This window comes from Chelonoidis abingdonii, chromosome 2 (assembly GCF_003597395.2).
Source record: "Chelonoidis abingdonii isolate Lonesome George chromosome 2, CheloAbing_2.0, whole genome shotgun sequence".
NCBI classification, from domain to species: domain Eukaryota; kingdom Metazoa; phylum Chordata; order Testudines; family Testudinidae; genus Chelonoidis; species Chelonoidis abingdonii.
In genome coordinates, this window is record NC_133770.1 from 286,513,377 (window position 1) to 286,657,555 (window position 144,179).

A 144,179-nucleotide genomic window follows, 5' to 3' on the forward strand; every position below is an offset into this window, starting at 1 on the left:
GTCTACACAGCTAATTTTAGTGCCATAGTGTGAGCCCAAGTCTGTAGACTCTCTGCCATGGAGGGGGGGATGGTTTTGCCAGATAAATGTACCCATGGATAGTACAGTGTAGCTTATTACTGTAGTAGTAGGCCTGATTTTGCCCCCACCCCCAGGAGGAGCAATAATTAACTCCACAGTAGCCCAAGTGAAATCAGTGGCAGAGTTATTGCTTCACCTGAGTAGTTGAGATCCTCAGATTTCAATTTGAAATTGATCGGAGACTAAAACACCACCCAGGCATAACATGACCAGAAAAGAAAAACCAACTACAACTTATCAAAAGTGAAAACGGCCTTGAAACTTACCCCCCCGCCCGCAAAAATTCACCCCTCAGTTGACCCCTCAATTATGAGAAATTTCATCTAAAGAGCATATTTGACAGACAAGTTATCCAGGCTTTGGGTACATGAGGCTGGGTTGTAGCTGCATTTTAAGTGGTTGACTATTAAGGCGTGGCACATCCTGTGATACATTTGTCTGGAAGATGCTAGGCAATGGTAAAGCATATTGGGAAAGATTCTATTCTAGAAAGCCAGCAAAGGTGCTGATTTCTTTCCCTGGGCCAAATGGCAGCTGTAATTGCTGTACCTGAAATTGCTTCCATTGTAGATGCTCTCCAGCAATTGCACTGTACTAAAGACAACGTTGGTATCATTTGTAATGTACGTAGCAGAGACTTACACAGTAGTAACTGTGGAGGTATGTGCCACTGCTCTCCCACCATCCCTGTTCCTCCCAGAGAACCTGCAAATCCATAGATCCCTTCCTGGTTCTGATCAGTTCTTTTGAGCAGAGAGTCAGTGTCATAGCAGGGATCCCAAAAAAGATTTAAGATGCAGACAGAGAAAGAACTCAGTTTAAAAAAGAGTTAGAGATTAACCAACAACTTTAACTTTTTTTTTTTTATTTCCATGGCGTTGATTTCAAGCAAAACCCAGATGATCTGATTCCCTGGACATACACGCTTGATTCCTCTTTAATGACACTCAGTCATACTGATGTGAGCACCACCTCCCAGTTTTCTAGCTGCCTCACTCCAGGCTTTAAGGGAATTTCCGGGAAAAGACCTTTCCATGCTAGCAGTGTTAGAATGCAGCAAACCTCGATGAGCGCCGATGTGCAGCTACAGAGAGTTAAAGATGGTTTAAGTTTTTTATCAGAGCCCCTGCCAAACGGCTTACTCAGAAGTTTAGCAGCCTAGCTATATGGCCGGGTGTGGAAAATAGCACGCTCCACAGCACAGCTTGACTCATTATGAAAGCTGGTATATGTTATTGTTTTAAGCATATCTCCTCTCTCTTATGGATGCTGTTTCTCATGCATTATCTCATGCTAAGAGATGGTATCTTTTCAGAACCGACCTAGCTGCCTCATAGGCCATCATGCAGCACTCTCTACGAAGGGACAAAACAACAAAGTCATGACACTGTGTCCTTTAGGTAGTGGATCTAATCCAGCCAAGTTTGGATTTACCTAAAAGCTATGGGTGTGATTAAGGAATTAGCACATTCAATCCATGGAAAATTAAGGAGACTTGGGCCTCCTAATCCCCTGTTGGCTTTAAAAATCTTATTGAACAGCTGTGCAGTGGCCTATGTAAAGTGAATTGGAGGGTGTCACCCCAGTTCTTCCCAGGCAAGTGGCTACACTGAAAAACACCATTGCAGCAGGCATTAACAAAAAGTTTCCACAAAATGCTTATACTGAAAAAAAGGCATCTTTCCAATGAAAAGCCTTGTCTTCCAAACAAATTTGGTCAGCTCTCTAGCGGGAAACGTTATTATTATTATTATTGTTAATAGCTTTCCAGGGAGGTGAGCTTTGAGCCTCAGATAGTCAGTATCTGTGGGATCATGTGGGATCTGTCCATTACAAGAGCACTGGCCTTCTGGATGATGTGGCAGTCCAAATATTACAACTGTATTACACCACATAATGGTATAATGCATCATTCATACAAGTGTTTTGCAATGCACAACAGAGATGAAAAAGTGTGTGAGCCACTGGGGACAGAGGCCCAGATCCACAATGCTCCATGGTCAGATGTTGCCTGCCAGATCATACCCCAGAGGCAAGGGAGGTAGAGGAATGTCTGTCTTCCCGGGGTTCATGACCTGTTCTGGGGCTTAGGCAGGTGACAGGTGGCCAGATGCCTAGAGTGGAACAGCAGTGCATATGCCCAGAAAGAGAAACCTAGGTACCTGAAGAACTCTTACAGTAAGAACATAAATGCTGAGTGAGCTTAGGCACCTACTGGGTTGGCAGCAGCCAGCCAGGGATTGTGGCTTTCAGTGGTGCTTAGAACAGGGACTCAAGTACCTACAGCTGGGTTTTAGGCACCTAAGTCTCTCTGTTGACTTGGGCAGGAAGTCAAGTAGCGGTAGTTAGGATACGAAGGGTCGTCAACCACAGGCTAGAGGTGTATGGCTTCCGAACTGTTGTTTAAAAGGGGGAACACAATTATTAAAGTGTTGGATAGACTATGCTCGATGGCTGGTGTAGTGGTAGCAAAAGCGATGGGAGAGCTGAACTGAAAGGAGACCAGCAATGGGAAGAGTGGGAGTGAGTGAGAAGGGAAATATAGGAAGAGATGAGATCACTGCGCTACCTGTAATTGGGAGTATGATGATGAAGAGACCAAAAGATAAAGGGACTGGTTCTCTAGTGGATACATTAGTAGGTGGAGCAGTGCATTCATAGCAGAGATAGGCCAGAGAATACATCATTTGGATCTGCATTTTGACCCACCCCAAAGTTCAGGGAATTTCAGCTCTGGCATTTTCAATTCAAGACCATCTCTACCTCATAGATCAGGTGAGTTAAGGACACTGGGGCAGTTCCCCACGTTAGGTCTCCAGGATTCCTTTGCAACAGCTTGTAGTATTGACCAGCTTGCTTGAGTACAAACAATGCAGGAGAGTACCTTACACAGTCATCTTACCCATTGGGAAGTTGAATTCTATTACATCCCCCACCTGCTAAGAGAGGGAACATATGGGAAGTAGCGGAGCACAAACTCCAGATTGCGGGCAGGGGGGGCACAATCAGCTCCTTCCTTACTCTTTAAAGGGCTACTGAGTGCCTGAGATAAAAAGAGGGTTCTGAAGCATTTTCTTCCCCGTTGGTGGGTGGCAGAGTCCTTGTATAAATTGTATAGCACCTTTGAGATGAAAGGTCTTCCATATCTGCAAGATGCTGTTATGATGAGCCCTAACAGGGCTATGCAAATACTCTGCGATAGTTTTTGCTGCAACTGCAAGTGTAGGGAGTACTTCAATTTTCACAACAAGCCTGGTATCGAATATATCGCCTATTTCAAAGCAGAAGTGCATGGTGGGCAGAAACTACACCAAAAATAACCTCAGAAGACTGAATGCTCTGAAGTTTTTAAAATCCTTAGTCTGTAAATCTTTCATCACCTGCAAAACTATGCCCTCAAATGTACATGCACAATCCTGTGCATGCAGAGGCAGAATTTCCTCATTCAGTCCTTTACTATGGTGATGTCAAACTAACAGTGGCATGTTTTCCCCAAATCTCTTTTTGCACGCAGTTGTTGCAAGTAGAAGTGACTAAACGGGGGACAAAGTGTCATGACCGAGTCCTGGGCAGTCAGACCTAGTGATCAGAATGGGAATCAGGAGTCAGAGTCCAAGATAGGCCAGATGTAGCCAATGATTTTAGTTTATTGTTCATTTATTGTGTGGTTATGATTAACTAACATGTAATGTCATATATAACCATTGTATGTTAAATAGAGTTAAGGTATAGGATTATAGACGTATACGATCAATCAGTATGCCGAGGGAATAATCATGTATTAGATATCTAAGTAAGTAGGGGCTGAATCACAGGGCCTGTAGGCTGAGCCCTGCAAGATTTTAGCTTAGCTATTTTAGGCCTTAGAGATAAAAAATGCTGATAAAAGTAAGTAATGAAAGAATAACCTGATGCCATAAGATTATGCAAAAAGATGCACCAATGGGTGATATTATGAAAAATTAACAGGAAGAGTAATCTTTGCTTACAAGATAGCCGGTAATCACATTTTTCTAACACATGCCCTAGCCACAGAGTGCACTGTCTACAGAAATGCTAATGAGCTATAAGAGGGTGCCTAGATTAGGAAAATTGAGCTCTCATGGGAAACTCTGGTGGGAACCACCTCTGTACTGATGACCAATCCATGAGAGAGACATCAGACCCTAACACTATTGTTAAGGATGTGAGTATAACTATATTTGTAACTTGTTCATGGGTCTGTATAGAATTTCTAGATGCTTGGGTAATCATAACTTTAATAAAAATTGTAAAACAGACTTGCACTGGTGAATGTATGTGTGGTCATTACCCTGCGCATTTATGTGTTCCTAGTGACTCTAAATCTGAAAGTAGCAGAGGTGACTTTCATTCTGTTAAGCTTGAAACTGTAACGACCAGAGCCAAACCCACAGTGGTGTAATACCACATTACAAAATTCACTTTAAACACAATAAAAGGCTACGCAGGAGTCTGGCAGCAGTAGGCAGGCAGGGTCCAATTACCAGGAGATCAGAGTCCAAGGTAAGCCAGAGAATAAACCAGGCTGATCAGAAGTCGAAGTCTGGGATCTCTCATTCACAGGGGTCTGAAGTAAGCAAGACAGGCAGGCAGCCTGTATTGTTGCTCAGACAACTCCCTGCCATGACTTCCTGGCTTAAGTATTTGTGTCAGCCAACCAGTGGGCTGTGAGGCGGTGCCATTCAGGTCCTGCTGGGTGGTATATCCCGCTGGGCCCAGCCTCACAGAGTGCTCCCATAAAAGCTTAGTCTAAGGCTCCTGTGGTGATGTGGAGATTTCAGTGGTCTAGAATCCGCATGGTCCCACCTTCTAGCACTGTGGGTCCTTATACAAAGCCTTTGAAAACTCATCAACAGATTAGCTCCGGACAGTCCTCAGAGCACATCTGAGGTCAATGGCTTTATACTAGTCTCACCCATGGTATTGATTGTGTTTGTGAAATAGGGATTATGACTCTGCTGATGTGTCATTAGCACCCTCTCTCCCATAGCAGGTGTCCCTTTGAGAGGGCCTTTTTCATGAAAACCTCCCCTTTGAATCCAGTTCCCTGTTTAAAGCTCATTTTCCCCTTTATAAATACTTTAGTATGATTAAAAATAGAGCTCACAGGCTATATTTAGCTCTCAATAGGGCTCTAGGACTCACTGGTCTAAATTCTCTCCCTTACACCCCCTGGAAGTCTGTAGAACTGCACCGGTCTCTGTGGAAGGCTGTATCGAGAACCTGACTCTATGACATCGGTCAGTTCTGCCATGGATTTCAGCAGGGCTTGGGGCAGGCAAACTTAACCTATTACCTAGTTTTTTTAATTTACCAGCTTTTGCTTCATGTTATATTTGGCTTCACATGAGTTTTTGCTCCCCAGAGTCTGACAAAACATTTTTTGGCAGACAAAGTGCCTGACTTTCCCTTTTTGCAAAAGCAGCACGGCCCAAATTGTCAGCAACCCAGAACTTAGCCTGGAGGCTCTGCTGCCTTAGGCAACCTGGCACACCTCCGCCACTACGCTTGGTTACAGCCCAGGCGCTGCCAAGTTCTAAGTAGCACCTTGGTTGGTATCTCCCAGGTGTGCGGGGCTTTTCCTGACTTGGCCTGGCAATCCTAGCTAATAGTAATATATGACACTTACCTAACACCTTCCATCTAGAGGGTCTCAAGGCCAGGATGAGAGCAGGAGCTCAATACTTCCTGACAATGAGGCCCCTTTAAGGTTTTTTTAAGTGGGCCCCCCAAATCACTAATTATTTTTTTAAAGTCACAGCCTTATGATGCTTTTTCCTGCCTTTGAGGTAGAGTTTTACTCTCCTCATTTTACAGATAGAAACATGTAACCCACTGGTCAGCATGCGTTTCATGTTCCCTGCTGTGCCCAACCCAGAGAAGACAAGGGTCTTTTACAGTCCCTTTTTCACCCCCATCCCACTCTGCCCACCGTGAGTATCTGGTTCTTAGTGTAACACCTAAGACCCCAGTCATTGGCAGGCAGGATTGAACTTGGGACTTCAGCATATGAGCCTCTACTGCAAGAGCTAAAAGCCACATGCTTCTTAGCTAAGGCTGTAGAGCAGACACATTCATCTCTAAGTGGTGTCGGTGCCACTAGAGGGGAGAGAACACCACATCCAGGAGGTGTGTGGGTTTACAGTAGCTCACGCTGTAGAGACTTATAGCTGGTCTACACTGGGAATTTACTTCAGCATAGCACATCTCTCCAGGGCATGAAAAAGCCACTCCCCTGAGAGCTGCAGCTATGCCAATCTAATCCCTGATCTAGACAGAGTTAGGCTGCCAGAAGAATTCATCTGTTGACCTCTACCACCTCTGAGGCAGGGGCGGCTCTAGCTTTTGTGCCATCCCAAGCACAGCTGGCAGGCTGCCTTCGGCGGCTTGCCTGGGGGAGGTCCCCGGTGCCATGGATTCGGCGACTTGCCTGTGGGAGGTCCGCTGGTCCCACGGCTTCGGCGTACCCGCCGCTAAATTGCTGCCGAATCCCCGGAGACCGGCAGACCTCCCGCAGGCAAGCCGCCGAAGGCAGCCTGACTGCGGCCCCCGCGGAGACCTGCAAGGTGCCCCCCGGTATCTTGCCGCCCCAGTCATGCGCTTGTAGTGCTTGTGCCTGGAGCCGCTGCTGCTCTCCAGGAGGTGGATTAACTACAGTGATAGGAGAGCCCCTCACATTGCTGTAGTGAGTGTCTATGCTGAAGTGCTAAAACAGCCCAGCTGTGGCTGGGTTGCTGTAGGATTTCAAATGTAGCCACACTCTTATAGCTTTGGAGGTCATCAGTTCAATCCTCGTGTGGGCCAAGTTGGAAGCAGCCATACAAACTTTCCCTCCCTCAGCTCAATCTGTGTTTTCCCCCACCATTCCCTCTCTCTCTCCTCTCCTTCCACCTGGTCCATGACCTGCTCTTTTCCTCACCACATTGGCTCATATCTGGTATTTCATCGATGACTGAGGCAGGCTTTAGGGTAGGGGTTGTCCATGAATTACATAATGCAGAGGGGAAAGGTGGGTCCTTCATTATGTGTGTTTGTTTCAGTTTTGCACACAGTGGGTGGGTCTTGAAAATCACCAAAAAAGTGTTACATAATTTATTGACAGCCTCAGATAGCAACTTATCCAGTTAAGTAATAAGAAGCAATAACTAGTAAACATAGCACTGATGCTGTGTTCTTTGTCTCAGGCCAAGTGTACCCTAGAAAAGGTTTGCCAGAGAACTATAACCACAAACCCTGCTAATGTACGTGCTGTTTATAGCGGCAAAAAAAGTGTTTTTGCCAGTATAGTTTATGCTGGTTCCCTGAGAATAAACTCTGGGGAAAAACCCTTTTATGCCAGTCTAACTCTGTCCACTAGGGCTTTTACCGATGTAAGCTGAGTCAAGATGAGCTCTACCCTGACATCTGGTGGTGAATTATGGGGAGTGTGGAAAGATCTCAGGGAGTGATGAAAGGAATTCCAGGTATTTGCATAGGCACACCCACCCCACCTAGCATAAACCCACGGCAGCCTGGGATGGTTATTTTGACAGCTCTGGGATCCCCAATTACTTTGTTATTGGGACAGGAGGAAAAAAAAGTGCTGTCACCCTAATTATGTGTTTGAGGAACTATGAGACTGCTTTATGACAGAAATGGCTCAACCTAAATTAATAGTACTTGCTAGACAAGGGACATGGGTTCCAAAACCCAGTGAATTGAGAGAGGTTGGGGATTAGTGTGTGTATTTAATGGTATGGGCCCCTTTTGAGGACCTGGAACACCAATTGCACATCCTCCTCTCTCCTCTGTTAAAGAGTAGAGCTAATTTTGATTCCATTAGGAGTCCATCTAGAGACTGCTGAGCTGTATTCATGTCAGGCCAATGGTGCACCAGCACCAGGGCTCCCCTACTAAGAACTGAAATCACTAAAAGAGTTGAGATCACCTAGTGCTGTGTTAACTAGTGGAGGAGCCTGAAGACCTATTGCTAAGCGGCTGGCAGAGCGGAGCAGTTTGCAGCATGTTGGAGCAGCCCATGGAACGGTGAGTGGAGTAGAGCGGTTTGCAGGGATGGCTGGAGTGGCTCACGGGTCAGCTGGAGGAGCGGCACAGCTGGTGTAGTTGGAGCTGGTCAATTGGGAAGCTGCAGCCGAATTCCACAGAGAGGCGGACACATTGGCCCTTGCCACGTAAGGTGCCCCTTATTACCCTATGTGGCTTCCCCTTCCCCCATTTCCACCCAGGGCTGGGGGTGGGGCGAGGTGTAAAAACCTCTGCAAATAAAACGTTTATCTGACTCTAAGTGCTATACTCGAGAGACTTTCGGGTTGTTGGACTTTGGTGAAGACATGCCAGACGTACTTGGAGGATATTTTTGCTTATGTTTGTGTTATATCCTGTTGTGGTATTTCGCCAATGTGATGCCAATTGTCTTCCCCTTTATTAAAAGGATTTTGCTACACTCAGAGCTCCATTTGCTTGCGATGCGGGAAGTAGCCTTCCTAAGGCGGCCCCGGGGTTGTATGTAAGTGTTCCAGGTCACTGGGTGGGGGCTCTAGCCGGTTTTGCGTTGTGTTATTGAAATGGAACCCCTGGATACTGAACCTGGCCCTTGTTGCTGCCAACTCAGAGGGGCAGAAGGGTTACACCAGGATAGAAATGTTGCTAAAAAAATCATCCCCAGCCCACCTTGCTATACCAGCCAAAGTTTCTCGTGTTGACCTGGCCTCAGTCCCTGCAGTGAGTTTCTGTCACTACGAGTTAACAGGAAGTATAGCACTGCAACCAATCCTGCTTGATGGCTGTCCTCTCAGCTTTAGCTTTCCTGTTGAAGATTAACCCATTATAGCACAAGATCTTCCCCGTGCCATCCTTTTCTGCTCCTTCCTAGCAATCCTGTCTATCCCCAACTTGCCCTCACTGTGGTCTGGTTTTCCTTCTCCTCCCCAGGTCGTGTCTTTCCCCAGTGTTATTTCCCTCCCCACCCCTACCACAAATACACATTCTACCCGCTTCCCCCTGGATGTGGGGGCTGGTTGTGCCACTGCTGCTTCAGGCTGGGTGGAAGGCACAAGGCAGCAAGGGATGGCCTATACTACTTGACTTCCCCTCTTGCTATGCTGCTCAATGAGGCACAAAGGGGACAACTGACCCAGCCAGAGGTGCAGTAAAATGGGGAGGAGGTGGTAGCTCCCACCACATCAGACCACTGACACTTGGCAGGGATGCAGCCACTGGACTGTCTAGCCTACATAGTGGACCTGGCATTGGCTGTAGTTACACTCCAGGGACAAGACTAAATTGCCGCAACTGTCCCTTCAGGATTCTGCTACAAAATCTTTGGCAACAATTTGCAATTTTACTCTGGGCTTCTGCTGTGGGGAGCTGCTGAGTTTTGCAGCTGTTTCATTTGTTATGAAATGTCACCCCCCCCCCCATATTATGATGACTTTGAATACAAAATAACACGAGAGGGGGGAGAAACCCCAGAAGTAAATGTAGTGCTGCTGAAAGGTGCTGACTCAACAGCAAGGGGGAAAGTGAATTTGGTGCTAGTAAAAAAGTGAGTTTAGAGCTGGTGAAAGGTGCTGGCCTCACAGCCCTGGAGAGTGACATCCTGTATTTCAGGGTGGAAAATGAAACCTGTCTATGCTACCGTAAAAATTGCACAATGTGGATTTTTAATCTTTGTAAAACTGCCCGAGAGGCTAATGGGCTGTTGCTCCACTGATCTTTTTCCCACAACAGCCAAAGACAATATGTTTGTGGAAGAAAACTATGCTGAGCTATGAACCCTGTGCCGCATCTGATATTGGACAGAAACCCCGTTTGTGCCTAATACATTGGAGACACTGTTCGCAAATAGATCTTCTCTGTGAAATTATGACCACTGTAAACCAGCCGGATCAGGAAGGCTTCTTGTAATTGGCCAAGCTAGTGATTTATGCTAGCATCAGTTTGAATTCATGCAGCCTATTATTTTTTGCAAGATGTCAAAGTAAATAGATAGTCTGAAGGAACTTGAGCCTGCTCCCATCACAAGCAATAGCGACTCCCCCTTTGATATCAGATGGAAGCAAGACTGGGTCTTTGAGCAGGAAGCCAGAGAATAAGAGTGGGACCGTGAGGGAGGGAGAAGAAAAAGGGGCTAAGAGAGAGACACAGTGGGTTACCAACAACAAGACTACAAAAAGCATAAAAGCCAATGCAAGAGGGCATGTGGGCAAAGCCCTGCTCTGGCTTACGTGCATCCTGCTTTCACTGACTCTGGGGAACGTTGTGTGCAGGTCTGAAGGCTCTCAGGGGAGTGAGCCAGCCAAAAGGAGGGCTGAGATCGGTAGCAGCAGCTAGACAGGTACAGACACTAGCTTGCAGCAGAGAGAGGGACATGTGTCCTGACTCCTTTAAACCAGCGGCATTATTAACCTGGCTTTTTTCAGGTTGCTGGCCAAACGAGTAGTGAGAAAGAGCTGTGCTAGGTGTATGTATCTGTACGGTTATACTCCCCTTCAAACAAAACCCTATTAGCTGCACCTCCGCATTTTCCGAATCCCTTCCTTGTCCCCAGGCATGAGCTACGTGAGATGCTGCCACGTGGATCTCATGCAGGGGGACAAGGAAGGGCTTCGGATGATATGGCATTTTGGATAATAGAACAGAGATACCCAGCCAGGACTGGGAAGAGAAGAACGAGTCCACTGCTGAATGGCACCTACCGCAGTGCAGGGAACCTGCAGCCTCTTGTCATGGGAGTGTGTGAACAGGGCCAGGACAGCGGGCTGCCGAAGGCTCCCTGCATGGCTGTAGGGCCAGTGACATCCAGTCTCTGCAGGTGCAGGGTATGGGGGGGGGGGGCAGGAAGGCTGTGGTCCTGGTGACACAGAGCAGAGACGCACACCCCCACACACACCGGCAAGGAGGAGGACAAGCCCACGGGAGAGGCCACTTGCTGCTGAACGGCTCCTGCCCTCTCAATTATCTGAACTCCTGATTATCCGAATAAAATCAGTATCCCCCTGTTATTTGGAAAATTGGGCTTATACTGCACCCCCACAGCCTTCCAACAGTTAACCTGGCCAATCAATTCAGAGTGAATATGCCCCTGGCAGTGAGAAATCCCCCATGCCAGAGCAGCCTCCAAAACTGCATGTCACGCAGCCAAGCCCTGTGACATGATGGAATTGAATTATCGTCTTGAACTGAAGCTGTTACGATCACGTGGGGAGATATAAATGATTAGCTGCTATTTGCAGTGTCTCTTCAAATGCTGCACTTGGCTGGAATGACTGTTTCCTACCGTTTGCTAGTGTAATTTAACTCTGAGTCCAAGATACAGCACTTCTGGAAAATCATAGCCAGGAATAAAGTCGTTATTCTTTGTAATAAGAAAGCAGTTTTATACATATATTTATAGCTGTCTCAAACCATACAAATGTAAGGCTGGAAAGGACCGTGAGGGTTCATCTAGTCCAACTCCCAGTGCTGATAAAGGACCAAGCATACCTAGACCATCCTTGACAGGAGTTTGTGTGCCCTGTTCTTAAAAACCTCCAGTGATGGCGATGCCACAACCTCCAGTGGAAGCCTATTCCAGTGCTTAACTATCTTTACATCCTTACATACCCAGAGACACCAACCTCCTTCCCCACACACACCCTTATTCTTATCCTGGGAAGAGTCTCATGATACTGTAAAACATTATTTTAATTTTTTTAACCCTTTTCCCTATAGGGCAGTGGCTAACAGGTCACGAGTAAAGACACCGGGCCCTTCTTATGCGTTGTTTTTGGAAGTACAGAATGCTTTTTTCAAATAACATTTTGTAGCCTTTACTCAGTGTAACATGCAGCTTCATCTATATGTGCCCCAATGCCCTCTATTGGACGGAATCAGAACTGTTCAAGAATATGACAGCGTGTCACCCTCTAGTGGCTGCAGCCTGTAGTGGCTGCTATTTCTTTAGATGTGATTTAAACTGTAATGGTTTAGTAGTAGGTAGGAACCACTATTTCTATGGCAGCTATATGAGAAATTCATGCCTGCAGACAGAAACCCAATTATTGTGTAAATCACTTGTAACCACAAAAGCTAGGGCTAAAACTTTTGCCTTTTGGATCCAAAAACCACAGTCCTCTACTGTGCTAGCTAATGGGGTGCTCCTGTAGTTGTTACCCGTAGTATTAGATCTCTTATCCACTCCACTAGAGACCCACATTCCACTTGCTCAGGTATGCAAAGCCTAAACATTACAGCAGAATCTATAGTTTGAGGGCAGAACTTTGCTGAATACAATCACCACAGAGGATATGGAATCTTGGTGACCAGTGTGAAGAACAGACAATGACTATGGCCCGTTCCCATAGCATTTTTACTCCAAACAGTTGATTTAATGTCCCTGACTGAATCCTCCAAAAGGCTGTAATTCTCATGGCCCCGCTGCGAATAGTTTGCACTGTTCTACCATATCACAACATGTTCTTTGTAAAAAGATCCACCAAGTACTACAGGAATTGTTCCCAAAGTCCATGGGATAGAGGAGGCTGCTTGCGCTTCAGAAAAGCCTGTAGTTATTAACATCTAAAACTGCAAGGAGAGCCTAAAACTTGCTGGGCTGTTGTGCAGTAGTTAGTGAATCAGATCCTTTTAAGGAAGAGCTGGCAATAAAGTTTTTTTTTATTGTTTTTTCTTTGCATAAGGAATCCAGACGTTCAAATATCTGAAAACTCTCAAGCCACAGCACTATAGTGCTTGAAGGTTAATGCTACATCTATCAGTGAAGAAAAATGAAGTGTTGGTTTAAATGAATAGTTCACGAAAGACAGAGAAAGAGAAATAAGAGGAAGAAGGAGAGGCAGAGATAGTCTCTTATGCAAATACGTGGCAGTATGCAGAGTTTTTATGACAGAGTTGCTAGTTGCAACCGGTTGAATCAGAAGTTTTCAGTTTAACATGCCCTTTAAGCTTTTATTTTGTAAAAATCTCATTGTAATGGCAAAACACAGACCTCAAACTCTGAGCATTGTTTGAATTTCTCATGGTGAAAAGTAAATTGACACGTGTGAGAGAAAGAGAGAGAAAGCAATCTAGGGAACAGAGTATAAAGGAAAGCATGGTCCCAGTCTCTCTCACAGGGCAATTTTCATTCCATAGAGATCACTCCTTCCTTGGGGGCTTTTTCCTTAGGACCCAAGCTTTATCCGTCTTTCAAGACCAAGGATCTGCTTGACTATCCTGTAGTTGGGGCAGCTTAATTCATAACAATCAGTCCTGAATTTGTGACTTAAGCAAGTAGCTGATAGAGGTAAAATAAAAAATGTAAGGGACTATCTCAACGTAGCCTCTCCAGGAGTTCCTTGCGCAGGGCATTCATCTGCATATTGTTTTCACAGACATGATGCAGTGTTTCCAGCTGTTTGAGTGGCTCCTCTGTCCTCCCCCTCCATCTGGAGATGCACTTTGCCACGAGCATGCCAGACTCTCTCTCTTCTAATCTGCGCACACCAGGATTCCTGGCTTCAGGCATTTGGCTGAGCTGCAGCTGGAGCCGTTAAGCTTTCTTGAAAACACAAAATTTCACAACTCTAAGCTTTTTTTGTCTAAGATGAGAAACCATGACCTGCTGGTTTGCAATCCTGGAAATTCCATTGAACTCATGGCAATATGGTCCTTTTCATTCTCAGATACAGCATGTACAGATACCAGAGACTACATGCAACTTGACTGTTTCACATGTGGCATGCACAGGAAGTAGGTGATTCATTCTGGCCGTAGTTGGCACCCGCCTGGATAAAAATGTTTAGACTTTGACTTAAGGTAAATTCATATTTTTGCACAAAGGTGTTTTGTTTTTGAATGTTATTCATTTCAATATCACTAGCATAACCTGGAATCTGAAGCCGCATCTTCTCTTTCCTCCAAATATTACACTTCCAAATTCAGTGGACCACATCCTAAGACAGCAATCTTCTCATAGACACTATCCCTCCCGTTCCCAGTCTCACACCTTCCCAGTCTCACACCTTCCTACGTCAGTTACTGAGCTTCACTATGTGACACAAGTAATAGGACATGCTCTTCATTTTGTGCCACTCTTAAATAAATTTAATATAAAGGAAAAAGTAAATGTGCTGAGCTAGCAAATGACCCAATTTTCCATACTTTCAGTGATTTGTCTTCAGGCACAGAGCTGTTACTTACAATGCTGAAGTCCTTGAGGTCCTGTGCGGCCTATCAAATCACAGCTACACCCAATAGATTTGCTGGCAAAATGACTTGAGCAAATTCTGACGACCACAAGGACTTCAAGTTAAATTAGTACCTTTGAAAACTCCATAGAACTCTTAGGTACTTAGAATCTCACCAATCAGCAATGTATAATTCCACATAAAGAGTGGTGTGACAGAGTGCCAAGAGGCAGTTGCTGACCCAGTGTTCTCATCAATTACACATTAATTAGCTCCACCAGAAAAAGCCTGATGGTGTAGGAGAGTCCTTAATTGCCTAAGCAGACTGGAGGTTGATGAGCTAAGGACTAATTATCCCACCAGCTGGGGAGGCTCATTAAAAGGACAGGAAGGCAGTGCAAAGAAAATCGGGCTAGCAGAGACCATGGGAAGGCAGGTTTCTGACTGATGAGATTGCTTCCTCTTTCTCTCCCTGAAGAAAGGGTTGGAGGACACTGCAGTTAGATATGCTGTATAGGGGGTGTGACAGGGACTTGGTGGTGATAACATTCAGAAAACTCTGAGGTGTTGATAAGCAATGGTGTCCAAGACTGGGAGGGACCCCAGAGCGAGAGAAGAGCTTGCCCAGTCACACATGGGGGTGCTCATCCAAGATATTTCCCTCACCCATAGTAATGGAGATTCTGATGGGAGAAGCCCGTGGCAATCTGGGCAAGGGAGGAGACACTACAGTGGTCGGTGGAGCAGCAGAAAGAGATACAAAAGGCTTTTCAGTCATTCCAAGGAGCCCCCTACCTGGAAGGGAAATCCCTCTGAACAGCTAAAAAGCTCCAAGAGTTCATCTGAGAGCAGGCGCAGCCGCAATCACTTCGCCATCTGGTGAATATCATTGCTGGCAATGGCAGTCAGACGCAGAGGGTCAACATGTGTAAAAAGGGGCCTGCAGATAACACGGATGCTGTTTTACTAACATTTGAAGGGAAACAGTTGGGACAGAGGAATGAGAGCTCTCCGGTTAGCACCCTGCTTGTCGGAGGAAGCTCAAGTAGCCTACATGATCCTGAGGGATGAACAGTACAGGGACTACAATATTGTTATGGCAGCTATATTAGACCAAATGGCCCTGTACATGGAAAAATATCATCAGACGTTCAAAGTTCATGTTGACTTTTGCCCAACAATTTATGTTCTTCTATGTGTCTGACAATTTTATTTTTTATTATTGTTTCAACTAATTTGCCCGGTACTGACGTTAGACTTACTGGTCTGTAATTGCCGGGATCACCTCTAGACCCCTTTTTAAATATTGGTGTTTCATTGCTATCTTCCAGTCATTGGGTACCGAAGCAGATTTAAAGGACAGTTTACAAACCTTAGTTAATTGTTTCACAACTTCACATTTGAGTTCTTTCAGAACTCTTGGGCGAATGCCATCTGGTCCCGGTGACTTGTTAATGTTGAGTTTATCAATTAATTCCAAAACCTCCTCTAGTGACACTTCAATCTGTGACAGTTCCTCAGATTTATCACCTACAAAAGCCAGCTCAGGTTTCGGAATCTCCCTAACATGCTCAGCCGTGAAGATAGAAGCAAAGAATCTATTTAGTTTCTCCACAATGACTTTATCGTCTTTAAACGTTCCTTTTGTATCTCGATTATCCAGGGGCCCCTGTGGTAATATCCTCCCAGTCCCAGACCTGAACTTTAGCGTCCACAATCTGGTCCTGTCCCAAACCTGGACTTTTGCGTCCAAAATCTGGGGGCTTACCTGAAACTCCCCCAAGCTCACTACCAGCTTGGATATTCTCGCTGCCACCAGATCAGGAATTGATGGGGCCTGATCCCCCCCTCTCTGGGTGTCCCCAACCCTCCTTGGTGGACACCGATTCCAAATCCCTTGGATTGCTAAAGAGAGGAGAGAGAAACCCCTTTCCCCCTCCTTCCAGCGGCCTTGCCTCTTGGTACTAGACCAGCGAGTATCAAGAAACCGGTTTCTCTGCTTCCCGAGATTAAGCGTTCTCATACCCACAGGACAATGAGATGCAAAATGCCAACAGTTGGCTCTTTGCCTTTCCCCGTGCCTGCTTCTTATTCCTTGAAAGCATAGGAAAAATAGCCCACAGCCTGGCTGTCCCTTCCCTTTGCCTCCCTAGGAAAAGAAATTCCACCCGTTTAAAGAACAGTTTATATAAAAAAAGAAGAAAATATAAAACAATATCTTGCATAAGAAACTTCAATACAGGCCTTGCTTAAGAAAATATGAAGAACAGTTCTGATTTTAAAAGATAGCCCGATTAAACCAGTCCAACCCAATCCACAGACATGTAAATACACCCAAAGTCCTCATAGCCGACATTGCTTGGGGATCTTTTACTCAAGAGTTGTAGAGACACTTGGAGATAAGATGCATTAGGGACCGTTGAAGCTTGTTAACTCACAGCCGAGAAAACAACAAAAGACACAGCCATCCACATCTATTCGTACAACCCAAAGCTCCTCATAGCCGAATTGCTTTGGGGTTCCTTTGTACTCACAGACTTTTGGTATAATATTTGAAATAAGAAGGAGTTAGGAGGAAACCTTGTTTACTCACAGCCGAGAAAACAAAAAAGACCCCGAGTATACAAATTCCCGCCCCTGACTTTAAACCATCCAGTTCTCTGATTGGTCCTCTGGTCAGGTGTTTGGTTACCCTTTCCAGGTAAAAGAAACTTAACCTTTACCTTACCTATCTACTTATGACAGCCCCACTGATTGTTTAGCAGGCTTCCTGCTTCTGATGTATTTAAAAAACATTTTGTTATTACCTTTGGAGTTTTTTGGCTAGCCATTCCTCAGACTTCTCTTTGGCTTTTCTTATTACATTTTTACACTTAATTTGGCAGTGTTTATGCTCCTTTCTGTTAACCTTACTAGGATTTGACTTCCACTTATTAAAAGATGCCTTTTTATCTCTCACTGCTTCTTTTACATGGTTGTTAAACCATGGTGACTCTTTTTTTGTTAATTTACTGTGTTTCTTAATTTGGGGTATACATTTAAGTTGGGCATCTATTATGGTGTCTTTAAAAAGTGTCCAGGCAGCTTGCAGGGATTTCACTTTAGTCACTGTACCTTTTAATTTCTGTTTAACTAACCCCCTCATTTTTGCATAGTTCCCCTTTTTGAAATTAAATGCCACAGTGTTGATCCTGTTATAGTTACCTCTGGGACCAGCTCCAGTGCTCCACTCAGAACTAAATCAAGAGTTGCTTCTCCAGCTGCTCCAAGAAGTAGTCATTTAAAGTATCGAGAAATTTTGTCTCTGCATTTTGTCCTGAGGTGACGTTCCCAGTCAATATGGGGATAATTGAAATCCCCCACTATTATTAAGTTCTTAATTTTGATAGCCTCACTAATCTCATCATCACTATCACTGTCCTGGTCAGGTGGTCGATAACAGATCCCTTCTGTTATATTCTTATTAGAGCATGAAATTACTATCCACAGAGATTCTATGGAACATGTGGATTCACTTAAGATTTTTACTTCATTTGATTCTACATTTTCTTTCACATATAGTGCCACTCCCCCCACCCCATGACCTGTTCTGTCCTTCCGATATATTTTGTACCCCAGAATGATAGCGTCCCATTGATTGTCCTTAGTCCACCAGGTTTCTGTGATGCCTATTATATCAATATCCTCCTTTATCACAAGGCATTCTAGTTCACTCATCTTATTATTTAGACTCAACCTCTAGGACAGGACAAAGGCTGATCAAAATGGAAATTACAACAACTTGTGAATGGGGGAAGAACCAAAATGGCCAGTCACTAACAATGCATTTAAAAAAATCAAGTGGCTTTCAGTACAGTGTGAGACAAACAAGAGTCCAGATTGCTGGAGCCATTCTCTGACTCCATCTCTCTGTTAGTTAAATAGTAACCAACAGGGTGGCCAAATCAGTAAGCCAACAGAGTTGGATACAAACCAGTCTGGTATATTGGGGCTGTGTTGGAAGTACAGACCATCACTTTAAGAGCACTGGAGTTTTTCCTGGTCCTGCTTGCAGCCTAGGGAGCTCTGTAGGAAAGCATGTGATCACAGTCAGTATGGAATGAGCCAGCTTACAGTAAGGTGTGGTGGGTTGTGCCTCACTACCTGAGGCAGCTGTGTTTACCTTCTGTTTTGGGGGTTTTATGTGTTATTGTTCTGAATTCTAAGAAATAAAGTTGTGTTATGCTGCAGCCTTCCGGCAGCAGGCTGTACATTTTATCAATCACCTCTGTGTGTATGCCGTGATCATAACCATCAGACACAGGCGCCCATGAAGAGAAGCATATGAATTCTATACCAGATCAGTCCATCGGCCCACCTAGTTGTGTATCCTGCCTCTGGTAGTACCAAGGCCTCAGAGCAGGGTGAAAAGCCCATGTTGTTCAGTCATGAGCTTGGGAGAAAAGTTCCCCCCTGACTCTGCAGGCAGTCAGCTTACACCCCGAAAGATGAGATTAGAATGTTCTGATTACTTTTCTTTGCCTAATAACAAATGTTATTATGGGACATTAAATTATGCTCTCTCGTAGATCTGGGTATGATACTTGGTCTCCTGAGACAGTTAATAAGGCAGGTTGGCTATATGGTGCCTAAAGTGATATTTCCTTAGAGCTTGAATCTAAACACAGGATTGGAATCTCAGGTTTTTTTATCTCAATAAGAGGCCAAGTAAAAAATTTGGAGCCAAACACTTTTAAAACAGTGGAGGGAAGGCAGGGTGTTTTTTTTCTGGAGGAGGGGGAGTGTAAGGAGAGAAAGAAACTGAACTAGATCCCAACTTGAGCTTTCCCAAATTCTCAGTTCTCAGAGATTCAGCCAATTGCAAAGAGAATTTTGCACTGATATCCCTTGGGTTGGTTTTGGCTTATGACTGTTCACCGTTTATTTCCTGCTATTTTCACGGAGGAACTCCTGGTACTTGTATTGTGGGAAATATAGGTCACCCAGGTCATACATCAGCAGCATACAGATAGTCCTAAGGCAAAACTTGTCTCCACTGGAAGCTGATGGTAAAACTCTCATTGATTTCAAAGGAGCTAGGATTTCACGCATAAATTCCAGGACAGGAGTCACCTCTAGGGAAAGCCAAGGCTGCTGCTTGAAACACAGTAGTGCAATGGTCCATGCAACTTAACTGAAATGGGACTAACCATTCATAGAGGGCCAGGTGCTCATTATTCAGGATTATTAGCTTTACAAGAGGCTTATATTTCATTGTGTAGGTGAAGCCGAAGTCCCAGGAGAGCCAACTGAGGTCACTCAATTAAGGTGAACTGCAAAGAATAGGGTGGACAATCCCCAAAGCTGGTGGATATTCCAATACTTAGATTTACCAAGCCAGCATAAAACAACTTCTATAATATCTATCTGGTTACCCGGAAACCAACAACACAGTTCCCCTGAACTAACCCAGCCTCAGGCCTCCACCTAGACACCCAAGTCAAATATGATGAGGATTACTGAAAATTTTATTCCTCATATAAAAAAGTTCTACCAATGCCAAAGGATTGGACGCATTAATGAATAGATCTTACTCAAATACATGTTTACAGCCAATTCTTATTAACTAAACTAATATTTATTACAAAAGAAAAAAGAGAGAGTATTGGTTGAATGATCAGTATAAATACAGACATGAGTACAACTCTTGAGATTCAGATTCATAGCGGAGATGGTGAGCTTTGAAGTTGCAAAGAATTCTTTCAGAATTAGTTCATAGGTTCATAGACTCATAGATACATAGACTTTAAGGTCAGAAGGGACCTGACCTCCTGCATAGTGCAATGTGTATATTCAGGGTGATTCCAGGTTAGGACTGGGGATCTTAAAGCTTAAGCTTCCCCGGCATTAAGCAATAAGCAGATCTGAGATTAAAAGGACCAGGACACAAGCCATTTTTTATACAGTTTCAGGCCTTCTTTGACAGGCTGGAGTCCTTCAGTGACCAATAGGCAATTATGGAGACTTATTTCCTAAGTATTGCCGGTAATTAGTTATCCAAATTAACACAAGGCAATTTATCCATTAGATAGTCTATCACAAATTTCAAAGAGACATATAGACAATATTATTGCACCCAAGATTCATCTAAATGTTAATATTTCCTTTTGATCTCTGAATCAACAGCTATAGTGACAGACAGGAACTGTCTGTTTACATGGTTAACATCTTAACAAGATATGAGTACACACAAACAATTAGTATCACCCCTCAATTTCTAACGATATAGGTTTGCATTTCAAAGTTCTAGCTTATCTACCATGGAATGGCCCTAATTACCATTTGCATACTCTTCTAACATGTCTCTAGAGGTTTGCTTTGGGTTATTTAACCTGCAAGCTGCTTAACTCTTTCTGGCCATGTGTCATGCTTTGTATAAGATTTGCTGCAATTATATAACAATAGTAGCAACAATGGTTTGCATGGTCATATTCTAATCAGATAACGTCACAGTGGGGCTGTAGTTATATATCAAATGCAAGTCCCTCTCCTATCGAAGTTAATGCAAAGAACTCCTATAGACTGTGATGTCCACATTTAATACTTTGGTATTTGTATTTAAACACAACAGCAGCCAGAACCCAGTGCTGACTTCAGCCTGTAGCTTACTACAGGGCAGATCCCTGCCTTCCAAAATAGAAGCTGATCTTTCATCTCTGCAGTCACACCCACTTCCTTAAATAATTGCAGTTACCAGGCAAATTGACTTCAGTGAGGAATAGGCCTGAGCCCTCAATGGATTAATATGAAGAAAAGTACCAGCTGGGACAGCACAGTGTATACTCACAACACACATACACGCTAGGGTTGCCAACTTTCTAATCACACAAAATCAAACACACCTGCCCCGCCCCCTGCCCTGCCCCTTCCCTGAGGATCCTCCCCTCCCTGCCACCCCACTTACTCCAGCCCCCTTCCCTTCATTGCTTGCTCTCCCCCACCCTCACTCACTTTCACTGAGCTGGGGCAGGGGGTTGGGGTGTGGGAGGGAGTGAGGGCTCCAGCTGGGGGGGTGGGCTCTGGGGTGAGGCCATAAATTAGGGGCTTAGAGTGCAGGAGAGGGTTCCAGGCTGGGGTAAGGGTTTGGACTGCAGAAGGGGGTGCGGGCTCCAGCTGGGAATGTGAGCTCTAGGGTGGGGCTGGGGATGAAGCGTTTGGGGTACTGGAGGGGGCTCAGAGCTGGAACAGTGGCTTGAGTTGCAGGCTCTGGGAGGGAGTTTAGATGTGGGAGAGGGCTCAGGCTGGAGTAGGGAGTTGGGGTGTAGAAGGCGGTGCAGGGTGCAGGCTCCTGGAAGGGATCTGGGTATGGGAGGGGGAGCAGGACTGGGGTAGGGCGTTGGGGTATGGGAGGAGGTACGGACTACAGGACCGGGTTCTGACCTGGGACAAAGGATTGGGGTGTGGGTGGAGCTGTGGGCTATGGCTGGATGGCACTTACCTCAGGCGACTCCTAGTCAGTGGTCTAGTGGGGCTAAGGCAGGCTCCCTATCTGCCCTGGGCTCCGTGCTGCTCCCAGAAGCAGCTCTGCACGGTGTGCGCTTCCTGTGCCTGCAGATACCACCCTGCAGCTCCCATTGACTGTGGTTGCCGGCCAATGGGAGCTGTGGAGCTGGCGCTCAGGGCAGGGGCAGTGTGCGGAGCTTCCTTGATCGCACCTACACCTAGGGGCCGCAGGGAGATGCCAGCCACTTCTGGGAGCTGCACAGAGCCAGGGCAGTCATGGAGCCTGCCTTAGCCCCACTGAATGGACTTTTTACTGTCAGAGCTGCCAAGGTCCATTTTTGACCGGGCATTCTAGTCGAAACCCGGGTGCCTGGCAACCCTAATACACAGCCTCTTTAGCATGGAAGAAGCTGTTGACATGGGCAGTTTGAAACTGGGACAGTGCTCGTGAGCCTGGGACAGCTGCTCACCTTATATTAAAAACATGGTCACAACCAGGCATCTATGTAACTAACAGTGAGCTAAGAACAGGACATTTTGTTCCAAATTCTTAGTTAAACATAGGATTATTTTGGTGGATTAAGTGTGAACTGTCTATTACTACAGATAATTCAGCATTATCATAAATCACACCAGCATATTGCCACAGACGCCTTATTTGACATGAGTGGATTTAAATTATAAGCACATTCCAGTAAAGATCAGAAGATGAATTAAACAGCTGTTTACTACATATAAATTATATGTAGTTAATTTCATTTGTATGGTACCAAAAAGTCTTTGATCATCACTGGAGACCTACGTGATAAATCGCGCTTCTCATGAACTTTAGAACATCTACCCTGCACTGTGCCCATTTCCCCATCTCCACTAGAAATGCCAAAAATGATAAAAAAGTTACCCCATCCCATCACCCTGCAAATATGGAATCTAACATAAAAATACACAAGTCTGGGTGTGGGATACAGGGCTGGCTCCAAGTTTTTTGCGACCCAAGCAAAAAAATGTTCCCACGCACCCCCCCAACTCCGCCCCTTCCCCGCCCCATTCCAACCCCTTCTCCAAATCCCTGGCCCCGCCTCCTCCCCTGGGCACACTGCATTTCCCCTCTTACCCCTCCCTTCCAGGCTTGCACATATGTGAATTTCACCCTGAGGACTCTATACTGCAAGGAGCTCAGTGACTTCAATGTGATGCTGGTTGAGGGCACTTCACAGTTCACAAGAAGGACTCAGCACTTGGCCTGGATGGATCATCTATTAGACTTAATATTGCAATGGATGACTCTACAAATGTTAGGGGAAAGGTTGCAGTGTTTTCAGCTCTCTCAACATCATTGCAAACCTCTTGATATTTGGTGTTTTTCTTTAAAACCCCAGCTGCTGGAGTCAGGTGATTGTGAGGACCTGTGCTTTCTTTGAAACTAAACATACATCTCTAGCCCTCATGTTTGTGAAGAGAAACTTCAAACCATGAACCTTAAGGTCCCAAACCAGAAGGCAAATGAAAAGAACCTGAAATGCTCAGGATGGAAATGGGGCTGGTTTATTTTTTTTAAATCTCATGAATTTTGAACCAATCTCATGATGTGTTTGAGCCTGACTCATGACTTTTGAGCATGTAGGGATGACAAATCTGAGGATGTCACAGAGGAACAAGAGGGCCATCAGTGAAAGGTCCTGAGGTGTGCTTATTGTGAGGTACTCATCCTGATAGCTCCTCTGGGGATTTTTGACTCAAATAATGGAATATTAAAATGTGAATGAGTCCTGTGGTACAGAGCAATGATGGAGTGATTACTTATCTAGCGCTTCGTGACGGTGGCCATCTTTTTTATCTGTGGCTGTACAGTGCCTATCATAACCGGGTCCTGGTCCACGACTGAGGCGTCTAGGCACACTAGCACGACACAAATAATAAGTAATAATGATAACTGAGCAAAAGGAATTCCCAGTAGGGATTGGAAGGAGGAATTCATAATCTGCAGACTAGAAAGAAAACAGAGTCCTGCCCTGGTCTGAAAAAGCCGTTCCCTGAAAGGATGCCTGTAACAAATAACAAGATCAGTACCTTGCCCAAATAAATCCAAGAACAGGAGCAATAAAACACTCCGCATCCCATTCCCACCAAACAATAACTTAACGGTGTGAAAAAATAAAGGAAACAGAGCTGATCCTTAGCTTGTCTGGACATTGTGCTAAAGCTGCGACGTGAAGGAGTGCTGGCATGATCCTTCCCTGGCTCCTCTCACCTGGCAGGGATTAGTATCCATTGTGCCTAGCGGATACGCTACTTGTGCACTTTGGGTATAAATCCACATGCAGTTATGCCTCTCAAAGGTTGCTTATTTTGAAGGGCATTGCTTATTTTAGTCCCAAAGTTACTACGACCTCTCACTTTTAGTATAAATGTCAGAAATTTCTATTCAGGAGGCTAAGGTTATCAGAAAAGTTATTTACACTAATGGAAAGAATTTTATTGAATTTTACATTTTCTGTATTAATATAATTTTCTTCTTCTTCCTTTTGGTTGCTTGTGACACATTCCAGCCCAGTCTTGGACATGGGAGGCTGAAAGATACGAACACAATCCCCATGGGCAGCAGGTATGATAATCCAGGAGAGGCCAAGTCTCCCTAACTCAGGCCATGGTCCTGCCCATGCTCCGCCCTGCGGCCCCATCCTTGCTCCTCCTCTCCCCAGAAAACGGTGGGGGCTCAGCTCAGGCTGGTGGCCTGGAGCTTGGAGCTCAGCCAGCACGCCAGTCAGTGGCTAGATGGTAGCCCAGGGCAACGGGTGAGCTAAGCGCTCCATTACAAGCACCAATGTATCTTTTTTTCATAATACATACATTGAGATCCTTGCCTACAGAGGCAGATTTTCTGATAACTCTGCCCCTATAGCTACAGCAGAACAGAACTATTATCCTAAAGCCAGAGATGTGACAGTACATTAGATGCCTTCAAAAACCCAGGTCCAGATTTGAATCTTGCAAATAGCTCTGATCTCTAGCACCTCCAGATCCCAGCTTTGAAGCTGAAGCCCCTATTCAGTCACCTAAACCCACTTCACTAGGAGGATCTTCAGACATCTGTCAACAATATATAATAGAAGCCTCATTCAGTACAGAACTCTGCCTGGATTCCCCACAAGGCTGTGTAGACCCTTGTAAGCCAAGGACTTTTATTAAATCTTGCCCTGAAAGAAGAGAGGTTGTAAAGCCCACAGTGCAAAATATTCCATCACCACAAGCTTCATTGTATAAACCAAGATTGTGTCCTGTTTGGGGAACAGCTGTAAAATGTTTTAAGATGACAGTTTCATCAAGTTACACTCCACAGACCAACTCTGAGCCAATGCACAGGCCCCACTTTTAAGACAACAGACATTCCATTCTCCCTCTGAGGAGAGTATCCAATGCCTTTTTCTGAAGGATGAAGAAGGAAAGAGAGGAAAATGCTTTACAATTATGCCAGGGGTGGTAGATGCGGAGGAAAAGCCTGAATTACCCATTCTGCTGCTGAGCTGCAACATCGTCTCCTCAGTGGGATTTCCTGAATCGCACAATGCTGGGTTAAACAAGTGCATCTGCTGCTGACCAGCTGCCTTCCTTTTACTGTACGTCTTGTAAACCCCAGATTACTATGGAACGACATTTGGTTTCTGACCAACTCTGAGCTGCCTGGATTCCTGTGAGTCTAAAGCTCCCTCTGAAATTGACCTTGCTGAGTCAAGGCTCTGAGGAAAATAAGCAAGGCAAGGCCACCCACGGAGATAGTGGATGTGAGGATGCTTACAATTCTGCTTGGGAGTGGGGTCTGGGACCAGTGGTTCTTGGGGAGATTTGATGGTTCTGGCTACCAGGCCCCGATTTGTCTGAAGACCTCTGTGCTTTCAGAAGTGCCCACAGTTTCTCCCACAGAGAGTGCTGATGTTGTTATTATTTGCATTATGGTAGTGTCTACAACCCGAGTTACGAGCGAGGACCCCGTTGTGCTAGGGGCTGAACAAACATAGAACAAAAGGATGACCCCTGTGCCAAAGAGCTTGCAAAAGAAGGTAAGTTGTGACATGCTTTTATCAGCATGTTCTAATACGCACTGGAGGAAATTAAAAGATTCCAATTGCTGCTGGGTCAGAGCCCACATGAATATCATATTGAGGAAACCACTATCTAGGTACTTATACTGTTCTTACTATCAGTATCTCATGATCACTGTTGAGTTTATGCTCACAACACTCCTATGGGCAGAGAAGCATCAACACTCCCATTTTGGGGAACTGAGGCATGGAGACTGTGTGTACGTCTACACTGCAGCTGGGAGCAGGCTTCCCAGGTTGGGCAGACAGAAGCGCTAGTGCCGCTTGAGCTAGCACCCCCAAAATAGCAGGGTAGCTGGAATAGCATGGGCAACAGCACAGGCTAGCAAGTTGAGGTGCAACCTGCCCAGACCTCCTGGGTATGTACTTGGGCGACTAGCCTGAGGGCACGTGGAGGTCATGTGGCAGAACTACATAGTGAAACCATGGAACCTGAGTCCCCATTCAATGCTTTAATCAAAAGACCATCATCTTTCCTCAGCTTCTCTGAGACAAAAAATCAAAAAAGGTCCAAATAAATTTGCTAAATAACTTCCCCGCTTTATCCCTTCTCCTTTGATATTTTTAATATCGCTTTAAAAAGAAACACAGCTTAAACTACATAAAATGCAGTGTTCAAATAGCATGAAGGATTTGGTTTAAACCCACAGGAGTAATAAAACTCACGAGTTAAGATTAAATCTCTTTTTAACTTGCCTAGAATGCCTGTGTATTGAGGAGCTCTGCAAGCCTGAAAGATGTTGTCATATCTATAAATGGAAGAGTAACAACCTTCCTGTGTACAATTCTGTAAAATCTCTCCTGGCCAAAGGCACCAAAATCCTTTTAACTGTACAGGGTTAAAAAGCTCAGGTAACCTGGCTGACACCTGACCCAAAGAACCAATAAGGGAACAAAATACTTTCAAATCTCGGGGAGAGGCTTTTGTTTGTGCTCTTTGTTTTGGTGGTGTTCGCTCTTGAAACTAAATGAGAGACTTGTGCAATCCATGTTCTCCAAATCTTTCTGCACAAGTCTCTCATATTTCAAACTTGTAAGTAACAGCCAGGCAAGGCATGTTAGTTTTATCTTTGTTTTCTCAACTTGTAAATGTTCCTTTGCTAAAGGAAGGTTTATCTCTGTTTTGTTGTAACTTTAGAACTAAGGCTACAGGAGGTTCCTCTCGGCTCTTTGAATCTGATTACCCTGTAAAGTTATCTCCATCCTGATTTTACAGAGATAAACTTTACCTTTTCTTTTAATAAAATCCTTCTTTTAAAAACCTAATTGATTTTTCATTGTTTTAAGATCCAAGGGTTTTGGATCTGTATTCACCAGGACTAATTGGTGAGGGTATAATCTCAAGCCTATCCAGGAAAAGGGGTGTAAGGACTTGAGGGGGAAGAATTAGTCTCAGATCTGCCTAGAAAAGGAGGAAGGGGATTAGGGATTTGGAAAATATTTAGGGGAAGGCAGATTTCCAAGTGGCTTTACCCTAATATTTGGAACACGCTTGGTGGTGGAAGTTTTCTGTTAACCTAAGCTGGTAAATAAGCTTGGAGGTCTTTCATGCGGGTCCCCACATCTGTACCATAAACTTCAGAGTGGGGAAGGAACCCTGACAGACGGGGAGTGAATTGGAAGCCTTAGTTCTGATTTTTCCTTCGTGTCACTGGTTACAACCAGTCTCTCGTTATTTAAACATAGGATTTGTGGTTTCAACCCATGATCTTGTTCCAAGAGAAGTGACAGGACGTAAACAGCACAGGATGCTTCTTGCAGACCATAAGAGGGAAGAAATGTGTCTCAGATAATATTCATATTATGTTTAGTGATAATAACATTTGGGGTTTTTTACCCTTAGAGGTTTTCAGGGATTTCTCAGGATTTTATGGATGTATATTCTTGATGCAAGATGTGGCTGCTCAGTGCAAAACTAACCAAGTTATTCAGACATGTTAAACACAGATTTAGGTGTGTCATTTTCAGCACTCAAACCTGAAAATGTTGTGCCCTGAATGCTTTGGCAGAAGCAGAGAATGAGGGCAAAATCCTCCTCTCAAGGCCAGAGCTCTGGACACCAACAAGGCAGTAGATCTTATGGAAAGACTCTGCACTCATCGCTGTTGGGATCACTGTGACCCTAGATGCAGGTTCAGTCATGGTACCTGTCATAAACAGATAGTTAAGGGTTAAAAAGTTCACCTAGCTAGCTGACACTTAACCAGAGGAACCAATGGGGGAGCAAGATGTTTCAAAAGGAAGGAGGGAAGTTTTCCTTTGTTTAGAGTCTCCGTTTCAGCCGGAGTGAAAAAGATCAAGGAACCAACCTCTTATCAGAGTAGTAAGTTTTAGAAAGGGATAAATAGGTTTATGTTTATTTTCTTTGTAATTGGTCTTGGTATCATTAAGGGAATTATCAAAATTGAGTATTTGGGTATTTTTTTGTGTAACTAAAATTGTGACCAGGGGAACATCCTCTGTATTTTGAATCTGTTGTCTGTGAGAGTAGATGGTATGCTAATCTCTCCCAGAAGATTTTCTTTTACCTTTCTTTTCTTTAATTAAAAGCCCTTTTCTTGATACTTGATTGATTTTTCCTTGTTTTTTAGATCCAAGGGAGTTGGATCTGGATCCACAAGGAGTTGGTGGGAGAAAGGAGGGGGGATGGTTAATTTCTCCTTGTTTTAAGATCCAAGGGGTTTAGATCTGTGTTCACCAGGGAATTGGTGAAGTCCCTCAAGACTACCCAGGGAAAAAGATAGTACTTGGCGGTGGTGGCAGTGATACCAGATCTAAGCTAGTAATTAAGCTTAGAAGAGTCCATGCAGGTCCCCACATCTGTACCCTGAAGTTCAGAGTGGGGAAGGAACCTTGACAGTACCATTCTGTAATAAGGAGGTTGGAGAAGGCAAGTATAATACTCAAATAGAGTCTGTTCCTGCTAAATAGGGACAGTTAACATAGATGTGTTCCATCCAAATTCTCAGCCACATGGAAAAATATCACCTCATCAGTGTAATAGTGGGAAATTCCCAGGAGTAACATGTATAAAAGATGAAGTGGTCTGTGAGCAAAGCATAAACAGGGTCAAGAGAGCCTCAGTAGATGATATACTGTTTACAGTTGCTGGACAGAACTTCCAATAGATAGTTTGTTCCAATGACTTCGGGCCTAGTCCTGTTTACAGAAATACTGAGTGTGGTCAAAATATATCCATGAGTTTAGATTTCCCTTACAAAAGCTCTATCTATAATTCCTTTGACTGACTGTGAAACCAGAGTTTCTAACAGTTTCCTAAAAAGTGCTCCAACACATCACATGGCATCTGGGGACACTTGGCTTTCAAAGAATCAACTAGTGATTGATTTATGGAAGAGATGGGTGAGTAGCCAAGAAATAATCCACTCTTCTCTAAACTTGCTGTTCCTGGGCCCCAATGTTCAACAACTTCCCAGCCAGGGAATTGCATTTTCCCTCTTCTCTTTTCCCTCTCTATCTACATTGCATTTACACCTGCTAAATACAGTGTGCTCAGATACTATGATGACGGAAGTCCAACATAAGAAACTAAGTAAATAGAGATATTTATCTGGACCTGTAGCAATTATTATTTTAGGGGAATTGTACTAACTCCTGTATTTAGAAGCTCTAACACATCTATTGTTTGCTGCAGGGTCAGAGAAGTACCTTTTCTTTATGCTATGAAATTCCATTCAAGTTTAGCTGAGTTATACGCTGTTAAAAATCACCATTTCCCTTCTCTCATTTGTGTTCCTCAGAGAAATGATGGCAATCTGAACGTAAATGTTCTAATGAACTGGGCCCACCCCTTTGCTTCAGCAGCAGCAGCACACTGGAAATGATTGGGAGCCACAGGAACAGCTGTAATTGCAGAGGGAGGTGAAAGAGCTAGGCCAGGCTAGCTCGCCCTGTAAATTCCCATTTACCCAATGGCTTATTTTCCACCTGGATAACAGCTATTTCCTGCAGTCAGCTAACCTTAGTCCTATAGCTGAAGTGGTAGCAGTCTGTGCTGTGGCAGTGGAGCTTCAGACCATGCTGATACATGATAGGGGGCAGAAGGGTGTTGTATATATAAGATTTTTTTCTCCTTGAAAATAACCCTAGGAAATTGCATATAAACGTCAATATTAAAAGAGGGTTATTTAGGTTGCAAATCAAGCACTAGATAGGTGAAAATACTAAATTTAGGGTTGTCCATGCAACCTGAGTTTGGCCCTTGTGCATATGCATTATGATACCATTTTTTCAATGACACATGGTCACATACTGTTTTTCCCCTCTGGACCTCTGCTTCATTCAGTGCCAAGGATGGATGCACAAGGGGGCAGAATTAAACTTTAGTGGGCAAGGGCAAAACTGACTAAAGAACGGGGATATAATTGGCAGCCAGCATCATTATGTGGAAAACAGATCTTGTCAAACAAGCCTGTTTGGTTTTTTTTTTAATGTGATAAAAAGTTTGGTTGATAAAGATAACATCATAGATATACTTAGACTTGTGTAAGGTGTTTGACTTTCTACTACCTCTGAGACTCTGATTAAAAATTTGGCCCTATATACTATTAATAAAGCACACATTAAATGGATTAAAAACTGGCTACATGATATATCTCAGAAAGCAGTTGTCAATGGGGAGTCATCAGCTAATGGCGGTGTTTCCAGTGGAGTTCTAGAGATGGATAGTAGGCCCATTCTGTTCAACATTCTCATCCATGACCTGGAAATAAATATACAATCACTGCTTATCAAAATTTAAAGATGTCATCAAAATTGGCAGAGTTAAAAATGGTGAGGGCAGGTCACTTGCTAAACTTGACCCAATCAAACAAAGTGCATTTTAATACAGGCAGATGCATGGTCATACACGTAGGTTCAAAGAATATCAGGCCATGCCTACAGAATATGGGACTGTATCCTGGAAAGCAGTGACTCTGAAAAGGATTTAGGGGTCATTATGGACAAACAACTGAACGTGAGCTCCCAGTATAATGCGGTGGCAAAATGGGCTAATGTGATACTTGAATGTATAAAGAGGGGAGTAGTGAGTAGAAATAGGGTAGTGAATTTTTAAACTCTATATACTGCATTGGAAAGATGGACACTGGAATACTGTGTCCAGATCTGGTGACCACATTTTAAAAAAGGCTTCTGAAAAACTGGAGAGGGTGCAGAGAAGAGCCACAAATATGATTCACAGACTGGAAAAAATACCTTATAGTGAGAGATTTAAGGAGCAAAATCTGTTTAGCTTAGCAGGAAAGTGGCTTGTTTTTACAGTGTAAAAATACCTTTCTGGAAGAAAATATCATGTCCTAAAGGGCTTCTTACCCCATGAGGAAAAGTATAACAAAAAACAATGGCTGGAAGTTAAAACCAGACAAACTGAAATTAGAAATAAGGCACACATTTTTAACAGTGAGGGGGCTTAACCATTGGAACCAACAAACCAAGGGAAGGGGTGGATTCTCCGTCGCTTGGATGGCCGTCTGCAAGATCTTCTTTAGCCAACCATAAGTTATATAGGAGGTCAAACTAGATGATCTAATGGTTCCTTGTGGCCTTAAAATCTATGAATGTAGTCGTGCTCTGAGCAATTAGATGACACAAGTTGATTAATAAAAACGTTTGACAGGAGGTAGAGTTCTCAACACACCAGCCAAAGAAGAGGGGGAGCTGTCTCTCTGCTCTCGCTCCCCATTCTCCCTTCCCCCTCTCCCTTTCTTTGACCCTGGCAACCATGCAAAGAAAATGGCAATAGCCACCTTGATCCCTGTCTACACTAGTGCTCCCACCATTGCTACCACGGTCTAAGTTCATTCAGTGATAAAATTTCCCACTTTTGCTATCAGAAAAAATTCAAGTTACATGTGGCCTTAGGGTCAGATTCTACAGTGATCTCTGTGGACAGATGCCTTCACTCAGGTGTAACCCATGAATGATAAGATTCTGTGCGTCAAAGGGCTCCTCCCTCAAGCTGCTGGTCAGGGCCTTAGTGAGAACCCTCCCCAGAGTAGGTTGGGCCTCTGAGAGAATAGTGCCATAGAAAATGTTACAATTGCCATTATTTTGTATGCCCGCATAAGCAACAAGAAAGCCCATGCTCATTTAGGCTGCAGTTCAGCAAATCACTTGCACACATGCATAATTTGCATTGAAGACACAAACTCGTGCTGGAGCACCTTGCTAGATGGGGCCTTACATTTTACAAAGTTTCCATGATGTCGCCTTTGTTTTCAGAAGAAAAGTTTAAAAAGGAACTTTTAGTGAAGTAGATCTCTGCACGTCAGCTATTTCTTTCCCACTCGTCTTTTAATCTGGATAACTACTTAGCATAGGGAATGATGCCCAAAGTTCTTACTGGGAACATGACAATGTGATGATATAGTACAATTTATTTTCCGTGGTTTAATGTGCTAATGCTTATGCTATGCAATCATGCCATTTTTGTGGGAGAATAACTACACATTAATCCTTCCGATGCTAGAAGTGTTTTACTGCTTGTGCTGAGGTCCAAGTTCTTACTACATCTTTAAAAAAGTGTTTCTCTAACCCTATGATTACTAGGCTACACTAGAGGAATGATTAGGGTTTATAGTCACTAATACCAAAACATATCCTGTTCAAGTGAGGGAATGCGGCAACCAAACTGAATGTAAAGTAGATCTAGAAGTGAAATTCAAATTGCCACTCAAATACAGGATTTGCTCTACTAGATCAGATTATTAGGGTACATCCAGAATACCCGCCGTAATGGTGGGTAGCGATCGATTTTTCGGGGATCGATATATCACGTCTCATCTAGACGCGATATATCGATCCCTGAATGTGCTCCTGTCGACTCCGGAACTCCACCGGAGCAAGCGACGGTAGCGGAGTCAACACAGGGAGCTGCGGACATCGATCCCGTACCGTGAGGATGGTAGGTAAATCTATCTAAAATACTTCGACGTCAGCTACACTATTCACGTAGCTGAAGTTGCGTATCTTAGATAGATACCCCCAGTAGTGTAGACCAGCCCTTAGTTTGTCTAGTGTGGTTTCTTACCTCTGACTGTGGCTAATATCTGATCTACCAGCAGAAGATCAACCTTCCCCAAAGAAAATCAGCTCGAGTGGGCAATGAAGGAAATGAATGTTAATGTAGGAAAATTCCTTCTTTAGTCTTCTGCAGCCAATCAGCTCTTGTCCTGAAATGGATGATTTTATTACCTGTGCTAACTTAACCTGCAAAACTGCAAAAACCATACTGAGTGAAAATGTAATGGTAGAGAGAAACAGATCAAAGCATGCACTTATACTGTGAAACAGTGTGTGCATCTTTAGTCACAATTACATCTGTAAAGTGTACATATCTTGTTGTATAATCCTGATTAAGATTTAAATCCCTATCCTACACTGGAATCCTCTTGCATTTACTGTTGTAAATTAATGGAATTACCCTGGATTTACTTTGGTGTAATTTAGAACAGAACTGAGACCCTACAGAGGAGAATGTTCACCCCTTCATACCTTTCATGGGTTCTGTTCCCAGGTTCTGCCACCTGCCTGTGGAGTGGCCTTGGGCAAGTTACTTCACTTCTCTGTGCTTCAGTGTCCCCATCTGTAAAATGGAAATAATGATACTTCCCCTCCTTTGAGATCTATAAGTATAAAACACTTTACAAGAGCTAGGAATTATGATCTATTTCAGCTTTCTAGCTTATACAACTTTAGCTTTTCCCTGTTTGGGGGTGTAGAGAAACCCCAGTGAAAATTCTTTCCAATTCACAGCCTTTTTCCCCCATGGTCCAGTGCGACATGCTGTGTCACGCCCCCTTCTACCAGCATCAGGTCAACGCCCAGGCATTTTAAAAATAAGACTTGCACAGACAACGGCTGTTGCCAAAACCAAAAGAGACATGTCAATGGTTTTAAAACCCCACTGGCCAAATCCTGCTCTGGCAGGCACTACAAGTGACAAAGCAAAATCGGTAGCACACATTCACCAATGTGGCCAAAGTCTGCACTTCTGCTGTACATCTGTAATTCCCATCAGTGCTCATGGAATATTATGGGGTATCACAGGGATAATATCTTCCAGTATATTGTCCTTCACCTAAGACCAGCAAGGGTTAAGCCTGAATATATTACTTATTGTGAGCTAATACGATGAAGGCTGTAATAGATGTTTTGCTTGCATGAACTTTTCATGATCCTGAGCTTTGGTCTGGCTACAAAATGTAAGATCCAAATACCAGATGGAACAGGAAGTTGTAATGGTCATATAGGCCTAAAAGCTAGCCCTGATGACAGAATTTGTTCCAGGGCTTATCCCTTAAACTGCACATATTCTAATCTCTGCATGTCCCAAAGCATTTATTTACCCATCTTTAGTCAAAAGTGAGACAATTGGCAAATTATTTGGAAAATTTACAAGTCACAAATAAATTCCTGCACAGTTGAGTCATTCCATGGCTATCAAGGGCCACATTTTTAAAACATGCAGGACTGGAGTATTGGTAGCTTTGTGTGTTGAATCATTTGTGTGCACTGTTGGTAGTATTTACACGCATAAAATCCATTTGTGAGCATTCCAGGCGTGCAAGCCCATGATCATGTCTATGTACCAGCTACACTGCTCTGCTCTGGTGACACAGAGAAGTTGTAGCCCTCGTTCAAGTGGCCCATTAAGCTGGATTTGCAATTGCTTTGTACATCAGGGCAGCACGAAGTAGCTAGAATAGAGTGCCCTGCTCAATCTGGCCAGTAAATACTATTTTTTGCACAAACTGCATTAAAATAACGTATTCAAATGATTTGCACCTGCAGTCTTGTTTGGGCACACATGACTCCTGAGCTGAGGTACTTGGAAAATGTGTATAGTAGAATTAGTGCGTGTAATTATACACCTGTACCTCGACATAATGCGACTCGATATAACACTAATTTGGATATAACGCAGTAAAGCAGTGCTCCGGGGGATGGGGCTGCACGCTCCGGCGGATCAAAGCAAGTTCGATATAGCACAGTTTCACCTATAACGCGAGGACAGTGTTATATCGAGGTAGAGGTGTATGTACAAACTAGAGCTCAACTGGCAGCATCATTTAAAATGAGTGAAAAAAATTCTTTGCAACAATAATTAGTTAGAGCTAGATCTTTCTTTTAACTTCAGTGCTAGAGAAGATTGTGCCCCAAGTCTCATCTTAGTGTCCATTGAGGAGAGTGTACAGCAGGGTTTAAAACAAATAAAAGGAAGTTCTTCTTCACACAGAACACGGTCAACTTGTGGAACTCCTTGCCTGAGGAGGTTGTGAAGGCTGGGACTATAACAGGGTTTAAAAGAGAACCTATGGAGGTTAAGTCCATTAATGGCTATTAGCCAAGATGGGTAAGGAATGGTGTCCCTAGCCTCTGTTTGTCAGAGGGTGGAGATGGATGGCAGGAGAGAGATCACTTGATCATTACCAGTTAGGTTCACTCCCTCTGGGGCACCTGGCATTGGCCATTGTTGGTAGGCAGGATACTGGGCTGGATGGACCTTTGGTCTGACCCAGTACAGCCATTCTTATGTTCTCAAACTGTGGGTCAGGACTGCAAAGCACCAAAGCCAAGATCTTCAACCCTGGGTGGTGGGGCTTGGGCTTCCGGCTTTGCCCTCCCTCCCCTGCCCAGGGTAGCAGGGTTTGGGCGGGCTCAGGTTTCGGTCCCCGCTCCTAGAGTCACACAGTAGTTTTTGTTGTCAGAAGGGGGTCATGATGCAATGAAGTTTGAGAACCCCTGGGCTAGAAAATAGGCAACAGAAGAGGTGTGCACTGGGGTTGACCCTGGCACGATATACAGTAGGAGTAACACTCACTCCACAGGCTCACTTATGAAATCCCACCTTGCACAGCAGGATTCCTACAGCAGAGGAAGCATCTGCCAGCATCCCTGAGACTTCAGCACTCTGTGAAACAGCTGTAAGCTGGGAAAGCATGCTGTGTATTTGGTGTGCAAATGAGATCACCAAATCTCCCATTCCTCTTCAGAATGCGTGTGGCCGCAATTTGCGTGAGAATTTGATTCTATGGGGAGACTGGGTGGGCATGGGTAATGGGATGCAGAGTGACTGACAGCTGATGCCTTCTTCTAGCATAATGGCACCTCCACATGGGCAGCGCACACCTTCACCACCCCAGCAGACCACTGTGTGACACTCAAGGTATAATTTTTGCCCTTTATTTACCTGGAGAAGCAGGGGCCTTACAATATTTTCTTCTCAGAAACCTCATTATGGTGAGGAGGGATTGACAATGGGTCAGAGATCCTTGAACCTGCAAGCTAGAGGTGAAAATCCAGCTTGGGTTAGTAACGGCTGGAAATTGTTCCTGTCTGGCAGCTCTTTGCTGCTCTACGAGAAATGAGCAAGTGGCTTCTATTCAGTTGCTGATGGACAAGGATCCAGTATGTGAAAGCCACCATCAGAACTAGCCACCTTGTTGGTAGTCTGAGCTGCAAAGCTTAGAGACTGTCCTGTTCTCATAGGGTATGTCCATACGGCAGCTGTAGATGTCATTGCCAGCTTGTGTAGATATTCATGCGCTAGCTTTAACCAAACTAACATGATAAAAATAGCAGTGTAGCTGAGGCAGTGTGGGTGGCAGCACAGGCTAGGTGCCCCAAAGACAATCCCATCTGCGAGGCTGGATACATAAGTAGGGGGAGGGGACTAAGCCGTTCTACTGCCCATGCAGCTACAGCTGTACTGCTCTTTCTAGCACACTGGCTAGATCAAAGCTAGTGCAATTATATCCACCCAAGCTGGAAATTCTACCTCCAGCTGCGGTGTAGCTGTAGTCATAAAGGTGCTTCAGAGCAGGTCTAAGGCCCATTGGAGGGGCAGTGTGGGAACAGTAGCACTGCATGAACAGAAGGCTGAGATTCCTCAGGAGCAAAATGCGGCAGCTTTCACGTGCACTAAACTGAATTAGCTATTCCATTTTCCTCCTTTAAATTTGGAGTGTGTACAGTTGGCTCAGACAGGTATTCTCACGGATCCCCTGACAGCTGGACATACAAACAGCGCATTGTAATGAACCGAATAGAATATAGTGAATGAGAATGCATGGGAGTAAAAAAGAAAAAAAGCCTAAAGGAATCTAAGTAAACAGAGGGGTCAGCTTCAGCACAGTTATTATATCTATTGCAGTAGTGGCTAAAGGCCCTGATTAAGAATTGGGGTCTCATTGTGCAAGGTCCTGTACAAATAAATTCCAGTTTCTGGCCCAAGAGCTTATTGTCTTCACATATGACATGATAGCAACAAGTGGAGACAACAAAGGGGTGGAGGACCTGGTAAACAGGGACACAAACCCAGTTAACGGAATAAGAAATTGGTATCAGCACACACTGCTGTGGAATGAATGGTGGGTGTCATGGCAAAGTTGCATTGTAAGCAGAGATTTGACAGGGGGTGAGGTAACGGCTTTGCAGATTTTTTAGGGAGCAGTGTTTGATTTCTTCCTCCCCGGGTGTTATAGTAAAGGAGTCACTTCTGGCTTCTTTGCAGCTATTTTATTAACACGAAAGGGGTGTCTAAATTCAGAACATTGAGCACTTACATAGATTGATTTATATAACATTTACTTTTTTGTCCGCTTTTTATTAACTTTTAAAGAGAAAAAAGATAAGGACAAATTGCATTATGTGCAACTGTAATGCTCCCATCATCATGCATCATCATCAGAGCTTGAACCCTGAACTTTCAATATTGTAACACTTGAGAGACAGGGTGCTCATTAGATAGAGAAGCGAGAAAGGAGGGAAAAAAGGGCACAACAGTCCAGTCAACAACTGTGTCTCCTCCTAGATTACACCTGTCACTTCTTGGGGAAAGTCTGCAAGGCAAGAATTGGACTCCTCTGCCATTTAAAAAGCCACCAATGAACTCCATTGCCAGACATCATCTTTGCATCAAGGGATAGCTGAAGAAGAAGATGATGATTAGGAAGTAGCAGTAGAAGGCTGTTATTTCAGACATGGGGAAATGGACCGCTGGGTCTGCAATTTTTGAAGGTTGTGAGTGATGCAGGAATTTCCCTTCCACGTGAGTTTGGTGCTTGAAAACAGGAGATATTGAAAACATTGGCAAGAGGCAAACATGATGTGAGCAGGTGCCTTTCACAGCCCTTCCCTGCGCATGTGTTGTACCTGATTCCCAACTGCTATGCCCTAGGAATTCCACCTGTTCGATCAGAATTCCACTTGTGCTGAATCTTGTGCTGGGTTAAGGATGTTGATTACCAATTGCCAGGGGTAGTTTAGAAATGATTAAAGGGTGGTGGATTGAGGCCATGTTTCCATCAGTCAAACAGGAGAACTGCTGCCAGACTCAGAGACCCAGTGTTTTTCCTTCCCTTAAGAATAAAAGCATTTATACATTTGACCAGCTGAGTTAGGAGATGTCCCTTCCAGCCTCTGTGTAGCTGACTATAGCCTGCTCTTGCATACAAGTAGAAATCTGCTTGTGGGCATTAGCTGACCTTCCTCCTGAGTGACTCTGCTCATGGCACAATTCCAGTTAATCTATTTCTGCCCCATCACGCCCTTACTTGTCTTCCTTAATATTATAATATACAGAATAAAACAAGTGATTTTAGATTAAACGATGTGAGTGCTCTTTGAATGGAAAATCATAACGCTAGTAATAATAATATCCAGCTCTTATATAGTGCTTTTCCTCAGTAGACTTCCAAGTGCTTTACAAAACATCATTATCCTCATTTTCCATATAGGGAAACTGAGGCACAAAGAGGCAAAGTGACTTGCCCAAGGTCACTGACAGAAATGGAGTCCCAGTCCAGGGCTTAATCCACTAGACCACATTGCCTCCCAGTAAGCTCAGTGAGATAAGAGATGGATTTTGCTATTTCTTCCAGCCCCAGTTCTTCTACTCTGTAATGGGATGTCCACCCTACACAAACCCTGAGTGGGTTAATGTGGGCCAGGAGGGGCCAATTAACCTTATATGCTGCATCAGGAGGGGAACCAGAGATTGACAGGGCCTAATGGATGATGAAACTCAGCTGGGGGAGGAGCTGGGCTAGGCTTAAAAGCCAGGCAAGGAGAGCTGGAAGGGACTGCAGGGAGGAGGTGTGCAGTCACTCCCTAGAAGGAAAGAGCATTGACCAGAGACAAGGAGGAGACCCAGGGAGGCACGTGAGCCCTGGGCCTCACTCCAGCCTAGCTTGGCCCTGCCCTGGACTGGACTGGACTGGACTGGTCTGCTCTGCTCTGGGACATCTTACAAAAGGGGTGAAGTAGCCACAGGGAGCAGAGGAGATAGAGAGGTGCGGTATGAAGGAGTCCAGGGAAGCAGCAACAGGGTCTGAGACTGAGCAGAGCTGGATTGCTAGTCACAGGGTAAAATCTAAAATAGCAGGTGGGCCCAGGTCCCTTACCAGTCACTGGGAAGTGGCATAGGACCTGGAGATATGGAATGGAAGGGCATCTGAGGTGGCATCTGGACAGCTTCTCTGGTGAAACCTTTGTACCCCAGAAGGAGGGGGGGCACTGCCTGGTGACCTGGCCAGAAGGCTGAGTCATGATGAGGGAGAACCCTGATTCACAGAGAGAGAGGGACTATAGCATGAGCAACTGACAGAAAGTGGCACCAGATGGGGTGAGAGCTAATTCCCAGACCTAGCCTCAAGAAGGTCCACCTGCAACGAGGTCCATCTTCACATATTCTTTATGCTATTTTGAAGGCATTTTTGAATAAAACTGTGTGGGATTTAAAATTATCCTTGTAGCTACACTGACATACTTACAATGCTGGCAACTCTCATTTGGTCACAGCTGCACCTGTGACAAACCCAGCATGTAATACTCTGAGGCACTTGAAAACAGAGCCTAACTCTGATCACCTCCGAGGTAAGCCAGGAGCAACTATGCTGAAGCCTACAGAGTTCTGCCAGCATGGACGAGATCACAGTAGTGTGGGATCAGAATCCAGTCCAAAGTCTAAAGAACATTCCTGTGTTAGAGGCTGGGAAAAGTACCAGATGAACTAACAGATTCTGTGGTTGCTGCTCTACAAAATGGCTAATACCAGAGATGTGTGTTATACATTCCAAAAGATTACCTCACCCACACTGGGCATCTTAGAATTTCTTTCTCAAGGAGAGTAGGATTCTGCAGTGGGATCGCCTCACTGAGGAGTGCATGGGCCCAGCTTTGGGAATATCTGTCCATGTGTGTGCTCATTCTTCAGGCTCCCAGCTGAACACATTGGATTAGGCAACATTTTTCTCCTACCCTTTCATCTGAAAAGAGAAACAATTTCACAGGAGACAAACCCAAAGTTAAATTCCCTCCCCCCATATCATGCTGTCTTGTGGATTGAGCTATTCGTGATTAATAATAGGCCAAATCTTTAGGTGGTGTAAATCGGTGCCACTCCATTAACTTCAGTCAAGTTGTGCCCCTGTATACCAGCTGGGGATCTGATTGAATGTTTGTTTTCCTCAAATCATAGAGTGAAAAGAGACTGAAAGGGTCATGTAGTCTAACCCCCATCTAGTCTCTGTTTTTGGTTAGTAAATATTTGGCAATTTAATTGGAATGTGTCAGTTTTTGCCTGCATGAACTAATTAAATAGAGCAACACCTACAAAATCTCCACCAAGCATTCTCAAAAATACAATACCCGCATGAGGAAATTAGGAAACAGATCAACAGAGCCAGACATGTACCCAGAAGCCTCCTACTACAAGACAAACCCAAGAAAGAAACCAACAGGACTCCACTGGCCATCACATACAGCCCCCAGCTAAAACCCCTCCAACGCATCATCAGGGATCTACAACCCATCCTGGACAATGATCCCAAACTTTCACAGGTCTTGGGTGGCAGGCCAATCCTTGCCCACAACAACCCGCCAACCTGAAACGTGATTCTCACCAGCCATACTTGCACACCGTACCATTAGTAACTCTAGCTCAGAACCAATCCATGCAACAAACTCGACGGATGCCGCGAACTCTGCCACATATCGTTACACCAGCGACACCTCACAGGACCTAACCAAATCGCACACCATTATCTGGTTCATTCCACCTGCACCGTCCACCAATGTAATATACGGCCTCATATGCCAGCAATGTGCCCCTCTGCTAATTGACATCGGCCAAACTGGACAGTCTACTACGGAAAAGGATAAATGGACCACAAATCAGATATCAGAATGGCAATATACAAAAACGAGAGAGCACTTCTACCTCCCTGGCCGACACTAAAGCAGACCTTAAGGGGGAAAACTTAAGGGCAGCAAAAAAACGTCAGACCGACTTCAAAGAAACTGCTGAGCTTCAGTTCATTCTGCATAATTTGACACCATCACTCTGGACTAAAACAAAAGACTGTGAATGGCTTGCAATTACAAGAACGTTTCTCCTCCCTTGTTTTCAACACCATCTACGCTTAACAAGCCCCTCTCCTGATGAACTACCTCTTATCGTCTAGCTTGCTTGCTAGCATATATAACCTACCCTGGAATTTCCACAGGCTTGCGTCTGACGAAGTGGGTATTCACCCACGAAAGTTCACGCTTCAAAACGTCTGTTAGTCTATAAGGTGCCACAGGATTCTCTGCTGCTTTTACAGATCCAGACTAACACGGCTACCCCTCTGATAATTAAATAGTGAGGGCCCATTGTTCTGGATTCAGACATGTGCAACTCTCCTGACCTCACTGGAGTCACTCCTGATTCTCACCAGCATCTGTGAGAAGAGAAGCAGGTCCTGAGTGGGTAGGATCACTGACTCTCAGGCTGTGCGTCTTTTCAGCCTCCAGTTGTAGGGAGGGCAGGCGACAGCTCAGATGAACAAGTGTCAGCACTGCTCGGGTCTCCCATAGGACCACCAGTGACCTTACAGAAAAGGGAGGGAAGTGAGAATTAGATGTGGGAAAAACAAGTGGGGCATTTTATTAAAAAAAACGAGCTGTGAGGCCATTGTTAGACATGACATAAAGTAGTAAAGGGCAGTGGGCAACATCCTATCCCCCTGGGAGCCCTTGGCAAAACTCCCTTTAACTTCAATAGGGTCAGGATTTCAACATCTCTATTGCTTTGAAGTTCAGCTTTTAAGTAAGTTGGCCCAGTCCACTGAGCGAACCCATGTGGTAGCCGGGAATGCAGGAGTTCATGTCTACCAGCCCATATAGCCATCTTGGCACCATTTTTTTCCTTGAGAAATGGCTGCTTAACAGGCAAATGAGAGAGCCCTCCTGCTGTATTTCAGCTCCTTGCCTTCTGTGGGACACATTCTTGTTGGCTGAGATAACTACTATCCCTGAGAAGCTGAAATGAAATATTGGCATGTGCTGGAGTGGTGCTGTCCGAGTGCTCACAGGCTTGTTATTATTGGGGTGGGGTGGAGGTGATATTTTCTTGTATGTGAGGCCCTTTTTGGTATCTCTGAGGGTGAGGACTCATGTTCCCCTGTTTGCCATTACCTGATGTTTATATTAATGGTTTAATTTCCCCTTTTCCATTCAGTTCTGTGCTCATTGGAACTAGTGCAGTAGGAGGGGCCCCAGCACTGAGTGCCAGTTGCAAGCGCTAAACTGTTCCCTCTATTAAGCAGCCAAACATTAAATAAGAAGGAAGTCTCCTCCCTCAGACTGGTTGCAGCAAAAAGGCAACAACAGCTGGAGGAACCCAGTTGAAAGAGCAGCTGTGCTACCTGTCTGGTTTCTTTTAAAGCCAGAGAATGTCTCTTGGCCTTTACCTTCTCCGAGACAATAAACTCAGAGATGACCTCTTTTCCCAAGACATACAGAGCCACATTCTGATCTCAGTTATACTGGTGTAAGAGCAGAGTAACTCCACTAAACGCAATGAACTATTAGAAGAAAGAGGAAAACCAAGGATAGGGTAGCCCATTACTCAATGCGGGGGTGTGGGAAAGACAATGACAGGAAATGGCAGAAGTACTGAATGATTGTTTTGTTTCAGTTTTCACCAAAAAGGTTAGTAGCGACTGGACATGTAACACAGCAAATGCCAGTGAAAATGTGGTAGGATCTGAGGCTAAAATAGGGAAAGAACAGTTTAAAAATTACTTAGACAAGTTAGACATCTTCAGATTGCCAGGGCCTGATGAAATACATCCTAGAATACTCAAAAGGCTGACTGAGGTGATATCTGAGCAATGAGAGATTCTCTCTGAAAACTCGTGGAAGATGAGAGAGATTCCAGAAGACCGGAGGAGGGCAAATATAGTGCCCATCTATATGTAAGCAGAGTCAGGGTGACTCTACCCTGACATCTGGTGGTGAATTGTGGCGAGTTGTGGAAAAGAACTTCAGTGGCTGATCTTGTTTGCATAGGCACACCCACCTCGCCTTGCATGAGCTCACAGCCACCTAAATGGTCACTTTGGCTGCTGTGGGATTCCCAGTTTCTCTGTTATTGGGGCAGGAAGAATAAAGTGTTGTTACCCTGATTATGTGAATCAAGGCCAGTGGAATTGTTTTATGACAGAGGGTCTCACCATCAACTAAGTAGCACTCGCTAGATAAGGGACATGGGTTCCAAAAACCAGTGAATTGAGAGAGGCTGGGGTAGGTATTTATGCCTGATGGTATAGACCCCTTTAAGGGCCTGAAATATCAATTGTACCTTCTTCTTTCTCAAATAGTAGAGCTGCTTTTGATTCCATTAAGAGTCTAATTACAGGCATCTATGCTGAATTCACTTTGGGCCAAAGGTGCATCTGCTCTGGGACTCCCCTACCACAAACTGAAACCATAAATGAGCTAAAATTATTAAGAGCTGAGATCACTGAGTGCTGTGTTAACTAGTGAGGGAGCCTGAAGATATATTGCTAAGTGGCTGGCACAGTAGAAGAGTTTGTGGTATGATTGGAGCTGCCTACAGGCTGGCGAGTGGAGTGTAGTGGAGCGAAACAGTTTGTAGGACAGCTGGAGCTGCTCATGGGATGGCTGGTGGAGTGGAGCGGCTTGTGGTGAAGGCTGCAGCAGAACCCCACAGATAGGAGGGGCAGTCGGCCTTGGACCATGTAAGGTGCCCCTTAACACCCTGTGCACCCCTTCTCCCCACTCCCATTTACACCCAGGCTGGGGGCGGGGGAAACTTTGTAGATAAACTTTTGAACTCTGGGGCTGCACTGACCAGGGACAGAGACTTTTCGGTTTTTGGACTTTTGGATGGTTTTGGGGTTGCTGGACTCAAGAGACTTTTGGGGTGTTGGACCCTTGGGACTCTGGGGTGATTTTTTAGGGTGTTGGACTTAAGACCCTGTGGGAAAAACGATACTGCCAAACTTACTTGGGGGTGGGTCTTTTGCTCATGGTTTTTGTTAAGAATCCTGTTTGTGGTGTTTCCTCAACATAATACCACATTGTTTTCCTCCTTTATTAAAAGGATTTTGCTACACTCAGACTCTGTGCTTGCGAGAGGGGAAGTATTGCCTCTTAGAGGTGCCCAGAGGAGTGGTATGTAATTGTCCCAGTCACTGGGTGGGGGCTCAAGCCAGTTTTGCATTGTGTTATTGAAACGGGAGCCCTGGATACTGAACCCGGCTCTTGTTGCTGCCAACTCAGCAGAAGGGTTACATATAAAAAGGGGAATAAGGGCAACTCAAGGAATTACAGATCAGTCATCTTAACTTCAGTACCCAAGAAAGATAATGGAGCAAATAATCATACAATCAATTTGGAAACACCTAGAATATAAGAAGGTGATAAGTAGAAGTCATGGATTTGTCAAGTACAAATCATGGCAAACCAACCTAATAGCTTTCTTTGAAAGGGTAATAAGCCTTGTGGATGGGGGAAAGCAGTAAATATACTGTATCTTGAAAATAAGGCTTTTGATACTGTCTCACATGACTGTCTCATAAATAAACTAACGAAACATGGCCTAGATGGAGCTACTATAGGATGGGTGCATAACTGGTTGGAAAACCATTTCTGAGAGTAGTTATCAATGGTTTACAGTCAAGCTGGAAGGCCACATTGAGTGAGGTCCTACAGGGGCTGGTCCTGGGTCCGGATTTGTTCAATATTTTCATCAACTATTTAGATAATGGCATAGAAAGTAAACTTATAAAGTTTGAGACCAAGTTGGCAGGGGTTGCAATTGCTTTGGAGGATAGGATTAAAATTCAAAATGATCTGGACAAACTGGAGAAATGGTCTGAAGTAATGAAGGATAAAATTTAATAAGGACAAATACAAAGTACTCCACTTAGGAAGGAGCAATCAGTTGCACAGATACAAAATGGGAAATTACTGCCTAGGAAGAAGTACTGCATTAACTGAGTTAACATCGTGGCAAAAAAAGCAAACATCATTCTGGGATGTATTAGCAGGAGTGTTGTAAGCAAAACACAAGAAGTAATTCTTCCACTCTATTCCATGCTGATCAGGCCTCAGCTCGAGTACTATGTCTAGTTCTGGGTGCCACATTTCAGGGAAGATGTGGAAAAAGTGGAGAGAGTCCAGAGAAGAGCAACAAAAATGATTAAAAGTCTCGAAAACGTGACCTATGAGGGAAGATTGAAAAAACTGCGTTTGTTTAGTCTGGAAAAGAGAAGACTGAGAAGGGACCTGATAACAGATTTCAAGTACACAAAAGGTTGTTACAAGGAGAAAGGGAGAAAACTTGTTCTTTTTAACCTCTGAGGATAGGACAAGAGGCAATGGGCCTAAATTGCAGGAAGGGAGGTTTAGATTGGACATTAGGAAAAACTTCCTAACTCTCAGGGTGGATAAGCACTGGAATAAATTGCCTAGGGAGCCTGTGGAATCTCCATCATCTGAGACTTTTAAGATAGGTTAGACAAACACCTGTCAAGAATAGTCTTGATAATATCTAGTCCTGCCATGAGTGCAGGAGACTGGATTAAATGAACTAATGAGGTACCTTCCAGACCTACACTTCTATTATTCAAAAAATACTGAGATCAGATGAGTTCCATCTCTGTTCTTAATAGATCCTATTTTTCTTTTACCAGCTGTGGAGCACTGATCAACTTGTGTTTGACTATCAGTAGAACATCATCTACTTTTCTATCTAGTTAGGAAAACAAGGTAATCTTGTAAAATGGATTAAAAATCAAGAAAATACTTACCTGTTGTGTGTTCAGCAGAATCTGGGACCTTATTTAATGAGAAGGGGATGTTAATGTCATTGCTTTGGAGCAGCGGTGGGCAAACTTTCTGGCCCGAGGGCCACATCTGGATATGGAAATTGTATGGTGAGACATGAATGCTCATAAGATTGGGGGTTGGGGTGCGGGAGGGATGAGGTCTCCGGCTGGTGGTGCGGGCTCTGGGGTGGGGTCAGAAATGAGGAGTTCAGTGTGCGGGAGGGGGCACAGGGCTGGAGCAGAGGGTGGGGTGCGGGTGGAGGGTGAGGGCTCCCACTAGGGGTGCTCATAATGGTCCCTACTGGTCTGAAGAGCTATGAAAACTCTTAATGGCTCTTGGCAGCAGGTGGCAAACTATGAACGGCTGCAGTCTGTTTTAAATGAGAACCTGAATTTCTTCGTCATTGTCTGTTTTAATGGATCAACATAACCATTTACTGCTTATGCTGACTGAAGCGTTCATACTCACACACATCAGTACATTGAAAATATTGGTAAGGGTGCTGGATTCCCCAGGGGATTTGTAATGGGGTTACACTGGCTCTAATCCTAGCCAAATCAATAGATACTGAAAGCTCTTACTGAAGTATGGTTACCATGTGATGACCATCCACTGGTCTGTGTATGCTGAGCTGTTGAGTTCCCGTGAACAGTTGTCCACATCACAAAAGCTGCCATTGCCACTGGCAGCCTCAGGACAGATGCAAATTAAAGAATGATCCTGGAGAATGAAACACTCAGGATGAATGGTCAGAGATTAATAGAATGATCAAATGCCCTGGAAAACCCATGGCCCAATGTCTGGGGTCTGCCCTAACCAGCTGGTTACATACACAAAAATGGTTCTTCTGCACACACCCCTGATTTTGTAATCCAGGATGGGAACTGGGGCTCAGTGTTGCTGTGTTTCCCCCATCTGCTCAGGACTCTCCTGCTGAATGCTGTTGGCACTGCTTGCGGCTACATCTGGGAGCAGAAGAGGGGCGCTACTGCTGAGGGCTCAGGGGTATGAGGAGATGCAAAGACTGTGTGCTGCTTCTCAGACCTGGCATTCAGGTCTCCTCTGTAGATCTTATCTCCTGGCCTCAGACGAGACAAGGGCTTGGGTCAGGTAGGCAGGTGGGAGTGAAAATGCAGCAAGACAAATGGAAGGAATGAGAGTGGTTGAGAAGAAAAGAGGGAGTGTTGCTGGTGGATGAGAGGGAATGTGAGTAGGTGAGAGAGTGGGGCTGGCCGCAGAGAGAAGTAAATATCGAGGAAGTGAGAGGACAGATGAGTAAAGGTTGACTTGAGGAATGGGAGAAGAAGAACATAGAAAATGGAGAACAGGAAGAAAACGCAGGTGGATAAGAGTCTGTACCTAGACACTGGTAGCAGAGGAAACAAATAACAATTTTAAAGTAGGAAGCTAATACAATCACAACAATGACCCGCTTCTCCTACCTCACTCTTCCCTATGGTGTGCCTGACTCTCACTGTGGAAGGGAGAAGGAGTGTAGCTGGCTGAGGAAAGGGATAGAGGAGAGGACAGCTATTTTTCCCAAGCCATCTGCCAACTCATAGACAGCTGAGCTCTCCCCCAGTGCACCAAAGTGTCCTAGTATTTCACAAGGAAAATCTGTCCCCATATGGAGGGAAGTTAACAAGTGCTCCTGGTCCTCATGCTCTACCTGTCCTGGCCCCATGCTGGCCAACCTCCACCTTTCATGAGCACAAAGCACCTTTTACAACACACTTAAGTGTACTGAGGATTCCATCTCTTCCTGCAATGCCCAGATTAAGCCACTCCAGCAGCAATGGAGATCCTGGGCCTTGTTCTCTTCTCACGTATGCTAATACAAACCACTGAAGTCCATGGCCTTACACTGGTGCAGATGAGTGGTGTTAGGCCCCATGTTCTGAGACACACCCCTGTCCACCCAGCCAGAAGGCTGCAAGTGCAGCCACACTAGGGGACTGGAGGGCCAACTGCTGCAGCAATACTCGCATTAAAGCCGGACCTTTTGCAGCTGCATTGAAAAGAATGGCACTGCTTGTGGAGGAAGGTGCTAATTGTAGGGCTGCAGGATCTGGCTCAGAGTTGCTACCTCAATTTTAACTCCCCTGGCTGTAGTCAGTTTAAGCTGGATCGGTAAAAGCGATTTTAACCTGGTTCATCCTTGGGGGAATGAATTGACCATGTACTGTTCTTCCGCACTTTAAGGAAGAGGCAGACTCTGAATTCACACAGGCACAAATTAGGAGGCGTGAGGGAATATTGTGCTTGGCCCTGGTGCAGGAGCATCATTGGCTGCCCCCCAGGCTTTTCATGGCTCCTCGCCAGCTGGTGCTGTAGTGTCTTTCCTGGTCCTGCAGAGGCTGCTGTGGGGTGGGCCAGGCCTACTAATCATTGCATTGTCAGCCCCACCCCCCAACCTCCACCAACTGGACAGGAAGCACCGTGGCCTGCCATTGGTGGGACAACTGCCCTGGCCCTCCGTGTCCCCTACTCCTCATGATAGGATTGTCCACCACCTCCCCGCCCCTCTCTGGCATGGGACCAGCCTGCTAATGTCCCATGAGCAATAGTGGCCTCTGTTGGGAGAGGGAACTAGGGATGCTGACACAACTTTTCTTCCCAACCCTCAAATTTTTCTGAAATGACACCTCTGCCCTGAGGAAAAGAGAAAGATGAGAGGGATGGCATCGCACTAGGGAGCCACCACACCAGGAGCAGACAGTAACGACAAATGGACCACGGGACCAAACCCCAGGCAGGGTGGCCAGTCCTATCTTGGGAGGTTTGTACCTAGTGGAGATCCCAAGGGCCTGCCTCTTTCGTGGATACTTTGGCAACCCCTAGTACAGCTCATCATGCTGATAAAATCTCACTGACTTGAAACAGCAGGGCAATAAAATGACAGGTATAAAACAGGGCCCAGATGTCTACTTGAAATTAATGAATCTACCCCAGCATATAGCCGTGTGGAGAATCAGACCTCGGCCCTCCCTATGTATTCACATGTGGGTAACTGTGCAGGCGAATCGTTCCATTGAACTTGTCCGGTCTCCTCCCGTGTGTGTCTGCAGGATGGAAGACCAGAACTTCTCCCTGACTCTCAAATAAAAATAACCAGAATTTTTAAAAGAGCATTTTCAGTTGGGGTGGGGGGGGGCGGTAATTTATTGCAATCAGCGAGACTACTGCAGATTTTTATAGCCATGCCACCTAGCCTGCAGGCCTGGGACAGACATAAAAGTAATGATGAGTAAACGCTGAGTATTTAACTCCCCCTGTTAAAATTATAGCTTGATGCACCACTGCATTGTAACTTTCCCTTTAAGAAACCCCTGACTAAAGGCAATATAGTGAAATGCGGAGGTGGTGACCAAAAAAAAAGACAACATGAAGGCAGGGAAAGTTTCTTCAGAGGAAAAATGCAGGGTTTGTCCTTTGCCCTGACGTCAGATCTGTCTTTAATAAAATCCCTGAAGAGCCAGGAGAAAAATGCAGATCTGCCTGACTCGCTAGGCTGCCAGTTGAGGATTGCTCTGCATTCCCAACGTGGGGTTTTTGTACAAAACGGCTCTAAATCTGGGTTCAATCAATGTATTTAATCCTGGCTTCCAGTGATGAGGTGGCTTCTGCCCTGGCTTCTCGCAGCAAGCAGCATTTTGCAGGTGAGTTGGCAAAGTGGAGAACAGAAATGTTTTCTGTAAACTATTATTGGTAGTATTTTAGTGTTCATAAATTGGTGTATGCTGGAAAACACAAGAGCCGCCTGCTAAGGATTGGGTAGATCGGATCTGAGAGTGTCATGGGTAAAGACGAGATGAGGCAGGAGGGGGGAATATCTAGAGAAGAACAGAACTGCCCCTCTGACCCTAATCCTTCATCACCCCAAAATTGGGACCAGTTTTTGAGGACAGAAAAGCAGGAGCAAATGCAAGTTGCTCATTCCTTTTGCAAAGAGTGAATAAATTCTTGTTTGACAGCTTAAATGTGCCAGTGGAACATCACTGTGGGAATTGGATTAGAAGCTAGTGGGGGGAACTAAGAGTCTAAAGGAATCAAGAGCAAAACTTGTATGTCTTAGGAAAGGTCCAGCAGCAATGCTGAAGGGGGAGGGGAGGAACAGCCTGCTGAGTGAATCAATGGATCAGCACACACCACAAGTGGCAGCAGCTCCCAGTACACAAGAGAAGAGAAGAGATACTGATGGAGGGGGGCAGGCCCAGACTGCAAGCCCTGCTGGAGGGGCTGGGGGAGGAAAGGAGAGCGGCTAGCAGAGATCAAACGAATTTGCAGAAGAGTGTAAAATGGTTAAAGGTGCAGGGTTTGGCCTGAGCATCGTGCAGAAGCCACCTGGCTGGCAACGAGAGAGCTGGCTAATGATTGAGGGAGTGGGACGGCTGTGCTCTGCAGTTCTGTTTACAGGTGTGCAGGGAGTGGGCCTCAGCCAAACACTCTCTGTATTTCTGGCTCTGATCTCTCCAGATCTGGCTGTTTTGGGTAATGTTGATCGCTAATTTGGCTCCTGAACCACTGAGGTCTGAGTGTCACTCATCTAGTGTGTCCAATGTGCCTGTGTGAGACCAGATACCAAGGTGATGAGTGGTATAAATCAATAGACAGACAGATATGAGGTCCACCCCTAGGAAAAAAATTCTACTTGCCTGTTCATCTAAGGCAAGTAACTTGTTCTGATGGTAACATAGTATGAGCGGGTATTTCCCCTTCCCATTCTCATAGTAGGTGTGGGTGAGGACTATAGGTTTTGTACCTGCTGTAATCCACTTTCATGATGTTGAAAGGCTCTGTATTTAAAAACCCAACACAACATGAGTCTGAGGTGGCTGGCTGGTGGTGAATGTGTAAATGTTATTCGTTTACTGCTGGCACCGTGTTTGGGTCTGATTAGCCCACAAAAGTAAAGCCAGTCCCTGGCCAGGAGACCTTCCAGTTCAAAGCCCTGATCCTTCAATGAGATTCAGGCAGCTGGGCCCCTGTGCCTGTGGGGAGTCCCACTGAAATCTTTGGTGCTCTAGGTGGGTCTGACTGTGTGGATCAGATTGCAGGATCAGGCCCTAAAAGGCAGACCCATCAAAGACAGGCTGTATGTGGAAATCCAGAGGTGGGGAAGACTTCCTTTTAATAACTACTACTTTCATAATGCATTTGCTTCTTGTGGGCCTTCTCTACAGAGAGGGTCTTGAATGAAAAAGGAAGGGGGTTTGGCAGACTGTGACAGGGAAGATATTCCCTGCATAGGGGCACCATGGTAAAATGCAGGGAGCATAGTGGGACACCAAAGCTGGTATGTCGGCATATGAGAGAGCACATGAGGATGTTGGATTGCAATAAAGTTCTGGTTGGCATGGGCTTGGGATGACTGCACTACTGATAAAGCAGCCTCAGGTGAGCCAGTTAGACCGTCCCAAACGAGTGCTAATGAAACCCTCACAGCATGCCACCTGGGATCTTAGTCGATTTTTAGCAGTAACTGTCAAGGCACACGAGTAAAGTAAGTCCCGGCCCCAAGACACCTGCAGTATAAGGGCCTGGGTCTACAGGGTGAACAGCTGCCTCCACGTGCAGCACCCCATTGATTTCACCTGCATTGTGCCAAAGCACAGCAGACTGTCCACATGTCTCAGTTTCAGGATTGTGGCCTAAAGAAGAGATAGCAGGGTGCTCTGGAAAATCCAAAGGTGAGCGTGATTTTCTGCTTTTAGTCTTCCTAATCAGACTAAATTTGCTGGCTGTGGGCAGTGCAGAGAAGTGTTTTTAAGAAGGACTGGCATGCCCTGTATGGCATACAAAGCACAGTGGATGTATTCTGTATATGTATCACATTCTACTCCATCTTATAAATGTTTTAGCGAATTCTTAAACATTTTATTGGAATTATCTTTTCCTCTTCCACTTCCAAGACCAAACTTTCTTAGTACTAGGAGTGCAACTGTACAGGGAGAGAGAAAAAAATGTACTGACTTTAAAACTTCTAAACTTTTCCTAAAATATTGTTTTAGACAAAGGGTAAAACTTTAAAAAGCACCTTAGTTACTTAGCTTCCCAACTCCCATTAACTTTCAATGAAACTGATGCTTCTAAGTGTCTGTCACTTTTGAAAGTGGAAATTATAATGGCAGGACTTCCAAGTTTGATAACATGACCCCTTTCAGGGCTGGAAGCAAGTGCTGTGCTTCTCACTAGGAGACCAAGAATCTTCCCTTTCTTCCGATTCTAGCCCTGACGGCTCATGAGATTTGTATCTTCTTGTTCCTGCAGATATTTCCTATCTTGGGCCTCAGAGCAGGGTGATTTTGGGGAGGGGAAATTCCACTCATAAGGAGAAATAAAGCAATCAAAATTTAGGGGGTGGGGGGATAGGAAGCTCTTTGAAGTTGCACAGAGGTTTGGAATGTTAGAAGTGGTCTTGTTGGAGATGGTCAGCAGTTGGAGTGCAACGATATGTGATCCATGCAGTTGATTGTATGGATATCACCACAATGTAAGGAGGGAGGGGGTGTGCTTGAGACTTTTTTTTCTGAAATCACATTGGTAAACAGTCCCACAGCAAAGAGTAAATGGTGCTATTGCCCCCCTAAATAAGCAGACAGTTATGCAAGCCGCAGGAAAGATAGTAGTTTATTTGGGGGCATCATCACTTATATCTAGTGTGGACAGCAGAAAGAGAACCAACCAAACATTGACTTTGTGGGTTTGTTTGTGGATAGCAGGGGTGGACAGATCTGTCGCATCTTATGCGCATTTAACATGCGCAAATTCAGCTTTACGCAGTCGGCAAAAACAAAAGAGAGAAAAATAATTTAAATACTATACCTGCCTGGGTTTTTTTGTTTGTTTGTTTGTTTGGCCGATGTCTTTCAGTGTGCCACTGTAGGGGGAGGAGGAGGGGAGCAGCTGCACCCTGCTGGAAGCGGGCTGCACGTTTCAATTGCCCCAGCTGGTGCCAGGTCTGCAGCAAGCCTGACAGCCCGCGTCCTTCCCTCCCCAGTGACTGACAACTTTCAATTCACCTGCAGGCGGGAGCGGCACGGAGCCCTCCCAGCAGGCAGCACGGTGGGAGAGGCTGAGTGGTGAGCGCCCCGGCTGAAGGAAGCCCTGGAAGCCCTGCTTCTCTTCCCCCCATACCCCCGCTAGCCGGGGCATGCACTAGTGCAGGGAGTCCAGCTAGCCAGAGTGCTGTCACCCAGAGGCTCACCAGCGCGGCCGGGGGAGGCAGCCACGAGCAGTAAGTGGCACCAAAAGTTTGCACCCTGTTTCTTTCATTTGTTTCTTTGGTTCACCACTCCAGCCACTCTGCACCCTGGTTTTTGTTGTTGTTGTTGTTGCTTTGCCTCTCTGTTTTCCCTCTTTTTTTTTTCGCTTGGGATGGAAAACAGCCAGACCCAGCCCTGCCTATAGTGTGGGCGATTCTGCCTGCCATTACGCTCAATGTAATTTTGACTATACGCGATTTTTGCTTTATGCTCTGATTGCGGAACATAACCCCAGCATAAGATGAGACAAACATGTATGTGCCAACTTCCCTTTAAATGCCTAGATCTTCACAATCATTGCCACGGATCTGAGCAGTACCTAGACCTGTGGGAAAGATCGTTTGAGAAGAGTAATGTGTAGCTTTTCCTTCTCCTTTTTCTAGGATTTACCGCCAGGGGTTTGGGTCCAAGACATTTTCATTTGTAAAATATTTGGAATGGGTGGCAGGAAAAACTGATCATGATTTCTTGGACTCCCTCTCCAAAGGAAACCACATTTTGACCAATCTTGAACCAAAAAAACAGCCTGGATTTTATTTATTTTTTTCACTGGCAGCTTGTCTAGTGTTTAATCATTTCAGGAGTTCCAGGGACCTGGCAAAACACAGATGTTAGGAAGAGAGAAACTAAGGTTGGGTCACCAATAAATTTGTAATTGGAGCTTACAGTCTGCTGGTTCCTGGGGCCTGGATAATTTTGTGCAGTGTATATTCAAAGTGAGGACAGCTTGACGTGTCACACTCACCCCAGAGCATCTCCACTGCCACTGCTATTCTGTCAGGGACTGTCCTTTTGTTCTGTTTGTACAGCACCTAGCACAATGGGCTGCTAGGCATTGCTGCAATGCCAATAATACAGCTTCAATAGTGACTGCTCCCTAGGTACATACGGCAGTTAGGCTTCACTTCCTGACAAGTCTCATCCTCAGCTGGTATCAATTGACAAGGTGCCATTGGGAGCTACACTGAGGCCAGGTATACACTGCGACTTTAAATCGGTTTAATGGCAGATATACCGATTTAACGCTGTATCCGTTCACACGACGTCGTCATTAATATCGAGTTAAACGGCTCCTTAAATCGATTTCGGAACTCCTCCCAAACGAGAGGAGTAGCGCTAAATTCGATAGTGATAACTCGGATTAGGGTTCATGTGGACGGAAATCGACGTTATTGGCCTCCGGGCGGCATCCCAGAGTGCAGCACTGACCGCTCTGGACAGCAATCTGAACTCGGATGCAGCGGGCAGGTAAACAGGAAAAGCCCCGCGAACTTTTGAATTACATTTCCTGCTTGTCCAGCGTGGAGCTCTGATCAGCACGGCTGGCGATGCAGTTTGAAATCGAAAAAGAGCTCCAGCATAGACCGTACGGGAGATACTAGGTCTGATCGCTGTATGGGGAGACAAATCTGTTGTATCCAGCTCCGTTACAGAACACGAAATGCCAAAGCGTTTGAATAAAAAACTCCAGGATACACAGCGCTGCGTGACAAGCGTAACGGGAAGCCAGAGACTCAAATGGACGCTCATGAAGGGAGGGAGGGGGTACTGAGGACTCCAGCTATCCCACAGTCCACAGCAGTCTCTGAAAATTATTTGCATTCTTGGCTGAGCTCCCAATGTCTGTAGGTTCAAACACAGTGTCTGGCGTGGTTCAGGGAACAGCTCCTCAGTTTATTTCCCCCCACCACCACGTGAAAAAAAAAAGGGAAAGATTGCTGTGCTATGGCGTTTGCTCAATGCACTCCGCGAAAAAGGCGCCAAAGGGTTGTCTGCTGCCTTCACAAAGGGAGGGGTGAGGCTGTACCCAGCACCACCCGGGGCAGTGTTTTCTGCCCCATCAGGCACTGTGCTCTCAACACGGAAGTGGGAACTATGGGATAGCTGAGGAACAGCTACCCACAGTGCACCGCTCCTGAAATCGATGGTAGCTTTGGACCATGGACGCAAACAATCGATTTCGGGATCCCACTGTGGACGCGCTAAACCGATTTTATTAGATCTGTTTTGTAATATCGGTTTAAGCTAATTCGAAATAATCGTGCAGTGTAGACGTACCCTTAGTCACACCAGCCGAGAATCAGGCCTAATTTATTCAGCTGCCTTGAAAATGTGTGTGCTGTAGTGGAAACCTGGTAAATGGCATCTTGAAAGTGCACCTACTAACTGCACCGTGTTTATTGCTTTTGACTAAGTCTGTAGTGTAGACATAGCCTATGTCGGCATCATTCTGGTCACTTAGGGGGTGAATACCCTCCCCCTCCGAGCGACGGAAGTTACATCGACATAAACGCCGGTGTGGATAGCTTCTCCCAGCCACATAGCTACTGACACTCACAGGGGCTGGAGAAGTTAAGCCAACAGGAGCTGTCATTTTAGAGCAGCTATTTGGAGAGCTTACAGCAGCACAGCTGCACGACTGTAAGCTCTCTAGTGCAGGCATAGCCTTAGAAACCCGTCTTGCGCACCCACGTGCACAAGCAAATAATTGCCTTTTCAAATGCAAAGTCCTGGAAGTGTCACTGCCTGCAGGTTAAGATGGTTCGTTGAAGTTCAGTTAGGACTCAGTCCTGTTCCTACTGAAACCATTCACAAAACCCCCACTGATTTCAGCACAGTAGTAGGGCTTCTTTGTATTTTTCAAACCATCTGTCATCCATCTTTAAACTCAGGCTTGTGCTGATTGCCTTCAACTTCATTCTGTAGCAGCTGAATCTCCGCAAAGAGTGTGACGATCACAGTTAGAGAGAGTGGGGTAGGCCTGGGAGCCAGGACTCCTTGGTTCTCTTCCCAGCTCTGCCTCTGACTACTTGTGCCTCTTTGGGGAACTCCTTCCAGATGTCTTGAGATTTTTTGAGGAAACATGCTAAGAGGGTTTGGTTTTAATAATCCTGCTTTCACTTACATAGCGTGGTCATGGAAAGATCTCGACGACAGTTTCCTAGCTACTGTTCCCATTTTACACATGAATAAGTGGGGTGCAGAGAGATTGAGGACAAAACTGCTAAAAGTGGCTACTGGTTTTGGGAGTCTCCATTTTTGGGAACCTAAAATGGGAGACCTGGGACAGAGTTTTCAGAAGGGCCCAGACCACGCAGCTGGGGTCTGATTTTTATTTTTTTAATAAATACTGGCTCCACTTTAGGGACCAGAATGAATGGTCAGATTTTCTAAATAAATAAATAAAAAACAAAAAATAACCCTCAGCATTGTGAGTGGTGACCTTATTGAATCTGGCTCTGTGTATCACAATGGAACTCCTGGGTATTGAGCACACTTGTATGCCTGTCTCTTGCTTAGGCTTTGTCCACACTAGCACTTTTGTTAGTAAAACTTTTGTCAGACAGGGGTATGAAAAACACACACAAGCACCCCCGACTGACATAAATTTCACGACAAAAGTGCTGGTGTGTGCAGTGCTATGTCGGCGGGAGTCGTTCTCCCACTGACACAGCTATCCCCGCTCGTTATGCCGGCAGGAGGGCTCGCTCTCTCCTGCTGGTGGAGAGCAGCTACATGGGAGACCTTGCATTGGCGCAGCTGTGCTGCTGTAAGGTCTGTAGTGTAGACATAGCTTTAGACACCCGGTGGGGAGCTGCACTTCTTTGCAAAAATCGGTATTGAGCACTTGAAAATCTGTTTTCTGTGGCTTGATTTTTTTTTTTCCAGAAAAACTGAGCACTCACAACTTCAGTTAAAGACAAGGGATGTTCAGCACTTCTGAAAATCGAGCAATTCATGCTGGGCACTCAAAATCAAGGCACTAAAAAAAAAGTGTCTGTAAGTGATTTGTCCTGGGTCACACAATGAGGCAGTGTTGGGGCTTGGAATAGAATGCAAGTCTCCTGAAACACACTCCCTGCTTCCTTAGAGTATGGCTGGCTCCCTGATCCCCACTCTCTGGGTGTTTAATTTAAAAGAAAGAATGGAGGTTCTGAGTCAGCAGTAGCCCAACATGGGTTGATTGATAAGGATACCCTTCTAGGGTGGGATTTATGCTGCAATACCCAGGGGTAATTGATCTCCTTGCTAGTTCTGGGTTGGAAGCCCTGATCCTTACCTACCCTCCTAGCCCCAAAGCTGTTGAAAAGCCTTCTCCCTATTGCTGCCTCCTCCTCCTATTGATTCTATCCAGAAGCCCTAGGGGTCTCCTTCTTAGATGTGCTAGGTGCTGCTTATTCCCGATGTGAGGACAGTGTTTCCAGGGGTCTCTGAACTTCTTGCGCCATATATTATTTTTAATAGACCTATATAGGGCTATTACTCGTTCTGAGCCTCACTTCTGTCTCAGATGTGGGGGGAGGGACAGAAGGTTTGTGAGTGTTAACAGTCCACATGAGTAGACTGGGGAGGGGAGTGCTCAAGTTGGAACAGCTGCAGGAGAAAAGTGACGTTAAGGATACGTTTTGCAACAAAACCCGAATAATGAATTTCTAATACTCAGGTTACTAACACATTCCAGCCCTATGCGGTCATCTATACATCAATATATCTATACATTAAAAACAATGAGGAGTCCTTGTGGCACCTTAGAGACTAACAAATTTATTTGGGCATAAGCTTTCGTGGGCTAGAATGATAATAGGAGACGAATGGGCGAGGAAGCCTATGGTTCATGTCCTGTGGGATGTCTTGTGGCAAGGCCAAAGAAAGACTTTAAGGGTTTGTGCAAAGAAACTCTGCAGGGTCTTGAGTGCACCAGGGACCGAGTCAGCTCTGCACAGGAAGTCTCGCCTTCTGCACCAAGCTCCGTGCAGGCACAGGGGTCCATCTGCCTGGTTTGGAATCTAAGAGCTGATCATTTTGGAAAAGTCATAAGAGAAAATAACTTACATACATTCAGTGATGGGGATGTATGGCAGAGTAATCCAGTGCCATTTATATTCAAGTGGACAAAGTTTACAGCACCTGGAATGCTGTGAATGGCTTATATATATGTCAAACGTCTGCTCCTGCTGTTCACTGAATGATCACAAATATTTTAGGTGGGGTTTGTCTTTATTTTCTTGTTTTATGAGCCATTCATCCTCAACTAAGAAACCAGACTGGACTTGAAGTATTGATTTTATTCCCTCACCCACCCAAATATATAATGATCTAACTGAATTTACCCAGGTATTCAGTTAGAGTTAGACGTACAAGACTACTGCCTACAGTATTTACTGACTTTAATACATTACTTAGATCTGGTCTACACTGGGGTGGAGAGGAGGGGGGAGACTGATATAAGTTACACAACTTCAGCTACGTGAATAATGTCAAATCTGCCTGCACCTCTTGCCCTGGTGGAGTGCTGGAGTCGACGGGAGAGCGCTCGACGGTCCATTTATCGCGTCTAGACTAGATGTGATAAATTGACCTCTGCTGGATCGATCGCTGCCCATCGATCCAGCGTGTAATGTAGACAAGCCCTTAGTTGAGCAACAGCACTGTGCTTAGTTGCGTAGAAAACCCCTCTGAAAATATGTCCCTCGCTACCAGGACTGTAACAATCGAAGTAGATGAAACAATTTTGACACAAAGTGCCCTAAATGACTCAGAGAAGGATGATCTAGACTAAAATATACCAACTTTTTAATGAGCTGTGTGTGTGAGACAGCACTTTCCCCCCTCTCTAGGAGCTGCACCACCAAATCAAACTCTATTTCTGCTTTGCTTAAAGTCTTGATTTCTTTATGTGCTGTACACTTTCTTAGATTACGAATGCTCCTGCTTATTTCACATTTTCACGTCTTTTTGAGGAAAAGCCTATGTAGAGCTAGGGGGAGGGGACTGATGAAAATTTCTTCAAAATCTGAAAACATTTGACCAGCTCTATGCCTAGATGATTCTAGGGAAAATACAATACCTTTCACGTTGAACTAATAGAACAAAATTCCTATTTGCTTTACACTAAAATCAAGTTGTAACAAGCTGGCTAGTGTTATGTACCACTGTCTCAAATCAGAACTGCTCAACAGTATTGCATGGCCCTATACAGCTAACTGCTGGGAGAGAGTCTCCTTCACCTTACATGAAAGAGGAGTCACATTTATAGCAAGAGAATCAGAATTCTAATACCAATGTCAGTGTAAATTTCCAAGAGATCTTTGCATTCAGCATTATTACAGCCATGATATACTTGGTTGCCACAAATATATTAGAATATTAGCTGGTTATTTTGAGTGAGACGGTAAATGACTGTCTGTACCACCAGAGGGTTTTTAAATCTTCCAGAATCCTGCTGGATGCAAATCATAACTAATTACTTGTTATCTTGAATTTGGATTGTACTTGGCAAAAGCAGATCTGCTACAGTCACTGAGGAGTTTTCTGCACTTGCTAGGGTGTATTTCTGGTTTGATAAGCAGGTAGAGAAATCCGAATTCATATGGGAAAAACTAAATGCTGTTCAAGAAAGTGGTTACATGTGCTTGGCTGGCTGTGGGGAAGAAAGAGGTGCAGGTTTGACAGTGTAACAGCTGTGGAATTTTAGCAGCTGCAAGGAAGAAATATAGCACAAAACGTGTAGCCAGTGCTACAATACCTAGAGTCCTCAAATGTATTACACTATAAACCTTTTGGGTTCCACTGTAATGAGTTAAGTGGTGGAATATCAACTAGGAAAATATCCCTATTCTATTAATCAGAGCTGGACCATTAACAAGTGAGATATAGCCTCGCCAGCACAACTCCTGGAAATTGACTAGCTTGTTAACTGAGGATTTGGATAGTCACTCAAGGCCAGATCATACCAGAAGTGCTGGAACTAGGGGTCCTGGGGGTGTGGCAGCACCCCCTGGCTTGAAGTGGTTTCCATTATAGACAGGATTTATAGTTTGGTTCAAAGGTTTTTGACACCCCCACTATACAAATTGTCCCAACGCCACTGGGTCATACCCTCAGTCTCTGGGCATGGCATGGATGGACCCTGTGCATGTGGAAGCCAGGCCAAGTTCAGCCATCTTTGTAGCAGTGTCTTCTTCCTCTTCACTCTTGGAACCTGCAGAAACCTTAAGGAAAAGTCCGATATTGAATATAGAATGCTATCCCTGCTGTTCAAAGGTATAGAATGATTTAAGGAGATCATTTTCTATTAGCTTTCATAGGCTGTAGGTGCTGGCACAAGGGGTGCTGGGGGTGCTGCTGCACCTCCTGGCTTGAAGTGGATTTCATTATATCCTGGGTTTACAGTTTGGTTCAATGGCTCTCAGCACCCCCACTATGCAAATTGTTCCAGCACCCCTGTCATTGGCTTTAGAGTAATACCCTGTATGTTTAATCCCTATTAAATTCTATAGGGCTTTTCTATAAAGGAAGGCTCTCTGTGGATCTGGGGGCATGAGAAACTGGTGTGCAGGAGATGAGGGTGTGCATGTCTCTCTCTGCCTCACCCAACTGAAACATAACCCGAGAGTCTGTATTTTAATTCTTTCTGCAGTGCCCCATCTGCACATGGGGATCCCCTGCGAAGAGAAGTTCCCAGGTACGCAAGCAGGCTGTTGACTTCTTGCCCATCTGTAAGTTCAAGGACTTCCCTGAACCTAGACTTAACTTCTGCATTTGTAATGTGTACGTGATACACAGCTGCTTTCAGATTCAGCTGTGAAAGCTTCTGCTTCTCAAAGAGGAGATGCTTAATGAGCAGATAGATATTTAAAAGGTCTCCTATGTAAACCTAAAATAGAGCCAATAGCTTTTCAGCAAAGTCACTATTAATGACATTTTTGGTTGTGTGTGTTTTGAGGTAGATCAAAATCCTATCCATGATGCCATCCTGACGTGCAAAGCTCCGTGTTCTCGATTAAGGAAGTGAAACAACAGCATCTAATTAGATAAATGAATGGAACATGCAGGCTGCACAGCCAAAATCTCTCTTGTTTTTACTCTAAAACCTTGTCTATGCTAAAAAGTGGTACCACTTTATTTGCACAGGTATAGTTAAAGCAATGCAACCCCTCACCCACACTGTGGACTCAGTTATATCAGTAGAAAGGTGTTTATGTTGGTATATCTTATTCCCACATGGGAAGGGCAATAAGATATATAGGCATAACCACATCCTCATTATACTGTTGGTATAAATACTGCAATAGCTGATCACACCCATAACCAACATAGTTATACCTGTACAATTGTTGAGGGTAGCTCAGGCCTTAGTCTAGGGGTAGTCAATAGGCAGACCACAGGCCAAATCTGGACTGCCAAATACTTTTGAACAGACCCTAGAATCTTTTTATTTACTTATTATTATCATTATTGTTATTCTTTTTTTTATTATTTTACTCTGGAGTCTGAACCTTGGCTATACCTTGACCAAGAAATTTGGACCTTGACAAAAAAATAATTGACTACTCCTGCCTTAGTCTATAAACTATTAGCTGGGAAGAAACATATTAGTCTCTCAGGCCAGGTCTACACTACGCGCGAAAATCGATTTTAGATATGCAATTTCAGCTATGAGAATAGCGTAGCTGAAATCGAATATCTAAAATCGATTTACTCACCCGTCTTCACCGCGCGGGATCGATGTCCGCGGCTTGCCATGTCGATTCCGGAACTCCGTTGGTTTTGATGGAGTTCTGGAACGATCTAAGCGCGCTCAGGGATCGATATATCCGCTCTAGATCAGACGCGATATATCGATCCCTGAGCAATCGATTTTAACGCGCCGATACGGCGCGAGTCTAGACATGGCTAAGCAGGGATCGGCAACATTTGGCACATGGCCTCCAGGGTTAGGCCCCCTAGTGGGCCAGGCCAGTTTGTTTACCTGCTACATCCACAGGTTCGGCTTATTGCAGCTCCACTGGCAGCGTCGCCGCTGCAGGCCAATGGGGTTGCAGGAACTGCGGCCAGCACATCCCTCATCCCACCCCACTTACCCTGGCGGGCCGCATGCCAAGCGTTGCTGATCCCTGCTCTAAGGTGTCATGAGGACTCGTCGTTGTTCTTGCTGATACAGACTAACAGGCTACCACTCTGAAACCATTCAGCATCTCTGCATTCCTACCTCAATACTGCCCCCTTGTGTTTAGGTGTTGTGAAATTAAGAAACAGACTGTCCTGGTACAACCAAAGGCATCGATGCATAGACTCTCTGTTTATAATTGTGACTGCAACATGAAATGCTGTGGGCTAACAGCCAGCAATAGCCAATTTTATATAAAATTCCACTTTAAAAAGAAAATCTCAGTGCTCGTGTGATTGAGAATTCTTCTTCGAGTGATTGCTCATATCCATTCCAGTTAGGTGTGCACGCTTGTCGGAAGATTTTTACCTTAGCACTCTGGCGGGCGGCAGGTCGCCCCTAGAGTGGTGCCACCATGGGGCCTGATATATACCCTGCCGGCCTGTCCGCTCCTCAGTTCCTTCTTATTGCCGTGTCAGTCGTTGGAACTGTGAGCGCGCATAGCTGCCTCCACGTCCCTAGCTTCTCCTTGTTCATGTTCTACATTATATTTAGTTATAGTTATAGTTAGAGTATAGAATATTGTTTTATAGTTGTTATTATTGTTGTATATAGTTAGCGGCTTGGGCTCTAGCCTGCCCGCCACCCGTGCCAGGCTCATGCCCGGTTCGCGGGGTTCAAACCATGCTCGGCCTGCAAAAAGCTGATGCCCACTAGCGATCCCACGACTCCTGCCTAAAGTGCCTCAGGAATCGCATATTTCCCAGAAGTGCCGCATTTGCAAGGCCTTTAAGCCAAGGACCAAGAAGGAGAGAGACCAGCGCTTAAAGACTCTCCTCATGGAAGCGGCGCTTAACCCTCCGTCCTCGGTACCGAGTACCGACTCCACTCCGGCACCGGACCACGCCGGGCTGGGGAAAACGCCTCGGCACAGACCTTCCCCGGCACCGGGCCCTGACAAAAGACCTTCGGCGTCCTCCACTCTGGCCAAGCAGACTCGAACGGAGCACTCGGCACCGATTCCTGCCACGGCACCGATACCAGGGATTCCGTTGACTCCGGGCCTGGGAGGTCCGTCGAGTCCGGCCCCTCACAGCTCCCCAGTAAGATCCGGGGTCACGCTAATGGTCCCATCAACGCCTGAGACGTTCTCCTCGGCTAGGGACCTTATAGCATTAACCGAGTCTGCGCTGCCTCAAGCCGCGGTGCCTCCGGTGCGGGTTCTACAATCTAAGGGCAAGCCAGTGGCCATGTGAGCACCGTCTCTGGATTCGCCGAGCCGGGACCAATCCCCATCACAGTCCCGACACCGTTCCCAGTCCCATGGGAGATCTCGATCAAGGCGCCGCTCGCAGTCCTGGCCCCGCTCACCGCAGCGGTACCGGCCATACTTGCGGCGCAGGTCCTCCTCACGCAGGTCCTGATACTCCCGGCACCGCTCTGGCTCAAGCCATCGCTACTGGCACCGAGATTCGAGAAGCCGCTCCCACCGTCGATGTTCCAGATCCAGGTCGACCTCCCGGCACCGAGCTAGTGGCAGGTCCCGGTCTCAATCGCTGCGCCATTATGACTCCCGGCACCGATCTCCAGCACCGAGGAGGTCTCCGCCATCTGGAGCGAGGGTCCTCGCAAGCAGACAGCGCGTACGCCCTGGACGCCGACAGGCCTGCTGCTCTATTCCATGAACCCCTACTTCAGGAACATGGACCGGAGTAGTGGGGATTCTGGACTCCCAGCGTACCACCAAGCCCAGGGCCCTCAACAGATTCCCCCGCGTTCAACTGTCTCCGAACACAGGGCTCCGGAGGCCACATCTTCCTGTCCTCCCCCTTCCCCTGCAGAGGAGAGGTTGTCTCAGCCTCAGGACCATGAACTCCCTCCAGAGTCGGACGCAGTGCTCCAGGCAGAGCCTCCTGCAGATCCACTCCTGCCGGGTCTCTCCTCATCATCCTCCCTGGATGAAGCAGTAGCTGGAACAACATCCACCAGCCCCCCTCCGCTTGACCTCAGGGCGCATCAGGACCTCCTCAGGCACGTGGCGCAGAACATGAACTTACAGGCTGAGGAGGTCTCAGAAATTGAGGATCCAGTAGTGAGCATACTGTCTGCCGACGCACCCACTCGAGTCACCCTTCCTTTCATCCAGACCATTCAGGCCAATGCCACGACCATCTGGCAGTCTCCAGCGTCTGTTCCCCCCACTGCACGCGGAGTGGAATGCAAGTACACGGTGCCCTCGAAGGGCTACAAATATCTATACGTCCATCCACCCCCATGTTTCCTCATCGTCCAATCCATAAATGAGAGGGATTGCCATGGTCAGCAGGCCCCGGCCCCAAAGTCTAAGGAAGCGAGGCGCATGGACCTGCTCGGCCGAAAGGTCTATTCTGTGGGCACCCTCCAGCTTCGGGTGTCCAATCAACAGGCTCTCCTTAGCCACTATACGTACAACACCTGGGCGGCGGCAGACAAATTTAAGGAGCTGCTTCTGCAAGATGCGAGTCAGGAATTCTCTGCGATCCTTGAGGAGGGCAAGAAGGTCGCGAGAACTTCCCTGCAGGCATCTTTGGATGCCGCAGATTCGGCCGCCAGGACTCTAGCCTCTGGCATTACCATGCGCCGCATTTCCTGGCTCCAGGTCTCTGGCCTTCCTCCGGAGCTCCAGTATACCATCCAGGATCTCCCGTTTGAGGGCCAGGGCCTGTTCTCGGACAAAACTGACCCTAGACTGCAAAGCCTAAAAGACAATAGGGTCATTATGCGTTCACTGGGGATGCATACGCCCGTCACCCAGCGCAGACCCTTCCAGCCTCATCAACAACACCGACCCTACCCCCAACCCAGGCAGAGGCAAGACTTCGCCAGATGGCGAAATAGAAATGGCCGACGTAGACAATCGGGCAACCAAGGAGGACAAAACCAGAGCTCCTCCAAGCCTTCCTCCGGCCCGAAACCTTCGTTTTGAAGGTGCTCCCGAGGGCACTGTACCAGTTTCTCTCACAGATCGTCCCCTCCCTTTTCCAACTGCCTTTCGTTTTTCCTCCCTGCGTGGTCCTGGCTAACATTGGACCGCTGGGTCTTATGCACGTTGGAACTTGGATACCATCTGCAATTTGTTTCATACCCGCCCTCCCGTCCCCCTCCCTTGTCCCTCTTCAGGGACCCCTCCCACGAGCAGCTCCTCCTCCAGGAGGTGCAAACGCTCCTCGTCAAAGGAGCCATAGAGGAGGTTCCAGAGAGCGAGCGGGGCAAGGGGTTTTATTTCTGCTATTTTCCGATCCCCAAAGCCAAGGGAGGCCTCAGGCCTATCCTCGACCTGCGGGAGCTCAACAGATACCTGTAAAGTTGAAGTTCCGTATGGTATCCTTGGGGACCATTATCCCATCCCTGGATCCTGGAGACTGGTACGCCGCCCTCGACATGAAAGACGCCTACTTCCATATAGCCATCTTCCCACCCCACAGGAGGATCCTTCGGTTTGTCGTAAACAACCGTCACTATCAATTCGCGGTCCTCCCGTTCGGCCTCTCTACGGCCCTGCGGGTGTTCACCAAGTGTATGGCTGTAGTCGTCGCCCACCTTCGCCACAGTCACATACATGTATTTCCATACTTGGACGACTGGCTGATCCGGAGATCCTCAGAGACACAAGTCCTCAGCCACATCTGCATGGTCAAGCGACTTTTCGTGAGCCTAGGCCTAATGCTCAATGTTGAAAAGTCAACACTAATCCCCACTCAGAGGATAGAGTTTATCGGCACCATTCTGGACTCCACCCTGGCCAGAGCCGTTCTTCCTCTATCGAGATTCCAAACCTTGACGGCCATCATACGACGGCTGCAGGCAGCGCCCTTGACCTCAATACGCACTTGCCTGACTCTCTTGGGCCACATGGCGGCCTGCACGTTTGTCACGGGATACGCTCGGCTCCGCCTGAGGCCCCTCCAGTCCTGGCTCATTGCTCAGTACCGTCCGGCCAGGCGTTCTTTGGACACGGTTGTCACCATTCCCCAGGACGTCTTAGGCTCCCTGCAGTGGTGGCTGGATCAGTCTGTGGTGTGCGCGGGGCTCCCATTCCATCCGCTCCAGCCCTCGGTGTCCCTGACAATGGACGCATCAGACCTGGGATGGGGGGCCCATCTCGGGACCCTGCGGACCCAAGGCCACCGGTCTCCTCACGAGCTAGCCCTCCACATCAACGTGTGGGAGTTGAGGGCGGTCCACCTTGCTTGTCAAACATTCCATCAACAGCTCCAAGGCCGTTGTGTTTCGGTATTCACCGACAACACAACGACTATGTATTATATAAACAAGCAGGGCGGCACGAGGTCTCCTCCTCTGTGTCGGGAGGCCTTGAGGCTTTGGGACTTCTGCATAGCCCACTCCATTCACCTGATCGCATCCTTTCTCCTGGGGGTTCAGAACACGCTGGCGGATCGGCTGAGCAGATCCTTTCTTTCCCACGAGTGGTCCCTTCGCCCGGACGTCGCTCTTGCGCTCTTCCGGAAGTGGGGATGTCCCCAGATGGACCTCTTCACATCCCGTGGGAACAGGAAATGCCCAATGTTCTGCTCTTTTCAAGGTCTCGAACCGGGTTCAGTTGCGGACGCCTTCCTTATTCCATGGGCGACGCATCTGTTCTACGCATTCCCACCGTTTCCGCTAGTCCACAAGGTCCTTCTGAAGGTGCGCAGGGACAGGGTCCGCTTGATTCTGATTGCTTCAGCGTGGCCCCGGCAGCATTGGTTCTCCATATTGCTGGACCTGTCTGTGGCCGACCCTGTCCCCCTGCCTCTTCACCTGGACCTGATCACTAAGGACCACAGCAGGCTCCATCACCCAGACCTTTAGTCGCTGCACCTCACAGCGTGGCTCCTGAATGGCTGACCCAGTCTGAAATGTGTTGCTCTACCCTGGTGCGGCAGGTGCTCCTGGGAAGCAGGAAGCCTTCTACGAGGGCAATGTACTTGGCCAAGTGGAAGCGTTTTGCATGCTGGTGCACGGAACGGCACTTCCTCCCCACCGAGGTCTCCATCTCTAATATCCTTGATTACCTCTGGTCCCTCAAGCAGCAAGGTCTGGCGGTGTCCTCTCTCTGGGTTCATTTGGCAGCCATCTCCACCTTCCACCTGGGAAGCGATGGCCGCTCCGTCTTTTCTCACCCATTGGTGACTAGGTTCCTTAAGGGTCTGGAGCGTCTTTACCCCCAGATTCGCCGCCCCACCCCCTCCTGGGACCTGAGCCTGGTTTTGGCCCGACTCATGTCCCCCCCGTTTGAACCGTTGGCTACGTGCTCCCTTCTCTATCGCTCCTGGAAGACTGCTTTCCTGGTAGCCATCACCTCTGCAAGACGGGTGTTGGAACTCCGGGCTCTCATGGTGGAGCCCCCGTATACCGTATTCCACTGGGACAAGGTGCAGCTGAGACCACACCCAGCCTTTCTCCCCAAGGTAGTCTCCCCTTTCACGTCAACCAGGAGATCTTTCTACCTGTCTTCTTCCCAAAACCCCATTCATCTCGCAGGGAGCAGCAGCTGCACTCCTTAGACATTCGTAGGGCACTCGCCTTTTATATAGAGCGAACCAAGCCGTTCCGCAAATCCCCCCAACTTTTCGTTGCGATAGCTGAACGTGTCAAGGGGTTGCCCGTCTCATCTCAGAGGATCTCCTCGTGGGTGACGTCCTGTATCCGGACCTGTTGTGGCTTGGCTCTAATCCCTCCGGGCCACGTGACTGCGCACTCTACCAGGGCTCAAGCCTCATCGGCGGCTTTCCTTGCCCACGTGCCCATCCAGGAAATCTGTAGGGCAGCGACCTGGTCCTCCGTCCATACCTTCGCTTCCCACTATGCCCTGGTCCAGCAGTCCAGAGATGACGCGGCCTTCGGCTCTGCCGTGCTACACGCTGCGACCTCTCACTCCGACCCCACCGCCTAGGTAAGGCTTGGGAATCACCTAACTGGAATGGATATGAGCAATCACTCAAAGAAGAAAAGACGGTTACTCACCTTTGTAACTGTTGTTCTTCGAGATGTGTTGCTCATGTCCATTCCACACCCACCCTCCTTCCCCACTGTCGGAGTAGCCGGCAAGAAGGAACTGAGGAGCAGACGGGCCGGCAGGGGTATATATCACCCGCCATGGCAGCGCCACTCTAGGGGGCGACCTGCCGGCCTGCCGGAGTTGCTAGGGTAAAAATCTTCCGACGAGCGTGCACGCGCAGCGCGCACACCTAACTGGAATGGATATGAGCAACACATCTCGAAGAACAACAGTTACAAAGGTGAGTAGCCGTCTTTTTTCTTTACTGGGTTGGGACAAAAACACAAGTAGCTAGCGCTGCTTGTCTGTCCCTTGGGAAAGTTTGCGGGTACATTAATCATTTAAATACTGAGAGGTTTCCATTCACTTGGAACGTGGCTATATAGGGCAGTAGAGAAATTATAGCAATTATGAATGTAGTGCTTTTTAGATGTCCCAGTTCAACAGTCTGAAGACCTCTGTTGATAGGACAACTGATCCATGTGATCCACCAGTTTGCTTCAGTTCTGACCTGGAGGGACCACTTACTCTAGAGGCCAGGTCCTTAGCTGCTATAAATTCACACAGCTTGTTTGAACTCAATGGAACTCACCTGAGGACCTGGCCCTTGATTTTTATGCCATGCTTGTCACCATGGCATCAGAGTATCTCTTGTGCTGGGAGGAGAATTCATCTCCAGGTCCATTTAACCCTGGGCCCCTATTGACATTACTGACCTGTGCAGATTGTGGTGGACACATGTCTAATAGGAAATGTACTAAGCACCCCCCTCTCCTCCCATTTCACACAGCCATCGAGATGTAAACTTGTTTGTTGTTGCCAGTTTGTGCTGGATTTGAACCAGCGTTGTGGTGCTCAATGGCTCTAATCCCTTCACCATTCAGACCCTCTTATGCTGTTTGTTTACAAGGTGCAAAAAATAAAGCCATTTTCTCATTGTGCTGCACCTAAAATTTGTGAGGATCAACTGAGTGGATCTATTTTCTGCAACTAGTAGAACTGAATAACTTAGTTTGTTAAATATGTGTGGGAGGAAGGCTGGTATTGTGGGTAAGGCATGAGAGCAAGAAATCTAGGTTCTGCCACAGGCATCTGATTTCACCTCTCTGTGCCTCCATTTCCTCACTCATAAAATAGGGGTATTTAATACTTCTTCCCTCAAAGTTAAGAGTGACACGCCTGGAAAATGTGCATGAAGTGATTTGAATTCCTCCAGTGAGTAGACACTAATAAAATGTGAAGCATTTTGATGTACATTAGTCAACCTTTCAGATAATTCATGCACAGACCTCTCTGGAAGGCAGTTATCCTCCTTGTCTAGTTGGAACTTCATTTTGGTGTTATCACCTTTTATTTCAGGCTGTCTGATATCTGGCATCTTTTTAGTTAAATGCCACATTTCAGCTCTGTTTCCACTGACTTCACTGGTCGTGGGAGCGAGTCTCCAGTGCTGCTTGTCATTTTCCAACTTTGCTCCTTTTTCATGAATTTATTCCAGGTGGTATTCTAGTTTCCATTGTATTTAATTGAAAAGCAACCGTTTTGTCCCAAAAGCCACATACAAGCCAAAGGCTAATCTACAGTTACATTTTTCCCCGTGTGTCAACTTTCGTTTGTTTGGATGGTTTATGCATATACATTAAAAATAAATACTTGGTTTCTCTGTTGCACACAGAAATAAGATCCAAATTCAAAACAGCTCTGGAATAGCATTTGTCCTGAGCCTTTGAATTTGAAAGCGAAGGATGGTTTGACAGCCTAATCTGGCTACACTTGGAGCTGCACAGTGCTGCCACTGGAGCACTCCCACGGCAGCGTTTTGAAGTGTGAGTGTGGTCGCAGCGCCAGTGCTGGGAGAGAGCTCTCCCAGCGCTGCACGTACTCCACCTCCCCGTGAGGATTAGTTTACAGCGCTGGGATTAGCTTACAGCCGCGCTCCCAGCACTGGGGCACTGTTTACACTGGCGCTTTGCAATGCTGTAACTTGCTGCACTCAGGGGAGTGTTTTTTCACACCCCTGAGTGAGAAAGTTGTAATGCTGTAAAGCGCTAGTGTAGCCAAACCCCTCCTTCCCAGTGTCTGGGTTTGTTCCTTTGCTGTTTCTGTGCCAGCTATTCAGGAACAGTCTGTTCTGTCTCCCACATTGACTCTTCACCTACCATTAAAAAAAAAAATTATTACACAACTCCATGCTCTTTGCAGCCACCAAACTGATGATTGTTGCCCCTTAGTGGTGCTTACTATAAAGCCTTGTCTCTCCAGTTCTAAGGTGCAGGGGGAATGGTATCACTTTAACACTTGCACTGGGCATTTCAAGAGAGCTGTATGAATGGCCTAGACTTGGAGATGATGTTTCTGTCCCAGTAGTGATAGGGGAGCCCAGACTTTTAAACACCACAAGTGCTTACTGGGAAAGTGTGTCTGCTCTTTGCTAGCAGGGTAATCAACTCTATTTGCACAGGAGCTTGATAAACATTATTTAAGCTTCATGGCAAACATAGAAAATAGGTTTTATTAGGGGCCAAATCCTGCTTGTTTTACTCAGTGAATTAGATTTGATGAGGTTACCTGCCAGGGTTGCCAACCCTCCAGCATTCTCCTGGCATCTCCAGGAATTACAGATTGTCATGTGATGAAACCTCCAGGAACATATTCAACCAAAATTGGCAGCCCTAATACTTGCCTGTGTAAGACAAACAGAATATGGCCCCAAATCTGTCTTAAAGATGCATAAGCTGAGCAAGGAGAGGTTGCTTTGTCCAAGGACACACTGCAGAGTGGGAATAGGGTCCACGAGACCTAATTTCCAGTATCTCCTCATTCAGACACCAAGATCTGTTGTTTTCTGTTCTTATGCACAATGGCTGTGCACTCTGCTAATGTGGGGTCTGATCCTACTCCCCTTGATTTGTAACTACTTTGAAATCATGAACTGTGAACACAAGAGAGAGGCACAGTAATATATTTGAACATGTTAAGATTCATCTCATTTTAATGGTGATCCCTTTGTAAAAACATTTCTTCTCCTGGAGAGGCTGAGTGGGAAAGAGACTCCATATTCAGTGGGAGAATCCATATTCGATACTGCCTTCATGATAACCCAACGACAGACAAGCGCATCTCTTGCCTTTCACTAACATTTTCCAGGGATGTGTAGGTTTTAAAGAAACAGTGAATAAACACCCTCCTTACAAGTGTACAAGGAGCATTACCTATTATTAGGCCAAGAAGTAATTTCCAGTAGAAAAGCAGAGAAGGACTTTTGTACCCTAGAAGCTGGTGAATTACAAATAAGGATAAACTGAACTTAGACCATCTTTTTTGGGAAGTTAATGAAAGCTCATTGCAGGGAGTAAATATCATAACAAAACATTAGGTCAAGTTGGGCAGGGAAGAACAGAGATCACAGTCCTAAGATTACAAGGGGACTCGGCAAAGAGTGTATGTGGCTGGGTGGGTAGGTATTTTTTATTGTTTGACTTGCATATTGCAAGAGTCATGGGGGGAAGTGGATCTAAATGAGTGGAAGGTTGTGTTTTGGCAGGTCACTTCAATAATGGCATGCCATGCTTTGGGGGAAAGGTCCAGAGGTGGCTGTGGAAGAAATGGACAAATGGGCCATTGAAGCTGGCATCGTTAGTAGAGCCGAGGAGCAGTCATGCACTAAGGGTGTATCTGCCCTGTAGCTGGGACCAAGTCTGAGCAGACAGACTCTTGCTAGTGGGGCTTGAGCTGGTGCACTAAAAATAGCAGTGTGAACGTTGTGGCTTGGCAGGGACTCAGGCTAGCCACTGAAGCATGGACTCAGGGAGCTGGGTGGGCTTGAGAGCCCAAGCTGCTGCCAGACCCACAACGTCTACACTGCTATTTTTACGGCACTAACTCAAGCCCCATGAATCTGTCTACCAGTGCTGAGAGCCTTACTACCAGCTCTCATGTAGACCTACCCTAAGAGTCCTAGCAGAGTGGAGAATTGATGGTTTATCCTTTGGTATGGACAGGACAAAATATCATCTCACTTGGTTTTAACCTATTTGTTCATTATGTGTCTGTTCTGGGCAATGATGCTGAGCCTTGCAAGCTCTGGTCCTGGTATCATATTGGCATGTCTGATACTAATCCAAATCTTCCATAGTGTTCCAAACCAGCATTCATCCTGTAAGGATCTGAGAGATCTTTTCTCTTCTCCTTCCTGGGAAATCGGAAACGTTCAAATGGCAGCCGCAGAATTTGGTGCGGAGCCATCAGAAAAGTACTGGTCTACTGCCTCTGCTAGTTCTGAACCAGTCGCCAGGCCAGTAAATTCCCATAGTGGGTTTGCCTGACTGTTACAAAGATTTCTTTCTTAGTTAAGATCTAGAAAACACTTTCTTTGTTAAGATCTAGAAAACAGAATCCAGTGCTGGTGAGTACAGTCCAAAAGCCACAACTCTGAACCTTGGCCTCCACCCCCTCAGTGCAGCTCCAGCACAGCCAGTATTGCTGCTGAGTTTCCTGTTGAATATCTCTGTTTAAATCTCCATTGTTAATTTTTTTAAAGGGGGAAAGAAAAGGACAATTTTAAAAATGTGGTTTTGACTCCAGAATCCATCTTCCTGTTGATACAGCTGTATGAGTGCCACTTAATATCTTAGCAAACTTACAACAGATCAGAAAGGGAGTTCAGCTCTTAATTCCTCTCTTTTTGCTACTTTGCTATTTTGGGACTCTCTTATTATAGTGATTTCTTCTTTCTCTGTCCCTCCTCTCCCCTCATCCCTCTTTCTCTTCTTGCACATCCCCACACCTGTTACCCAAACTGAGCTGCAGCATGATGTAAAACCTGATCAAAATGTACAGGATTTTCTCTTGTTGTCAATGAAAATGCTTCTGTCCTTTGATGAAAATAGCTGCAACTCTCATTCTTTGGTGTCCTGTTCCCAGAAGAAAAATGTAGTTAAATTAAATCACATTTGTTCTTTAAACAATTCACTCATGTAAGGGGGGCAGCAAGAGGCCTATGAGCTGTTGAAGTTGACCTGAAGCCATGTGAGGGTTGAGGCCTTATTTTGAGTGGTGCATAGCTCTTATACTGATTTTAGCACAGTTTCATACGAAAAGGAACTCTAGGGGGCTAGATATTTCATAGACCTTCATCATACCAAAATTAACCTAATTATGGCTGTAGAGCCCGGGGATCTGATGACAGCTGTTGGGTATGAGTCATATGGGAAGAAAACTGGACCCTCTTGGGCTCAGGTGGGGTGAGCGCTCCTCCTCCAGCCTGTGGGGTTGGTACAGCAGTGGCTGAATGTCCTACTACTGCCAGCCACCACCACCTTGCTGTGTTGTGGCGTGAGTGTGCCAAGGAGCCTCTTGCTTGGCAGCACACGCAGTTCAGCAGGGGGCAGTGGCTGGTAGAAGCAGGGCATATGATCACTGCTATGCCAGCCCAATGGGCAGGAGGTGGTGCCAGCGCTGACTCTAGTTCAGGGGGGAAAGGGCTGGGGTTGGGTTGGGTTTGGTGGACTGGGGTCTGGTTCTGGCCTAAAAATTAGGCCCAAGCAGACCTGTGCGTGGCTGTGCCTGGTTCCGTGGACGATCCCGCCACTGTTGCCATATCCACACACATTATGTGAGCAGACCTGCCGTGGTCAGCTTGCGCATCTTACGAGAACTGACCAGTCACGCTCTGCTATTGCTTGGACCTGTGAGTGGCTGCGGTGGCCAAGCGGGAACTGGATGAATGCTGCTACTACACAAAATGTTGGAATTCTGGATGGGAGATGGGGAGACCTGTCTTCTGCCTAGAGCTGAAAGTTTTCAAAGCGTTCACCTTGGGTTCTGTCTCCTTCTGTTCAAGTCAACTGAGCACCTTTGCAAATCACATCCTGCATGGGTTATCTTGCAGAAAACTGAATGCTGGGTCTAATGGTGGTGTTCGTGGATAAATAGAGAAAGGGGGTTTACTTGTTTGGCATGTGGCCAACATAGCTTCACCTACAAAGCTTTTTTTAAGAATAGCTCAGGGATTCTCATTTTTTTACAGTGTGAGCATCAGATCTGCTCATTAAAGGTACGTATAATAGCTAGATATTACCAGTATTAATAGGAGTGTTGTAGGCACCTTCCCTCCTATTTGCAGTAGCAGGAGTCACCTCCTCTCACACTGGTGGTTGCATAGTGTTCCATCTGTGCCCATCTGTCTATTGGAGACATTAATGACCTCCATCACCATAATATCTAAGCACCTCACAGTCTTCAAAGAATTTGTCCTCCCAAACTCCTTGGCGAGGGATGGCAGTGTTATTATCCCCATTGTACAGATGGGGCACTGAGGCACAGAGAGACTGACCTGCTCAGGGTCACACAGGAAGTCTGTGGTGGGGCCAGGACATGAACCTGGGTTTCCTGAATCCCCAGCTAGCTCCCATCCTTCCCCTCTGCCTGAGACAGCAAAGGAACATTAAAATAGTATTTATGTGATGGATTCTTAGCTTCTTTACTGCTAATGGTCCACTGGCGAAAGTGTTGGTATCCTTTGTCTTCGAATACACGGATGATTTTTTTGCTTCTGCTCCCCAGTCGGGTGTTTGTTCTTGTGGAATATTGTGGTGCTTCCTTTCTAATTAGAGGGTCACGTCCGACATAAATAATATTTAAGATGACCAAAAATCCTGTGCCTGTGTCACTAATAGCACCTGGTAGGAGAGGGTTCACCCCTCACAACTGCACAGATTAGAAGCTGTGTACTGAGCCTCAATTTTGTGGGTGGCTCTTTAAATCTCTTCCATTTGAGACTGTGTATTCCCTTTTCCAGCCTCTGCAAAGACAGGAGTAGGGACTGCTGCTCTGGTAAAGTCATGAGCAGGCTGCGTCAAAGCAGACAGGAAGAGAAATATCTTCCTCACTCTTTCTGCTAAGGGGCAGCAGTGGCTCCTACTGGCTCGCCTCTGTGAAGCGGTAAATGAAGGGGAACCTGCTGAGAACTACACTGGGAGGGAAAAGGAGACAGTTGCTGATGGTGGGACTAGACCCACACGTAGGGGAAGGGTCTTCCCCAACATGGTTCTTCGACAACACCAGGCTGCCTGTACCTCTGTTCCGCTTCCTCCTTCTAGTGGAATCCTAGCTAACATCTGAACAGGCCCCTCTAGTGAGATACTCTGCTAAGAGAGCAAATGTGATCCTAGGATGTATAAACAGGGGACTATCAGGTAGGAGCAGAGTGGTAGCATTGCCTCTGTATACAACTTTAGTTAGTAAAGCTGAGGGAATAACTGACTTTTTTCAGTTCAGTACCTGACTCCTTCACCCTAGCCCCCCAAAAATCAGTCAGTTTTTAACCAAAAGTGAATTATTATTATTTTTAGGTTTTCTCGCCAAAATGAAAAATCAAAAAAAATTTATTCAAGTGATGGAACAAATTGCACTGCAGAGCCTTGTGTGACCCAAAGGCTTTGCCCTTCCAAACGCTTGCCTCTTAACCAAGTACCTTTTCCCAACTAAGATGTGGGGGAGTTTCTTCTTTAACTGAGAGATAGCTGATAATGACATTCAGAAGTTTCATAGAGAAAATGAAGCTTGATGTTCTTTCGCTGCTACCAGAGCTGTGTCTGTGTTTCATTTTTTGCAAAATGATGGCCCCACAGCGCCTAGAAAAAGGAGCAGGAGTATTTTCCTTCATGGTCTAACTACCCAGACAAGTCAGAGGCTTTAATGAGGGATCAGTCATGGAGCGGCCAAGTTAGCTAGCTAGTTTTAAAATGGGGTTTGATCAGTTTAAGGACAGGATTATACAGCATGGCTGCCTGTATTAGCAGGAGGTTCAACTTACTGACCCAGCAGATCCTTTCCAGTCCTACGTTCTTATGTCAGGAGGCTCTTATGGTTAAGGCATTGGATTGGTATATGAGAGATCTGGATAAACAGGCCTAGTTCTACCATGGACTTCCTGTCACTGTGGGCAAGTCATTTATTGTCTCTGTGCCTTAGTTCCCCACCTGTACAACAGGGATAACACTTCCCTCTACCTCCCTTTGTCTGACTTGTCTATTAGACTGTAAACTCCTTGGGCCAGGGCCTGTCTCTTACTATGTGTCCATACAATGCCTAGCACAATGGGGCGCTGAGTTTGGTTGGCCTCTAGGCATCCCTCACAATCACCCCTTTATGGTTACAAAACTGTTCTGTAAACAGCGTAGAGGTGTTGCCTGCTACAGAGGAGGCTTTAGATAGCACAGTTCTCAGGAAAACAAAAAATCACTGTCTATATGGTTTTAACCCACGTGACTTCCACCATAGTATGTATGGGCACACTTCGTGCAGACCTCACAACAGGAGACGCATACATCTCAACACACTTAGCTAACAGCCTCTCTTAGTAAGGCCATTTTAGTATTAAAAACTAGGACCAGATAAGCTCCCATGGAGGGAAATAGAATCACGAGGGAGGTGGTTTCCAGTTAGTCATGACAACCACATTAAAATAAAGGGGTTAGTTTCACAGTCAGCTATGTTTGGATCTCATTTGAATTTCTAACTTGTTCCAGCAACGATTCATTGTTTCCATAGTTGCCTTGCCAGTGTGGGTTGGAGGAATATTGAGGTTGATTTGATTTCTGATGTACCTGGTGAAAGTGAGGGCAGAATCTAGTAAATCAGGTTTTGAATAATAACTGGGACACCAGATGTCAAAGTCCATTAATTCCACAACTGCGCTGTGGAAGGAATAAGCAGTAGAGCAAAAAGACAGGGGCAGAGGATGCCTTACCTCACCCAATGCTTGCACCAGCATTTTCAGTGGAACCTCAAATCAGAAAATGTCTCCCAGATTCCATTGACTTGTCGTCTTTTATGTTTTCATGAGTCAAAAGGCAAAGAACTCAGCAGACTGTATGCTTCACATTCTGCATCTTATTGCTCCCCTGTAATATCAAAGACCGGAGTCACATGGGGCTTCATATTTCCTTTTTAACTCTTCATTTTGGCATGTCCTAAAACAGAGTAACAAAAAAACATAATTAAATCCAGCAGCAGAGGTTTTAAGAGGCAGAGGTTCAACATCGGTATCCTTGTACCAGAACAGAAAGCTTGTTATGAGATCTAGCCACACAACAGATTGGGAAGATACATTTCCAGGAAATCAGATGATGCACATTTTCAAGGAAGTGATTAAAGCAGCATCCACTTCATGCCATATCTTCTGTATACTGTTTTACGGATCACTGAATCTTCAGCGGGTTCTTCTAATGTAGCAGATGCACAGGGATTTGCAGAAATTGGGACATGGGATAGAAATACTCAGCAAGGCTCTGAAAGCTGTCCGGAAAATTTACCTGTGGAGCTAAGTTAGAAAAATGTGCAATCAGAAGGAATTTAGGACATGGAGCCTTATGGAACCTGAGTAGAAAGTACAGGAGATGTAGGCTGCAGCCTTTCTGCCCCAACGGGTAAATGAACCTCTCTTTTAGTCCAGAATAATCATTCTGCCCATAGCAACACAGTCATTTTGTTCTCTTAGGACTTGATGCAAAACCTTAAGGTCTTTTGGAAGAATCTTTTTTCTCTCCTGTTACCAAGCATACGTATTTGTGAAGGGGTTTTTAATGACATAGAATTATATGCATCTTTTTCCTTCTTGAAATGTCTAATTTGGTCATCTCATCCATCCCCTAATCACATATTTTACTATCTTAAACTAGTCTATTTCTAGGTATTTCAGCTTCTATTGTTTCCCTTGGGAGACTATTCCACAGCCTGATATTCTCAATGCCTGGAAGTATTTCGTACTTCTCGGCTAATGTTCTTCCTTTGCTTAATGGAATCCCATCACTCCTAATTAACACCCTACATACTTCCTCTTCCTCCTTGAGTTTTCTCCTTCCAAGTTTCGGTAGACAGGACTGCATATTCATTGCTGAGCCAAGAGTTGCATACTGTATACAGGTGAGTCTCATCTTACACAGGGGTTCCATTCCATGGTTAGCGCGTAAAGAGAAAACCACTCATAGTCAAAATTACATTGAGTTGAATGGCGGGCAGAATCTTCCACACTACAGGTACAGTATTAAAATTGTTATTTTTCTCTTTTTTTTGTTTTTGCCAACCGCGTAAAGCTGTGTTAAATGTGCGTAAGATGCAACAGACCTGTCCATAACTTTCAATCTTCCTCATCAATTTATCCCCCCCCAGCCAACCAATCGCTTTGACTAGATTTCACTGAACTCCTTCCCACTTGTCAGCGGACCTGATTTGAACTCACAGTAAGGCCCCTATACCCAACTGATATGCAGTTTGAGGCCCCTTTACATTGCCAGAGCAGTGTAGATAAGAATCAGACATTATATCTTTGCAACAGCATGCAGGCTGACCACATTTCATGCATTATCCGTGCTGGCAGCAGGAACCAGGCTTGCTTCTCCACTGCTCTCCACTTGTATCGTCACTTCTACCTGGGAGCGGTGAACAATTTTGGATTTGGTAGCATGTTACAGTGTCCTTGCACCGGTGTACATGGCTACAGAAAGTACAAGATAATGGAGAATCGAGCCCATAGTCTCTGGACATTTGCCTGGCTCACCCTTTTATGGGTTCTAGACACAATCTGCAATACTCATCTCCTCCTCTGTTTCGTTGGATCCCTTATGCAGCTTTCTAGCTAGTAGCCTAAGATACCAGCTGGATGCTGGTTTAAGATTTGGCTTCCATGTTTCTGTGATGAAAACTGCTTTCACCTCAGGAATATGACCAGACTACACCAAAGTCAGATGTTCGAGCTGGTGCATGTGGATGCCGGTGGTTTGTCTTGTTTTAGACACATTAATGCTGTTTTACAGATCTCTCTGCACTCACAGTTAATAGAAGTCAGCTGCTTTGAGAGACTGCTGCCACAACTCTGCCTGGTGCAGGATGGAATGAGCCATGGAACTTCAAGTTGGGTCTCGCAGGCTCAGATTCTGGGTTAGTTTCAGAGCCTCTTGATGTATAATTTTATCTTGGTTCCGGATATTTTGCTGACCTGCACGTCCCTTTCATCCTTCTCCTCACTTCCTCCAGCTATAAAATACTATCTGAGCTTGGCTGATGCTTGAGTTACAGGTACCAAATCATGCCACATTTAATGGAACTGAATGTCTTAGTTCAGGGCACTTGCACCTGTAGTCTCCCTCTGTGATCCACCAAAGGCTCCCACTCTAGGCTCCTGGCTCCCCAGCTGTAGCTTCGCTTGGGTGCAGTCACCCATCTCTCTCCCTTCTGACCAACATATTTCCAGGCTGCATAGCCCCCTGACTGAACTGTGATATCCCAGCAAAAGACTGGCTGTTTTGTCTTCTCTTCAGAGATGGTGCACAGTGTAATGGCCGTAGTTAAGCAACACAGTTATTTCAAAGCAAGAAAATTTTATTCTGAAGGTAAAGGCGATACAGAAAAATAAAATTAAAACAACACAAGAACCTACACGGATGCTAATAAACTTAGCAGAGATCATCTCAACTCCAACATGGGCTTTGGGTGGTGATGAGTCTTTCAGACCCCACAAAGGGGTTTTTCCTGTGGTCAAAGTTCACCACAGCTTCAGCTCAGAACGAGCACACTCATGACTGAATCACTCGTTTATCCAATTTGGGTCTTTGATGACGCCATGAATAGGTAAGCAGCCAGACAATGGTTTTCTGCTCAAGGTGAAGCTTCAAAAAGATTTCATTCACTTGAATTCCCTTCACTCCAAGTATTGCCTGGGTAGGAAATCCACTTCACATGTACTGGCCCCAAAAGACCTTTGAACTTCCTAACACTTCCCAGAAATTGCATTAATCACATCTCCTAGAGAAGCTACATTCAATTCTGTGATGCTGGCAGAGAAGATGTCAGATCATGCCAAGCGCCCCAGGACTGAATGATCACTGACAAATGCACAACTGAAAACCAGTGTACCTTGTGTATAATGGTACTCTTAACAGAGATATTAGAGTTATAAGAATGTGTTTAGATTTTTATAGATTTTATGAAATGCTTGTAGGATGCCAAATGTATTAAATCGTGTACCCCATGTTATAAGGTAATAAGTAAGTGTTTGCTCTGTAACTATAAAAGTGTTTGCTCTAAAAATGTATTTCCCCCCCCCCCACACACACACACACACTGAGGAGAGAAGAGTTACTGAGTATGAAATACGAGATGACCGCAGGAGGTGTCATCTCCAGGCCAACAAAAGAAGGCCTATAGAGGCCAGACAAACCAATGTGAAATATCAGTGAACAAAATCTGTTGTTCATTGCTACCCCCACACCCACAAAGGGGAGACACGCAGAAACACTCGTTTCATCACAGCTTGAAGGCTGGGTGAAGGGAATAAAAATCTCTGTCAAGAAGAAATTGGTATCCTTGTGCTGCATGGACATCAGAGAGAGGGCAAGACTTCTAAGCATAAGCTAGGGATCCCCAGCTGTTTAGTTTGGGTTAGCCCTGAAGGACATACAGAGCTTGCACATTACAGCAGCTTCTGTTACTTTCTGAAACCTAAGAATGTAACTCATTAGTGTGCGTGTGTGTTTCTCTGCTTTAACCTTGTAAGTCTGATTTATTTCTCCTAGTTAATAAATCTTTAGTTAGTTTATTATAGGATTGGCCACAAGCATTGTCTTTGGTGAGAGATCTAGGGTGCACTTGACCTGGGATAAATGTCTGGTCCTTAGAGATTGGGAGTAACCTGAATATGGACATGATTTTTGGTGTAAGGGACCATCTATCACAAAAGCAGGCTTGCTTAGGTCTCAGGGTAGACCAGAGTACCGAAGGAGGAAGTCTGTGACTCCATGATAAGGCTGTTATGAAGCCTGAAGAGTGAAAATGTCATACTGAGTTAGTGACATCTAATTATAGAACACAAGCAGTTTGGGGTTTCTCCCCTGCTTCTTAGCAGTCTGCCCTGAGGTTGGCACTCACGGTCATGAGCTACTTCAGACAGCTTGACAAGCTCCACAATAACACACAAACAATACAATGGACTCCTAAAATACTTAATCCGCACAGGCTTAACGTAATTCCATAAGGTTTATCCAGGAGATTGTCATATCTCTCCCACTGAGCAAGTCTCGCTCTGGAGCTCCCATCCCAAAGATGCTGCCGCTTTTCAGTCAGAAGTTGCAGGCTCCTTTTGGTTTCTACTCTCTGTGCATCTTTTAACAAAGGGCCTTGAGATATCTTTGGCACGGGGATAAGGCGGGCAGCCTATTAAATTGCAATTGTGCTTTATGGAAGAACACACACATGCCCCCCTATTCCAAAGGGGATCTACAATGAGTAATAGCGTAACACTGAAATAGTTTTGTTTCCCTTTATTAGCCAAGCAGGCTTCTTGTGTTCTTTCCCATTACTGTCCGACTTACAAAAGTTGCTGGTTTTTAAGGCATGTTTTCCACCTTCTGCCTTTCTGCTCTTTGCTTAAAGCAGAGGATTTCAGGGCCTTTGTGGAAAGTATATGTTTGGCCAGTGCTGTATCTCCCATTCTGCATAAAAATGATACCCCAAATAAGGCATTCCACAGGTTTGCAACTAGCAGTGAGTACAATGGGGGGAGAGATGGAATGTAAGCTGTTGAGGATAGTAAAGTGGTTTAAGCATCTCTCCAGTCCCTAAAAAATACAAGTTCAGATCCTAGCAGGAGCCAGCTTATTCCATGTTTTCAAGCTTTAAAAAAAAAAAAAAATCTGAGGTCAGACCTGCACAATTTCTTGTGTTTGACCGCACACACTGGAGCAGATTTAACCAGACAGCAGGGTTCCATCCGCAGGTGGCAGAAGTTGCTGTGTTCTGAGTACTGCCTCAGCCAGGATTTGAGCGAGGCTATTGCTGACCCAAAGACAGCAGCTATTCTCAGGGAGCCAAATGGGAGCCTCTTCCCAGTTGAAGTCAGGCAGAATCTGTGCACAGCCTGTGCCAGGCAGACATTCCTCTTTGTGTCACTCTCTTATACAGCAAACAATTTATTATTTGTATGATCATAGTCCCTGAGAGCCCCCTCATGGACCACTACCCCATTGTGCTACACACAGAGAAAACAAAGACTTTGCTTTTACAGTGAGTTGTTTGGTTTTTTTCCTGGAACACCAGTTCTCTCAAGAGACCTAATGCAGAGGCTGCATTTTGTCTCAGCTATTGTACAATTTAATAGAAATGATTGTTTTACTGTTCTCTGCAAGGCTCATCTTGCAGATGATATCATTCAAGGCCAAATGGCTTATGATATTTTGTTGGTTGCTTTGGGCTAGACATCACAGTGATGGATGATGTCCATATGCCTCTTTAACCAGTCTCATCGTGGCTGTGTTTTTGCAGTCTGTAACTTGACAGTCTGTTCAAAGACGGGGGATGGAAGGACTGTCTGAGGCTGTGCCCATCAGTGCCTGAATGATTAAGCCACTTGCAAAATGAGAGCGCTCTCCCTGCTCTGTGAATAGCCATCTGCAAGGACGAGATATAGACAACAGCGAAGCAACATGGGGGCAAATCAGGAAACCAACGTTGAAATAAACTGACCAGTGGTGGAAACATGGAGAGAGAGGAAAATTCCTACTTGATGGTGCCTTGATGATTTACCACCTGACAGGGTGATCCAGAGGAATAATTCCTCTGGCTTGTTGAAACTGGCGAGGGACAGTGATTGCAAGGCAAAGGGAGAAGTAAATGCAGCACATAGATACCGTGCAAATGATCCCCAGGCCCCAATGAACTAGCAGTGTGGTCTAGTTCTGGAGCTGGAATTAGGAGGGAAACCCAGCATCTGGCACTGACTCATTCATCACCCTAGTGTTCTTGGTAGGTTTAAGGAGAGCATTTGTAACCTATTCGTAATACTTGAATTGCCAAATGGCACCAAAGTTTGTGCCGCTCTCCACATTTAGCATGTGATTCACCCATCCCTACTGAAGACTTTTCTTTGCAGCTTCTCAGACTTTCTCAATTGACTTGTATCTGTCAAAGTCATCCTGTTACCAAATAAATAAACTGTGCAGAGCAAATATCTTATCATCTCTGTTGTTTGCCAGACAAGCTCATAAACTGAACAAATCCAGAGAGAGAAACATACACGTTCTAGGACATAAAATATTCCATCTCATATGCACATTAGGTGTATTCTTCGTGTGACTGTCAACCTGTCAAGGACGCTACAGAATTTTAGGTGACCCTGGTCTAAGAAATTGCTGTTCTTTATTGGGAAAACCTATAGGAGACATCTAGTCTCCTTTTTGATGGCCAAGTTCTTTCTGTCTAAACAATTAGAAAAATAGGCAAGGGTACTTTTCTGGGAAAATGTGAAAGAATTCTGAGGCCACAATGCTTGTGCCAGTATAAGCAATATTTTTGGCAAGCAGCTGAACATATGTAATCTGTACATTTTAAATAGATGAGTTCCAGTAGGGATGAATACTTCCCAGCATTGGCTTGCATTTTTCACGCAGATATCTTTCCCAGCTCTTGCTATTGGAAATTATTTGTGCATTGCTATCAAATCCATGGAAATATTAATCACTGGGTTGACAAGTGATTTCATTTTCTCAGCCTAGTGAGATTTTGTTTCAGTAAAGATAGACACAGTTTCTTCTCTCCCTGCCCCCTCCCACAGTGTGCAGTGCAGAGCTAGGATAAATTAAATTAATGGAGATATCCTATCTCCTAGAACTGGAGGGGACCCTAAAAGGTCATTAAGTCCAGCCCCCTGCCTTCACTAACAGGACCAAGTACTGATTTTGTCCCAGATCCTTAAGTGGCCCCCTCAAAGATTGAATTCACAGCCCAGGGTTTAGCAGGCCAATGCTCAAACCACTGAGCTATCCTTCCCCCCTTTTGCCATTTGAAGTCAGATAACTCTATATAACTGCCCCTTGCCTACTGGGTGACAGGCTTTGGAATCTGGGAATTAGGTGCCTAATTACCTTCAGAGGCTCTGGGCCTGAGTGGTTTGGCCTTGTGTTGCTGTCAGAGTAACAGAACCACACTTGCCATGAAAAGGCTGCAAGGTTAGGTGCAGAAAACGGTGTTGCTAACTTAATAATGATTTTGTTGTCAGACTGTGACTTTTTGGTTTCCCTAGTGAGGAAATAAGTGCCAAAATGACCAGCGACAAATCTAGCGACTTCCACTGTGGATTACAGTGATATTCAGAGAAAGAAGTCGCCAATGTTTATAGTCACAAAATCATAATAAAATCCATTTCACGCTCTTCAACTACATGATCCTGCTGGCAGCTCTCAGCCCTGAGCCGGGGGGCACAGTGTCTGGACAGGATACAGTAAACCCGCTGAGCTGAGGGAGGCCTGAGCAGCGGCAGCTGGTGATGTCAATCTGCAGGCACAGCCTGGCTCAGAGTCAGGTGGGGATGGAGGAGGCTGGGCTGGGGTGGCTTGGTCAGGCATATACAGTGGAGCCAGAGCAGAGGAGATGGCATCTCAGCCATCGCCTCCCAAGCCCTGAGAGAACCAGTGCCTTGCGGGTACTGTGGCCTCCCCCTCCTTCCTGGGCATAATCCCTGAGATCCTGCCCCGCCTCTGCTTGCTGTGGGGGAGACTCCCTCACATGGCCCCTGTCCTACCCCCTACAGACCCTACCCCAGCTCCCCCCCAGGGGAGAGAGACTCCCTCACTCAGAAGGTGCTAGGGTGACCAGATAGCAAGTGTAAAAAATCAGGACGGGGGTGGAGGGTAATAGGCACCTATATAAGAAAAAGCCCCAAACATCAGGACTGTCACTATAAAATCGGGACATCTAGTCACCCTAGACGGTGCCCTGGGTGCCCCTCGTTCATTGAAGGGAGAGATATTCCTCTCATGTGAGATGGGCACTTCTTATTGCATCTCTCTGAAATGTTCCCTCCTGTAGGTTACACAGCGAAAACTGGCAACTTTTCAGAATTTCTTGGATGACTTCTTGCTATGTGGAAATGCTTCTTCAAGGAGAAGCAGCCTCCGATTATGTCTTCTCTGTTTTATTTTTCACTCTTTTGAAACCACAATCAGCTGCCCTGATGTGAATGTGAAATTAGCTCTTACGTTTATGCACAGTTGATGTAAGCTGGCCATGTGATACTTGGCTCAGTGTCTTTGTCACTAAGTGTGCAAAAGGTCTGTTTAAGTTGGCGTCAGTATTTACAGCAAGCAGGTCATCTGTGTGTTGCCGGCACAAAGTGCCTGAGGGGGGCAACAGCAGGGGGGTTCGTTGCCCGGTGTGCACCACGCCAGTAAACACACCAGGGTAGAGAAGCAAACACAAGTTTATTTGAGCTCAAATAAGGTGCGAGGGAGAATGCAATCTCAAATCCTGCACACCTAAAACAAGCAGTTTCTTCCTTTTATATCCCAGTTGTTTACTACAAAACTTTTTCTTACTGACTGATTTTTCACTCCCCCCCTCCTTTCCCATCCAGCTGCAGTATCTTTTCTCACTCAATCTTTTTGTCTTCCCCCTCCCTCTCCCCTTTCTGCTGCAAAGACATCTATGCTGTATCTAAGAGTGGCCTCGAAACTTGCTTCAATTTAGCTCCAGTGGCTATTACAATCAGAAAACTAACTGCTGACATTACATTTTACAACTATTAACACATTAGGTTACACTAGGTTACACAAAGTGTTTAACATGGAGGAACAGTGGTTCATTGAGGCCTGAGCAGGAGGGCTTTATTGACATTCGTGGTCTTCCATTTTCCCGAGTTACCTAGATTTATGCCTACTGACATCAACATGTGGGTATGTTATATTCGTGCCTTCAGTTTCACCCTTAATCACTGGTGAAGCTGATGCTTAACTTGAGTGGGAGTGGGGGACTGATAGGGTTATTTTTGCTTTGTTTTTGACACATTCAACCACATTTTCTGTTTTCAAATCATCCTTGGACAGATTTTAACTACTTCAGATGTATTAATTATTTTACATGATTAGGTTTATACAAACATATTTCAGGGTCTAGTGGTTTGCAACCAATTTGTTATAATTATTGATTAGAGTGGTCGCTATTTGTAATTCATTATTCGTGCTGTGTGACTGACCAGCTAAGTCACATGGTATTTCTTCCACTCCTTGACTATGGGAGAGAATGCAAATGTTGCTAGTCTATATAAGTAAAACAAGATGACAACGATTGAGTCCCTGCTATATCAACTAGAGAGGCCTTTACACAGCAATACACTTATACTAAATTATTTTTCCCTACTTAGCACAGACTTTCCCGAAGTTTCATCCAAACCAATACAAATGTGCAAAAAAATAGCATCGGTCAGTGCCAGATATGAATGCCCATATTTTAGAAAGTGACTACGTTCTGACTTCACTGTCTTGTTTTCTGTGACATCTGTCACCTTCTCTGTTTTGAATAATGACACAAACTCCTTTGCAAATATAGACTGGAAGTGGAAATCTAGATCTTTAATTTTAAATGTTAGTAGGGAAGGAAGAGATGCAGGGTTATGCGCTGCCAGGCTTTTCCTCCTGTTGTGGGCTGAACCTGCAACCTTTGTATATTGAGATCAGTCATACTGGCTAAGTAATGGAGAGCTCCAGTTTCTTTGTTTCTTTTTATTTTTGTCCATGTGTGTGGTTTCAGTTCTCAGTTTAGATCAAGACAGATTTCCACTGACTCTGTGACAGTAGGGTGCTCAGACATTCTGTAAAATGTATAGTCCTACTGAAACCTCCTTCATTCATTAGCTTTTGCAAGTTTCTTAGTATTTATTTTATTATTTTATTGCTTTTCTTTTCAGTTTCTTACTGTGTAACAGGTGTGGTATATCATGATCAAAGCTCTCCTCATACTTAGTGCAAATCCCAACATACTTTTGGTAGTTGGGTGCACAGGTATAGATGAAATGTTCCTGAGATCCACCAAGCGTTCCTGGGGAATCTAGGACAGCTGTCTCCTGATGCTTTCAGACAACTACAAGGCAGCTGGTGGAGATAGAAGAAGTTTTGAATCACAGCAGTGTACTTTAGGACTGTCTTTGGAGAGTTACTCCTTTCCCAGCAGGGTTTAAATAGTTATACTTCTCTTGGAGCACATGGACTGAAGGGATAAGCCTTCACATCACCAACCACCACCAAAATTAGCATTGTTGTGGCCACCTTGTTGCCTGAGCAGAAAGGTTGAGACTCTAGTCACGGTAATAGCTGGATAAGTGCAGATGTATTATGTCATCAAGTAGTTTGACCTCTCCATCTATTTTAATACTCCAAGGAACAACCCTGTTCCAGATGGGCCAAGTCAGGACAGCTTTAGGAAACATGCAATTCCATGAGTACAGAAGGTATGTGGTGCTTTTTCACCAATTCTAAATCATCGAAGACCTGGCTTGCAGCTGCTGCGTCACATTACAGCTGGTTCAACTAAACTATCTGCACATATATTTTAGGATATTTCATTCCACTAGGTAGAACCAATAGCAAAGGGATATAGTAGTACCTCATAGTTATGAACACCGGAGTTATGAACTGACTAGTCAACCACACACCTCATTTGGAACAGGAAGTACACTATCATGCAGCTGCAGGGACACCTCCCCCGCCCCCCAAAAGAAAGCCAAATACAGTACAGTATCGTGTTTAAATGCAAAACAACTAAAAAAAAAAGCAGCATTTTTCTTCTCCGTAGTAAAGTTTCAAAGCTGTATTCAGTCAATGTTTGGCTGCAATCTTTTGAAAAAACAACTATAATGTTTTGTTTAGAGTTACGAACATTTTGGAGTTACAAACAACCTCCATTCCCGAGGTGTTTGTAACTCTAAGGTTCTACTGCATGTGGTGACTAGTGGATATAGAGCATAAAAACATGGACCTTTTCTGAGGTTTCACTTACCTTACTACCTTGAATGATTTGAAATCTCAGGCGTATTTGCTTCATAATTACTTAGGACAGCAAATTTGGAGGAATACGGAGTAATGTCTTAACTAATAACAGGCCGGATTCTGCAAGCCCTTGGCAAATGCTCCTCCCGTTAGGAGCTCTGTAGGTCAAAGAACTAGTAGGGTCCAACTCCAAATCAGTCCAATTTAATGAATAGTATCTGTAGGGAATCTCCAACTCCTTTATAGTGGGAACCACAGTTTTCTTAGAGACTCCACTATTTACCACTTTGAATTGTGATTGTCCGAACCACCTCCTCTCCCGTTCCCGATCCCATAGCAACCTTCTATCAACTATAGCAAGTGCTTACATGGAAAAGGAATAGTGGAAATGTAATGTGTTTTATGAACTCAGTTGCCTGATCAGCTGATTGTTTATTGATTAGGTTATTGATTTAGTTTGCCTTATTAACACACTGTAAATTTGGTAGATCTTGTCTCAAGATCAGGCCCAGTATTATCAGAGTTACTGCTTTGGAAGTCCCATGGGTACAACAATGACAACAACACTCACAGAAGACCTTTAGTATTTGTGAAAGTTTTAGTATTACAATGATTAGTCCAATAAGTTAAACAATCCCAACATGTAAAGTGAGATAATATAACACTGTAAAAGCAACAGGCACCATTACATGTATATGCTCACTCTAGCCTTTGGGAGAGCGCTAAAGGTTGAGACAGATCCTAGTCCAACTCTGGCATGTCTGTGGAGAACTCCAGTGGCTGTATGGGAGACCAGATGTGCTATAGGTCTTGTTCTCCCCAATACATGTATATGTAGAGCTGCTCCATCCTTTACAATATCTTAACTTCCTCACCCTTATAGTGTTGGGGACAGAGGTGAAAGTAAGCTGGTCCGATCTGGTACGGCATACCGGCAAGAGCTGGTACACCATACCGGACTGGACCAGCTTTCCGGGTGGTGATTTAAAGGGCCCAGGGCTTCTGTCGCTGCGGGGAGCCTCAGGCCTTTTAAATCACTGCCGGAGCTCTGGCAGTCAGGCTTGGGTGGGGATTTAAAGGACCTGGAGCTCCAGCCACTGTGGGAAGCGCCGGGCCCTTTAAAGCACCACCGACGGTTGCTGGGCTCAGGTGGAGATTTAAGGAGACAGAGGCTCCGGCCGCTGTGGGGAGCCTCAGGCCCTTTAAATCACCACAGGAGCCCAGCTGTCGGGCTTGGGCAGGAATGTAAAGGGCCAGGTGCTCCTGTCACTGCGGGGAGCCCCAGGCCCTTTAAATCACCACCGGAGCTCCGGCAGCGGGGCTTGGACAGCATTTTAAAGGGCCCAGGGCTCCCCACAGCAGCTGGAGCCTCTGGCTCTTTAAATCCTCACCAGAGTCTAGCAGCTGGGCTCGGGAGGTGCTTTAAAGGGCCCGGAGCTCAGCAGCAGCTGGAGCCCTGGGCCCTTTATTTCACCCCTGAGTCCAGGGCCTCCCAGCCGCCTCTGCAGCTGGTAGCTCCGGGGTGATTTAAAGGCCCTGGGGCTCCCCGGAACCCCAAGGCCCAGGAACCCCAAGGCCTTTAAATGCCTCTTCTGGTTGAAGCCACACCCCCATTCAGGACTCCGGCGTACGGGTAAGTCCTTTCAGTTACTTTCACACCTGGTTGGGAAGTCCTTATTCCATAGGTTAGTATGTTAATTAGCTTATGCTTATTAACATAGATGTCAATTGGATTACTATGGTTACCTACGCATCTGCTTATATTCCCCTCCAAAAGTACTCTAAACTGGTTCAAGCTGCCTTCTTGCCTTCCTGCAGTTTGCAGCATTTGTGATTATTACACAACAATAAACAAACTCTTGTGCCATTTTGTGACTTAAGGTCACAGTTGGTTTACTTACTTTTGTGAATTTATTGAGCAGCTACTCCTACTCAGGCTATAAGGCCTTATGCTAACTGTGTAAACTATTCTTATAGGTCTTGGCATGCAGGTCTCTTGAGTACTCACTATTGGTTCCTTACTCTTTATCTACTAATTCCTACTATAAATAATACCTGGCTACAGCTGGAAACACATGCATAGCCAGCTCTCCACAGACCACCAGCAAGGGCTCCACAGACCAATTTGGGAACCTCTAGCTAGTCTTTACAAAATTCACAGGTAGCTCTGGTAACATCCTCCTGGTAGAGCAACAAACTGCACCTTCTAGGGAGTGTCAGTAGTTTCTGAATGGTTATTAATATTTATGTCCCAAGGAGCAAACCAGGAGTGGGGTATGAGGATGTGATTTGAGCTAGGCACTGTCAAGCTCCGTCCAGATCCTAGTCTCAGCTCTGTCAATGATATGGTGAATATAATCTAGGGCAAGTCATGCTAACCTTTCTATGCCTCCATTTCCCCATCTGTAAAATGGAGATAAAAAGCCTTGCCTTCTTCACAGTGATATTACAAGGCTGAATTAATGTATGTAAAGTATTTAGAGATCTTCCCATGAAAGGGGCTACATATATAGAGTGAGATCTTTGGAGTTCCCCCACTTTACACTAGCTGAGGATTTTGCCCAGTAAGTGCAAAGTATTAATGTTCTTTAGGTAAACAGCTTTTCCTTGTTAACGTGATCGAGAGACACTGCAGATTGTTATATCTCATTGATCTCCCACATGACTCAGGGTTTGATCTAGGCTTATCTCAAGAAATAATAACATTAAAGAAGAACACCGCAAGCAACACAGAGGCAATTGAGTGAATAAAGTTGTTTTAAAAGGCCATAACAACTGAAAGCAAAATGATGATACTGCACAGTAAACCTGGGACTTTGCTGCTGAAGAAAGAAGGCTGGAGATTCCCTTATGCTTGATGTAAAAGCCTCCTGTTATTGCTGTGACTGGCTTGAAAGTCAAGCTATATAGTAGTTTCAGCAAAATAACCCAGACCTTCAAGGTTTCAAAAACAAAACTAATTTACAATAACAGTGCTTCTTAGGGAACTGGTAAAAAGCAATGCCAGTATGTGAGACATACCACTAAACGGTTGCCATATACTTAGTTTCTTTAAATAAGACTTGTGCATAAAAATGGTTGGCCATTATAAATATTGAGGCTGTTATGCTATCACTTATCTTCTCTTTCTTCCCTCCCGGAATGGGTACATAGTAAATACTAGCTGTTGTTGGCTGGAGATGTGTTATTCTCTGCAGGTGCAAAAAGCAGTTGGAGCCTGCCAAATAGAAGTCACGAGTGACTTTAACAGAGAATTATCAGCCATAGCAGGGTGAGAAGTGCCTTGTGTTTTCCTTACAGGAGCACAGACTGGTAACTTGGAAGAAATAAAATCAGAAGTCATCATAAATAACTAGTGTTGAAATATTTTCTCCTGTGCATCCAAGATGACATATTCCCAGACTGCAGGATTGGAGAGTAATCATGCAAAATAATTACTGAAAGCTGAAAACAGAAATTGCTTTTGGCATTCTGGGGGTTCCAGAATATTGTTGACAAAGAACTCAGCCCTTTGGGACTTTGGAGTCAATCTCATAGCCCACCTTTTTAAATCGCTCTGTAATCCAATCTTATGGACACAGCATGTACTGATGGTCTAATGAAGGGATTTCTAAAAGCTCAACTAGCATCTGAAATTATGTTATGTTTTTTTTTTTTTTAAATCAAAATATGGCAATGAATGAAAGTCAGAACCATCATGGTGCCTGTTGGGTGGCATATGTGAAAGGAGTTCTGTCTGCTGAGGTGTTCAAAAAGTGTCACCACCCACCATATCTAGCCACAGCTGTTATTAGTAGGTCATTGTCTGCATCACAAAACACGCCCCCACTGTGGGGACTGAAAGGCATCCTTTATATTTCTCAAATGCTACAGGGATGGGTATTTGAATGAATGCTTAAATGCATTATAGATAATTTGTTGCAGCAGCTGACTGTACAGGCTGGAAGCTGAGCTCCTCTCTGGTCCCAGAGCTGGTTCTTCCATGGTAAGGTTGAGGTATGTTTTGGGGCAATTGGAGGAAGATACCTGTTCTATTGTTTGACATCAGTCTCCAGAGAGACAAGACACATGAGAGAATATCTTTTATTGGACCAACTTTTGCTGGTGGGAGACAAGCTTTGGAGCTAGACTGAGCTCTTCTTCAGGTGGGGAAAGGTAGTCAGAGTGTCACAGCAATAGTAGAACCTTAGCGTTACGAACGCCTCAGGCATGGAAATTGTCCGTAACTCTGAAATGTCCATAACTCTGAACAAAACATTATGGTTGTTCTTTCAAAAGTTTACAACAGAACATTGACTTAATACAGCTTTGAAACTTTACTGCGCAGATGAAAAATGCTGCTTGTAAACATCTTAGTTTAAATGAAAGACGCACAGAAACAATTTCTTTATCTTGTCCAATCTTTTTTTTTTTTAAATTTCCCTTTACTTTTTAGTAGTTCGCATTTAACACTGTACTGTGCCGTATTGGCTTTTTTCCCCGTCTGCTGCTGCCTGATTGCATACTTCCAATTCCAAATGAGACATATGCTTGACTGGTCAGTTCGTAACTCTGTTTATAACTCTGAGGTTCTGCCGTAATTCCTCACAGGAAGTATAACTTTAGCAGCAGAGCCGTACTCTGGTCCTAAAAACAGAAGTGTCGGAACACACTTCCAGTAAGTGATAGTACTGGACATACTGTAATGCCATTACGGCTCCCCCAGAAAGTGTCAGAATGGTGTTCTGGAGTATTCCATTACTACCTGAGCCCTGAATCAGAGTGTAGCCCCCACACTAACGCAATGTAGTTCTGTCCCCCTATAATGGCATAGTGAGGTTTAAAAGTCTGCTACTGGCTTCAGTTTAATGGCTCTGATTATGTTTTTACATTCACAGGTCCCAGGTTTGAGTCCTGTAAACAACCCTGGTGACTGGGTGAAATTCTGTGGCCCATGTTACACAGCTGGTCAGATTAGATGACCTAATGGTTCCCTCTGGCCTAAAATGCTAGGAATCTACAACCTGAGCAGGGGAGTTGTGTCTTATATGGAGAATTGAACTGCTGTGGATCTCTGTCACTCAGGACAACATCAGACACATTAGCAGACTCAAAGCTCTATCTGTGGCCTAGCCAGAGCCACCTTGCGTTAGCACGGGTTACATCACCACATCACATACATTGGTGGATTTATCTTCACAACATCCTTGAGAAGTATTGGAGCATTATTAACACCCCCATTTTACAGAGAGGGAACGGAGGCAGAGAGATTGAAGTGATTTGCTCAAGATCAGGCAGAAAGCTAGCAGCCTCTCTTTTGCCCCAGTCCAGCGCCTTCACCACATGATTGTCTTTGGAGACTGATGTACTTAACTCAACCTTGTATTTACAGTCAAACCTCAGAGTTATGAATAACAGAGTGATGAACTCACCAGTCAACCACACAGCTCATTTGGAACTGGAAGTACACAATCAGGCAGCAGCAGAGACAAAAAAAAGAAGCAGTACAAATACAGTACAGTACTGTGTTAAATGTAAACAACTAAAGAAAAGCAGCATTTTTCTTCCGCATAGTAAAGCTTCAAAGCTGTATTAAGTAAATGTTCAGCTGTAAACTTTTGAAAGAACAACCATAATGTTTTGTTCGGAGTTACGGACATTTCAGAGTCTCCATTCTGAGGTGTCCGTAACTCTGAGGTTCTGCTGTATCTACCTACCTTATGGATAGATTCTCCTGAATCTGGCACAGCATCTCCAGATCCCAGGAATAGGAGGAGCCTGTGGTCAGATCCACTGCTAATGCATCTTTTCCAGCACATTCATGCAATGAGGAGTTCTTAGAGCTCTGAAGGAATTCCAGCATAATCTGAGCAAACAATTACATCTGCTTCAGCTCCATATCTGATGCTAGGAGCCACCCCAGTTATTTCCTATCCTAAGGATGGCCAGAAACTATGATACCTCTGTGTGACACCTATTGTCAGAGGTGGACATTTTTAATGCCCCGCTGTGGGGGACAAAGAGTGGGCGTGCACAAATTATAACATAAAACTGATCTTCTATGAACTAAAAACAGCAGAACTAGGGTTTGCGGGTTTTTTGTTTGTTTTCTCCTTTGCTATTTATGTTGACTGAACTGTAATTTCATAGTTGTACAGGATGAAACCTTTGTCAGCCAATCTGCTGGCTCACTCTTGTCTAAACCAGCAATCGCTTGGCAGCAATCACTGCAAATGCATTTGCTTATAGGGTTGTGCCGTGATAACGCACTCATTAAATTGCTTTATAGGTTCTTTTTATACCTGGATTTGATCATTAACAGTTCTAATGATTAACAACAATGCAAATAGACTTCTCTCATTTGAAACGATTTTCTCTGGTTAGATGATAGCTCGCTGTACATATTGAAACTATGCGGATTGGAATAGGCAGTACTAAAATAAACGGCCTGCTTTGTTTTGTTTTTTTTCATTTTTGCTTTGATGCCACTCTGGCGTATTTTATATTTTATTTGCACGAGTTTAAATGTAATCTAAGAGCAGAGCAGTGTAAAGGGATGTTAGTAGAAATAAGGATTGGGCCCAGAGCAAATACATTACATATATTGACTGTGATTAGTGATGTGTTAACTGTTTGGGCCTCTAAATAAAGCATAACTAACGTCTAAGGTACGTATATGTATATTCACATGTCTCTACAACAGACTTATAAGTGTTTAATAAGTCCTGAGATCATGAACAGGCAACCCTGGCAAACAAATTACCCCAAAGAGAGAAAAGACTTACTTAGGGTGGGCCAAAGTCCATAATGTAGAGTAATGAGATGCAAGGGACTGGAGAGTTTGGTGTTACTCTTTAGGAAAGTCTCCAGAGAGATGACTTTAGCTATGGGATTGCCTGTCTCTCTAGCGGAGTAGTGGGCGATCCATTACTTAAAGCTAGGGCTGGTTGAGGAAATAGTTTTCCTCTCCCATAAAATTTTTGAGATTTTGAAAATTTTCCTCTTCCAGATTGGGATGAAAAGTCAAAAATCTCAAACTTCTGTGAACTGAAATTCTGAAGGGTTTAAAAAAAAAACCCAAGTAGTTCTAGTCAATTGATAAGCTTTTTTGTTTAATTTTAAAAGCCCCAATGGTTTAGCTTCAATTTCTAAACAAAAAGTGATTGTGAACCAGAAAAAAAAAGGAAGTTTTTGTTTCCACAATTTTGGAATATTTCTCCAAAAAATGTTTTAATTTGAGAAATTCATCAAAACTGACCCTTTCCACAGCAAGATTCAGTTTTGCCAAATTGGCATTTTCTGACTGGGAATTTTTTTGACAAAACTGTTTTTCAATCATCTGGACCTGAGGCATTTGAAATAGGAATATACGTAGGGAACAATCCTGTCTGGGTACGGGACTGGGCTAGAAAGGCACAAGTGCCTGGTTTTCTAACCCTGTCCTTCCCTTGTGCCAGTGACGTTCTGTATGCACACACTTTTCCAACAGCGCATTTGCGTGTCGAGCTGCTTGGAAAGCATTTGCAAGTTGGCATGCACACAAAAGGAGGCTGGGTTTGGAGGTCACTAACAGCCAGGCCCAGTGGATCTTGTCCAGTTCTGACTGATCGGAGACGTTTTTACAAAGCTACCGTGTGTAGTGATGAAACATAAGAGAACTGAGCAGGTGGATGCCAAGAGGCTGTTTGAGAAGGCAACTCGCTGAGATTAGTAAACTGTAGAGCAAGGAAGAGAGCAATCTGTAGGCCACAAACAGTGTGCAGAATTTCCTTACCAAAGGGTTAGCTGGGATTTGGAACTCCTGTAATTGCCAGTGTTGATAATAGTGGTAATTAATATGTCTTTTCAAATGGAAAGTAGAGCGGGCTGGGATATATTAGATACTTGTCATTAAAGTTCTATGGGTTAGCAGCCATTAATGCGCCATGCAGCAGTCTCTCAAGGCTTAACTTTGCAGCACAAACCCTTTTGCCCAGTCTCTTCATTGACTGTCTCCTGTTCTGATTCTGTCTTGAGTACCTCAGTGAAGTGATCTTCCACCTTGTAACAGCTGAGGAAACATTCAACTACTGTAGTAGCCGAGGGCCTCTCCATACGCTCAAGACAACCAGATATCACATTGCAATGTGATGTTACATTAATACATTACTGCAGTGAGACATCATTATATAATAGAGCAGTGTCGAAATTTACACCCATCTTTTCCATACCCCATCCTCTCTCTTGCTTGAGGAAAGTGATGTCACCCTCCTTTTCTTGGCTGTAGGAAGGCTTACAGACTCTCGGTTTTACACACTCACAGGATATTGGTTCAACTCTTACCTGTAAGAGAGGGGGAGGTTGGGAAATGGAAACCTGGCAGCACCTTCACTGCACGATCTGTTGCCTCAGCATGCCCCATTTTGGGAGGTCTGTGTATGCCCAGTAACTTGGGGACGTCTCCAAACAATGATACTTGTCTATTCCAACGTGCAGGGCATTTCAGCCATGTACAAGAGGCAGGGACTGATGCCTCTTTAATGTCCCAATGGCACTTTGTGGAGCCTTAGGAGAAAAAGAGAAAACAAGGCAACATTGGGTGCAGTGTGAGTGCCTCAAAAGCCCATCAAAGAGGAATATGCAATTGTGACAGCAACCTGACGTCAGTGTGAATCACAACTAGGCAGAGATGGCTGCAATACACCTATGATATTTTTGACACTAACACGGACGAATAAGGGTCTAAGTCACACAGACCCAGCTACACAAAAAGAATCACAGGAAACCACTGTAATCCACAAAGCCTGAGTTAGGCAGCTAGGCTCCCTATACAAGGAACGGGGAGAGACAGGCATCTCAGACTGTGCTCCACAAAGCCATCACAGTCTACTAAGCCACACCCCTCCCATGCAGATAGGTGCCTAAGCCTAGGCTGCAGAGAGGTGCCTCCTCTGAATTAGGAGAAGAGAGGTAGTTGGTCACCCAAGTTGTATGAGGGACCCAAAACAAAACAGTGGGGGTGATGAACAGCGTCCTGTTTGGGTCAGCTCTACTGTTTTTGCCACCCCAAACAGCATGCCGAATTGCCACCATGGAAGGCGGGGCAGTCCGTGTGCTGTTAGAGTGGCATGTGCGTTTCCACGGCAGCAGCAATTCAGAGGCAGCTTCTGTCTTCAGCCGGAAGACAGAAGCTGCGCCGCTGCGGACAGCTGAACATAGAAGCTGCTGACGAATTGCCGCCGCTGCAGAAATGCACATACCGCCCTAACGAAGCACGGACTGACCTCACCATCCATAAGAACACAAGAACAGCCTTACCGGGTCAGACCAAAGCTCCATCTAGCCCAATATCTGTCTACTGACAGTGGCCAATGCCAGGTGCCCCAAAGGGAGTGAAGCTAACAGGCAATGATCAAGTGATCTCTCTCCTGCCATCCATCTCCATCCTCTGATGAACAGAGGCTAGGGACACCATTCTTTACCCTTCCTGGCTAATAGCCATTTATGGACTTAGCCACCATGAATTTATCCAGTTCCCTTTTAAACATTGTTATAGTCCCAGCCTTCACAACCTCCTCAGGTAAGGAGTTCCACAAGTTGACTGTGCGCTGTGTGAAGAAGAACTTCCTTTTATTTGTTTTAAACCTGCTACCTATTAATTTCATTTGGTGACCCCTAGTTCTTGTATTATGGGAATAAGTAAATAACTTTTCCTTATCCACTTTCTCCACATCACTCATGATTTTATATACCTCTATCATATCCCCCCTTAGTCTCCTGTTTTCCAAGCTGAAGAGGCCTAGCCTCTTTAATCTTTCCTCATATGGGACCCTCTCCAAACCCCTAATCATTTTAGTTGCCCTTTTCTGAACCTTTTCTAGTGCTAGAATATCTTTTTTGAGGTGAGGAGACCACATCTGTACACAGTATTCGAGATGTGGGCGTACCATGGATTTATATAAGGGCAATAATATATTCTCAGTCTTATTCTCTATCCCCTTTTTAATGATTCCTAACATCCTGTTTGCTTTTTTGACCGCCTCTGCACACTGCGTGGACATCTTCAGAGAACTATCCACGATGACTCCAAGATCTTTTTCCTGACTTCTTGTAGCTAAATTAGCCCCCATCATATTGTATGTATAGTTGGGGTTATTTTTTCCAATGTGCATTACTTTACATTTATCCACATTAAATTTCATTTGCCATTTTGTTGCCCAATCACTTAGTTTTGTGAGATCTTTTTGAAGTTCTTCACAGTCTGCTTTGGTCTTAACTATCTTGAGCAGTTTAGTATCATCTGCAAACTTTGCCACCTCACTTTTTACCCCTTTCTCCAGATCATTTATGAATAAATTGAATAGAATTGGTCCTAGGACTGACCCTTGGGGAACACCACTAGTTACCCCTCTCCATTCTGAAAATTTACCATTAATTCCTACCCTTTGTTCCCTGTCTTTTAACCAGTTCTCAATCCATGAAAGGACCTTCCCTTTTATCCCATGACAGCTTAATTTACGTAAGAGCCTTTGGTGAGGGACCTTGTCAAAGGCTTTCTGGAAATCTAAGTACACTATGTCCACTGGATCCCCCTTGTCCACATGTTTGTTGACCCCTTCAAAGAACTCTAATAGATTAGTAAGACACGATTTCCCTTTACAGAAACCATGTTGACTATTGCTCAACAGTTTATGTTTTTCTATGTGTCTGACAATTTTATTCTTAACTATTGTTTTGACTAATTTGCCCAGTACCGACGTTAGACTTACCGGTCTGTAATTGCCGGGATCACCTCTAGAGCCCTTTTTAAATATTGGCGTTACATTAGCTAACTTCCAGTCATTGGATACCGAAGCCGATTTCAAGGACAGGTTACAAACCTTAGTTAATAGTTCCGCAACTTCACATTTGAGTTCTTTCAGAACTCTTGGGTGAATGCCATCTGGTCCCGGTGACTTGTTAATGTTGAGTTTATCAATTAATTCCAAAACCTCCTCTAGTGACACTTCAATCTGTGACAGTTCCTCAGATTTGTCACCTACAAAAGCCAGCTCAGGTTTGGGAATCTCCCTAACATGCTCAGCCGTGAAGACTGAAGCAAAGAATCCATTTAGTTTCTCCACAATGAAATGCATACGTGGCAGCAATTCGGCGCGCTGCTTGGGGGCAAAAACACATGGACTGCCGCCCCTTGCAGATTGCCGCCCCAAGCACCTGCTTGGAATGCTGGTGCCTGGAACCAGCTTTGTGTCCTGTATAGCGGTTAGCCCAGGGGTAAGGTGCTCACCTAGGGTGTGGGCAACTCCTAGTTCTATTCCTTCTTTCTCTGGGAAGAAAGGGAGTTAGTGCTCTAGCCACTGGCCTACAGAGTCATTTTCACTGGCCCAAATGATATGTAATTGTTGACTTGTTTAGCTAAAGTGGAACAGCTTTAATAGAAAAGAGTGAGGAAGCCCTACACCAGAATATCCTATAGTCCCCATGCCTAGGGCACTCATATGAGGTGTGATAGAGCCCAGTTCAAATCCCTTCTCCCCCTCCAGAAGAGAGACTTGAACTGCATGGGGGGTCTTTCACATCCTGGCTAAGTACCCTACCCATTGGGCTAAAGGCTCTGATGGGGGGTTGTCTGCCCACCAGATTGGGCCCCTGCATGTTACTTCATTGGCCAAACACCCATCTTTCCTGGCTTATGAATAGCTCTGGGGCTCAGGTGGGAGATAGGTCTGGATATCTGGAATGAGGCAGCAGTGCGCATGCTCAGGCAGGAGATAGGCACCCAGGCATTCCCAGAGGAAAAACTTGGGTGCCAAGTAGCAGCACAAGCAGAGTTTTGTGGATCACATGGTGTCTGTCAATGGGACTTACGTACCTTCATGGAACCCACCCATAGGATTTAAAGTAACTGTTACAGCAAGAGTAAATCAAAGCCACATAGATGTGGGTTGCTGCCAAGGAATTAGATTGTCTGTGACTTGTTTTACGATTGGGACATTGGGGGGTGGGGAGGAGAGCTAAGAATTCGTGGACCAGCATGGTCAAACCAGCATGGTAAAAAAAGAACCAAATGTTTGGGTAATGGAGAATGAACGAACATACCTACCCCTCTCACTAGCCAATGCACTTCCCACGGCAGGTCGGTATTGGAGGCTGAAGTCTTGAAATACTGTATACAAGGAAATTTGTAGCCTTACTGTAAATGAAAAATGGCAGGGATCTCAGGAGACCAGCCTGTCCTCACAGGAACCCCAGCACAGTAGTAGGCCCAGGAGTTTCATATAAGCCAGGGTTCCTTGACCTTCAGATCATGAAGACGTGTCAGGGGGTCACATCTTTGCCCTTCTCCAATTGCTGAACGGAGAGACATCCCAGCTGGGTCGGAGAAGGGTCTCAATGTGGAAAAGGCTGAGCATTGCTCAGATAAGGCCATCCAAGCTGGGTGCTTCCTGACCCTCTACCCAAGGCTGGTGATGGAGATTACACAACAAGAGGGAGGTGGCTGCTCTCCAGATGAGGTCCACTCCATAGCTCTTTGCTATGATCCCTTCATTCCTTCTCGGTCCCTTTGAACTTGTCATGGGTTAATTAATGGATAAACCTTTCAAAACCCTTCTTGAAAGGACAGTGAGCCTTGTTTGTTCATTTGTAGGCTGTGTCCCAGGACTCAACCACCATGCCCCCTGCCGTCACCGTCGTGACTGAAGGCTACACACGGACTCAGTACTGTAAGTGGCCATGCAAGTGTCCCAAGTGGCCCCCTCAGTGCCCAGCAGGGGTCAGCCTGATCACCGACGGCTGCGAGTGCTGCAAGGTGTGTGCCAAACAGATTGGAGAGAACTGCACGGAGGCTGATACCTGTGACTTCCATAGGGGCTTGTACTGTGACTACAGTGGAGACAGACCTAGGTACGAAATAGGAGTATGTGCACGTAAGTGATGTACATATATTTTTGGCTTAGATAAACAGCATTGGCAACTCCTATTGCTCTGAATGTACCCGAGACTTGTATATTAACATAGACTCATAGCAGTGTAGGACTGGAAGTAGGCCATCTAATCCAGTCTCCTGCACTCAAGGCAGGACTACGTAATAACTAGACCATTCCTAATAGGTGTTTGTTTGTCTAACCTGTTCTTAAAAACCTCCAATGACGGAGATTCCACAACCTCCCTAGGCAATTTGTCCAAGAGTTCACCAACCCTGACAGTTAGGAAGTTTTTCCTAATGTCCAGCCTAAACTTCCCTTGCTGCAATTAAAGCCCATTGCATCTTGTCCTATCCTCAGAGGTTAACGCAGTGGTCCCCAGACTTTTTACCTTGCACCTCCACCCTGGCCTTTGTCCGCATCTCTCCTCCCCCCCAGAGACCATTTCTCCAGTTTATCCACATCATTTTGAATTTTAATCCTATCCTCTAAAGCACTTGCAACCCCTCCCAGCTTGGTATCATCCGCAAACTTTATAAGTATACTCTCATGCCATTATCTAAATCATTGATGAAGATATTGAACAGAACCAGACTCAGGACTAACCCCTGCAGGATCTTTCTCGATACGGCCTTCCAGCTTGACTGCGAACACACTCAGAGGACTGGGGACCCTGGGGTCTGTCAAAGTTAGACTCAGGACTCACAGTTTGTCAGACCACGCTTTTATTAGCACAGCGCTCTGCTAATACACCCAGATAATGTGAGCACCATACAAGACACAAACTATCTTATTTATACAGATGAAAGAGCGGGAATTAGACAAAGGGACAAAGAAAGCAAAACAGTAAAATTCACCTGGGGCACAGCATGCATATCCTACTTCCTTACTCATGCTTATCGATCTAAGGCTAATACTTCACCAATTGCCCTTAAACGGTACAATTGTTCTATGTTAACGTCTGTATTCCTGACACCTAGATTGCAGCATTCCAACAATTTTGCTTAAAGGCACAGACAGCATTTCTTTAATCCTTTCTATTTTCACAATATAATTCATTCTACTTTCACAGGTCTAACCGCACTCAGCATGTTCCAGGAATTGGCCCTTCTATGCAAAGGCCATGCAGAGCTCCTTATTCAGCAGCAGCACCTGTCCCTGCTCATTGAGAGTATTATGCATCTGATCAGTCATGTCTGTCCAATGTATATAGTATAATCTTATCATAATATAACACCTGAAGGAGATATACGGGTGTTGGGATGAGTTTGCGGTTTGGGGTGAAACCTATGGAAAACGCAGTGACTGCATGTGATTTCAAGTCAAAACCCTCAAGATTCTGAGGGTCTGGATGGGTTTTTCTGTTTGAGCTTTGGGATCATTCCAAATGAAGCTCTCAGTGTGAGGGGTACAGGGTGGTGTGAGCTTGTATACATCGGGGGGGGAGAGGTTTGCAACAAATCCCCCAGCAAATTGAAGCCGCGGACTTGCTCCCCGATAGTGTGTATGCAAGGATTGCAGCGTATCACTGGAATTCTCTGGCTGAGTTTTGTCTCTGTGCTCTCACTCAGAAACACCCTCTTCAGAACTGCAGGTGGGCACAGGACACAGCATCTTGAGTCTGGATTTGGATTTCCAACAACTCAAATTGAGGGGAGATGGGAGACGCTGGATTCAGGGATTTTGTTCAATCCATTCTAAAAATAAGAGGCTTTTGCAAAACGTGAATCTAAAGTTTCAAATCACCTGGCTGTTGAAGTGAGGTCTGGTTCAGGCCCATCTTTAACCAACATTAAAACTTTGTGCTATTCTTGCTTTGGGACAATCTTCATCAACAAAGAGAATAGAAGGGAGACAGCAATGCTTTATGTAGCACACTGCCTCCCTGTGGCTAATTATGAAATTGCAGCCTTAACTTGCCATTACAAGCCCCTGACTTCAAAATGATTCTGATCAGAGCCTTGTAGAGCTACCCTTCATTACAGAAGGAGAGCACCCCCACAACATGTTTAAAGCTGCTTTTCCTTGCAAACGCAGAACTTTGCCCTGTTTCCGAGAGCGTCTATGTTGATTTGTTCGTGTAAGAGTTGCACGGCACATTTATGAGGCCTGGTAAAACTCAGTAGTTCTATTGTTCCTGGTTCTCAGTTTGGGAATTCCTTCATGTCCTATAAAATAATAGAGCACTCAGCCATCAGAGCCCCAAACTTTGCATTTATAAGCTGGAATTTTCTGGATCATTTTTACAGTCCTTTTGTGTCTGTTTGCTTGTTTGTAAGGGGAACTTGAAACTCAAACAGAAGCTCTATGGCTGCATGTGTGACTCCTGGCAGATCCAGCAAGGAATAAAATAAGTTGTTCAGATCTCTGAGAAGGAAACTGCCACATTTGTGCTTCATAAGGGGGAGCTACCCTCTTAGTAATAATAAGGCCTAAAATTATACGGATGTTCTTTGTTCTGCAGCAGAATGGTGCTGGCACTTACACTTTGGCCCTGTCAGTCTGAGGAGTTCCCCATTAAAAATAAACTTGTTATTCTGAATACCGTTATAATAATTGGAGACAGACCTATTCCCGGAAGGGACCTTAAGATTTCATTGAGTCCAGCCCCCTGCCTTTACTAGCAGGACCAATTTTTGCCCCAGATCCCTAAGTGGCCCCCTCAAGGATTGAGCTCACAACCCTGGGTTTAGCAAACCAGTACTCAAACCACTGAGCTTTCCCTCATTCGTGATTTTTATGTTGTTCTCTCTCTCTCTCTCTCCCTCTCCCCCCTTTTAGAAATTGTGGGCGTGGGCTGTGTCCTTAATGGAATCCGGTATAAAAACGGGGAGACCTTCCAGCCCAATTGCAAGTACAATTGCACATGCATTAACGGGGATGTGGGCTGCCTGCTGTTGTGCACCAACTCACGCCCCCCGCTCATCTGGTGCCCGAACCCAAAGCTAATAAAGATACCAGGCAAGTGCTGCGAGCAGTGGATCTGTGATGACTCAAAGAAGATCAGGAAGACATATCCACGACATATCTCCGCCGCAGGTAGAGTGTGTGTGTGGGGTTAATGGGCATCGCCTTGGTCATCACGGGAAATGAAACCCAGGACTGCCAGAGCTAAACCGTCAGCCTCTGCAGCTTGAACTAAAAAATTAAGTCCCCCTAGTTGGCAGCTGCAGCAGGCTCCTATCCTCTGTGAATCAGGCAGAGACAGTGCTGTGTAACTCAGGCCACGTCTAGACTACCCGCCGTATCGGCGGATTAAAATCGATTGCTTGGGGATCGATATATCGCGTCTCATCTAGACGCGATATATCGATCCCTGAGCGCGCTTATATCGATTCCAGAACTCCACCAACACGAACGGAGTTCCGGAATCGACATGGCGAGCCGCGGACATCGATCCCGCGCGGTGAGAACGGGTGAGTAAATTGATTTTAGATATTTGACTTCAGCTACGTTATTCACGTAGCTGAAGTTGCGTATCTAAAATTGATTTTCCCCCATAGTGTAGACCAGCCCTCACACTGCAGAGTGGGTTACATGCAGGTAGGGTGACCAGACAGCAAGTGTGAAAAATCAGGACAGGGGGTAGGCGGGTAATAGGAGCCTATATAAGAAAAAGACCCCAAAATCGAGACTGTCCCTATAAAATCAGGACATCTGGTCACCCTACGTGCCAGCCACTGCTGTGTTCAAACCCTTAGCACAGCTGCTGAACAGGTTTCTGCAAAATGCCCAAGTGCTACTGACAGTTGCATTCACCGCAGCAAAAGAGGGAGAGAGGGGAAAGGGGGAGCTGTCACTGAAGCTAATACTTCTAGCGCTGGGAAAGTGCAATAGACCTCTTGCTCGTTTAACTCTGCCCATGCCACGGTCAGGCTTAGGCATCTGAATCCAAGAGTTTGTCAACACAGGGGCCTAGGGGCTCGAACAGAATCATACAGGTGCAACTAGCCCCTCCCGCTGCTTGTACTGCCATGGCTGCACACCAATTCTTAGCACACGTGCTCGATTAGAAATTACACCTCCAACTCCAGTGTAGACATACCCAGAAACATGCCCATTCCAAAGCCATGCAGCCCTGAATTTTGAGACAATCTGGATTGAGATTGATGCCTATCACTATATTGGCATAATGTACACTCCGTAATCTGAACTCCCCCCAGACTTCAGGACAGTGTGGGTCCAAACTGCAGTACCCTCCAATTAACCCTTGTGCTACTGCATTCTGCTGCTGACACATTAAGCAGTGTAGCTGTGCCACACTCCCATTGCATTGCAACATCACCATGTCAGACTAATCTGCTCTCTGGAGTGCATGGAGCATCTTGTCATAAAAGGCTGGATTGTACAAGCACCAGCTAAAGCATGTTAGCTGAGAAAACAAGAGGAGAGGTGACTGCCCAAAGCTACCTTTGGTACTGATAACCCCCATTACCATGGCAGCAGGACGCCTCACTGTCTTTAGTAGAGTATTTATCCTCATAACTCCAAGCGCGGTAGCATAGTGCTATTATCCCCATTGTACAGATGGAGAACTGAGGCACAGAGAAGCTAAGGGACTTGCGGAAAGTCACACAGGAAATCTGTGGTGGACCAAGGACTTGAGTCCAGGTTTCCTATGGATTAGATTAGTGTCCTTCCTTTTCATCAAACAACCTTGAACCCCCAAAAAGTGTGATTAAGGTCCTGGATGGATCTCTAGATCTGGGTTCAAATCGTGCCTCTGTCCGACTCCTTGTGTGGCCTTGGGCAAGTCACTTAGTTCTCCTAATACAGCCTTTGTCTGTCTTGTCTATTTAGAAAATACATTCATCAGGGCAGGGACTGTCTCTTGCTTTGTGTTTGTACAGCACAATGGGGCTTCTCTCTGTAGGGGCCTGGAGGCTGTCCTGTGTTACAGATAAGACCAGCCCCAGTTCTGCAAACTGTGTGGAAACCTGAGCTAAGGGTTGCGAATACATTAAACCCTGAGCCCATCGTAAATCTGAGAGCCTTCTAAGTTCTCTGTGGACAATTCCCTCAGCCCTATCTACAAATGAACGGCTCTGGGCCACTCCAGCCCTCCACAAAGACTGCGGACCATTCCCTGAGTCAGCAGAATTGGTACAGAAATAAACTTTCACAATAAGCTCAAATCTTATCTCACTCCTACGCTGACTGGCAAGTGTTTCCATTGTTAATTGTTCATATTGTGGTAGAATGTGGGAGCCCCAGTCTTGGACCAGGGCCCCATTCTGCGAGGTACTTTACAGAAAAATAAAGAAGGCAACCCCTGTCCCAAAGACGTCACAATCTAGGAGGTCACCTGGGCTGTACGACCAGCGCTGAGAAGGAAACAGAGCCCTTTTCCATTTGATTTAATTGTCATTCAGTGCATAGGCCTGGCAGTTTTAATGAGCCTTAGAAAGGATGTTTGTGAGATAAAATGATGTCATACGAATTTGGTCTGTAGCTTACGAAGGAGAGAATGAATCCTGGCAGAAAAACTGCATCATTCACACCTCAGCCTGGAGCCTCTGCTCGAAAACCTGCGGCCTGGGGATCTCGACGAGAATTTCCAATGACAACGACCAGTGCCGGCTCGTGAAAGAGAGTCGCCTCTGCAACATGCGGCCCTGTGAGGTGGATATAACCAAACACATTAAGGTGGGCCCATTTCACTGCTCGCCTTTTAGTTCGCTGGTTGGTTGCCCAGGTGCGGGGCACTGAGAGCTACTTGTTTGAGAGTGAAACAAGGTGGATGGGATGGGAAATAAGGAAACACCAACCTGCTGATTAGCAATTGCAGCCTGTGGCCTAAATATACTCTGAGTGGTGCAGATAGGTGTAATTTCTCCTCTCTGGACCAGTAGGGACCCTATTCTTCCATTGCAGGATGGAAATAACTCCCACTGTGGGAAGATTTACTTTCTGCCAGGAAAGCATGCCAGCCACTCGCTGAGATGTGCCTGCGACTGGGCTAGCAGGAAAGTGGTGATGCAGTGCTCTCTGCAGTGGTTCTCAACCCACAGCCCATGGGCCACTTGCAGCCCAATCACACACAGCTGCAGCCCATGTGACATCCCCAGAGCCATACAAGTAGTGTATATATTGTGTGGGTGCAGCCTGCATAACACAGAGACATCTGCATCTGTGGCCCACAATAGTAAATAGGCTGAGAACCACTGGAATAAACTCTGCCATTTGGAAGCATCCAGCCTGTCACGAGTGAGTTTGTAAGTCCATGGATGTAAATCTGGAGCACCTTCAAGAGACAGGTGTATGGAATATTCTGTGAGAAAGTGGTGGTGGGGGGGGTGATGGAGTTAAAAATCCTTGAAATTAGAGGAGATTTTACATTTTACTTTGATTTTTCTGCGTTGTGAAAATCAAAACGAGTGGTGAATACGTTTTTCCACACTCAAGGGGTATGGCCCCAGTTTTCAGCAGAAAATGTCAGCATTTCATCACTGAAGACTTTCCATTGATTTGTCTTTGCAATAACACATGAAAAGATTTTCATGCTCTGAGGCAAAAATTGCCATTTTGTGAACAACTTTTGAGCAGGTAGATTTTTGGGCCTTAAAGTGGCTTGAAACAAAATATGTGCTTTTTTTTCTTGAGAAATGTTGCAAAAAACATGCAACCATTGGCAAGTGCCTATGTTTGTATGTTGAAATGAAGATTTGTGCAGGATTTAAAGGGTGTTGGCTCTCTGCACAGGGCCGTATTTGGTGTGGCAATGCTAACCTCACTCTGCTAATTAGAGTTGGTAGAAATGTATCAGTATGAGAAATTTTCCCATTGCTTTTTAACAAAAGCTAGTTTTTTCATGAGAAAAGATACTTTGACTAAAATGTTCAATTGTTTTCTGTGGGAAAATCTGAAATGAAACAAATGCTTGTTTAGCTTTGACTCAAATTTTGTTTTTTTCAAAAGCTGAAAAATGTTCAAATTGAGGAGAGTTGAGGTATTGAGTTTCTTTTTTGTCTCTTCATGTTTTCCTTTCCTTACTTGAACTTTTCAAAATTTCTCCAACTTTGGAAAAATCTGAGAAGCAAAAAAAAAAAAAAAAAAAATCGGTCATTTTTCCAAAGTAGGAGAAGTTTAGAAAAATTAGAGTGGAAAAAGGAAGGGGGAAAAATGAAAAGAAATGAATCATAGGCATTATTCATTTCATCACACTCTGGGGGACGGATGAGAAAAAGAAATTTGGGATTTTTAAAAAAAACATATTTGAAATGCAAACTTGTTTTGAATCCTGCGAATTTGAAACCATTTGGAAATGTCAACATTTTTCACTAATTGTTTTCTATTTTTGACCATCTTTACTGCCACCCTCAGAGAAGTGCTGCCGACGGTGGACAAAGTAGTATCCGGGAGTACCAAGCAATAAAAATTAATCTTTGCCTCTCTGTCTGTCCTCTCTCCCTATCTAGCCTGGGAAGAAATGCTTGGCCGTGTATAGGGCTGATGAACCAATGAACTACACCATATCGGGCTGCGTGAGCAAAAGTACATACAGGCCAAAATTCTGTGGTGTCTGCACAGACAACAGGTGCTGCTCTCCGTACAAGTCGAAGACTATTGAAGTGAGGTTTGAGTGCCCGGATGGAACTGGATTTTTCCGGAGTATCATGTGGATCAACGCCTGCTTTTGCAACCTGAGTTGCAAGAACCCCAACGACATCTTTGCCGACTTGGCACATTACCATGATTACTCTGAAATAGCGAATTAAATTGGCCAAATGCTGGAGTGAACCACTGCTCTGATTTTACAGAGGTTTTAAAATAAAGGAGAATCTTCTATCCAGTGCCAATGTAACATCTGCTTCTCAAAGTCAGGATTAAGTTGCTTTTGTTTATCCTACTATATTTAGAGACTTTTAAACAGGCAGGATTTTCTGCTATAGCAGACTTCCATCCATTAATGAGGGCCAGAGGTTCCCCTTCATTGTTAGTGCCTATATGATCAAATGTATCTATAGTGAGCTATGTTGCTCAGATGTTATGACTTAAACGACCTGCCTGTTGGCATTGGTGCACCAGGGATGATGAACATGTTAAAAAAGCATCAAAGACATGCATTGTGCCAGCAGTTTAATGCCCAAAGAGGGCTTCTAGGCTAGGAGAATTAGTACATACTATTTCAGCAATGGTGGCTACCAGTGGATTAGGCCTGGGCATAGACAAGATTCAGGTATTTGCGTTCTCTAAGCTGGAAAATGGGTACTGATTCTCCTTTTGTTGATAAGACCTCAGGGTCATGTCCTTTGTTAAGACTCTGGGCCAAATTTTGGTCTCAGTTATACCGATGTTAGTCCAGAGTCACTTCACTAAAGTAACCACAGTAGCTGCAATCAGCCTGAAGAACGTCCCGGGCTACCATTGGCTTGCATCACACCCTATAGTAAAATCCAGGAGGAAGGCTTAAGGGGAAAAGAATTCTTGCAGAACTGTCCTCATGTCATTCCATTGGGTGGAATCCAAGCTTCACCCATGCAATAAACTTGGGGGCCTGCCCAGGTATCTTGGGGATTCCTAGGGATCTAGGCCAGGAACATTCTTGTGGCACCCCTATACATCTGGTGCAGCTCGGATCCCAATCCCTGGAACCTTGGCAATGGGAGGTCATGGACTCCAAGCAGATCTCCACCACAGCACAGTTCTGCAGGAAGGATAATGCAGCCCCCAGACTTCACTGTTGTTTCCAGGTAAGCTCTGCAGGGCTGGAGGAGGAAGGTTGTGCCTCTTCTCTTTCCCACTCAGTTCCAGGGGGCAATTGCATAAGGAAAGGACAAGAGATGAAAAATGGTGCAAGGGAGGTATCTGACCCCCCTTCCTTCCACCAGGGATCCATGCCTGGCAGAGCCCTCCATGCATAGCCATGAAGGGCATAATGCCCTTCTCCATACTGTAACCAACAGGCAAAGCTAAACTCTTTGAGCCCTGTTCTCATTTACACTGAGGGCTCTTGGAGCAGCTGTGAGTAAATGTAATTTATACCCACATTACACTTCCAGCATAGCGTGTAGCCTATGGGAGAATCTGGTTCATCACATTATTATCCACTCCACTGACGAGTGTACATGAAAGGAGTAGAAAATGTTTTGACCCAGGCTTCACAGCTGCATTGACTGCTGGCTGTTGCTTGCAAATTTAAAATAAAAATGTATTTAAAATTCTGCAAAAGTAAAGCCCAAATACCGGCGAAGAGAAGAAAAGGCCAGTCACTAACATTCCAGGCAACAATGTCCATCATTGGAGCATGCGCTAGCCCTGACTTCCAGTCCCAGTACAGCAGGGATTTTATAGGACTTTCGTATATTGCAGCAGTTCATTTCTTGTGCATTCGTTTGGCAACAGTCTCTCTGCAGCTGGATATAAATGACAGTGCAAATAGGCCAAGGTAGTTTAGCCATAGTAGAAAAAAAAATCTCATCCTTTTTAAGCCAAATCTGTAACTCCTATCAGTAGTGTCCAGTTGATGCAATTCCTATGTAAATAATACTTTATAACTAGAAATAAATTGCACTTCGGGGAAAAAAAAAACCTGTGGGCACAAATCAGAAGCTGGGATGAATAGTGCACTTAGAAAGACATCCAGAGGAAAGACTCTCTAGAGCATCTCAGTTCAAAACATCTCCCTGTAACTTCTCTCTTTCTCCTTCTCACTGCCCTGCAGCTAACCTTTTATAACCTCTCTGCTGGGAGGTGTCTCTATTGCCTTGGACAGTTTTTGCCATCTCCTTGTCCACAGCATCAAGATTACTTAAACTATCAGTCCCTACTCTCCCTGTGATTTGAGTTCCTTATAGCCTGTCTGTATTTGAAGAGGTGATTTCCAAGGGCCAGATTTGAAAAGATATTTAGATGCCTAATTCTCAATGAAATCAATGGGAGCTAGGCAGCTAAATACTTTTAAACAAAATCTGGCCCCCAACCCACTACAAATCTCAGCCGGAGCTGTGGGGGCAGATCCTTCAGCCAGATTGATGGAGCTATAACAGGCTACACCAGCTGAGGCGCTGCTGCTGGCTTTTCACTGGGCTCAATCCTGATGCACTTACTTTTACTTAATCCTTATTCTGGAAAAAAACTCTCATTGCCCTGCAATAGGAGTTCTTCTGGGGCAAAGAGTTAAGGATTTGGTCCATACATTTGTATCAGGAGATGAGGATTAGCCCCAATCTTGGTTCTCCTTAGCAGTCAGTCATTTCTTAATGTATAGACGCCTCTATTAGTTCTTTCTGAGGCTTCACTGTGGCCTGGTCTACACTAGAAAATTCTTAGCTTAACTATGTCGCTCAGGGTTGTGAAAAAGTCACACCCCTGAGCGGCGTTATGCTGCCCTAACCCCCAATGTAGACAGCATTAGGTTGACAAAAGAATTTGTCCATTCTTCCAGACTTCACCTGGTGGGGAGCTGGATTCCCTATGTCAAAGGGATAACCCCTCCTGGAAGCATAGGCAGTATTTGTAGTGGTGCAGATGTGCCATTTCTAGTGTAGACAAACTCCAGAAAACTAACCCGCTTGCACCTGACTCCTGCCTGGGTGCACTAGCTGCGGAGCAGGTGCAAAGTGCCACACCACCCCGTCACTCCCCATGAAACGTCCAGGATCCAAGGAATGTCAGAGCCCTAGAACTCAGTGACTGCAAGGACTGCTGTCCGGGGAAGATGGGGGACAGGTGTGAGTTGTGCCAATCATCCCAAATCAATGCTCATGAACCTTCGTAGCAAACCCACATGAGCAGGCATTTTTCCACTTAAAATTCCATAATGCACCAAAAAAGGTTTATGGTGCTATAATGCAGAGTGGCCAGAACCAAGAAGTTGAGCCCTGATCCAAAGGCCTCCAAAGGGTGAAGAGGTTTGTGTCTATGCTTCCAGGTCATCTCTCGCACTAGCTGTATCTGAGCTATGAAATGAAGATCAGGAGCTAAACTTTCCCAAAGTTTGTGAGAGTTTGAATCCAGTGTTCTGATTCAGGCCAATCTGTAAAACCATGTACATAACCCTGGGGACTTGTTTGTGGCTATATACACACACTTACATACAATGCACCATAACGTATGTTCCTAGACACTTACAATGGCAAAGAGAGGACCAGGCGAAAGGATCAAAGGATGTAACATAACCAGAATCCTGCTCCAGAGTGCATTTGATTAGCTAAACACAAGAGATGCCAGAATGAACTGTTGGCTGTGGACTGGATGCATTGTTTACATCAATGGCTGAAAGATGCGATTGTGAACTGATACACTCCCATCATCTCCAGGATACGGATGTTCTCAAGTGAAGTGAATGCCTATTAGAGCTTTTGTCAAGACAATTCTGTGTTTCATTTATACCAGAACTCCAGCTGAGAGAATAACAGTGGAAGCAGGTAAACTCCAGTTCTGGTTTGAGATGGAGACCTTCTCCATCTTTCGAGAGAAAGATGAACCTTGTGGTATAAGACTGAGGACATCTGGGGTCACTTCCTGCCTCTGCCACAAGCTTCCTGTGACCTTTGACAAGTCACTTAATCTCTCTATACCTCAATTCCCCCATCTGTGAAATAGGAACAAGAAGAATCTTATTCTCTGTGCTTTGACTAGTTAATTTAGACTGTAAGCTCTTTGAGGCAGGACTGTCTCTTGCCATCTGTTTATACAGTGCCCTAGCAAAATGGGATGCTGATCTCAGTTAGGACCTCGAGGTGTTCCAGTGATACAAATAACACAGTAATAATGCTAGGGAGGAAATACCAATCTCTGAGAAGGTGCTAGAATTCTTTTGGTGCTACGTTCTACAGCAAAGATAAAGCTAAAATACTCTGTGCGGTGGGAGGGCAAAGACAAGGCCCTTTGACCCAAACCCTGGTCACTCCATGCACATAATCCCATGGACATTCATGTACTTGTATGAGGAGAGGTGTGTGTGGAATTTGAGGGGCTGTTGCTGCTGCCATCAACAGCAAACCTCCCGTTGGCTTTGAGATCAGTAAATCGGGATGTCTCACCCTCTGTGGGTGCTTTACCTCTGTATGGACTGAAGGCACGAGCCTCAGTGGTTTGGCACCATTTAAAGCAATAAGTACATCTGATGCAAAAATAAATGTACCAAATATATAACTTAAAGGAGGTGCCTTTGCACTGAGTCAATTGTAACTTCAAAACACTGAGAAACGTGTACGAAATTGTAACCCCTGCTTGCTGGAAGTGGCGCTCTGTCCCCCTCTAATGGTGGCTAAGCCACCTAGGGATCCATGAGCCTGCTACAGCCTTGGCTAACAGATGTTTGTTGTTTAGCTCCAGAGGGCCCAGGTTTGATCCTTGCTGCTGAAGACCCATTATGGGTCTTCTGTGTTACACGATTAAAATGCACACACATTGCATTCTGTTTGTTAGTCAGTAATATGATCACTAGCATTGTATTGTATATAGGCAGTGTAGGAAGTTACAGCGCTCATAAATACTACGCAATATTTTAAATTAAGCCTCTGAGTCCCCACCCCCGCTTTTTGTTTTGTTTTGTTATGGAAGACCAAAAAGTGCAAGGTACTTTAAGAACAGCGCATTAAAATGATGGGAATAGAATGCTCACTGTTACAAATTAAATCCAAGCACAGCCTTGTCCATGCACATAGATACATAATGGAATCACAGTTTGAAATGATATAACTACCAGAGCTGTATTTGTAAGTATCATTTTCTGAGGTATTTAGCAATTTGTTGGGAAGGTGCAATTGGTTGAGGTCAAGAAGCCTTTGCGTTATGCTAGCTTTATAACAAGTGTAAATGTAGCACTTGGCTGTACAATATGGGCGGGGCGGGGGGGGGGTTCCCAGCTGAAATGCTACAGCCACACTTTAAAGGGAATAAATAACTGCAAAAACAATGAATTAATACACAACTGCCTCCTTATTTAGATGCATTTAGAAAAAAAAGAGAGAGAGTGTGTGTGTGTGTGTGTGTGTGTGTGGGTGGGTGGGTGGAAGTCCCAAAATGAAAGACACACAAAAAATTTAATCATTCAGGAAACTTAAAACACAGCAGGATCCTTTCCTCTAGCAAAAAGCCCCTCATGCCCCAAATACTCTTTGATTTGCATCCACTTGTCTCCTGCCTTCTACACATCTCACTGGGCCAGGACAATCCTGCCCCTATCCTTTGCCAAGCCTGAGTGAGTAGTCTGGGCTCCGTAATGCCTTTCAACATCTCCCCTTGGAGAGTGCAGGGTTTTTCCTCACTAGGGAGGAACGGCTTGCAATCGTTTGATTTACTTGCAAGATTTACAAACGACAGACAGAAAAAGGAATTAAAAGCAGCTATTTACTTAGTGTATTCATATTTACACTTCTCCTACGCTAGAGAAGGCGCTTAACTAGAGACAAAGCTCATTACTGTGTGAGAGTTGGTCACTTTTCGCCTCAAAACCAGCTTTTACTAACCATCCCCTCTCCAATGCAAGCCGGGTTACCCAACCCAGGGGAAACTGCAGGGGAGCGACTGTTATATGGAAAAGCGCTTGGAGACCAAGGAGGGCAGCATGATGCCTATATCTAAAACTCTTCCATGACCAAGGCATGCTGTCGCTGTGTCAGTTCCAGCATATTAGAGAGACATGGTGGGCGAGGTAATATCTTTTCTAACTATTCCTTGAGGCATATAAGACACACTCTTTCCAACCCATAAGACTCAAAAGGGACGGGGGAGATTGCAGAATATATCACACTACTGGGAATCAGATGCACAGAAGGAACGCACCTTCTCCAAATTCAGGGCCTTGATTGCACTACAGCATGAGTCCTAGCTGGTACCAATGGCACCAGCCCCAGTAGCAGTGTCCCAGTAGCAGTGTCAGTCACCACCATGGGGGGAATATTCAGCACCATGGAGATTAATAGAAATGCCATGTCCGCTGTCACATGTCGATCTCCAGCTACCACAAAGGTCCTCAGTTCAGTGATGGTGCCACAAATCTCCGTGCAGGAATAGGCTGCACCAGGATGGGTGGTGCTGAAGTGAACAATGCTGAAACAGACGCTGTCAAGGTGCATGGTAGCCTGGGAATCGGGTTCGAAGGGACTGGCACTGAAGTGAGTGGTACCATGGCAGAGCATGGCACTATGGGCTTGGTATCCAAGGCAGCAAGTCGTGGTGCCAGAGATGTACTGTGCACCCTCAGGGCTCCAGCAGTACCCATCCCGCACCATGAGGTCCCCTTAGAGTGGGAAGTGACTTTGAATCTCTTTTTGCTGGGGAATTTCCAATGGATCTTTGTCCCCATTCTCCCCAGAGGAGCGATGTACCTTTTTCTCCAAGGAGCTAACAGTCATACTTGAGTCCCCATCATAGCAGGCTTAAAACCTAGATGCTGATCTGGAGCTCACTGATGCAATTATGGACTTAGACTGAGAAAGTCGGGGGGGCATCATGCTTGGGTGAGAGGAAGGCCACACAGAGTGAGCTAACTGGGACAGTTTAAGGTTGACCGCTCTTGCCCTTCGGGCACTTTTAATAAAAGAAAGATTTACAAACAAACAGAGCTTTTCAGGGACATAACTTTCCCCAAGGCAAAACAGTAACTAGTGTGGCCACTATCAGAGGGAAAGGCTGAGGACCGAGGCTTGTCCATGTATGAGGGAAAAATCTTCCAGCCAATAGTCAAACAATACCACGCCACTATGAAAGACTTGCCAGAGGATAGGCTGCACTAATACACTAGTGCTAACTGATGGGACCCAGGTATTTACACTGAATTTCAAAAGAAAGGGCCTTGGGAGGTGCACACTGTGGCATTCTGACTCACAGCCACGGGAACTGAGGGGTGGTTGACCCTGCACGGCCCAACCACCCCCTCAGTTCCCTCTCTGGCCAATTTGTGAACAGCCAAAACTACTCATGTCAAATTTGCAAATAGTTTCAGGTTGACCAAAGCTGAGTTTTCCCTCAAATAAACTATTCATCTGCAAAACTTCCACCCAGCTTTACTGAACGCTGCAGGCCAAGAGAGTCTGATCTCAAGTACATGGGGGTGCAGATGCATGCACCCCAACAGTGGAAAACAGCTGGATGCTCACGCAAAGAAGCAGCCTCAGTTTCTCTCCCCAGGTTTTGTTTGCAGACTCTGTTCATTCATTCGTTCAATCAAGCCAGCTTTGGATTCAGTGGCTCATTGCCATAGTCAAAGCCCAGACATTTGGTCATTGCAAGGAAAAGCATGAAAATACAACCTGAGGGCTCAGATCCAGCAAGCATCAAGCAACCAAACACAATGCAGGCCTGCTTTATGCCTGGGCCTCCTGCATGGCACTGCAATACAAACAAGAGACTTAAACGTATTATTTATTAAACATTTGGTTGGGCAGAACTGCTTTGCAACAACCACTCCTGGAGCTTGCTCCAGCAAATTGATTTCCCAGATAGTGAACACACAGTTCTGGCTGGCTCTCAGCGACGTTCACTACTGTTCATGTCACTACTAGGTTCTCAGCTAATTTCTCTGTCAGTTCCTCAAATGAGATGAGAAACAGCTGTCCACTGCTTCTCTTTCCCAGACACGTGGCAGCTCCCAAAGCATGCAGCTTCCATTTGACAGCCGCCGGCCTTTTGTTGCACTGGCCACATCTGAACCAGATTACGGAAACCACATGAGTCTGGGTCGTCTCCTCTTTGCATGCAGAGACCCCGTCTCTGCAAAGGGTGACATACACGTCACATTTTGTGCATGTGATAAGGTTCCACTGAACCAAATGAGGCTGCTCAAGTGAAGCCTGGGCTAGATTCGCAAAAGGACTTGGGTGCCTCACTGCTCCTTTAGGTGCCTAAATCCCAGAGTCAGGACCCACCGGGATTCACAAAACCCTCTAAACCCACAAGTGCCAAAAATCACTGAGCACCCCGTACATTTTTTGCAGTAAAATCTCTGTAGGTGCCTGTGTTTCTGCCTCAGAGCATGTGCAGTGCAAAAATTTATTGGTGCACGGACCTCTCTCTCTCTCTCACAATTCTTTCATTGCTTATCCAGTGGAACAGCTTCAGTGGGAGACTGAGACCACCACAGCAGAATGACCCATAGCCCAGTGCTTAGGGATCCTGCCTGAGAAGTAGCATATCCCATCTGATATCCCTTCTCCCTTGCAGGTGGAGGATGGGATTTGAACCAAGGGCCTCCCACCTCCCATGTGAGTACTCTAACCACTAGACTAAAGTTATGGGGGATGGGGGGGGGGGCTGCCACTGCTGCCTTCCCCTCCCCTACCCTTGCTAAAATGGCATAGGCACCTCACACCAAGAGAGGGTTTGCAGTTGAGAATCCCAAGCAGTGAGAGGTCCCTCCCTCCAGCCCCAACTTGGGAGTCTATCTGAGAAAAGGGCAGAGCTTGGCGCACACACACCCCTTGGCTTGGCAGCTATCTTAGGCGGGGAGCCTCTGAGGGTGCTGGCTTTTGTGACTTCCCTTCTGAGGTGCCTGTCTCTCCACATTTGGTGTATGGGGAGCCAAGGCACTGAATCCCAGGGATTTTTCTAAGCACCCAACAGTTAGGGGTGGGAAAGCTCAGCATCATCACGCCTGAGTGTCTTTGGAAATAAAGTCCCACATGCTTAGGATCCATGCAGGATCAAGGCTTTATTCTTGTCTCTCGAAGTCACAGAACTGAGAGGTCTCATTTCTTCAGCTGGCCTTGCAAAAAAAAAAAAAGAATTTAGTTTAGATTTGGTTTCCCCAAATTATGCCTGTCACAAATGTGGTAAAAAAACCCATGTGCCTAGCACAGTGGGACTCCGATCCTCGGTGGGGCCTTTAGGTGCTTCCAATGATATCACAATGAATTGTTTTTATCAGGACAGGGCCCACTGAAAGAGCAGGAGCTGACCAGAGTGGAGCTCCAGTAAATATTTTCAACTCCTCTGGAGATTTTATAGCATATTGGGATGGGGGGTGGGGGCATGAAATTATAAGAATTTAAGCCCTGCACATGAGACAAGCATTTACTACAGGGATCAGCAACCTTTGGCACGCGGATCGCCAGGGTAAGCACCTTGACAGGCCGGGCCAGTTTGTTTACCTGCCACATCCACAGGTTCAGGCAATCGGGGCTCCCACTGGCCACAGTTTGCCATCCCAGGCCAATGGGGATGGTGGGAAGCAGCAGCCAGCACATCCTGTGGCCTGAGCCACTTCCCGCAGCCCCCACTGGCCTGGAGCAGCGAACTGCAGCCAGTGGGAGCCCTGAAAGCCCAAACCTGCAGACGAGGCAGGTAAACAAACCAGCCTGACCTGTCAGGGGGCTTACTCTGGTGGGCCGCATGCCACAGGTTGCTGATCCCTGGTTTACCCTAAGAGCTCACAATCTATATCACTCACTATCCTCAGAATGAGCAAATGCAATGAACACAACCACAACAAAACACAAATACACTAAGGAACAACAAGGACGAGGGTACCTAAAACAACACGGCCTCATAACATCTTTATTTGCAGAGCTCACAACTAGTTAAAACAAAAGAGGAGCACAGCTACATTGATAATACAGTTAGTGCAGATGAAGAACAACCTTGGGAGAGGCCCTTTGGATGAGCAAGGTGAGCTTTTGTCCAGGCCAGTATTGTCAGGACCAAGCATTCAAAATGTACCAGTCAGATTCCCGAGATAGATACAGAACCTTGTGGCTGTTAAAGCAGACTGTATAATGTCTGCCTTCCACCCTTTGAGCCTTCGGTGGGGAGCAGCCCACCTCCCATTTGTGGCTGATCCTTCTGGATTCAAGAGTCAGCCTGAATTGCAGGCCCACAATTGCAGGCTCCTCAGCTGCATGTTCAGAGGAATTTCCCCTTTTCTAATCTCTGGGAGGAGGAGAGCTGGTGCCTTCCTTATTGCTCTGTAGCCTCCTTCCTTAATCTTCCAGTCACTTCCTCCCTCCGTCTCTTGCCCAGTCACATTTCCCCTTATGTTGCTCCACAATCTCCTGTGCCACAGCTGCTCCCATATACTAAGTGCCACCAGATTTTCCCTCCCTCCCGTCCTCCATCAGTCAGGTGCCTCTCATAGTCTTCCTCTGTCCCACCTTTCCCTTGTCCGATCCCTATCCTTGTATTATTCCTCTACTCCCCACACAGTCCCAGCCACTCCCCTCTGGCTTCCTCTTGCCCCACACATTCCTTTGAATCCTCCACCTCTTTAGAAGCCTTGCTCTCCCCACTGGCTCCCACACTGTGAAATGACAAGGGAGTTGTAATCACCAGCTCCCGCTACGTGCAAAGGACACTGTGCTCTCCCTCTTCCCATCCCTCAAGACCTCACTTCCTCTGCACCACCTCTGTGGTTGCTGCTGCAGTGTTGCCAACTCCCCGGCTTGAGGTTTTGCTGATTGGATGTGACAAGGAGCCCAAAACTTGCCAAGCGCCAGTTTACTTCCAAAAGGTCAAATTTTTGCCATTCAAAAGAACTGCTTCTGGGTTTCTACTCCCCTCTTCCCCACTGACTGCCTCCCCACCCAAATGGCTGCATCCTGCAGCCAATAGGAAGCCTCACTTTGCCAAGGCCAGAGGGATTCTGTTGCCAACAGCGTATGTGCCACATGGCTTCTGCTGCCAAGGAAGGTGGATTTGGTCCATTGATGTATGCACCTGCATGGCAGCTCATTCATAAGGCCACCAGGTGGCAGCAAAGAGACAGGGACCAGGGAGCAGCAGGGAGCTAGGTAAAATTGCCCAAATCTCACTACAAGAAAGTTACCCATCGCTGCTTCAAGCTTAACTGGCTCTTGCCAAGGCATTTTAAAAGTAGCCCAGTCAGCAAAAAAAATTACAGAGGTTGGCAGCACTGGGCTGAGGCCCGGAATTTCCCTGCCTTGCCTGCATCTCAGCTTCCCAGCTTGCAACAGCCCCACACCCTCATAAAATGACCATGACCCAAAAGCCACCAGCCATTGCCACCACAAACAATAGCGGAGGATGATGGGTCGCTGGAGGACATTTCTCAGCTATTTGGGGTGGTCACAGACCATAAGAAGTTGAGAACCACTGGTCTGGGAGGCTGTGTGGGGGAGAGTGTTGTCATCTACCTCTCCCCAACCCCTTAGGCCCTGGCTGGGATTAATCTGATATAAGAGCTCCATCACCAGCCATGCCTAACTCTGGAAAGCTGCAGCAGGGAAGGAAGCTTCCTTGACCATACTCCAAAAGACTCAGCAAGTCTTCTCTTCAGTCCAATTGACTCTGGGCAGGTCAGACAGCCCCCATGCCCACTTGCAGAAAACTGACTTAGGGTGTTCAGCAGATGAGGCAAGCAGAAGACCTTTGGGGCTATTACTAGACAAAAGGGGTGTGTGAGTGTGGTGCGCATGCTCTGAGTTGTTTAAATATTAGGCATAGAGGTCACTAATTATCATATATGGCTCAGTGGAAATTCCATATTCACATGTTAAAACCTTGCCTACTGTGATAGCAACAGCTGTTCACATATGCAGGGGCCCAGTTCATACTGAGAATGTTAGTAACACGTACTAGATGATGATGCCAGGAAAGCACAATGCACACGAGACATGGCAGTGCAATGCCAAGTTATAACCTATACATCCTACAGTCACAGCTTCACAGGACAGCGCCGCTGAAAGCAGAACATACTAAAACCATGTCAAATGCTGCAACAGCTGCTAGTTGCCCGAGAAGACAGAAAGAGGATTCCAAATAGCAGGGAGAAAAATAAGCAGCTTTACTGTAAACGGCTTCTCCTGCTTGACCTGTCATTCACAGCAACATGTGACACAACCTAGATGTGATTTTTAGTAATCTATCTGGAACTGGAGCTCTCCAGCTGTTTGACCTGCAGCAACACATACACTAGTTCACTTCAACGCACACACCCCACTGTGTCAACAGGAGCTAGGTAGCAACTCACATCCTCCTGAGGCTGTTACTGTTATGCATTTAAAAAGGACAGAGGGGGAAATCTGGGCCAAAAATCTATTCAGAACTGTCCAGAGGGGAGGCTTTTGGGGAGGGAAGAAGAAAACATTCAGCTCCAGATTTCAGACATAACACCTCTGCTTTCCTGATTTCGGAGGGAAAGTGCGATGGCTCAGCTACACCAGATAGCAACCAGTGATCTCTCTCACAGGCCCCCTCAGTATAGTATCTGGGAACAAGCATAATGACAGAGCTGTCAGTAGGCCTGCAGGGCCACACTTGCCTTTGGTGCTGTCAGGTAGCAGGCACGGAAGGATTGCTGGGAAAGGCAGGTGGGAAATTGTGTGTCAAAGTTCTTACTGCTTCTCTTCAGGTAAGATCCTACCCTGTGGTTCCTGATACACAGCCCAATTTATTCCTCTCTTACAACTGCTTCTGTTCCAGAACGGGCTGTTGGAGACTGGCCAGGAAACGGAGCACTAAGTGAATGAATAGGAAATCTCTGTACTGAAGTAGCCAGCCTAACCTCTGCCTCCCATGAGGCAGGCAACACAGAGCACACATCTTCTGAGCTCTGCGTGGGGGCCTTAAAAATATTTGAAAATGCATCCAATAACCACCCCATTACCTTCAGGTGGAGTAAAGGCAAGTCACTTGAAGACCTGCACTGGGGAAATTGTTATATCCCACCCTTTGTACTACTTTAGTCTACATACCCACCCTTTCTCAGAGCTACCACACATCTTCACTCTTGCAGATGATCACAGAGGAAAATCATTTTTCAGGCAGGAAGTCAGATCCATCCCATCCCAAACCACTCATTTACACCACAAGACACTTGCTGAAGGAAAGGTCACAGAATAAGTCACCTAGGGACTAGTTTGTCATCTTCGAGCAGGTTTCGGAGTAGCAGCCGTGTTAGTCCGTATCAGCAAAAACAGGAGTACTTGTGGCACCTTAGAGACGAACAACTTTATTTGAGCACAGACTACAGCCCACTTCTTCAGATGCATAGCATGGAGAACACAGTAAGAGGCTAATTAAGAGAAGCTATTATCAGCAGGGGAGAAAAACTTTTGAAGTGGTAATCAAGAATGCCCATTTTGGACAGTTGTCACAAAGGTGTGAGGTTACTTTAACATGGGGAAATAGATTCAATTAGTGTAATGACTGAGCCATTCCCAGTCTCTGTTCAAACCTAAGTTAATGGTATCTGGTTTGCATATTAATTCAAGTTCAGCAGCTTTTGGTACTTCCATCTTTTCACGTTCTCTGTACATATAAATATCTTGTGTGTTCCATTCTATGCATCCGATGAAGTGGGTGGTTGCCCATGAAAGCTTATGCTCAAATAAATTTGTTAGTCTCTAAGGTGCCACAAATACTTCTTTTTTCTTTGACCAGGTGACTCTTCTTAAATCGGCTCTACTAACCATCTGAAAACAAAGTAAACTTTGACAGGCCAGTCCCACAATTTGTTAATCTGATAAAAGTCACATTCCCTTAGTAATGTAAGCTTTTTTGAAGTACTGGAGAACACTGACAATTTTTGTATAGATGTAGTTACATTATGCCATAAAGTTATTAGAAGAAAATCTATTTAAATGTATAGTACTGGCTAATGTATCTATTGAAAACTGACATCTACTAAACCTGGTATTAATGCCTGACAGACACACTAAAAGCCTTAATAATGTGGTATGATATATCACTAAGATGCATGCTAGGTAAATTCTGCTGTAGCTTAAGAGGAAAAGTCCTCTGGACAAGATTTGGAAAAATGATTGGGAATTTTGGATGCTTCAGGCTTCATTAAAGCCTGTTAATTTGGGTACCCAGGAATCAATATTTTCAAAAATCTTGACTCTAGGTGAGATTCTTTACTTTTGTACACATTGAACAAAATTCATCCTAGCAACACAATTTGTAGAGTAGGGAGGTGAAAGAAGAATCCCAAGTACAACTGCAGAGCCTTGGGTGCAGGATCATGAGCAGTTACTTAACTATGGGGGAAAGTGCATGTTGATTCAGGTTGAGATTAAATATTCGTAAATTACCCTAACTTGAGATCTGAGTGCTAACTCAAACTAAAAGCTACAGTTCAGTAGCATGAAGCCTAGCTCTTTGTATAGTTCAACATTGTTCCTTGCCAAATAGAGTGTCTTTGTGATGAATGACAACCATATAACAGAGGCCCTGAGCAGCAGGTCTCTTTATTGCAAGAGGGATTGGATAGGTTCCTGCTTATCTCAAAGTCAAGCAGTTAATTTTTGTTCAACAGGCAGACTATACACCCTGGTGGGAGTGTTTACCCATTCCTGGAAGAGATGAGAGAAGGGCACACTTGTATCCTTCTTTCATAAGTTGGTTTGGCACACATTCATACTCAGGTTTTACGCAAGTCCAGCTCTTAGGATCCTGACTGGGATGATTTAGTTGGGAATTGGTCCTGCTTTGAACAGGGGGTTGGACTAGATGACCTCCTGAGGTCCCTTCCAACCCTGATATTCTATGATCCATGCTGTCTAAGCACTGCTGCCTGAAACGCTGTTACTGGGCTCATTAATGATATTTAAATGGTTTTATACTTAGACCAGAGGCTGGGGAAAAATGGGACTAGAAAAGCAAAGCTGAAAATCCATCTACTGAAAATCCTGATCCTTAAATCACTCCCCATGTAAGGACAGTTGATTTATCCAGCATGTACTTACTAAGCTCTTTACCCAAAGAGAGAGACTCCCCTACACCTGTGCCCCTCTTCTGTTAACCTACTTCAGTTCTCTACAGAACCTGCACACATTGAACTTCATCAATATTTCCCTATGTCAAACACGCACTTGCCCTATAATTTAACTCTACTGCTAACTAGAGCTTGTAGGGACTGCTCCTTAATGGAGTGTGAAGGTCATGGGTGTCCCAGGGAGAATGACTCCAGTTCAGGTTTCATGTGACTTTCATGCCGCCACTACATTGCAGAATAAAAACCAAGAGTTTGCAGTAGACAGGCACTCAAAGTCTAACATCCTATGCCCTAGAAAAGCATACAATTTTAATTAGTTTTAAAATGAAATTGGGCATAGATTGGTTTAAGAAGACTTAAGTTTAGTTAACAGGAAGCTGTATTTGAGAGATGTTCTGGACAGGTCTATTAATGAGACTGAGAAAAGGAGCTGTAGTTTAGCACTCAAGACCATAGTCTCTCCTCCACCCTGCCTTTGCAGGCATAGGACAAAGGGATCTTCTCCAGATCTCCGCCAAGGGAATGCACGTTCAGACTCCTGTATTCCACTCCAAGCTTTACTCCCATGTGACCTGGGCCAAGTATTTTCCCTATTTATAAAATGGTGATAACATCTCCCTTCCCCAGGGTTGTTGTGGAATTCAACTTCTGTTGAGTACCCAGTCACAGGATCTCAAATTCAAATTATAGTGTGGGACAGTATAAAGTCCCCATTATGCATACACATGGAAAAACAATCCCTGCACTGAACAGCTTACAGTGACAATAGACAAGGGAGAAGAGGATCGTAGAACTGGAAGGGCCCATGAGAGGTCATCTAGTCCAGTCCCCTGCACTCAAGGCAGGACTAAGTATTATCTAGACCAGGGGTTGGCAAACTACAGCCTGGGAGCCACATCCAGCCCTTCAGCTCCCACTGGGGAGCAGGGTCTGGGGCTTGTCCCAATCTGCACCTACCATGGCATCACGCAGCTCCAGGAAGCAGCAGCACATCCCTACTGAGGCTCCTGAATGTAGAGACAGCCAAGGGGCTCTGCATGCTGCCCCCGCCCTAAATGCCACCACCACAGCTCCCATTGGCCAGGAACCACAGCCAATGGAAGCTGCAGGGGCAGCTCCTGTGGACAGGGCAGCATGCAAAGCTGCCTGGCCATGCCTCTGTGTAGGAGCCAGAGGTGAGACATGCCACTGCTTCTGGGAGCTGCTTGAGGTAAGAGCTGCCTGGAGCCTGCACCCCTGAACCCCTCCTATGCCCCAACCCCTGACCCAGCCTGGCATCCCCTCCTACCCCCCATCCCCAGAGCCCTCACCCCATCCCCGTGTCCCAGCCTAGAGCCCCTTCCCACACACTGAACTCCTCATTTCTGGAGGCACCACAGAGCCCACAACCCCAGCTGGAGCCCTCATCCCCTCCTGCACCCCAACCTGCAATTTCGTGAGCATTCATGGTCCACCATACAATTTCCATACCCAGATGTGGCCCTTGGGCCAAAAAGTTGGGCTAGATAGCAGGCAGGGTAACCTCAGCCTGAGAGTTAAGGCATGTGGAAAGGATAAAGTGCAATCATCTTGAAAGATTTATGCTCGGGATACAGGATTAAGACACGAGACACTGCAAAGTTACAAATTTATTTGTTTTGAAATAAATACAAATAGTTCATTAAGAAAACTTTTGATAGACTTTACACAATAGTTCGTTCTCTTTAATATCTGTTCTTCCTAACACACACCATGGAAACTCTGCACAAGAGTGTAAGGTAGTCAATGTGGAGTAACCTAAATTAAGTTGTGTTCTTCTGAACACTGAGAAATACCTAAATATTTAGGTATTAACACTTGCTATTTAATTACTCAGTATCTGATTTTTCATAGCTACATAAGAATTGTGATGTAGCAAATATGTATCAAGCAAGTGAAAGACTGTCCCAGTATGTATGGAAGAAAAGCTGAAGAACACTATGAAAACCTGTGGGTGCCATGCCCACTTACTTACTTCCAAAAGAAGATAACCTGGGAGATATCAGTAGGTTACACTGAGATGCAGAATCACACATTGCTAAAATTTACAGTCACTAAATATTATGTTTATCAATTACAAAGTTGCCCTTCCCACTACTGTGGAATACACTTCTCAGCACCAGCAAATTCAAAATCAGAGGTTTTAGGAGCTAGTAATTAGCAACAGTTGAATGTACAGTATTTAATTACAAGCCATACCTCAGTTTTTCCATCTTTCAACAATTAACAGCTGCATCTGGCTTTGTTTACAGAATTCTGAGTTTTACAATTGTGCTGGATACACAAAAAACCTCAAACTCCAAAGATTAAAGCCACAGAATGTGAAAGTAAAACTGCTTCCACTGAGCAGTCGTCATGGTCATGCACAGCTACTTAAGTGTCAACTATGTCACCAAGCTTTGCTGTGTTGTGAGCTCTTTGGTTCAAGATCCTGCCAAAGAGAAAATATTAACCTGCTTATAGAAGTTATACCTGGTCTTCACTTTGTTAAGCAGGTCTTAGGAATGGAGGAGGGGAGGGACTAAATCTCAAAACCCCCATCAAATAAAAAAGATGTCTATTTTAGTAACGTATTACTGTACTTAGGTAAAACAGGCTCAAATGCTAATTGGAAGGCCTATAAATGCACGAGTTTAATTTCAAATAGTAGGAAAAATTAAACTATATACAGTTTGAGTTTAACTCCAGCTTCAACATGAGGCTGTATCATTTTTTAAATCACCCATAAAGCACTGCATCTCTCCCTCCCCCCCCCCCCCGGGGGCCGGTTTACGGGGGGCCTCGGGCCCCCGCCCCCCCCCCCCCCCCCCTTTTTTTTTTTTTTTTTTTTTTTTTTTAAACGTGCCACAAATTGGGTCACTTAATTTAGCCAAAGGAGGGGAGGGAGGAGGAAAAGAGATAAGAAGTGGGCATATCCTAGTTTCAAAACTTCGTTTGAACAGGAAGTCTGGTTTGATTTTGAAACGTTCACAGCCATATTAACTTTTGACAAGCAGCCCTTAAATTTTGGCATCAGTTGGAGGAGGGGCACAATAGCAGCAACCATCTGTATTAAGTAATAAAAATAGAGCAATTGAGATGTTTGCTTTCTTTGGTCCCTTTCAAAAAAACTCTGGTGAACGGAGTTCATCTTACAGGAAAGCTTGAGATTAATACCAACTATGTGTTGTGACACATAGTGGACAACCATTAAAAGGTTTACAGTTTCAAACTACATCCAGGTTTTTGGTGTTTTTTTTTTTTTAAAAGGTATTTAACAGGAAACTTCCATGGATTTGGGGCTAGTTTGTTCAGCATTGCTTGCAGAGTTAGGAGTGAGCTCAACGCGTGTGTCTGTGTGCGCGCGGCTACTGGACCCATCACCAGTATGGGATCTGTTCCTGTCACCCTCACCGGTATGGGACCTGCTTCTTGTTCCTTCTCCAGTGTGGGATCTGCTTCTCTGTCCCTCCAAAGATGTGACGCTGGAACCAGATGCTGTACGGGATCTCATAAGCCTGGTCATACTAGCTGAAGGCACTGGAAGAAGAGTCCTGTATTAGTGGATTTATTTAGAACAATTCAGTGTGCTTGAAAACAAGCCCTTGTCTTGAATTCCCAAACTGACAGACTAAGGACCTGATCCTGAACACACTTTTGCACATGCTTAATTTTACACATGTAAGTGGTCCCACTGTTCATGATGCATGAAGTTAAACAGTTCAGGTATAAACTGAACAAACAGGACTAATTAACGTCTTAGATGTGCAATTTATGGGGCAGTCTTTTTTTTTAAACATGCCTATGTGCTTTAAGCAGACTAGTAATTTTACTCCAAACAACTGACATTGATTCTTCAATTCCAATTTACACACTTTAAGTCAACTGTGTCTGCTGGTTATTACAATGTAAGAGAATGTGTACTTTCTAAAGCTAAGTAATTTTAGAGTCATACTACAGGTATTCTGCATGTCACAGCAGAGCTAATGCTGTATACAGAAGATGCTAACACAAATTTACAGGAGGGTTAAGTTTTCCCCTCAATTTTTAAAATTCAGTTTAAATATCCAGGTATTAGGTGAATTCAGGGGATATGCACAGAAACCAAGTATCAAAATGTCTGCTTTTCAACCAAGTTGTCCATGCATTTTTAAAATTCGCATATATTTCTAATTGGGTGCACAGACAGTGTCCCATCTACCTGGCCTTTATACAGTCAAGTCAAACGTTTGCAAGTTTGTGCACAGCTGCGAGTGTGCCAAGATGACCCAAGTTGCATGCTCAGTTTGAGTCAGGCTCTGAAAATACTGGTTCAAATTGTGCAAGAGATTCATTTCTCCAATCCATGAGGCAAAAAACAGAGAAAGGGGAATAAAAGGCAGCAAAGAGATTCAACTTAGTTCAGTTCATTTCTGTAGATTTGATATAGCAGTATGAGAATATTTCTGTCTTCTAGTTAGAAAGGAGCACTTTGTTTAAGGGCATCTTTACAAGCCATGCATCCAAACAACCTCCGAATTGGCACCATGGCAAATTTATTACCATGGAAGTACATACATACCAATGGTTACAGTCAAGTCTCTGCTATCTCAGTGTGACAAGACAGGAGAACTGCAGTATCTCAGATATCACTACATACAATATCTGTGGGCACCAATCACTGATTGGACATGATACTCTGCTACAAGCTCTTCCTTCCCTCAAAGACAGCAGAAATTTTGTGGTGAAATCTATATTTTCACAAACAGGTTACTCTATTAGCCCACTGTACAACGATACCTAGTAATTTTCTTTTAATAAATACTTACTATATCCCATTCCCTGAACGAAGTATTTGAAAGCTTCTGCAAGCTTTGCAGGCTGTAAAAGGAAACGGAAACATATTGAATCCAGTAATGGTCAAATGAGAGACACTGTGGTATATGCTGTCTTAGTCTCTCCCTGGGTTCTACTCAATAGTGTTACACATGCAAGAATGAATACAAAACTGAGAAAAATTCCCCAGTTCTGATTTTGCTCTCTCCTCCTCTGCCCTGCTTCCACCCACCCCGTTATATACCTATTGTACATCAATATTAGCATGTAGCATCTTAGCTCAGTCAATTCTCCAACTGACCTCAGCCTGAACCAGGCCCAAGTTTTGCTAATTCAGTTACTGAAGCAGAAGGTTCAAAGGAACAGTTTGTCTCACAAAGCACATAGCAGTTTCCAGAACAATTCCAACTAGCTGAAGTTAAAGTTTTGCCTCCATAAAATGGGTGAGACTACACAAGCATAATTTAATAGACTGCTACTACTCGTGAACTGCTGCACTGACACAAGAATGTTTCCCTCTGCTGCTGGGTAAAGCAGTGACTCAAATAAACTCAGGTGACAATATTTCCGATTGAACTTACGCAAGATTGTACTTTGCAGTACAGGCAACATTTTCTTTTACACCCCAAATCTAGAGAATAGCAGCTCTTTTTGGTCTAACTTTACATACATCAATGGGAGGGGCCGAATAAGCTCTGCATTGGTATTTAAGCTTCTTACTTAAGGTTTTTCTATTCTAAACCACTTTTTAAAAACCCAACAAGGATGGAGTATCTTTCTTCCACCTCTCCCTGTCACTAATCACACTATATTATACTAACGCAGTCATCTTCTTTTCAGTTGTAGTTGTTTACAAATTCCAGTTTCTTCAGAGTAACAAAAATTTGGTCACATTTTGCAAAACAGACTAGTGTCAGAAGTGTTTGCAAGTTTTCAGTCAGTCAAATCATACCTGGGAAACTTGAGGGAGACCACCAGAGTCTGCCATCTACAAGAAAGTAAACAAAAGGTAGGTCAGCATAATGCCAGGAGTTCCTTTCTGAATTCAGAGATCATACCAAAGAAATATATTCAAGGTTTGTTTATTTGGAACGTCAAAGCACTTTAGAGACAGACATTTATTCTCATCATAGATAGGAAAGCTTGAGTAGAAGGTAAGGCTTTTTATAAAGTGAACACCTTTCTTAATACATTACCCTAGAAATCTGGATATCCAGCTCTTTTTACTGGATTTCAATGGCATGTCTTGCCTATGAACAGGGAGATGGCACACTGGTGAAGGAAAGTACCAAAAAAGATCCTTACAGCTGAGGGTATTAAAAGCCAGCAGCAATGGCTAGAGGACTCCAACAGGAGGTAGATTTGTTAAGGGACACCAGATCTGTGAAGGCAGTCTGACTGTCTTCACATTTTTTATACCACTTCAGTTTTCCTGCCTGTCCACCCCTCAAACAACAACAGGGCTATTCTAGTGAAAGCAATGAACAGAAACAGTCAAATTATGATTTACAGAAAGCCTGCAGTCCTATTTGGGATTAGCTAGCAGTAAAACAAATCCTGCTAATCAGGGCTTTGGAGTGGAGCCTGGAGCTGGAGCGCAGAACAGCAGAGCTGCAGGCTTTTGCCTGGAGCTGGAGTGGAGCCGGAGCACAGCTCCAACGCCCTGCTGCTAATGCTCTAGAAATAGGACTATAACATAATTCAGAACCGCAACCTCAGAAAGAGTGGTCATGTAAGGAGGACTCCAGCTGAACAATGGCAGAGATGAAAGTTTATGATTGCAGGGTGAAGGGTGCAGGAAAGGATTTGTATGGCTAAAATTCTCTATTAACGTTAAACAAAAAAAATTGAGTCTATTGCTTAGACATTAGCACTGACTAACTGCCTTTTTTAATTATATCCTAGTAGGGAATATGGCAAGAACTCCAAATCCTGAGGAGACACTTTTTTTCTATTAACTTTTATTTAATAATGGTTAAGTACTGCAAACTACAGATGCATCCGCTCCATGACTGTATCAAACAAAGAAATATTAAGACATTTCTGAGTCTGAGCTATGCTGGAAAGGAGCCCACAGTAACAGAAAAGGCAGCCAGGTATGACAGTGCATGTAAATCAGAATATTACATATTTATTCTACAGAGAAATTACAGCTTGTTTTGTTATTGCAGGAAGAGGTAGAGAGTATGTGTACACAAACAAGGGCATCCCAACCCTAACTCACATCAAGCTAGCCCAAGTATAAATGCTGGTTGCAGGTGGGTTTGTACTTGGTATAAACCAGTAATGCCTCCACTGCCATTTCCAGAGCTACCATGGCTATGCTGTTATCTGGGCTGTAATGTTAATGCAAACTAGGTACCTTTCATTTCGCACCTGCAGCGTCCACACAGGGGAATTACAATGCAGCACCTTGCGTGCAGTAAATTACAACCATGTAATGCAAACCGCAGGGCAGGGTAGACATAGCCTGAAACTTGTGCAGGAAACAAAGCAGAAACAACTCTTTAAGTGGAGCAACCCAGCCACCACAGACAATGGCTTGTGATATGATCATGGACACATTATGCAGTTCGTGACTTTATGCTACTTGCAGTGTGCTTGAGCCCAGAATGTTTGTGGATGCCTTGTCTGCTCACAGAAAGTGTTCAGATAAAGAACAGAGTGACTGCACAATGTACATAGGTGCAACTATGGACCAGAACAGAGCTACTAAATCCAATTTTAAGTTTAAACAAATGTAGTTGATGCTCATATTGAGGTGTGTCATTCCCTCAGCCAAAGTTAACATTATTTACTTAGGATTTAGCTCCTCCATCCCAATTCTCTTCCCTCAAACCCTCTTTTGAGGCTTCAGGCTTGTATGAACTATTTTGCCACTCCAAAATGACTATTCAACAGGTCAAAGCCCATGTCTACCAAACTTAGTAAAATTATTGATTTAACTCTATTTCTTTATATATGTAAAATATTAAGAGTTTTCATTTTACTTCTGATCTAGCCTGGGTCTTGACATAAGGCAGTTAAGATAAAGTTGTTTATCACTTGTGATTAGATTCCACGAAATGTCCAGCTACTAAAATCCAAAAGGAAAGACATTTGTGACTATTCCTTTGAGGCAAAAATATCCTATTAGCAGAAGCCTGACTAGTTCACTCTGCAACAGTATTTTGCACTGACAATACAGTTTTACTTAACAGGATTAGGAGGTCATTTAGTGAAGTGCCAGTTTTTAAAATCCATTATAGGATAAGTTTCTAAATATACAGATAGTATCATCCTCCTCTGAATGTTTAGCTCAGGGTTTCAACCCCTGTGGTTCTACATGTTCATGAATAGTGAGTCTGCAGGTTAAAGCCACTTTTGTCCACAAGTTTAAAGTAGTGTGTACATATGTTGTATAACTAAAATGGTCTTTAAATTTAAAAAAATAGAAAGAGCAAAAGCGTGAGCCCATAGCTATTCCCCCTCCCTGCTAAGTTTGAAGCATGAAAACAGCTCTCCCCCTCAATATTATTTCTATAACTACTAACCTATTTTCCATCCTCCCCTCCAGTAATGATTTCATTCACTAGTGCTCCCTGCTCTGTGCTCAAGAAAACACTTTCCCTCATTTACTTAAAACTCATCTTACACAAATGCTCAGTATGTACTGGCATGCACACACTGGGCTAACCTGTGCTGTCTCACTTGTTTAAGACCAATGGAGTTGCATTATTGTAACACAAATATGTAATTTACAGTTCTTATTCCTATTACCTTTAGGAGTGTGGTCTTTGTTGGGTCCAGTTTAGAGTTGCACTCTACCTATATGGAAAAATAATAGTATTAGCATCTTATTCTCATCTTCAAGACCATTCTTAAACAGTTAGTTCTTCATGGTTCTCTCATCCAACTACTTTTTCCTTAACTTAATTGTATTAATACCTGGGTCTCCAAAAGGGTTTGGTATATCCTAAAAATTACATTTTAGATTTCCCCCGCTGAAGCTTTTCTAAAATATTATTCAAATTTTGCTCTAATAGTCTATTCCCACATGTACAAGCAAGTCCATTAGCAAGGAAATAGGAGAGTTTTGTGCTTCACACACTGTAGTGGCAACAAACCCTGTTATGTGACTGTGGATTATGTGGTAGAATCCCAGATAAGCAGTCATATGGCCAAAGAGTGGACATACCCATTAAGGCACAATGTTTTAAGTCATTCAGCCATTGACGCTAGCTGTATCAGCAAAAGCAACACATTGCTTCCAGAGTAACCAAGCGCAAAACTTCATTTAACAGCAGAGAACACGCTACAATACTGGATACAGATTCTCCACTAAAGGAAAAAAACATTCGTAGATCACATTCTCAACCAACTCCTTATATGCCTAAAGTACTGCAGTGGCAACTGTCCTAGAACAGTAGCCATTACATAACAGTATCCAGAAGCATAGACATCTAAGGAACGGTGACAGCTCTGTCTTGAAACGGAAGCATTAACTGTGCTGGGTCAACAGCAGGAGACTTTCCTATATGGAGTGTGATGCCAGCATAACTTACTGGTTTGCATACTGATTAATACAAAGGAAAAGAATGTTCTTTAATATGAAAGTGACTATACATACCACAGCATCAACAGCAGGAGAACTGTCACCAACCACCAACAGTGAAGGGCATCTGCAAAGAAAAAAGAACACACACAAACACAAGACAGTGGTTACTTCTATGATCATTTCAACTTTTCTATGCCTCGGCCCTCGCTTTTCCCAAAATTGTCCTTTAGTATGATTGGAAGGATCCTGACCTGGTTAAGTGAGCAGAAGCAAGAAATAGCATCTGCCGTCCAAAAGATGTAACTGACTAGTTGTATTATTATTCCTGGAATCCTCTATATTAGTGAGCAGCCATGCTTGTTCTCTACTTATCTCCTGAATTCTTATGCTTTTTTTTAAAAATTATTTATTAAGCATTAATCAGGGAAATGGTTATTTTTAAAAAAAAAAGTGGAATGAGTTTGGTAACAGAATTTTTATTTACATGTTACATTTCATGAAACTTGTTTTTTCTACTTGTTAATGTGCAATTTTGTCCTCTTATTCCTTCCCCACCCCCAGTAAATAAAAGTTTAGTAAAAGCACTCATGCTGCTTTCTGTCATATATTGTTCACACATTTATGTTCAAATTGCAAAGTGATTGGTAATTTGGAGCCTTACCCCACATAAGAAAACAATTATACCCACTTTAAACACCTTAAACTCAGGTTTGTAAATCTATCATGGGTAAGAGTGCAAGCACCACCAGGCATCACCATCGTCTCCACTATTTAATCCCACTTGAAGAGCTACCCATCACAGGAATGCTTCCCCTGTGACAAATTTAACTAAAGGGGGGAGGGGGGGGAAGAATTAGAGTGACAACACACGCAAAGAGATTTAAATGCTTGCAATTGCTCCTCCCTTCAGGCTAATTAAGTTTTTAAACAAAACACTATACTCATCTCTTCGCTGATTCAAGTCTGAGGGGCACTTTACATCCAGCTTGGGGAACTGCAACTTTAGGATGCACAACAAACTCTTCCTAAGAAAGTCCAGGATGTGCAGCAAGTTTTTAAACCCCAAATCCAAATTTTGAGTCCCCTTTGTACCCATAAGCAGCAGCATGCATCTGCAATACTGTGCGTTTTTATTATTAAAGTCTACTGGATGCTTTTATTTCAATTACAAACCTGGAACATGTATATGCAAAACACTCACCAATCATACCACTGCTTTAAGGCTTTTAACCCAGTGATACTCTAAAGGTGCTCTTTAACGTGTCTCCTTGCAGTACATTAAAACACTTAACCAAAGTTAATCAATCAGGATGCTTTTATTATGTTATTAACCAGTTGTAATTGGTAAAATACTTGGTCAGTCAATATATATAAAAATATTTCCCATCATACTGTTTAAATATTACTATATAGTATTATAGTAAATAAAACAATGAGTTCATGCTCACATGGTTCTTTTGGGTAATGCTGATTGCTAAGTTGGCTCCTGAACCACTGAGGTCTGAGTATCACTGCTCTAATGACTGTCCCTAACAGTGTTCATGCCATTGATAGTTACTCAAATCTAGCACAGATTTAACATTTTTCCAATTCATATGAACCAGTAATACTTACTGTAGAGTAACAACATTTGCTCCAGGCATAGGACGCTCAATCTCAAGATCTCTTCGACTGAAGATTGAGAGACAAAAAGCTTATTGATACATTGTAATTCACATGAATTTCTACACATTTCCAAACATGAAAATAAACAAGTTACTTAAAGAAAGGTATATATCAAATGAAAGATACAGCTGAGTTTCCTTTGGATTTGTAGTTTTAGTTTAGTCAGCCTCTGAAGTTAAAAAAGGACAGACCATAGGCAGTGTCTCAAGATGACCCTTTGATGGAGTTATGGTTTCCAATACAATTCTGCTTTCCTTTTCATTAGAGAGCATCTCTGCTGCATAAATGATATTTGCTGGTCCCTTGAGTGATTGCTTAACATGTTTCACTGTAAAGACTAATTGGAGAACAAAGTATATTACCTGTTGTACGAGTTGACAAAGAGATGAAGATTGGTTTGATTCATATCATTGACAATATGTTGGCGATAAGTATGGATCAGATCATGGTTGTTATGAATCTCTTCCTAGATTAAAAATAGTGTCATTAATATTAAGATACTACTGTGATAAATGGCATTGTAGCATTGCTTTATTACAAATAAAGGCTTATTAAAACAAGCAAGCCCCTTTAAAGAAGCTTTTCAGGTATAGTGTTCTCAAACCATTAGTACCAATATCTTTTTTTTTTAGGGCTGAAAAACTGCAAGGTTGTCTGAAAGTCAGTTCCAGATTTAAATATGTTGTACAGTTGTTAATTCAAGGCACTTAATCTCATAACATTGCATGGTTTGCAGTTTGCTTGTGCAGTGCTGATGATCAACCTGAAATCCACATTCTTTCTAACAACCCAAAGGATGCAAAGAAAAGTCATTGAGAGATGTATAGTATAAAGGAAAGAGCTGAAACTGCTGAGAGAGACTCCAGGATTAAGAGCTAGACTTGTAAAAACAAGTCAAGTAAAAAAAACGTTTAATAATTATGTTCAGACCAAAACAGATGTTCAAAGCATGACAAAAAATTAGTGACCTTCTACAAAACTAAGCTCAATTTTGCAAGACAAGAGCAAGTAGCAGAGCTTCAAGGTCTTTAAAACAGTTGTCTTCGAAAGTTACTACTTTAGAGTCTCACTCTACACAAGCCTTAAAAAAATAGAAGCATATGACATTAAGGTAGGCACCAAAAAAAGCTTAGTTTATACCAGTAACTTGTTTTCACAGATTTATGAGCCAAAATATAGCAGGAGAGCTCTTATCAGGAGCTAAAACAATAAGCCGTATTGTACTATCAACGTTTAGAGCAGAAATTGCCACCGAAACCAATGAGGAGTTCTGCTTAGAACTTTATTTAAGCAACCAATTTAGCAAGCAATTAAATCTCTCCACTATGGCTATATGCAGCCTTTCATATACTGCATATCAAACTTCAGTGATAGGGCAAGTTGCGCCTGGAAACATTTGAATTTAAAATGTTGTGAACAGTTTGTGGTTGAGACAGAAGTTACAACTTATGTTTTAGTTTTGGTATTTTAAAATGGTACAAAGGCATAAGTTTCCAATGTTTGAGGGACGACAGATTAGCATTCCAGGGTGTTGTGGCGTGCACCTGTATTCCCAGCTACCTGGGAGGCTGAGGCTGGCAGATCACTTGAGTTCTGGGCTGCAGCGTGCTATGCCAATCAGGTGTCTGCTGCCACTGACAGCCTGGCCAGCGGGTAGCTGAAAGAATGGCTAGAACACAAATGACATATTGTGATTGGCGCTCTCCCCGAGAGGGCTGATGGACCTATCGATCAAGGTTACATTAGCATTCCCCACAATATGAGAGCAAAACAAGTGGAGCCTCAGAGTAGCTTACCTTTCCAAAAAGATGTGAAATGACCATATCTGGAAGCGCATGAGCCCATCCTGAAATCTAAACAATGAGAGAGTTAAACAAGAGACACTGAACAGCATAATCAAAAAGGAGGATTGGTCAGCTAGAAATATATCTCCGCTCTCCCATGATTGGTCAGATATTTACACTAGTTATGTCAGAAGGCACTACAAGTGCAAGTAGCACAAATCACACTTGAGAAGTGCCCACAGGATAGAACTCTTGGACTATCCTTGCAGTTTACCTAGTCAAGCGTCAACATAATGAACGCACAGTAGATGGGGAAAGAATGCCCCATGCTCATGTAATCATTCCTTAGAACTTTGGACTAGCTGACATGATATGGGTAGTTTGTGAACAAAATCCTACCCTTAAGACAAACAACCTGCATCTGGATAGTGTTCCTAAATTGGTACCCAAGACACATGCAGTAGTAGTTCCCAGAACAAACGCAAATACATTTTGAAAGGAGCAAAATCCAAATGATACCACCTTCTAGGCTCAGTGATTCCGAATGAGTGTTGAGAGAAGCATTGGGATTGGGACACTGAAGAATTTAAATGAACCAAGGTTATTGGGTGAAGTAATNCTTTTTTTTTTAGGGCTGAAAAACTGCAAGGTTGTCTGAAAGTCAGTTCCAGATTTAAATATGTTGTACAGTTGTTAATTCAAGGCACTTAATCTCATAACATTGCATGGTTTGCAGTTTGCTTGTGCAGTGCTGATGATCAACCTGAAATCCACATTCTTTCTAACAACCCAAAGGATGCAAAGAAAAGTCATTGAGAGATGTATAGTATAAAGGAAAGAGCTGAAACTGCTGAGAGAGACTCCAGGATTAAGAGCTAGACTTGTAAAAACAAGTCAAGTAAAAAAAACGTTTAATAATTATGTTCAGACCAAAACAGATGTTCAAAGCATGACAAAAAATTAGTGACCTTCTACAAAACTAAGCTCAATTTTGCAAGACAAGAGCAAGTAGCAGAGCTTCAAGGTCTTTAAAACAGTTGTCTTCGAAAGTTACTACTTTAGAGTCTCACTCTACACAAGCCTTAAAAAAATAGAAGCATATGACATTAAGGTAGGCACCAAAAAAAGCTTAGTTTATACCAGTAACTTGTTTTCACAGATTTATGAGCCAAAATATAGCAGGAGAGCTCTTATCAGGAGCTAAAACAATAAGCCGTATTGTACTATCAACGTTTAGAGCAGAAATTGCCACCGAAACCAATGAGGAGTTCTGCTTAGAACTTTATTTAAGCAACCAATTTAGCAAGCAATTAAATCTCTCCACTATGGCTATATGCAGCCTTTCATATACTGCATATCAAACTTCAGTGATAGGGCAAGTTGCGCCTGGAAACATTTGAATTTAAAATGTTGTGAACAGTTTGTGGTTGAGACAGAAGTTACAACTTATGTTTTAGTTTTGGTATTTTAAAATGGTACAAAGGCATAAGTTTCCAATGTTTGAGGGACGACAGATTAGCATTCCAGGGTGTTGTGGCGTGCACCTGTATTCCCAGCTACCTGGGAGGCTGAGGCTGGCAGATCACTTGAGTTCTGGGCTGCAGCGTGCTATGCCAATCAGGTGTCTGCTGCCACTGACAGCCTGGCCAGCGGGTAGCTGAAAGAATGGCTAGAACACAAATGACATATTGTGATTGGCGCTCTCCCCGAGAGGGCTGATGGACCTATCGATCAAGGTTACATTAGCATTCCCCACAATATGAGAGCAAAACAAGTGGAGCCTCAGAGTAGCTTACCTTTCCAAAAAGATGTGAAATGACCATATCTGGAAGCGCATGAGCCCATCCTGAAATCTAAACAATGAGAGAGTTAAACAAGAGACACTGAACAGCATAATCAAAAAGGAGGATTGGTCAGCTAGAAATATATCTCCGCTCTCCCATGATTGGTCAGATATTTACACTAGTTATGTCAGAAGGCACTACAAGTGCAAGTAGCACAAATCACACTTGAGAAGTGCCCACAGGATAGAACTCTTGGACTATCCTTGCAGTTTACCTAGTCAAGCGTCAACATAATGAACGCACAGTAGATGGGGAAAGAATGCCCCATGCTCATGTAATCATTCCTTAGAACTTTGGACTAGCTGACATGATATGGGTAGTTTGTGAACAAAATCCTACCCTTAAGACAAACAACCTGCATCTGGATAGTGTTCCTAAATTGGTACCCAAGACACATGCAGTAGTAGTTCCCAGAACAAACGCAAATACATTTTGAAAGGAGCAAAATCCAAATGATACCACCTTCTAGGCTCAGTGATTCCGAATGAGTGTTGAGAGAAGCATTGGGATTGGGACACTGAAGAATTTAAATGAACCAAGGTTATTGGGTGAAGTAATAACCTCTTTTGCAGGCCAGTTAGCCCATCTTTATAGTAGCTTTTCAGTCCCTCCCAGGTCAAGTAATGTTTGTTAACCCAATAAAGTACAAAAAACCCTCTTCTGTTAAACCAATGAGGTAAACAGCTCTCAATCTTCTGAGAAAGACTGTCCTACATCCCAATCTCTGGAACCAGAGCACACACTGTGTCATGGCATTACAAGGTGTGCATTGATTTGCCCAATTTGGGACTTGGCAGACAAGTTGTTTAGCCTAGAAATACCAGAGTTTTTGTAGCTTCCTGCATTTATCCATTAGAAGTTCTATTTGTAGAGATTTAGAGCCACCCACCTATTTTCTGGGGGTGCAAGTGTGCCCAGACACGTCAATATAAACGTGTTAGTGGGCAAGATGCATGTTTTTGGACATGTTTGTATTAGCTTGTACAGACATACAATTTTTAGGCTTGCATATGGTACACAAATGTAACATTAAACCTATTACTCCTCATTCATTTAAATGTTAGACCTTGAAGCTTGCAGTCGTTAGTATTCCTTAGACTTCAGATTAAAGTGTGGTCAGATGATGAAGATTGAGTGACACTGACTAAAATAGTAGTGGCACATTCTTGACAATCCTTTGTTATGACCCTCCTTGCTATTTTAGTTACTTAATGCATTTGTTTGATTCCCTTAACGTTTTTGAAACATGTACTCCCCCCCCCCTAATTTTAGATACCCTACCTCACATAATGGATTGCTGGTTGGCACGCAAAGCTATGGGCCAAGAAGGGGTTACTTACCTGTAACTGAAGGTTCTTTGAGATGTATGGTCCCTATCTGTATTCCACTAAGTGTTTATAGACTCATAGGTCAGACGGGATCAACATGATCATCTAGTCTGACCTCCTGCACAAAGCAGGCCACAGAACCCTACCCATCCACTTCTATAAAAACCCCAACCTATGTCCGAGTTACTGAAGTCTTCAAATTGTTGTTTGAAGACCTCAAGCAGAGAATCCACCAGCAAGTGACCCATGCCTCATGCTGCAGGGGAAGGCAAAAAACCTCCAGAGTGCCAGCCAATCTGCCTTGAAGGAAAATTCCTTCCCGACCCCAAATATGGCGATCAGCTAAACCCTGAGCATGTGGGCAAGGCTCCCCAGCCAGCAGTCAGGAAAGAATTCTCTGCAGTAACTCTGATCCCATCCCATCCAACATCCCATCGCAGACCATTGAGCGACCTATCTGCTGATAATCCAAGGACAATTGCCAAAATTAACTATCCTATCATATCATCCCTTCCATAAACTTATCAAGCTTAGTCTTAAAGCCAGATATGTCTTTTGCCCCCACTACTCCCTCGGAAGGCTGTTCCAGAACTTCACTCCTCTAATGGTTAGAAACCTTCGTCTAATTTCAAGCCTGAACTTCCTAGTGTCCAGTTTGTACCCATTCGTCCTTGTGTCTACATTAGTACTAAGCTTAAATAATTCCTCTCCCTCCCTAACGTTTAATCCCCCTGATATATTTATATAGAGCAAGCATATCCCCCGGAGTCTTCTTTTGGTTAGGCTAAACAAGCCAAGCTCTTTGAGTCTCCTTTCATAAGGCAGGTTTTCCATTCCGGATCATCCTAGTAGCCCGTCTCTGAACCTGTTCCAGTTTGAATTCATCCTTCTTAAACATGGGAGACCAGAACTGCACACAGTATTCCAGGTGAGGTCTCACCAGCGCCTTATACAACGGTACTAACACCTCCTTATCTTTGCTGGAAATACCTCGCCTGATGCACCCTAAAACCGCATTTGCTTTTTTAACGGCCATATCGCATTGGCGGCTCATAGTCATCCTGCGATCAACCAATACCCAAGGTCCTTCTCCTCCTCTGTTGTTTCCAACTGATGCGTCCCCAATGTATATCGAAAATTCTTATTATTAATCCCTAAGTGCATGACCTTGCACTTTTCACTATTAAATTTCATCCTATTACTATTACTCCAGTTTACAAGGTCATCCAGATCTTCCTGTATGGTATCCCGGTCCTTCTCTGTGTTAGCAATACCCCCCAGCTTTGTATCATCCGCAAACTTTATTAGCACATTCCCGCTCTTTGTGCCAAGGTCAGTAATAAAAAGGTTAAATAAAATTGGTCCCAAAACCGATCCTTGAGGAACTCCACTAGTAACCTCCTTCCAGCCTGACAGTTCACCCTTTAGTACGACCCGTTGGAGTCTCCCCTTTAACCAATTCCTAATCCACCTTTCAATTTTCATATTCATCCTCATCTTTTCCAGTTTAACTAACTATTCCCCATGCGGAACCCTGTCAAATGCCTTACTGAAATCAAGGTAAATTAGACCTACCGCATTCCCTTTGTCTAAATAATCCGTCACCTTCTCGAAGAAGGAGATCAGGTTGGTTTGGCACGATCTACCTCTAGTAAAACCGTGTTGTAATTTGGCCCAATTACCATCAACCTCAGTGTCCTTAACTACTTTCTCCTTCAAAATTTTTTCCAAGACCTTACATACTACAGACGTCAAACAGGCCTATAGTTTACACATGAATACCATGCATCTGGAGCCAGAGAATTTGAAAGTACTAGTGTCCATTGGTCCATGCATGTGCCCCTGCTTTACCTCCTGGTTTCAACTGATGTAATAAAGAGCAGAGCAGACTGACAGTCTCCAGTTTCTTCTTCATAGCAAATGAACAGATCCACAGCAGAGGGGAGGAAGGGTGGGAAGTGAAACCGCACATCTTGAAGAACCTCCAGTTACAGGTTCTTTGAGCGATGGTCCCTATTGTATTCCACAGAGGGTGACTAACAAGCAGTACTTACGCTGGAGAAAGGTGCAAGAGGATGGAACAGTGGATCAGATGACAGCCATTCCAAACGAGGCATCTGTCATTACGTCTTTGCACAAGACTCTGAAGGTATGTACTACCCTACATATCTGGAAGCAACACTACACAGCACAGCCATAGTCAATGCTTGCATTCTTGTGTAACGTGCTCTTAACCCAAGAGGTGGAGGCAATCCCAACAGCAAAGCACAATGCACCCCAAAATCCATTTAGAAATCCTATGTGGAGATGGTCTGTCTCTTAATCCTTTCAGCTATAGTGATAAACAGTCCAGGCGATTTCCTGATTGGTCTCTTCCTCTGCACTTTTGTAGAAGGCCAAGGTCCCGTGGACATTGAGGGAATGAAGATCCTGCTCCTCTGTTGAAGTTTCATAAAGAAAGCAGCTAAGTATGGGTTGGTTGAGATGAAACCAAGAAACAACCTCTGGTAGAAACTTGGGTTGCAGGTTCAGGGAGACTGCCCACTTGGCTTGAGTGGTCCGCGGTCCTTCTGTTTCGGTCAGTACTTGCCTATCCCTCATTGGCCACATATCAGCCTGCACATACATCACTACCTTCCTTGCTTCCGCCTTTGCTGTCTTCAGCTGTGGCTCCAGAGAGTCTATCCACCCATGTGAGCAACAGAGTGGGGTAGATCCTGGGTTGCTCTTGAATTCAGAAAGTGATCTTGGGTATAAAAAAGTTGGAGACCACTGACCTGCAGTTTATCAACCCTACAGGAAGTACTCTGCTTTTGATTCCATTCTTCAATTTTAACTAGTTATCCTTCAATATTTCAATATGGCAGCCAAAATTTTAATAGGGAATACACACTGAAAAAAGCTTAGCTAAAATCTGATGCGACATTTTAAGAGCCTATTGTTCAAATGCAAACCTTCACATGAAATCTCAAGATAGATATTTTAAACAGTTTTATTTTTACCTTAGTGGCTGCCCAGTCCATCCATCCTTCAGCACAAGGGTTTATATTGATGAGAACTAGTCCTTCCACCAGTTCTGGATTGTTCAGCTGCAATTTAAGAAATCATGTGAACATGCAAGTAACCAGATACATGTTGTAAACGGATTAACAATACAGAATTTAAATTAGAGGGATAATCATTTGGGGGCAGGGCAATGGGAAGTCTAATTTTATCATGTGAAAGATATGCAATAAGCTTGTGTCTTTGTCCAGCCAAATTAAATTTGACTAGACAACTTTCAAATATTTAACTTCTTCTCCACCATTAAGAAACAAACAACTTAACTGTTTCTTAACGGTGGAGCAACAACAACTTAACAACTCCACAAGTTAACTGGGTAGAGCCCTGGGTTTAACAGATTTGATCTTTTCAATTAACCATCCTGCAGATCATGTTATTCCACTTTAACAACTTGACTGCTTAAATAAGTGGGCATGGCAGGGTAGGAAATATTAGCATAGGCTACAGGTGACATGTAGATTAGCTTCAAGGTTTTAAGAAAGCTCCATGAAACTTACAGCAAACCTAGTTAAGATGTAGGCACCAGCTCCAGTTCCCATTCCAATAACACTTTTCAGTCTACATAGAGCAGTTATGTGCAATAAAACAAAAAAGAAAGTGTCAGTAAAAGTGCAGTAAAATAAACAAGCTCCATCCAACCAATTTCTCCCTTTTAGGTCACAACTAGTATATGCCAGTTCATGTTTATTACAGAGCAGGTCTGCAGTTGGTGTAAATGGTCACAACTGCATTGACTTCATTGGGTTTTCAAAAAATTTATACTATTAGCAGATCTGCTCCTAGCAGTTAGCAGATTAACTCAGTGCTCTCTTGGTTTCAGCTCAGTAGTTATATTTATAGGACATCTGTCCAGCTCCTTTCCAGTATTGTGACAGTTATAGTATTTCTTTAGGGAAATATACTGGGTGAACTATAGTATTATTCTGATTCTGGAAGGGAAATCAGCTGCCCTGATTGCCAGGGAAGTCTTGGAAAAATACCAAGTGCTGAAACTTTTAAGGCTTATTTTAACAGCCTCTTATGACTACCGAACAACGTCACTCCAATCTTTTCTTTCCTCAGAAGTGAAAGTGAAAGGCTGCTATGCCAGTTATCAGACAATACACAAAAAGTTACTAGAATACACTAAATTGAAACTAGTCTTATGAATAACTTGAACAGCATATACCTGTTAGGCACGAACAGTGCCAATTTCAGTTCAGTATCACAGGGGTAGCCGTGTTAGTCTGGATCTGTAAAAGCAGCAAAGAGTCCTGTGGCACCTTAGAGATTAACAGACGTATTAGAGCATGAGCTTTCGTGGGTGAATACCCATTTTGTTGGATTCATGTACGTGGGTATTCACTCACAAAAGCTCATGCTCCAATACGTCTGTTAGTCTATAAGGTGCCACAGGACTCTGCTGCAATTTCAGTTCGGTGCAAATTAAAGCATTTACTGCAATGGGGTCTTTGAAAACCAGTAGAAGGGGAGAAAAAAAATCAGTACAAGACAAACACCTTCACAAAAACAAATCATACAAAATTTTAAATAAAAAGTTGACATGAGACTGGTGTATTCTAATCAGTGACATTAATAAGTGGAAAAATATACCAAACAGGTTTGTTGTTTAACCTTTATCCGAATCCACCTTAGAATGTC

General features: G+C 44.7%; 2 protein-coding genes across 2 annotated transcripts in view; one reads left to right on the forward strand and one right to left on the reverse strand.

The window, feature by feature from the left end:
- Window positions 1-49,502: 49,502 nt before the first annotated feature.
- On the forward strand, window positions 49,503-108,679 carry CCN4 (cellular communication network factor 4). The gene is made up of 5 exons (XM_032773491.1): window positions 49,503-49,653; window positions 100,608-100,887; window positions 103,666-103,923; window positions 106,337-106,530; window positions 108,303-108,679. Exons 1-5 carry the CDS (start codon window positions 49,606-49,608, stop codon window positions 108,600-108,602), a joined length of 1,080 nt encoding a protein of 359 aa, XP_032629382.1. The 5' UTR covers window positions 49,503-49,605; the 3' UTR covers window positions 108,603-108,679.
- Window positions 108,680-126,331: 17,652 nt separating this feature from the next.
- NDRG1 (N-myc downstream regulated 1) overlaps window positions 126,332-144,179 on the reverse strand; it is a 60,340-nt gene continuing 42,492 nt past the window's right edge. Inside the window, exons 7-16 of the mRNA XM_032773478.2 lie at window positions 143,036-143,096; window positions 142,478-142,564; window positions 138,100-138,156; window positions 134,882-134,985; window positions 134,469-134,525; window positions 132,927-132,978; window positions 132,077-132,124; window positions 129,270-129,305; window positions 128,311-128,362; window positions 126,332-127,042 (exon numbers count right to left, since the gene is read on the reverse strand). Of these exons, the coding sequence (XP_032629369.1) occupies window positions 126,777-127,042; window positions 128,311-128,362; window positions 129,270-129,305; window positions 132,077-132,124; window positions 132,927-132,978; window positions 134,469-134,525; window positions 134,882-134,985; window positions 138,100-138,156; window positions 142,478-142,564; window positions 143,036-143,096 (820 nt within the window). The 3' untranslated portion in view covers window positions 126,332-126,776. The remainder of the gene's footprint in view (window positions 127,043-128,310; window positions 128,363-129,269; window positions 129,306-132,076; window positions 132,125-132,926; window positions 132,979-134,468; window positions 134,526-134,881; window positions 134,986-138,099; window positions 138,157-142,477; window positions 142,565-143,035; window positions 143,097-144,179) is intronic.

Coding starts and splice junctions, on each gene's coding strand:
- CCN4 (XM_032773491.1), top strand. CDS start 49,606: ATGAGGTGGCTTCTGCCCTGGCTTCTCGCAGCAAGCAGCATTTTGCAG. Junction 49,654..100,607: donor CAGCAAGCAGCATTTTGCAG/GTGAGTTGGCAA, acceptor GTTCATTTGTAG/GCTGTGTCCCAGGACTCAAC. Junction 103,924..106,336: donor ACGACATATCTCCGCCGCAG/GTAGAGTGTGTG, acceptor TTTGGTCTGTAG/CTTACGAAGGAGAGAATGAA.